This window comes from Haliotis cracherodii, unplaced genomic scaffold, assembly GCF_022045235.1.
Source record: "Haliotis cracherodii isolate W230 unplaced genomic scaffold, xgHalCrac1.p SCAF_8, whole genome shotgun sequence".
NCBI lineage: Eukaryota > Metazoa > Mollusca > Gastropoda > Lepetellida > Haliotidae > Haliotis > Haliotis cracherodii.
In genome coordinates, this window is record NW_027266341.1 from 51,811,981 (window position 1) to 51,956,159 (window position 144,179).

Here is a 144,179-nt window from a genome sequence, read left to right on the forward strand (position 1 = left end):
TCTTGGGTTTGTATTCACTTTGTTCCGCCATCTCTTGATTCTGAAACCGGCTGTGACTTGGTTTACAATACATGAGAGGTGTGCATGTTGGGTGAGGTGAAGTGAAATGTTGGTTAGAAATAAAAAGTAAATTACTGTTCATGTAACAAAGGTCCTAGTTGAATGACAAGTTACTTCTCATGTATGTAACAAATTTAATATTATAAAACTGTTCTTTATATACCATTCATGTCTTTTCTCAACTTTTGGTTCGATTGGTTCTAAACCAAAAAAAAAAAAATCTGTATTTGTTTCATAGCCATTTGATCTGTGAGATGCGAAGCAAATCATTTATATATAAGCAGGTATTGCTACCTAATCTGGAATATTCTTTTGCAGTTTTTGGAACTGTTGAGTGTTTAAGTGTTTAAGACATGTTTGAATTTTGGAGACTGTTTTCAATGGTTGTTATGTCTGCTATATATATTGCTATTTACATTTAGCTTATGGTCATGGGTCTGTCAAATAGTCATGGTTCTCATGTACCTAATAATATGTTATTTAAATACGATTTCTCAGGGTAAATTTGTCACACCAGACTTGATAAAGAGAAGCTACTGCCTGAAAATTTTCCAAAGAAAATCTTTTTATTTCTTACTCAAGCAGTGTCAGGCAGATGACGATATGCTACTGTGCATATGACAGTTAAAAGATTGAAATCCGTATAACCCTGAAAAACCTATAACTCTAACCTGTTTACGAAGGGGTTGCTGAAAAGTTCTGAGCCAAGCTGTGATGGACTACGTAGAGGTTCCAAGGCCCCTTTCATACATTTCTGCCAAGGATGCTAGACTGCCTGGGTCCCACTTACGAAGAAGGCTTCCTCCTGGTGGTGTAAACTGCCCTCCACAGCAGAAATGGCGTCATCAGTTGCCTGACTTGCCTGACAGTTATTTCTTTAAGGTTTGGAAGGGGTGGAGATCTGTGCACTGTCCTGGTGGAACAACACACCTTTTGTGCGTTTTCTACGTTTACTATTGATATTCATACGCAGTTGCTGGATTAGCAAAATATCGGCCGTTAATGGTATGATCCTTCGGGAGGTGAGGTGAAATTGGGTTTAACGTCGCGTCCAAGATTATTGCACTTATAAAGTGACGTGCATGCACGTGTTTGTGTGTGAGTGGCTGCTTGTACTAGTCCGGACTGATGCCGATTTATAGTGCTAGCTCACTGAGATACCATGCGGTAGTTTAACATGAATACCCCACTCAGACACCGAGCTGACTGCGAGCCGACCAGTCCTTGTTTTAGCCCCTTAATGCCGAGCGCCAGACAGGGTAACAACAAGTACGAACTTTTAATGTCTTTTGGTATGACGCGGCCGGGGATCCAACCCCGGACCTTTCGCTATCCGGGCGGACGCTCTACCACTAGACCACGGAGGCTGTCTTCTTTCGGGAGGTAGTCCACAAGACGTTTCATGTTTACACTCATCCATGGTAAAAATCGCTCAACAAAAGTCGGCTGGGTCTGAATCAAATTGACGTGAACTCTCAGGTGATAAGCCAGGATCATTTCTGATCAGGAATCCGAAGCTTTGGGACACTGCGTGTTAAAACCTTTGTCATTCCCAGTTCATTCTCAGAATGTTCTCAACTCTCAAAAGGGGTGGTCGGGTAGCCCAGTGGTTAAAGCGTTAGCTCGTCACGCCGAAGACCCGGGTTCGATTCCCGACATGGGTACAATGCCTGAAGGCCATTTCTGGTGTCCCCCGCCGGGATATTGCTGGAATATTGCTAATTCACTCACTCAGCTCTCATGAGAGATGCCTTCCATATAGTGGCTATCTGACGTGTGGTCGTCGATCATGTGTATTCATATCGTGTATTTTATCAACCTTTTCCTTTGTGGTGGCAGTCTTCCGGCTCCTCGTGGCTCTCTTTACCTCTGCTGCCCAGCTTTAAATGAGCACAATCTCCTGAAGTTAACACGATGTCCGCACGGAAGACTGTTAGTGTTTGCCCTTTCAGTTGGAGATACTTCATGACAGCCTATGAGCCAATTTTGTCCATTTCCATCAAGAGAATGCCTAGTCACTTTGATGCCAGCTGAAATATGCTGCCTGGTTGTGTAGATGGTTTAAAAGCAGCCTGTTAGCAATGAAGTAGTATAGTTAATACATGCAAACTGTTGAGGGTGTACCATGCATCCTTCGGAGTTAGGCCGAGAGCTTTACGGTCACCCCTCGCAGGTTCACAAGTTTGTGGCAAAATTCTACAAATATATAGAAACGTCTTGGTATCTTTTACGTAAAAGTGCAAACCATTATTTTTGTGACTCAGCCTTGTAAATGAATGTTCTGTCAAGTGTATGTGAGACACGACTGTGTGTTGTCAATAATGTTTGATGCACTCCTATTTCTTGCTAGGGGGCACGGGTTGCCCAGTCGTCTAAGGCGCCGCAATTCGCTGTGCAGAGTTGCGTCCCTTGGGCACGCCAGAAACCTATGATTGTGGGTTCGAATCCTGGTTCGCCCAAATTATGTTTCTAGGTTTGTCAGCACCATACCCGTGCTCGTGGGTTTCACCGAAGTGGTAAACGTCTGAGACCTGCATCACTTCGGGCTTTCCTCCCACATTAAGCTGACAGGCCGTGATAAACTGGAATACTGTTAAAAGCGGTGTTAAACCCAACTCACTCACTCACTATTTCTTGCTTCTGATATCTGTCTTCATCTGTGAACATACATGTAGAATATACAGCTGAATACAACTGTGATCTATGTAAATAAAGCATATTATTGTAAGCATTTGTTGATACTTATTGATATATAATGTGACTTGCAATGTATTTGATGAGCGAAATGTTTCCAGCTTGATGGGTAAGCAAATATTCAGGTTGTAAAACCCCTCACACCCGACTAAAGTTATGTGCAGATTTCCGCTTGTTTCGGTTTCTCGAAATCTCGTTAAAATCAGATCTTGGTGCTTATTACTGCTAACGAGCACTAACCACTGATGTTACTGAGATTGTGTTTCTCTCTACCCACCCATACTCATGATTATCCACGCCCAAAAGATCCTTTGTTCTTAAGCATGTGCTTTCGCGGTAGAGCGTCCGCCTGGAGAGTGGAAGGTCCGGGTTTTGATCCCCAGCCGAATCATACCAAAAGACGTTAAAAGATGGTTCTCGGCATTAAGGGGCTAAAACAAGGACTGGTCGGCTAGGAGTTTGTGTCTGAGTGGGGTGTTCATGTTAAACTACGACACCTTATCTCACTGGACGAGCACTATAAAGTCGACATTCGTCCGGCGGCGCACACGCACACACACACATACACACACAGATACATACATACACACACACAGGTGAGGTGAAATTGGGTTTAACGTCGCGTCCAAGATTATTGTACTTATATAGCAACGTGCATGCATGTGTGTGTGGCTGCTTGTACTAGGTCCGGACTGATGCCGATTTATAGTGCTAGCACACTGAGATAGCACACCATGCCGCAGTTTAACATGAATACCCCACTCAGACACAGTATACTGACTCCGAGCCGACCAGTCCTTGTTTTAACCCTTTAATGCCGAGCGCTAGACAGGGTAAGAACAAGTACCATCTTTTAACGTCTTTTGGTATGACGCTGTCGGGGATCGAACCCCGTACCTTCCGCTCTCCGGGCGGACGCTCTACCACTAGACTAGACTACGAAGGCGGTTCACACACAGAGGCTCGCTGGCTTTGGTAGATGCTTGCCATCGATGCTCATGATGTCCAGACTCGATTATTTACAAAATGCCGTCATATTGCTGAGTGCCGCAACAACAAACAAAGACGCAGTATGTCTGATTCGCAGGGGAACCAAGACGTGGCTTCATGACTTCAAGACAATATATTCCTACTTCATTTAACAGGATACTGAAAACGTTGAGGTGGTACATTAGAATCAGTGCTACCTTTAAACATTTGGGACTAAAATAAAATAAGATAAATTAGAATTCTCCATCCCCCTTGTCTGCCATAATCAACTAACAACTGCAACCGTTGTAGGCAGCGACCTTCCAGAAAGTTAGATGGATTGTGCAGATGAACCACAGGTTTTATTGCTCAAACTTTACCAAGGAATTTTCCCTTGAATGTGGCAGTTATAATGTGGCTCGTCAAGTGTTTCACAGTAACACATTGTAAACATTTTCATGGCAAACAAGTGACATCTCTCATCAATCATAATGATGGCACATACACGCCTGGCCGACACCTTGTCAGGGTTTCTACAACCTCAGAACCTCTACATTCATGATGACAATGTGTATGTTTTCCTGTACATATTCATACTCATGGAAGGTGAGCTTACCTTTGGATTGTGTTTACGAGGTGGCCTGTCAGACAGCTACTTTTCATGATGAGTGATTGTAGTGTTGTATCCAGCACCTGCTCTCAGACACCGTGCTGTGTTGGTCAGACCTCCCAGGATCCACTTATCACAGCTTGGAATTCCAGATTCTTTGGCACTCACTGACGTTGGTGGTTACTGTAGCTTTCCAGGAGGACCCAAACTATGCAATGACACTTGACCATGCATACTCATAGATAAAGGGTCTGTCTGGTGGTGGATTTGCACAAAGTGTGCACACCGTTGTTTTACGTTTATAACTCCTTTAATCCAATTGGGGCGGTCGGGTAGCCTAGTGGTTAAAGCGTTCGCTCGTCACGCAGAAGACCCGGGTTCGATTCCCGACATGGGTACAATGTGTGAAGCCCATTTCTGGTGTCACCTGCTGTGATATTGCTGGAATATTGCTAAAAGCGGCGTAAAACCATACTCACTCACTCACTCACTTTAATCCAGTTACATATAGAAGTCAATTTTTGAAATGTATACCCAACAATAATACCGTCACAGACTGCTCATTTATCCATTAACGCACAAAGGAAATGAGTGACATCGTTCAGCGCAATAATGCAACACAAGACCCACTCATTCTAGTATCAGCAAATCAGGAAACAGTAGTCCGTTACTGGGCGTGGTCAAATACTTTTTTCGGTTTATGGCAAAGAAAATGCTTGGGTAGTTAATGAGATGCGATGGAATCACTTGCAGTGTATTTATATGGTGATATAACGAGGCGGCAGTTCGGAATCCGTATACCGTGTTTGAGTGTTGTCTATTATATTCTATGAAACCGATAGCAGTCCGGACTAGAGCACACGCACACGCGTAATCACACACACACACACACACACAAACACACACACACACACACCCCAAAAGAGCAACTTGTCTCTTCTTCCAGGGTGCCGTTGTACAAAGCTAACTTAGCGCTAAGGTGATCGTAACTCCCATACCTTAACATAGACTTACGACTGTCGTAGTGCTGAGGTTGTTTTGTACATCGGCACCCAGGACCGCCTACGTGGTCTTTTGGATTGAGCGTCTGCAAGGTCGGGGGTTCGACACTAAAGGTCGTCAAAATGTGGTACATGTTGTTACCGTGCCAGGCACTCGGCAATAAGGGGCTAAACAAGTACTGGAGTCAGCTCAAAGTCAGTATATTGTGCCTGAGGAGGGTTTCAAGCTAAACTGCAACATGGTATCTCAGTGGGCTAGTACTACAAACTCGGCAATAGTCAGGACAAGTACAAGCACACACACACACACACACACACACACACACACACACACACACACACACACAATGCGCGCGCGTGCAGGCACGTCGCTATATCAATGCAATAATCTTGAACGCGACGTTAGACCCTATTTCACCTCACGTCTCTCTTCCAGGAAACCATTAAATAGAAAATACAAGGATACACAATAACACTCACTTTCTTGTGTCGTTACATACTGTCAATGTTACGTACACCTCCAATCTCATTAAAATCAGATCTTAGTTTTCGCTACCGCTGAACAAAGATCTGAGGACATCCCATTACGGGTCGGGTGTTTTTTAAACTTCTTATCAGTCACTATAACAGGTCACGATCGACCTTTCTTCCGACCAATCAGAACGCTGCTTACCAGATTGGGAAAGTGACAGTCGGAGTGGGTTTTCTAATCATACAAACCTCGAATAGATTACCAGGGGGTATTCCGAACGACAGGTATATCTCTTGTTTGTTGGTGGAACAAAAGGATAAACATTTGAACGGAGGGAACTTTTCATAGGAAGTCAATCTCGGCCATCTGTTGGATATTCCCGCATTTTCTTTTGTTACTTTCAAATTCTGAATCGAGAACTTTGTAAAAAATTGTTTAAGCGTTGTCTGGAAGGTAAGTCGCCTGTTAGAAACTAGTGCCGTATAGCTCCAGAAAGCTGCTTTCTGATTGGCTAATGTCGACTTCTTGTTCATCATTTCATTGGTCATTCAAAGATCGCGAAAGGTCGTTGATACGTGATATAGGCAGATCTTTGTTAAGCGGAAGCGAGAACAAAGATTTGATTTTGATTATATTGACTTCTTATGAGTAGTATGTAGGATCCTGCTACTTACGTTGGACCATTCACGTAAGATGGATGAAAAGTACAAAGTTTGATCCTTAAAATGGGCCCAGACATGCCAACTTTAACATGATGCCATACTTTGATAAACTTGACCATTTTCCGCTTATACCTATTCTTAACACTGTGAGGCTCGCGACCGCCTCCGTGGTCTAGTGGAAGAGTGTCCGCCCGGAGAGCGGAAGGTCCGGGGTTCGATCCCCGACCGGGTCAAACCAAAAGACGTTATATGCCTGTTCCAGACTTGATTATTACAGGCTGCCAGATATGACTAGAATAACTGGGGCCGCCTCCGTGGTCTAGTGGTAGAACGTCCGCCCGGAGAGCGGAAGGTCCTGGGCTCGATCCCCGACCGCGTCATACCAAAAGACGTTAAAAGATGGTACTTGTTGTTACCCTGTCTGGCGTTCGGCATTAAGGGGCTAAAACAAGGACTGGTCGGCTCGGAGCCAGTATACTGTGTCTGAGTGGGGTATTCATGTTAAACTGCGGCATGGTATCTCAGTGAGCTAGCACTATAAATCGGCATCAGTCCTGACTAGTACAAGCAGCCACACAAACACACACACGTACATGCACGTCGCTATATAAGTGCAATAATCTTGGATGCGATGTTAAACCCCATTTCACCTCACCTCACCTCACCTGTGAGGCTCGCCATTGTCAACGTATAGTCCCCTGAGTAAACTAAAAGGCCATGGGTGCGTGACGAGGGTTTAACGCAGTTTGAGTATATTTCAGTAATAGCAAGGCGAGTCAACTGATGCAGGTCTCACGCGTTTACCAATTTGGTGTAACCAACGACCACATGTATAGTGCTGACAAATCTAGAAACATAATGTTGAGGGGGAACCTGGACTCGAACTCACGACAATAGGGTTCTGGGTGCTCAAGGGACGCAACTCTGCACAGCAAATTGCGGCGTCTTACACGACTCCCTATCGACGCAATTCGCCATCTTCCCGAGGCAAGGGAGTTAAATGACCATATAAGTCCCGTTTCCTCCCTTGCCGAACTAAGCTTGAATTATGGAGTTATATTTTTGCTGGTCTAACGTGTCTAGGCACAGTCTAATCAAAATCGCGTTAGAAATCGACATCAGGGCACCGTTCCACAAAGCGGTCTTATAGCGCTACGACTATGGTAAGCCAGTGTTAAAATATGAGAGTTACGATCACCTTAGCGCTAAGATGGCTTTGTGGGACGGGGCCCCGGTTCGTAAACTGCCGCGCTGCTTTCGGTGGATTGCAAAATTTGCAAAGCATGTGTATACTGACAATTTTGCGTCAAGAGATATTTTCCAAATCATTTCATATTTTTAATCAAGGTGCTCACGTGATTTGATGCATTTTGCGAAGTAAGGCCCGTTTATTACAATACAGAACTTGGTTATCGATCAGATCGTCTTGACTGGGCGTTTGAAGCAAATGCAAGTGATATAAGGGGTGGAATCTGATTGGTCAATAGGTGGACATAGAATGGACATAACTCGAAACAGCCACTGGTGGCGCTACGATCGAGCCCAGAAACTCAATCCTTGTTGCACAAGGGTCGAAACTGGACTTTAACAGTCAGTTCACTCCCTTGCCTCGGGAAGATGCATTCAGTGGCCATTCTCTGGGGCCCATTCTCTGCAAACATGTTCTCACAATGAGTAAATATCTTAACTTGTAGACATACATTGATACACAACTGCACCCTCCTCAGACATTTTATTAGGAAAGAAGGGTGACAGGTGTTCACCTATTTTGAACAGATCAGGAGACTACATCAAATGTTGCATAATCTAAATCTTATAAGAAAACCATTTCAGGTCTCCTGTTCTGCTTGAAGGTTTTGGCTGAAATCCGCTTGTTGCTTATATAGATTTGAACTGTTGGATGACCCTGACAAACATCTGCCACATCTTTAGCGAAAATGTCCGAACATGCCACACATGGTCTGCAATACATGTGACTCACAAGTTCATATTCAGTTCAAGGTCTTATAACACTGGTAACTGTATCTGAATCATTCGGTATCGATTGCGTTCTTGAAGCTCAAACCTCACAGCGCAGTGTCGCGCGTCATTCTACATCAACCTGGTCATCAACAGGTCAACGATGTGAGAGAAATCTGACTTGTAGACAGGACAGGCATATATTCCTACATCTGCATGCACCATCGGTTTCAATCTGCTACCGTGACAGTTTCAACAATGGATTTGCAGTCCTCAAATCACTCCCGATGGTGCGACGTCGACATATTGCATAAGATACGGTTCCTTTGAAAACGACATTACTGTTTGGTGTCACACTTTCATCGGTTCTAGTCTTTCTTTCTTTCTCTGTCTGTCTGTTGTTTAAAGTCGCACTCAACAATACTATGCCCGTGTTGCGCCCTGTAAAAAATCGAATCTGGACCAGACGATCCAGTGATTGATATTGTGAACAACGATCCACGTCGTCGGGGCATGATGGCACGCAATCCAAGTCATCCAGTCTGACCATCCAATCCATTTGGTGGCCTCAGAATATACAAGGGGCCGTGTTAGTGCTTTGCATGGCGTCTGTTCCATGAAGGGGTCGTTAACCCCAGGGATACCTGGAGTCTTTGCGCAAAAATTGCATTATGACACGAGGACAGCATTCGTCCCCACTCGCCCCTTTCCGTAACCTGCAAGAAGATTCGGCTTGTTCCGGAATAAAACGAGTTGGTCACGAATGACGAGGACAGGTGCCATGGGATTGTTTCAGTTATTTTCCAATATGTCTTCCCTTTGTCACCGTTATATCGGAATACAGTTGAACGGGCGTTCATTTATAGTATATGTCACAGGTGCACAGTGAGATGGGGGCACGGGTGGCCCAGTCGTCTAAGGCGCCGCGATTCGCTGTGCAGAGTTGCGTCCCCTGGACACGCCAGAAACCTATGAAACCCCGTGTTTCTAGGTTTGTCAGCACCATACCCTTGCTCGTGGGTTTCACCGAAGTGGTAAACGTCTGAGACCTGCATCACTTCGGGCTTTCCTCCCACATTAAGCTGACGGGCCGTGATATAACTGGAATACTGTTAAAAGCGGCGTTAAATCCAACTCACTCACTGACTCACTCACTCCAATACGATACCTCTCTGCGTGAAAGATCTGCGGCCGCATCCATGGAGATCGCGATCGAACTTTCGAACACAGCCTCAGCAGATATTGCCTGATATTGGTCTTTAAAAGTCTCACCTTTCGGGAGGGAGTCCACATGTTGGATTCCTTTGGAGTTTCAGAAAACGGAAGCCATCTCCTTGACAGCTGATGGAAGAGTCTTTGCCTTCTTCCTTCTCGGAGACATAAGATGTTTCCACTAGGGGTGGGACGGGTAACTCGGGTACCCGGGTCGGCTGGATACTCAGTAGGACCCAGGTACCCACAGGACTAACCGAACCAGTGGTTAGTCACTTGATTTAATTTATCTAGAACTCTATGGTTACTCTACAAGTCACCAATGTTCGCATTTCTTTCTGACTACGCACCCATTCCTTATGATTTTTTATATGGTTGAATAAAGATATAACTTAATTCAACTTCAGTGTATGAATGACCAGATTGTTTAATACATGCATCTAAATACGTTTTGCCAGGGCTATGCTAAAAACGTTCCCAATCGGACATTTTGAGACATCTCCTGAGACCTACAGTAGGTAGGGTCGGGTAATAGGGAGGGGGGTACCCGGGTAGTAAATTTGGACTCGTCCCAGCCCTAGTTTCCACTGCTTTGACTGATGTTCAGCCTCTGGCTGATGATAGTAGTGAACCCAAAACTCGTCATACCCGATACTGACTTGTACGGAAACTTAGTGGGGCCACGGTGAAACTTTTTTGTCTAAGTATCTCCTACGTAGGACTTAGTTTCTTCTACGTAGGACTTAGTATCTTCTACGTAGGACTTAGTATGGCCTAGAATTACTATCCCCTACGTAGGACTTAGTATCTCCTACATAGGACTTAGTATCTCTTACGTGGGGCTTAGTATCTCCTACGTACGTGCAGGACTTAGTATGGCCTTTTTGCAAAATCGTTCTTTGTTTACGGTTATTTTTTATTTCCAATGAAAGCCAGTGATGCACAGGAACTTTTCCCCGCTATGGAAACAAGATCGATCGACTTCCGAGCGTGGGTTTATACTGTTATAAGAATGCAGGAAAGGTTATTCACTTTTAATATATGCCATTTTGTATGAGATTAATCAAGTCTTTTGATAATATATGTAAATGAGTTTCAGGCTGATCTTAAAATAAGGGCCTAGTCTAGTCAGGTCCCCAGCACTCTGTTGCGCGCATAGTAAAAGGCGGCATAAATCGGGGAGTCTAAACACAACTTCAGTGGATCTGCTGGTCAGGCTTGGTGACCTTGCTGATGGCGTGATCGGCACCACCGTTGTGGCACCTACCGGTGCTTGCTTTAGATATTCCTAATTGACAACCCCCCACACACACCCCACACCCCACCCCCATACTAGTCACAAACACATGCCCGTTCGTCTAAGGCGCCGCGATTCACTCTCCAGAGTTGCGGCCCTTGGGCTACGCCAATTACCTATGATTTTGGGTTCGAATCCAGGTTCGATCCGATTTTTTGTGTAAACCATGCTCATGGGCTTCACCGAAGTGGTAAACGTCTGAGACCTGCATCACTGCGGGCTTTCCTCCCACATTAAGCTGACACGCCTTGATATAACTGGAATACTGTTAAAAACGGCGTTAATCACAACTCACTCACTCACAAACACATGCAAGTCAGTGGATTACCTAAAACACACAGGAACATTTTTTATAAACCCTGTGACATGGTCTAGCTTCTTAGCTGGGGCTTTCCTTTGAATACTCTACAGAAGTCCCCTGGCTCCCAGAAGGTAACGCCTTGACGTGTGTGGAATGTCCCTAAATTATTTATATTTCTCCATTTATTTGGCTGCAGAACACAATCGACACAACACACTTTATAATGCTTTCTTAAGGATATGTGGGCGGTCGGGTAGCCTAGTGGTTAAAGCGTTAGCTCGTCACGCCGAAGACCCGTGTTCGATTCCCGACATGGGTACAATGTGTGAAGGCCATTTCTGGTGTCCCCCTGCCGTGATATTGCTGGGATATTGCTAAAAGCGGCGTAAAACCGTACTCACTTACTCACTCACTTAAGAATATGTGTGGAATGATGTAAGGTCAACCTTTCAGTAGGATGAACCACTCTAGGCTGCAGAGGCACTGACATTTTTTTGTGAAAACAAGGGAAAATAGATCTTCGATCAGTTAATGAGATTTGTAAATGAAGCATTTTTTTGTGCTGCATGCAATGGAAGGATTCATATTCGCATCTTGAACGTAGTCATTCTTAATAAAAAACAAAAAACAAAATAACAAAATAGAATATTGGTGAAAAACCACACTTCTCCAACCAAATAATTTAAAAATATGTTGATGAAAAACTCACTGATTATTTAATACGAAGGTCAAATATAAGATGTAAGATATAATGTGAAACAGATATAGATAGACTAGTGCTCGACATGAAAATCGGATCACGCAAACTTTCGATCCACTCATTTCGCCTTTAGAGCAAAGGGAGATAAATCACCTTTGGCAATTACCGACAGGTGGCGCTGAAGCACGCCCCGCTAACATGGCGGTACATTAAGTAGCGAGAGTGAAAAGCTCCGTCGAAATAGCGTTCTTGTTCAAAGCCAGGGGAGCTTTTTGGTGATACTAATGTATGCATTGACCTACACATATCTACACGTCATCAGTGTATTTTCAGTTTATGATCTTGTTCTAAGAAAACCGTTTTTGAGACACATTTGTTGCTCTACTGTAGCTTGACACAAATATGATGAGCCAAGCAGCTTAGGCAAGGACCGGCGGCGGATTTCAAAACACAGATACCTATTATGTTCATTCAGCTTCGCCGTCAGTGAAAGTGCTCAAAGTGACTGAAAACCTCGAACAAGTAGTAAAATGTTTTCAGTGTCTAGATATCATATTACAGTATTGTTAAACAAACTTGCATGTTCCATATTTCTTGAAGTTCCCAAGATAAACACAAGAGAATATTTCTTTCTTGAGTCGTACATAGCCTAAACTTTTTATGGACAAAATTGTCATCGTTGATAAGTTAGTATAACTAGAATCTGCTTTTTGAACATTACAATTCTGGTATAAAATATCGTTTTATGATAAATGGGGGTAGCATTGGCCAATAAGACCTTAATTGCTCTTCATCAAAGCATACATGTCAGATGATATACAGATCTATGCAATATAGTTTTTGAGAAAATATTTACTAAAGAATATGTTCGCCATTATTTTCACTCAAAGATCCAAGGGCTAAGGATAGAGTTGTGGCTAACCTACCCAAATTTGTATATACATTTGTATATGCATAATATGTAAAAACGTTTCATGTATCTGTAATTAACTTGAGATATACCTAGTTTATATATTGCTATTGGGTGGCAAAAACTTCCAGCTTATTGACATGAGTAAATGATGGATCCATCTTATAGACTTGAGTTATTACGGGTCCACCATATAACGTATCCACTTTAGATAAGGATGTTTGTAGCTTTCCATGATGCACAAAACTGATTCTCATAATATATCAAGTGTATATTTAAATAAAATTACATATCTGATAATCACTATCCAAGCTGAGTGGTATTATAACCAACCCATTGAGAAAATCTAACCCAATGATGGTTTGTATGATTTGGAGGATAGTAGTAATTAAATAACACAAATGCATCAATACCTATTAATGACAATATTTTATGAGAATTTCAATTGATTCTATCTTTAGAATAACTGTTGCCTTCCTTTTGATGTAAATGTCAGATTGAACTTTGCTAAGTTAAAAGTTAACTTGCAAATATATAGTGCACATATTTAAAAAAAAAATTGTTCATTTTACGGGGACTGTTAACCTGGGTATCATGCAGGGTTAGAACTAAACTCAAAAGCTTCACTAGCCCCGGTAAAGATAAAATGAGTAGGTAATGTTAAAACAATGGGGAAATTTGTACTAGCCTGAATGAATTTTTACTAGCCTTGGGGTAGCAGGCTAGTGTTAATTTCTAACCCTGGTTGTGGTACTGTGAGTTTGAGATAACATTTGATTTGTGTTGGAAAAGAAAACTATTTTCTTATTTCTTGATGATGCAGGAAGAATACTCTTTTTCGTTTCTTATGTTTCTAAGCTCTCTTTCAGGACTTGTGCAGGTTGATGTGATGGTCCCCCAGCGGTGAGATATGTGGGCCTTCTCACGTCTGTGAGACGTGCAAGGTAAGGAATTCTAAATTCACTGCAAGAGCATCAATAATCTTTCGACCATGGTCACCTTACAAAGTGATTAGATATTGTCATCTGAAAAGATTTTCTTCGTAAAAACATGGCTCATGTCATCATCAAGTTCATTTTCCTAGTGTTTTTTCCATATTCGACGTAATAAGCGCCCAGTTCGCTCTCAAAATTAGAAATAGGGGGCTCTTATTAGAATATAATTTTAGTGAGAGAAAAAATAGAGTTGAAAGATAGTAATTTTCGTGGTTTATGCTAAAAGTCAGAAATGATACAACAAAAAAATCTATGCATATTATACACGACAGATATATTTTCCAGAATTTAATTGCACATAGTTAAAGGTGCACATAAGACAAGTGTGCGTATTATACACGAATAAATAAGTGTACATTGATCAATCGAATAGCTTATAAACAAATATTGCCGTGGGCGCTTATTAGAGCGGGGCGCTTATTTCGTCGAATACGGTATTCACAATTTTTGTAACTTCGTATATATTGCATTAGTCGAAGGACATACTTTCATGTAAATGTAACTTATAAGACAATGAGGTCCATCAGGGGTTTGATGATCTGCACAGATCCCCTCTTATTCTTAATGCATGTGTAATTACTGATAACCTAAGCTTCAAATTTGATTGAAATGATTGATTGGCCAGCAGTTGAGTACAGCTCTGTAGTCTCAGACTGTAGTCTGTAGTTTCACCATGCATGTGAACCAAACAGTTTTCTTTCACCCCTGAGAAGATCCGGCTTGGAATTGATCTTCAACAACCCATCCTTGTCTTAAGAGGCAACTAATGGGATCAGCTGATCAGACTTGTTGAACTGGTTGATGCATGTCATCAATATCCCAGTTGCATGATTGGCTGGTCCAGACTGATTATTTACACACCGCTGTCATATAGCTGGAATATTGCACAGAGCAGCTCCAGACATCAAAACAAATGTTTCTTTGAAATTCACCAAAGTTGAACTGTGATTGTGTTCAGGATCAGCAAGGGAGATAACTATGGACAGCGAGGAGGAGCACGAGGGTGACCAGCACCATGCTGCTGTCACCTCCCTCACCGGCTTCCTGTTTGGCAACATCGATGAGAAGGGGGAGCTGGAGGAGGACTTCCTGGATGAGGTACATCTTCTTGATATTCAATGCCATTTTCATTGCAAATCTTGATAACTGATCTGAGTTAAAACTGGTCTTCATCAACCTTTGATTGTCATAACAGGCACCAGGATCAGTTGGTGAGGGTCATTCACTTGATTGATGCATGTCATTGTAACCCAATTGCGCCGATCGATTCTCATGATGCCAATCACTGGATTGTCTGGCCCAGACTTGATTATGTACAAACCACTGTCATATAGCTGGAATATTCCTGAGTGGACGTTAAATAACAAACAAGTATGCAAACTCAAGTCCTGGAAGTTGGACGACAGATATTGCGATAAGTTATGTAGAGGTGCTCTGGTCTATATGTTGTGGGTTTACTGACTGTTTGCATACAGAAAGAACAAGTTATAAGGGCCATTTTGGTCCACAGGATCTGTGTAATTTAAGAAATGAGAAACTTTTTAGAAATTGTTATGGAAGTTACTAAAATTACTGAATGACTTCAGTCACTGGTTCTCGCCCACATACTTTAACAGCATATATTCCTTGAAAATTAAAGAGGCACGGATGGCCCAGTCGTCTAAGGTGCCTTGATTCGCTGTGCAGAGTTGCGTCCCTTGGGCACACCAGAAACCTATGATTGTGGGCTCGAATCCCGGTTCGCCCCGATTATGTTTCTAGGTTTGTCAGCACCATACCCGTGCTCGTGGGTTTCACTGAAGCGGTAAACATCTGAGACCTGCATCACTTCGGGCTTTCCTCCCACATTAAGCTGACACGCCGCAATATAACTGGAATACTGTTAAAAGCGGCGTTAAACCCAACTCACTCACTCACTCACTCCTTGAAAATTAAATTTGCAATAGATAAATGTTTGTCAACTGCTGATGGCAGGTGTCTGTGAGATGCCAACAAACTTTAAAGTGTATTTCCTTCTCTACCCCTTGTCTCTATGTGCTTCAGTTAGTATAGGGTTTAAGGTTTGAAGTTGTAAAGTGCATCAGGGGTTGTGTGGTTCACAAAGATAGGTTTCATTCATGACCAACTCATGTTATTCCAGGACAAGCCGAATAGCGACTCGTGCCCCTTTCTTGGCCATTTTTGTGACCTAGTTCCGCATGTTCCGTCTTAGCGCAAACGGGCATACCTCAAACAACTGTCAACTCGTTTTGTAATGGTTCACATATATTTTCCCATATGGTATATATATTCCAGATGAAATTTAGCGAGTGGTGACGAATGAGATACTATTTACTGACAACTTCTTCACACATTAACTTGCTCACTACATGGTGCCTTTTGGTTTATCAGTGATTAATATACTTTCATTGATTAAATAATTAAACCCCTGGGGATTATTGTAATACTTTCCAAGCAACTGATGTTTGTCGTAAGAGGTGACTAAGTGGATTTGGTGGTCAGGTGTGGATCGATGCTCCATGTTCATGATGTCATTTACTGGATTGTATGGTCCCGACTTGATTATTTACAGACAGGTGCCTTATATTTGAAATATTGCTTTGCGTGGAGTTCAACAACAAACAATCAAAACAGGGCGAGGTTTGGGGTAGCATACAGTTTGTAGCCATAGAGATAATATCAGGGGTGAAACGATACAGCAAGGTCGCTATACATAGGTCATGATACGTTACGTATTGCGATTCACATGTTTACGTCAAATCACATGGAAATTTCTTGACAATAAATATTTCAGAGTAGGTTCAAAAAGGGAAAGCTTGCTGTAGACACATGTTCGTATGGGCTATTTTTAGTTGTGAACTTGAAACATTTTGTGATATCTGACTGACAAAAACACCAGGGTCTTGAAGCAAATAGTAAGTCATTTTTTTCAGCAAGTGTATCATATTGTATCGATACAAAAAAAGGTACAGTGTATCATATCGTCACATGAAAACTTATGATGTACCATGCACCGATGTATCGTTTCATCCCTAGATAATATAGCGTAGGGGTAGAGGAAGGATAAGGATTAGGTTAGGGGTAGCATGTCCAGATTGTAGCATGATTAGCATGATTAGGTTAGGGTCATCTTCCCGAGGCAAGAGAGTAAACTGACAATACAAGTCCAGTTTCAACCCTTGCCGAACTAGGCTGGAATTCCTGGGCTCGACCGTAGCGCCACCATTGGCTATTACCAGTTATGTCCCTTCTAAACCTGTCCTATGGACCAATCAGATTCCACCTCTCGTATCACTTGCGTTTGCTTCACACAAAATGGTGGCGCCCAGTCAGGATGATCTGATTGATAATCAAGTTCTATATCGTGATAAAACGGGTCTTACATCGCGAAATGCATCAAATCACGTCAGCACCTTGATTAAAAACATGAAAAGATTTGGAAAATATCTGCTGACAACGAGTTGCCAGTATACATCCTTTGCAACTCCTGCAGTCGACCTAAATCCGCACGGCAGTTTACAAACCGGATTTCGATTTCGGTGCGTGATTTTCATTTGACTGTGCATAGACTCATTAGTCCAGCCAAAATGTAACTCCATAATACCAGCCTAGTTCGCCAAGGGTGGAAACTGGACTTTTATAGTCAGTTAACTCACTTGCCTCGGGAAGATGGGTTAGGGTAAGCATGCCCAATTATATATACGTATTGTACATTATGACATTGGTCATTCTAGACTTGCTTAAAATGTTGGCCCCTGGCCCTCTTCACTACTAAATGTAAGGGCCAGTAACAGCCAGATATCATGTGGGTTCAAGTACTGTAAATCTTGAAATTAACGCGAGCGTGAATTAAATGCGAAAAATGTGAGTGGTCTTTGCTCGCTTTATTAAACAACGCATTTATATCAACAATAAGACATTTTGGATAGCAGAAATACCAACTCAGACACATGCTGAAAACAAACAACTATGTATTCCACATCAATGTTTATTGAGCAGCACTTGTAACAAGTATATAAACAATGCCATTCAAACACTAATTACATCCTGTGAATTGTCACTGCTGGGGTCAAGAGAAGAGTTCTACACACTTAGGTCATCAGTGATCACTGCAAGTCCAGACAGACGCAACCCATGCAACACGGTGTCTTTGTTCTTTGCGACTGCGTCAAAGGCCGACATGAGCTAGCGCGCATGTATTGTTTAAGCAGAAGAACTCTAATCAGTGCTAATGAGCGGTGCTATTTGGTGTGTGATTGGATTAATGTAAGCTAGGTTGGTTGAAGGTGAGGATTCTCCTGTAAACCTGACTGAGGACATTTTCTTCAGATATTAATCCACTGATGCTTGAGAGGATGGGGGTGTCGCATTCTTATTGAGTCACATTATTGACTAGGGGTCAGCGGTCGCATTCTTTTGGCGCCGCATTAAATTCACGATTTACAGTACTTGATCTGTCCCATCTATGACTCTTGTGTCAGTATTGCACCCATGAATCTCCCCAAATGCTGAAAGATCGTCATCTGCATCACTTCATGCTTTTCAACCCATGCTGGTCGAAAGAGGCAGATAAATTGGGTGGTCAGACTCGGTGACTTGGTTGATTGCATGTCATTGTACCCTGATGGCGTGGATTGTTGCTCCCATATCGCTAGATTCTTTGGTCCAGAGTTGAATATTTACTGGCTGCCATGATATGGTTTGAATATTGCTGAGTGCGTCATAAAACAAGAAGTGAACAAATGGACACAGTTGACATTTTGTAGATGTTTTCCGTTCTTTAAATGTCGATAGGCTCTCAAGATACAGGCTTTTAAAATTGGGCTTTAGCTTTCCATTTGCCTTTTTTAAGTGACATTAAATCTTGTTCATTATTTCTTTCAAAAAGTCGAAAGAAAAGTAATTTCTTTGTTATTTTTTACCAAGTCTACCCCATATTATAATTTTGGTTATGCTGAACCTGTTCACTATGTTTGTTTCTACTGGTTTTCCTGTCCTTGTAAAAGCTTCAGAACTGATTCATTTACCAGCACCCATTCCCTCTGGTTGAAAGCTTTAGGATGAGAGCAGACAGGGCTCAATGTAGGAACTTAATTTAACTTGCACCAGGCGCATATTGACATGAAAACCAAGCCGCATCAAACGAAACCAGGTTGCACCCTGGTCCCATAAAATTTATCTTATGTTGAAACAAAGGCCGGTCTCCTGTTTTTGTCACATATATTATTGATGCATAAAACATAATAGGAACATGTTCTCAGTTTGATAACGTCAAGCCTAAGAAAGCATGGCAAAGTACACATAACAGAGATTAGTGTTGTATTATGGGAAAAACACTTTCGAGACACTGAGTGTGTCGAGACACAACGATTTTGTGTGGACAAATAAGGGTTAGACACAAATTTAAAATATTTTCACAAAATTTGATGCATGTCAACGTAAATATTCGGATATTCGGATGCATTTTTCAATAAAGGTTGCACTTGTGCATGTTTTATGTTGCTAAATCGAGCCCTGGCAGATGGCCAAGTCAAAGGAATGCCAGTAATAGTTAGGCAATCTGTTCAAGGGTTTTGAACCTCAACCAAGTGGATTTGTTTTTTTGTTTAAGAAAACACAGGGTTTGCACTGAATGTATATTCTCCCTTGACCATGCTGACAAAGGCTTGAAAATGGATAATGTGCCTTGAATTATCCATCCACATCTCTGTCCCAAGTAATAAATCTAAATATGAAATACATCTCTTTATAATTTTAAATATGTTTAAAACTTTGAGGTAAACCATTGTATTCAACCTGTATATAGTCAGTAACATAGAGTTATCTCCCTTCCAAGCATGGTCTGCTCGTCTGGAGTTGATTATGCATCTGTATGCAGGGTATGGCCTGAAGCATATCACGATATTGCATGTGTTATGGAAATGTGTTTTTCCCACTCCGTTTCAATTTATATTTTTTTTCTAATTTCAGTTTTCTAAGTTGGATATAGGGGGCACGGGTGGCTCAGTCGTCTAAGGCGCTGCGATTACCTGTGCAAAGTTGATTCCCTTTGGCATGCCAGAAACCTATATTTGTGGGTTCAAATCCCAGTTGCTCTGATTATGTTTCTAGGTTTGTCAGCCCCATAACTGTGCTTGTGGGTATCACCGAAGTGGTAAACATCTGAGACCTGCATCACATCTAGCTTTCCTCCCACATTAAGCTGACACGCCGTGATATAACAAGAATAATGTTAAAAGCGGCGTTAAACCCAACTCACTCACTCACTAAGTCAGATTTGTAAAGTAAGTTTTGAAAAAAACGTCTGGCTTAAGATATTATTGGCTGTAACAAAATATCTTTTTCCAGGTTTTAGGGGGAGCCACAACTTTGTTAGGGAACTCCTTTGATTACCATCTTCCCAAAGCAAGGGAGTTAACTGACTGTTAAAGTCCAGTTTCCACCCTTGCCGAACTAGGCTATTACCAGTTATGTCCCTTCTAAGCCTCTCCTATGGACCAATCAGATTCCACCTCTCGTATCACTTGCATTTGTGTCACACAAAATGGTGGTGCCGAGTCAGGACAATCTGATCGATAATCAAGATCTATATTGTGATAAAACGGGTCTTACATCGCGAAATGCATCAAATCACGTCAGCACCTTGATTAAAAACATGAACAAATTTGGAAAATATCTGCTGACAATGAGTTGGCAGTGCACATGCTTTGCAAATCCTGCAATCGACCGAAATCTGCACGACAGTTTACGAACCGGATTTCGATTTCGTTGCACGATTTTGATTGGACTATGCACATGATGCACAGACTTGTTACTCCATAATACCAGCCTAGTTCGGCAAGGGTGGAAACTTTACTTTTATAGTCACTTAACTCTCTTGCCTCGGGAAGATGTTTGATTACCAGCCTGGCCGACCTTTTGAGGCTCATATTTTCTTTTTGTGAATTGTATCCAAAGCAGTTTTGTAAAACTAACTATCTGGAAGTCTTTTTCTCTTTGTTTTTCCTATTATTTTCAAGTCACCTTTGCGATATTAAAGCGTTAATATCCAAATCATATTTGTTTAATTTGGAAGTGGTTAATTCTTCTTTGGGAGTTTTTGCCCACATTTCCCATAGAAATGAGGTCCAGATGTAATGGTCTCTGAAAATGGCTTGATGAATCTCTGTGATGATCAACCTCAGATTCCCTTGGTCTATGCAGGTCACTATGGAGTGCTCCGTGGTCTAGTGGTAGAGCGTCCGTCCGGAGAGCGGAAGGTCCGGGGTTTGATCCCCGGCCACGTCATACCAAAAGACGTTAAAAGATGGTACTTGTTGTTACCCTGTCTGGCGCTCAGCATTAAGGGGCTAAAACAAGGACTGGTCGGCTTGGAGTCAGTATACTGTGTCTGACTGGGGTATTCATGTTAAACTGCGGCATGGTATCTCAGTGTGCTAGCACTATAAATCGGCAGTTTTCCGGACTAGTACAAGCAGCCACACAAACACACACGTACATGCACGTCGCTATATAAGTGCAATAATCTTGGACGCGACGTTAAACCCCATCTCACCTCACTATGGAGTGGTTCAATCTATCAACCCAGGTTTCATATTCAGCTCCAGGAGAGTTAACAATAGAGCCTTCTATGGACGACACAGTCACAGATCCATGCCACACCTTCTCTTAGTCTTGACAGTTTTGATTTGTTGTTGAAACATGCAAACAGATTCAAATACTGTTTCATTGACATGTGCATGCATGAATGGATTGGTGGAGTCTGTGCTAAGTAACGGTTAGACCAACCTTGGCTCATTTTCAGCCGAAATGTGAAGACCCGGAGTAGAAGAAGACTTAGGAACCCATCCTTGCTGTATAAGGCGACTATGCTTCTCGTAAGAGACGACTAACAGGATCGAGTGGTCAGACTCGCTGACTTGGTTGATCCCAATTGTGGAATTGATGTTCATGATGTGAAACTCTGGATTGTCTGGACTCGATTATTTACAGACCGCTGTCATAAAGCTGGAATATTGCTGAGTGTGGCGTTAAACAACAAACAAACAAATCATTTTCAGCCAATTTTATGTCATAATATGGACTATTTTTAGCTAAACTTACTAGAATGCAGGCCAAAGTCGTAAATGTGGAAGTCGTTGTGCAGAGTTGCATCCCTTTTCAATGTCAGGATCCGCTGGTTGTGGGTTTCAAATTTCTGATTTGCGTGATAGTTGGTTAAGGCAGTGTTAATCTCTACTTACTTATTCCATTGCTATGTTTGAGTTTCATCTTGCAAGTATTTCAGTATGTATATGTTTGCTCTTCAGGAATCCAAGAGACACATTGGTTCACTCAGTACACTGGGTGGCATTGGGTCGATGGTGAAGGAGCTGACTGAGGATGCCAGTGTTGCAGGGGACTCTGCTGGGGGCGGCGTCAGTGATGACAGTGGATCGGGTGGGTCCCACTTCTACAGGACCGAGTTCATCTGAGCATTGTTAGGTTGACATGGTTGAGGATGTAATCAGTTCCCTGATGTGGGATTCAACATATGTTCTGTTTTTGCAATGTCTGATAGCATGGATATTTTTACCTCGTTTTGACCATTTTCCTAACATGCTTAGATTCTCTCAAAAGCCTTATTGGGGCGGTCGGGTAGTCTAGTGGTTAAAGCGTTCGCTCGTCACGTCGAAGACCCGGGTTCGATTCCCAACATGGGTCCAATGTGTGAAGCCCATTTCTTGTTTCCCCCGCAATGACAGGCCTCAAAGTTGCGACTAACACGGTGGCCAATGCGACCTAAATTTCAATTAGTCTAGTGTCTAAAATTCAGAGGTAGCCAAATGACTACTTTCAAAAATATCTAGTGGTGACTAAATTCAATTGCTACACATATGTAGACACAAAAATAAACATGTCTTCTACTGATTGTTCTTGCAAATAATTCCTCTAAAGTCAGCAATGAACCGAAATGCATAAATATTAATGTAATTAGTATTTTATTTTAGTTGATACTTTATTGGATAAGCAAGGATATACCTATATAATCTAGTAACATAAATTGCATCATTGTACCAGTCCTAAATAACAAAACTCAATTACAGCATGTACAGTTTCCACTAATATACAATTCCAAGACTAGTACTATGACCTAGTACGTATAATAGTTATTTGATAAAAGATAATTTCAAATGCTTTTGGCTACCTAGAATATTGGCTTGACTTCTTGATTTTACCACCGGCTACCTGGAAAAAAATACTTGTAGCCATATGGCTAGTTGTTAAAAATTTAAACTTTGAGGCCTGCATCAAATGGCTGGAGTATTGGTAAAAGCGGCGTAAAACCATACTCACTCACTCACTCAAAAGCCTTATTTGTCTGTAAACTTCCTTTGCACTAAACAAACTGAAGTAGTGAGACTGGGGCATGTATTAATGACATTGTACATAATGATCTTAAGATTTTTGTGGTTGTCTTTCATGTTAAGCATTATGCAGATAATATTTGAATATCATTACTGACCATGTTTTGTTAAGTGTCTGTCTTTGTTGACATTTCAAACTGTTGACTACATATTCAGGATTAGCAACAGTGCCATTGCACTTTTGATTACTCATCAAAATTGCACAAATAAGATTAAGAACACAAACAAAAATTTCCTACCCTCAATTGTATTAACTAATTTCCACAATAAGAATGTAGGTTAATATTAGAAGACAATTATTACTTGTCTTTTCTATTTTGTTTCACTTTTACATTTTTCAGAAATATTTCTATCTCCACTGACCCTAATGTGCCTAATATTTTGAGAGAAAAAGTGTAATTTGAAAAAAGAGATCTTAGATGTGTCTAACGTAAGATCTGATGGTCACAACAGACTGGTAACAGACTATAAGCATTGACTAGATATGTATGTATATTGACTAGATCTATGTCTGAATGAATGTGATTGGATTACAGAATACTATTTGATGACTCAACATGTCAAGATTTCCATAGTCTAATGTTGATATTTGAGGGCCTTTTTTCATGTGTGTTGCTGTGTTTTTGTTGACAGAGGACTATTTTCAAAAGGCACCAAATGCTGTGGACTTCTCTGACATCAATGAGGCGGCTGAAGAGTCCTACGAGGAAAGCGGGGCACGGATGCGGGAGGCGATGGGGTCTTTCCACATGATGAGACATGGTAATATGTTACTGATGCTTCCATGTTGTAGGAGTTGGGCAGATCCTGTATCTGAAACATGCAGGTTAACCATGTGTTCACCTTTATCAAGTAGTTATATTGGTGTTCTATGCTATTTCCAGTTGGTTGGTTTGTTGGTTTGTTGTTTAACGATACACTCAGCAATATTCCAGTTATATGATGACGGTCTGTAAATAATCGAATCTGGACAAGACAAGCCAGTGATTGATATCATGAGCATCGATCCACGCAATTGGCATCAATGACGTGCATCAACCAAGTCAACGAGCCTGACCACCCGATCCCGTTAGTCGCCTCTTACGACAAGCATAGTCGCAAGCATGGGTTGCTGAAGACCTATTCTACCCCGGATCTTCACGGGTCTATTTCAAGTTGGACGAATATTACATGACACAGTATGGAATCTTGATATCAGTAAACATTTGTTTTGCCTGTTCTGCTGTTCTCTTGTGGCTCACCCTGTGAGAATTCCAGGCTAGAATAGGTCCCCAGCCACAAGAGCTGGTTGGTTGTTTGTTTGTTGTTTAACGCTGCACTCAGCAATAGTCCAGCTTTATGATGGAGGTCTGTAAATAATCGAGTCTGGACAATCAAGAAATTGACATCATGAACATCAATCCCACAATTCGGATATGATGACATGCATCAACCAAGTCAGCGAGCTTGACCACCCGATCCCATTAGTTGCCTCTTACGACAAGTGTAGTCGCCTTGTGCTGGTTGTAAGAGGTGACTATATGGATTGGGCGGTCTGGCTGTGTGACCTAGTTGATTGCATATCATTGCATCCTGACTGTGTGGTCCAGACTCCATTATTTACAGGCCGATGTCATAATGCTGGAATAGTTTTGAGTGTGGAGTTAAACAAGAAACAAGTGTTCTCGGCTGATATTTTGCATTTTATATTTTGTCCTGTTTAGAACAGGGTTATAATAGGCATGGGCAAGCTCTGTCTGGGAACTTATTGGTATCGGTTGATGAGGCTCAGAGACTTGGTTGATTGCATGTTGCCTGACAACATGGGATGTTGCTCTTGGAAGAAGCCCAGAATGGGGATATGGGAATGGATGCTGTCCGTCCGTCGTCTGTCTGTCCGGTCAAGTTTTGTTTCTAGAACAGAACTCAAAAACTATGGGAGATATCCTAACCAAACTTGGCACATAGATAGGTTGAATGTTGAACTGGTGCCTTTTGAAAGTTTGGGACTTTTGAATTAAATTTTTCGAGTTTCCATGGCAACAACTATAACTTAGGCTGAAAATGGTGGTAGTGCTTGTTTCTGGAGGAGATCTTAAAGAATACAATATTTCTTGCCTGGCACACAACAGGACATGTAATATTGACGGGGGATATGAGTATTTCATGCTTGTTATCTTAATTGTGGCATGAAAACCATGTTCATTTCATCACCCCAGAAACCTTATTCCATTGATTCTCACTTCTCTTGTTGTTAATTTGTCGACAGACAGTAAAGATGAAGATTACGATGATACTGAGTGTGACAGAAAGCTGATGCCGCCCCCGTCATGGCTGCCGGGCCACGGCATGTCCGGCCAACCAGATGGCCTGCATCACGACCCAAGTCATCTGTCACCCGTCAAGTCCACTCATAGCCCTGACAAGAGTTCTCCCAAGTCCGACTCTCTGTCACCAGGCTCCAAACTGAAGACACCCCTAGCAGACATGTTGCCCCCTCAACTGTCTGAGGTGGATGTGACCACTCTCTTTCCAGAGTTTAGGCCCGGCAAGGTATTACACTTATGGTCTTTGGGATGTTTAGTTCTGTTGTCTGATGGAGGTGGCAAGCTAGCCTTGTGGTTAATGCATTTGCTTGACACACCAAAGGCCTGGATTGAATTCCCCATATGGGTAAAATGTATGAAGACCATTTCTGGTATGATATTATATATATGCTGGAAAATTGTAAAAAAATGGGGTAAAACCATACTCATTCACTCACTCTGTTATCTAACAGAAAAGTTCCCCAGTAACCAATGCTTGTACAAATCGACTTGAATGAGGATTGGGTGTTCAAAAATATTGACCTGGCTCATTGTGTAATTGTAACCCATTTTCTTCGATAGTTGTTCATGCTATCAACCATTGGTTTTCCTGGTTCCGATGGATCAAACAAAGCAAACAGCTGAGAAGTGTCAGATTAAGGAATGGAAGCTTAGCTACTCAGTCATGCTACTGTGTTAGTCAGCTTGTCAAGGTTACATTAAAAATTTCCACAAAATGTTATTTGAGAGTACCAGAGCTCCAGATAAGCTGCATATCTGCGTAAAATACGCATCAGAAATGCAGAAATACGCAGTAAAATAAAATCCAAGCGTATCAGATACGCAACGAACATTACATATAAGCTACAAAAATAAAACTTGTGCGTATCATCAAAATATTGTGAAGTAACCCTGAGTATTCGATTAGCAAATCAGCAACTTATTTTGAAATTATCAACGGGCATTCTGTCAACCTTGCCAAACTCCACGATGACAGTTACATCATGATCATTTGCCATCACACTTTCTTGTGGAAGTATCGTGGTATTTTTGAGTCCTATAAAGCTCTCGAACCCACACAACACCAGTTTGCAGGGACTAGATGAATAGCGTTTTTAAATATTTAACTTAAATACCCACATGTATAAAAACTAATGGGTAACAGAAATTTGATTACCCAGATAGAATTAAAATGCATGGGTAAAATACCCACAACACCAAAAGCTTATCTGGACCTCTGGAGTACCAGGATATCTTGATAGTATCTATACCATTCAAGCCTGTTGCTGGTGTGCAGGTGTTGCGGTTCTCTAGGCTGTTCAAGCCTGTGCACACACCCCACGTGTGGAAGAGGAAGAGGAAGAAGAGGGAGGATGACTCTAAAGACTCCAAGGAAGACCAGAAAGGGGATGAGGATCAGAAGGATGACAGAGACGATGATCCTTACCATGTGCCAGATGGAGGACACTCTGATGTACACATGGACAGACCAGCGTTCAGGGACCGGGTGTTTGAGGACGAAGAGGATGTTTACATCACCCCCAACCTCGGCCGCGAACCCAAACCAGAGGAGGTTGAGTCTGATGATGAGGTAAGTACAAGATGTGCACAGGTCTGTGTTTGAATGATGTGGCTTTTGTATCTGACAAGGCGGTGAGGTGAGGTGAAATGGGGTTAAGCGTCACGTCCAAGATTATTGCACTTATATAGAGACGTGCATGCACGTGTGTGTGTGTGTGGCTGCTTGTACTAGTCCGGACTGATGCCGATATATAGGCTCAGTCACTTAAGGTGCCACAATTTCCTGTGCAGAGTTGCATTCCATTGCTCATCAGAAACCTGTAATTCTTGCGAATCCTCTACCTCTATTACATCATTGCCAAATTCCTGTATTTTTTGGCTGCATTCACACTATAACGACATCTTCTGATTTTCAACAGAAGTCTCTTCACTGTCAACTACACACAAGTAGTTGTCACTGCATTAGCACCAATCAGCATACAGCCCTTCACATGCAAAGTCTTGGAAAATCCTTACTTCTATCCTGTGTTTGCTCAGGTGAACATCAACTTTTCTGTCTCGTTTCTGTAGCACTTGTGTGTTTAGTCACACCTTGCCCAGCTCTATTCAGTTGTTAGTTGCTTTACATTGTTTTCAACTAATTAAGGAGTCTTCTCAGTAAGTGATTAATTGGCTGGTAACCATGACAGTATTAACTTGTGTTTTTGTGTGTGAGTCCGTTCCCCAGTCGACATGGTGTCTGGGCCTCTCCCTCTTCTTGCAAATCATGTGGGCATTTAATGATTACTGGAGACCCTATTCCTTCCTATCGTAAGTGTAGGGACATTCTTTGTCTGGAAGACAAGCATTGTGCGCCTCCCTCTCACAGCCCGCTTTCAATAAGTTGACAGAATCCATAAAAAAAACAAGAGGAAGTAGCGGCTAAGAAAACTGTAGAAGTCATCATGGCCCTTGCCTCCACCCCATCAGCTCCACCTGTACTGTCTCCTCAACCTTCGGGGGCGGTCGGGTAGCCTAGTGGTCAAAGCGTTTGCTCGCCACGCCGAAGACCCGGGTTCGATCCCCGACATGGGTACAATGTGTGAGGCCCATTTCTGGTGTCCCCCGCTGTGATATTGCTGGAGTATTGCTAAAAGCGACGTAAAACCATACTCACTCACATCGTCACGATATGGCTGCAATATTGCCGATGTGATGTTAAATATGAACTCACTCACTCATACTCACTCACTCACTCCTAAACCTACGACACATCAGACTCCTGTCTCACCTTATCTTACCCCAGCCTTCTCCATAAACGTGTTGGAAGAATTCTTCGTAAAACAGAAGACTGTCTATTTGTCTGTTTCATGTTGTTTTCATGTCCTCTTGAGGTGATTTGATCGTTGGTAATACCTTTAGGATTTGGCAATAACTATTAATGGATGGAATCACAAGAACTTTACATTCTACTTCTAACTACACTGCAAGTCCACTAGAGACAGGGACATCTATCTCTCTGGTGCATTTGTGGCAAAGATGCAGTTGAGGTAGACATTTAAGAACAGTAGATATTGCTAATAATTTTAAGGATACTACATCTATTGAATCAGAAGTACTCTCCCTCCCCCTTGCCAGCTGAAGAGCTGTATGCTGATTGGTGCTAATGCGTTAACAACTAGTTGTGTGTAGTTGACAGTGAAGAGGACTTCTGTTGAAAATCTGAAGAGTTAGTTATTGTGTGGTTGCAGCCAAATACAGGAATTTGGCAGTGATGTCATAGAGGTAGTATTCTTAGAATTATTAACAATGATAGTTAATGTACCTGTTATCTAAGTGCTCGATGTCTAAGACCTGTATCACAACAGGTTTTCATTCCACATTAAGCTGACACGCAGTGATATAACTGGAATACTGTTCAAAGCGGCGTTAAACCCTACTTACTCACCATCGTATCTGACAAGGTGGATTTAGGGTTTTGTGGTTTGTTTTCTCATCTTGAAAAAATACTTTGGAAAATTTTTTAATTAGCCTTATTTTGAATTATTCATTTTAAGCATATGTAATATGAATTCCACATTTAATACAAGTTTGCAAATATCAACTTGGTCGTAGACTACTGGAAACTGGTCATTTTGAAGTGTTCTTTTTTATTTCACTGGTACATTTTTAGTGATTTTCTTTAAGATCGTCGCTTTTTAGACATGTTAGAATTGAAATATACGCTTTTGCCAAAAAGGCCATAAAGACAGTCCATGTGAGAATGTGTTTCTGCAGGAGAAGATGCTGAAGCCTATGGAACAGATCATTTCCAAGTCCACCCAGGACGGAACCACAGACTTGGAGCAGAAGATGGAGGTGGCGCCATGGCGGTACGGCCCCGCCCAGCTGTGGTACGACCGTCTCGAAGTGGACGAATCAGGAGAAGGATTTGACTATGGGTTTAAGTTGAAGCAGGTGACTATTCTTCAGGAAAATCCTGTTTGTCCTTATTCTGTCATTTATTGTATATTTTCTGATAAGTAATGAAAGGGTGATATGAGTGCATATGCAACCTGATGCTTCCGACCCTAATGGTTTTTCACTATTAATTAACTTGATAAAGGCAACTATGCTTGTCATAAGAGGCGACTAACAGGATTGGGTGGTCAGGCTTGCTGACTTGGTAGATGAATGTCATCGATCCCAATTGCGTGGCTCGAAGCGCATGATGTCAATCAGTGGATTGTCTGGTCCAGACTCGATTAATTACAGACCGCTGTCATATAGCTGGAATATTGCTGAGTGCGGCGTTAAACAACAAACAAACAAATTAACTTGATTGACATTTACTCCACCGTCATCTCGATCGCAAGTTACCTAATTGCATTGGAACTCATATAACCAACATTATCGTCTTGGACAAGGAACATTTTGATGGCTCCATTAGGCAGTGCAAGGATTTGGTAACACTAAATGATTACACTATGTGCAGTGCATCGAGTTAACAAATGTTGGACATGCGGAGACCATTATGCTTAACTTGACAACATCATGTCAAAGTACCTTTCCATCTTACATATGTCCAATTGCAACCCATCTTCCCTAGGCAAGAGAGTTAACTGACTATAAAAGTCCAGTTTCCACCCTTGCCGAACTAGGCTGGAATTCCTGGGATTGATGGTAACGCCACCAGTGGCTCTTATGAGTTATGTCCCTTCTAAGCCTCTCCTATGGACCAATCCGATTCCATTACTTGCATTTGTTTCAAACAAAATGGCGGCGCCCTGTCAAGACGATCTGATAGATAATCAAGATCTATAATGTGATAAAACGGGTCTTACGTCGTAAAGTGCATCAGATCACGCGAGCACCTTGATTGCAAACATGAAAAGGTTAGGAAAATATCTGTTGTCAACGAGTTGGCGATGCAAATGTTTTGCAAATCCTGCAATCGACCGAAATCTGCATGACAGTTTACGAACCGGATTTCAATTTCGTTGCGCAATTTTGATTGGACTTTGTATAGACTCGTTAGTCCAGCCAAAATGTAACTCCATAATACCAGCCTGGTTCAGCAAGGGTGGAAACTGGACTTTTATAGTCAGTTAACTCGCTTGCCTCGGGAAGATGATTGCAACCTCAAATCTTAAGTGATGTTTTCAAATCATATTGTACAGTTTTAGAAATTATGGGAAGTCTTTGGAGGTTTGACATTTCTCAGGTATCTTATTGCAACCTAGCGATAGTCATCAATATTCAATATGCTGATGTTACAAGAGTCATGCCACAGATGACATCCTTACCTTGTCAGCTTTGCTGGTGGGGTTAACCTGTTTGGTCATGTGGACAAGGTGTCTGACCTAGGGTCAGAAGGCTTGTGGTTCGCGTTCCATCATAGGATTTGGAAATGCTATCGCCACTGTTTTTGAGTCAAACATTTGGATACACAGAAGAGGAATGAATGAGTTGGTTTATTCCGTAAAGGGGCCACCGGCCCATTATACATGGTACATTGGATTGATCAGTTCACCTGTACAGAGACCTGACTATTACATGAGGGGACTGAGACACAAATCGCCCGCAAGCTACAAACAAGTGGTCAACACTCATCGAAGTGCAGAGAAGGATGCACAAAAGGTGACTGAGGCCGATCATAACCTACGAACACCCCATGGATCGGGTCCCAACACATGTTACACACACTAGCAACAACCAGTCTCACATTGTTACAATGGCATAGTACTACAAAACTGGCACATCTTTAAGAAGAATGTTCCTTTTCTTGAGAGCGAGAAATACATGCTTTGCAAATCTTCTTATAACATAGAGGTTGCAGCTATATAACTGTTTTAGTTTATCAAGATTTGGACATATGTAATGATATTCAGGAAACACATTAGGGAAAAATAGGGTAAACATTGCTATGAAATCCAGTTGGATCAGCTGAAAGACTTGTGATACTGCTAAATTTCCAGCTTGACCAAGAGCCGGAGAAGGAGATGGACCCGCTGGAAATCTTCTCACAGGAGACATTCCTGATGGTGACTCAGGTCCACTGGGAGGACGACATCATCTGGAATGGCGATGACTGCCGGCAGAAAGTGTTACAGTCACACAAGGCGAGGGCTGCTGCTGCTGGATGGATCCCCAGCACCAACAACAGAACTGCTGGACAGTTCATCCAACAAGGTAAGGCCTGCAGGCAAAGAAATAGTTTCATTTTCACCAGTACGCAAATATGTTGTGCTGCAGAGTTGCCATCTGCCTATATAAGCGAAGGTCTGTTCCTCATATCTGACACTTCCATTGTACCCGCTTTACAAACTAAGTTCACCTGTTTAGATTGATAGATTATGTGATGAGAAAGAATAATGTTTTGGTGTGCTCAATTTTTTTCACTGCGGTCACCCTGAAATCCAAGATGGCCACCAATATGGCCACCACTTTTCTACCTAACTTAGTAACTTCACTATATATCCTATTTGTTTATCAAATATGAATCATAAATCACTACTGACCATGAACAGCTGATGTGTAATATATATATATATATTTTGTTTGGGCACCAAATTTAACATTTTAGAACGGAATTACTAGTTCAAAATGGATGCCAAGTTCAAATTAATTATATTCTTTAATACAAAACAGGGTATTTTTTGTATGGATATACCAATCAGAACTTCAATTTGGAATAGGATAATACAAATTAACCACTTTTGGCTCAGTAAATATTCATTAAAGGTATATTAGGTTTCATAAAACTATAAATAATGACCAAAAATATGGAATTCATCTGTCAATAAGGGTGATAAATTAAAAAGCATAGCATCATAAAACTATCTTCTAACGAATACATGCATTCAGTATATTCAATGAATAACATCATTGAACAGTTAAAAAAACAAATAAAAAAACAAAAACATTTAAAGTGGTTATGCTTATAATCACTACTATAAACAGTTGTCTTGCAAGTAGTACAGGAAGTGCTGTCTCAGAGAATGTTGCCAAGGACAAACAGACTCCACTGGAGGACAAAATTTGTTGATTTTTGAAAAATTATCTTCGTGTCGGTAAGTACATTGCTTTGTTATTGTTCACAACAGATTTGTGCATTCAAAAATACAGAAAATAGTCTTCGTATCTCTGTTGAACAAACATCAGCACTTCATAAATAAAATACTTCTTCAAGAGATGGATACTGCAAATGCAGAGATTCTGACATCTCAGAACGATCTTGGCTACCATATGCCGCAGGGAACGGCTCCAAATGTACCTTCTTTGTTTCGTTGGGACAACAATGACTACAAAAACAGAGGTCATTTCTCAGGATCATTACAGGGCCATGATACAACTGGATACATGGCTCAAGCAAGATTACCTGGACATGATGCTAATCGAGAACCTCCTACAGATCAATCAGAGAATCACCCCTGAACTGGACGCAAATCCATATCTGTGTCTGTCTCTAGCATGCATCATCAGCAAAAGACCCGAACCTCCTCGATATAATAATGCTGCACAACTGCTGACTACACTGGATTCAAAAAGTGCAAAAAAAGCTAAGCAGGTCGATTTGGTATGGCAGCTGTCCCGAATGGATTTCAACTTAGGTGAAAACGTGGAACCATCAGAGCAAGCTGTCCCAGGAAGGAAGGGATTTAACAGCGCCACCCAGCCCTCTACACCAATGGAGCCTCACAGAATTGGATACTGCCAAACCATCCACAAACCCCCTGATCATAGTGTGATCTATACGTTTCTGACCAGATCAGTTGAGATGACTGACAAAACAATGGATGATGATCATGGCAGAGGTTCTTGTTCTGTCCAAGTGGTAGTTGATATGGGAATATGGACCAAAGCCATAGAAGTTATCCACAGCAAACAGGATTCTGATCCTAAAATGAACCGAATTGTGTTGCATCAGTGGCCATTTCATACCAGTATGCGGTTCATGGCATGTGCTGGTTTCCTCTTTGGTAGTGCTGGACTGCGTGACATCTTCATTGAGACAGGAATTTTGGCAGGAGGATAAGTTGACAAGGTCCTTCAAGGAGAGCACCGGGAGCGTGGGTTCTTTGCCCACACGCTTGTTGCTGAAGCTTGTGAGAGACTTCGTTTTGCAGCTTTTGTCAAAAACCTTGATCATGGAAGATGTCTTGAAATCTTGAAGTCTGAAATTGATGGTATTCGTCATGATGTCACCTGAGAGACTTGCCACTCTAACAACCTCAGACACCTTCAGATTTGTGTTGTCACTCTACAACTCATACATCTAATCTCTTGGACCATATGGCAAGTTCTGGTCAATGTATCTCGAAATGGTTGGGATACTCTTGCGGCATGTGCGAGCTGCTTGAATAGGTGACTGGAAACTGTAAGTCTACACTCTGAAATTGAAATGCTCCCCTGGTTTATTGCCTGTGGAAGAAATGTATATGGACGATACAAACCTCTCTATCTGCTCATGAAGCTGAACCTTGAAAACACACACACAGATTGCCAAGAGCAGCTTCTTAATGGATCCCTCTTCACCATCCAGAAGAGTAAAAAAAAAATTTGGCAGAGTTCCTGCTGACCAAGAAACTGAAATGGGTGTTAACAGAGATTCTAAGGCTCCAGGAGGTGTAGCAGATATCAGCATGAAACCAGCAGCAACACGGAAAAGGGAGTTTATGAGACGTTGCACTTCTCTGACTGGGGATGAGAAAGACAAACCCTTCATTGCTGATGATGCAGGCAAGATACGGGTCAGTGAAGATGAAGAGAAAGTGCAGCACATCATGAACATAATAACAAAATGGAACAATCCATTTGAAGGTGAAGGACCACTTTGTCACATCTCATCTGGTAGATAAGCCACTGAAGAAGTTGCAAGAGATATGCTTCATGCCCATGATAAATGACAATCTGCGCTTGTGACCTTTATGAAGGAGAGATGAGAAGAAAAATGTTCTTCAACTTCTTCATCAGATGAGGACGTTCCAACGGTGAGTTCAATTCAGACAGAAACTCCTACAGCTCAGGTAAAGAAGAGTTTCTATGATGCATGGCCAAAACTTGGTCTGCAGAACTTTGCCTTAATGACAAAAAAGAAAACAACAGTAAAAAGTCAAACAACAAGACTCAGAAATACTCGAGACAGCTGTGGAGAGAGGTTTTTCAATAGATGAAGTTATGGCATTTCCACTCGGGCCTTTGCCATATTCTCTAGGAACTGCTGAAGGAAAATTGGCTAAGACATCAAAGTCTGTACTCATGCACGAATTAGAAAAGATGACTCAACAAGAAGAGACTCCCTGCCGAAGGACACACCAAGCCATCATTGTAGATGCTATGGCACAGATTCAGCAATTGAAACTTGCTAAGATTGCCACATTTGGTGACCTGGCTGAAGCTGTAATGAAACTGATCCTGAGACATGTTTCAACAAGCAGTACTGCATATGTGTATTGGGTAGCAGATTCATATCCAGAAATGTCAATTAAGAATACTGAACATGAGTCTCGCTTGCTGTCTGCAGAAGAAAGCTTTGCAACTACAATAAACAGCCGGGATCAGAAGGTAGATACACAACTTAAAAAAGCTCTACGAGATGGTCAATTCAAAGAATCTTTGACACAGTTTTTAGTTGAAGAATGGAAGAGTCACAAGTATGCATCCATAATTGGCGATCATACTCTGTTTGCAACAACAGCAAATAAATGTCATGGCTTCAGTGTGTCCTCTGGACGGATGGAATGCCAGGAAATTCCAGAGTTGATATACAGGATGGAAGAAGCTGATCAGATGCTTATTCTTCACGCACACTATGCATCACATCAAACTCCCGAACCTGATGTTGTTATCATTCACTAACCGGACACAGATGTCATGGTGTTAGCAACAGCTGCGTGTGGACTGGAATGGATCAAAACGAAGTGCCTTTTCTTCACTGGTTCTGGATCCAAATCACGTTATCTGGATCTTAAAAGAGTTGGAAGGACTCTTGGAGAAGATGCATGTGAAGGTCTTATAGGAGCTCATCCTTTCACTGGTTGCGACTGTACCAGTGCCTTCAAGGGACGAGGAAAAATGGGCATACTCTGGCTTCTTGAAAATGATGCAATCTTCTGCAATGCAATGGCTTCACTTGGAAAAAGCTCAGAAGTAACTGACGATCTATTGAAATCGTGTGAAGCAGCAACTTGCATCTTCTACAGCTTCAATTCCAGAACCAAACATCTGAATCCGGTTTTGACATACAGTGTAAATACACTGCAGACAATCATGTTTGGATCAGGTACATCAGATCCAGAGAAACTGCCTTCATGCCAGAATGTTCTGAGAAAGAAAGTAACGCTGTACTAACGCTAATTACCAAGCATTCCTCTCCAGAAATTGTCTGAAACAGGACCAGCAACCACCTTCTCCAAATGGACATGGATGGTTTGTGGCAGATAAAAAGTTGGAAATTAAATGGATGGATGTACAACCAGCACCGTCATCAGTCCTAGCAATGACCTGCTGCAGCTGCAAAACTGATTGCCGAACAAAGAGGTGTGGATGTGTAAAGAACAGTCTGAAATTTACAGGACTGTGTTCTTGTGTCTCAGGATGCCAGAACAAGTCAAGAAACACTGGTGCTGAAGTGGACATACTTCCTTCAGAAGATTCTTCAGTTGAAATACCTGATGGCGATATCCATGATTCAGACATGGAGTCAAACTCATCTTCAGACGCAGACAGTGATATCTGAATCAACTTTGTCGAATGAAAATGATGTATCTGAATGCATTAAAGCTCTTCAAACATCATTTATTGAATCAAATACAGTACTAGTGAGTGTGAAACATTTTGACATCATGAAAATAGACTTTGATTTAAAAACAATTTTCCTTTGAGTTTGAGTCTAATCTCAGATATGTAAATATGTTGCATTTTTTTCTACAAAATTCATTATTTAACATTATAAAAGTACTATTTTTGCAAAATTCTTAATTATTTTGCATTAAAAATGTATATGTGCACCTATAAATGCATTTCTGATTTTGAAAAAGCTGACTTGTTATTGTTTTGACAGAGTAATGAGCGCATTGAGAAATTTTCCCACTTTGGCGGCCATCTTGGACGCCATTTTGGATTTCGGGGTGACTGCAGTAAATTTTTACGAGCACACCAAGAAATAATGTTAGGTAATGGTTTAAGCAGGCTAAAAAACATGGTGAACATAGTTTGTAAGATGGGTACAATGGCACCAAAAAACTAAGCATGCTATGGGAATCAGACCTTCGATTAATAGGTAAAAGTGGTTATCCACAAGGAAATGTCAGTTGTCATTCGTGAATATGACTGATGTTTTAGTTTTGAAGCCTGAGTGGGTGAGTGGGTGGACAGCTGTGAGTGGGTGGGGTATGGGGGTTGTGGTTGGTTGGTTGGGTGGGTAAGTGAGTGAGTGGACAGCTGTGAGTTAGTGGGTGGGGTATGGGGGTTGTGGTTGGGGGGTGGGGGGGGGGTAAGTGAGTGAGTGGGTGAGTGGACAGCCGTGAGTGAGTGGGTGGGTTATGGGGGTTGTGGTTGGTTGTTGGGTGGGTAGGTAAGTGAGCGAGTGAGTGAGTCAGTGGACAGCAATGAGTGAGTGAGTGGGTGGGCTGTTGGGGTTGTGGTTGGTGATTGAATTTTGAGTGAGTTTGTAGCCATATCAGCAATATCTCAGCTATTCTCAGATGCAGTCTGTAGTGTTGCTGAGACCAAGGATCATAATCATGATGAATTTGGGATACGAATCAAGCAGTGGATCCTGGCGCAGCAAAGGGATGAAACCCTGAACAATGAATCATGGCGCCTCTGACCACTGGCAACCCATTTGCCTGACAAGTTCTGAATGATTCTCTGTCTCCAATATTCTGAAACTCAAATGTATCTTTACTTTTATCTATTCAAGAAGTGACAAGTACTTCAGTATACTTGATTTGAGATTCAGATCATTTTGGTTGGTTGGTTGATTGGTTTGTTGTTTAACGCTGCACTCAGCAATATTCCAGCTATATGACGGCGGTCTGTAAATAATCGAGTCTGGACCAGACAATCCAGTGATTAATATCACAAACGTTGATCCACGCAATTGAGATCAATGACATGCATCAACCGAGTCAGCGAGTCTGACCACCCGATCCCGTAAGTCGCCTTTTACGACAAGCATGGGTTGCTGAAGACCTATTCTACCCCAGATCTTCAGGGGTCCGGATCTTTTTGGTACATGTGACTAGTAAAATGCATCAGTACTCATCTTGTCTTTTCAGCTCGGGGTCTGACTACTTCTCTTATTCAGAAGCCAGGTTCAAGTGTTTCAACCAAACTGTTCCCAGGACAGAAAGGTAACACTGTTTTCCCCACATAGTTTAAGTTTTAATTCAATTCATAAAAGAAAAGTATAAAAAGTTTAAAGTTTAAAACCCCAAAAGACAGTCTGGCAGGTGATCCATAAGGGTTGCCTGCTCATCTTCAAAGTTACCTGCCCACATTCAGACTTATTAAGTGTTGAAAAATCACGACAAGACACTGAGAGACAAATCAGTTGAAATAATGCTAACAAATTACTTGAGAATCTACAAGGAAATATAATAAAACTGATAGAAACTGTGTAAGTAGTCTTAAAATTATCAGCCAGACAGGCAGGCAGTTGAAGGAAAATCTCATGCAGCCCGACAGAAAAGTTACCAGCCACGGGCTGAAGGCCAGGGAGTTATTTCGGACACTGATTGTGTCTACTATTATTACCTGAGCTTACAATACTCAACAGAATTTTACTAGACCCAGGTTTTGGTCAGCATCATGTCCGCTTTTATCATGTCACATTTGCTGTTTCTTGACACAACTGGTTAACTTTGATGATGTAATTACAGGGCCTCCATCCAAAGTATTGTACATTGTTCTGTTGCTAATAATGACTGCTGTACCTGTAGCCTGGAGGTTGTAAGTAGAATCACCTCACTCTCCACGACCTGTTTCCAGATGGTGAAATCGGAGACAACTCCTGGTACTCCATCTTCCCCATTGAGAACGAGAGTCTAGTTTACTCCAATTGGGAGGACGACATTATCTGGGATGCTGAGGTGAGAGATCTGACAGTGTTGATGCGGAAACAACTCTCCACTTGACTTTGCTGAGATGTTTGGGAGAATAGGTCCCAGTGCCTGAAGGGTATCTTGTGAAGCGCCTCAACGGGATTGGGTGATCATTATGGCTGCTGTGTATGAGTGAATGAATGACCACTAAGAGGCAATTTATCAGGGGATTGGTCGATCATTATGGCTGCTATGTGTGAGAGAAGCAAATGACCACTAAGAGGCAATTTAACAGGGGATTGGGTGATCATTATGGCTGCTGTGGTTGAGTGAATGAATGACCACTAAATGGTGTCAACTAGGGCTGGGATGAGTCCAAAATTACTCCCCGGGTACCCGACCCCCCTATTACCCAACCCTAACCGGATACCCACTGTAGGTCTCATGAGTTGGGTACAAAATGTCCGATTGAGAATTGTTTTGCAGGAGCCCTGGCTATATGCATCTGATCACACATTCAATGAAGTTGCAGCTTTATCTTAACACAAACATATATATGGCAGAAGGATTGTGTAGTCAGAAAGAGATATAAACATTTAGTGACTTGTTGTGTAACCATGGAGTTTGATTATTGTTGTCATTAAACAATATATCACATGACTCACCACAGGTCCGGGTAGTCCTGTGGGTACCTGGGTCCTACTTAGGACCAACCCGATCCCCAGCACCCGAATTACCCGTCCCAGCCCTTGCCACAACTGATGTAGATTGTTGCTCATGCTTTCAATCACTGGTTTGCATCATCCAGCCTAATGTCTGAATATATCCTGATTATATTGCTGATTTCCGCAGTCAGCAATAACACTCACTCACTCTTATAGATGGTTGTGACATATAATTATTTCTTAGCCTAGTCTAACTCACAATTTACTCAATCACTTCTCTCTTTATATAAACAACAATGCACAAAGTATTTTTTTTTCACATAATTTGCACCAATTTGGTATGCTAATTATTAGAATATGTATAGTCTTGATGGTACATGTTTATTCCAGTGCATGGACAAAATACCCACCCCTCCAGTGCTGACCCTCGACCCCAATGACGAGAACATCATTCTGGAGATCCCGGCAGACAGGGACTCAACGACAGAGAGCGAGCCTGCCAAGAAAGAGAAGGTTTGGAACTATATCATTTTGAGTCAGACACGAGACTCGTGTACATACGCTTGTGGGGCGCACGGGTGGCCCAGTCGTCTAAGGCGTCGCGATTCGCTGTGCAGAGTTGTGTCCCTTGGGCACTCCAGAAACCTATGATTGTGGGTCCGAATCCTGGTTCGCCCTGATTATGTTTATGGGTTTGTCAGCACCATACCCATGCTCGTGGGTTTCACCGAAGTGATAAACGTATGAGACCTGCATCACTTGGGGCTTTCCTCCCACATTAAGCTGACACGCCGTGATATAACTGGAATACTGTTAAAAGCGGCGCTAAACCCAACTCACTCACTCACTCACATATGCTTGTGACCTGTGAGGGTTCTGAGTTACAATTAGTACCCAGCAAACCTATGATGGTTAAATCCCCTGGCCACACCAAGACAAAAAAATGTTAAAAAATGGTACTTGTTATTCTGCCATGTGCTGGCATCATGGGGATAAATGGGGTGGTAGGGTAGTCTTGTGGTTGAAGCGCTTGCTTGTCATGCCGAAGACCCAGGTTCTATTCCCAACATTGGTACAATGTGTGAAGTCCATTTCTGGTGTTCCCCGCAGTGATATTGCTGGAATAATAATTAGCGTAAAACCTAAACTCACTCATTCACTCCATATAAAAGTATTGCAGCTAAATTGAAGAAATCCAGAGTTGCTTAAGATTAAGACATGACTATACACTGTTTCAAGGCATTCAGGAAAAATACCAAACTCATGGAGGTCTCTCACAGATTCTCAAGGTCCCTGGGCTAGAACTGGTTCCCAGGAACCTTTACTGTTTGTACAAGATTACTAAGTGTATCAGGTCGTCAGGCTAGGGGGCGGTGGGGTAGCTAAGTGGTTAAAGCATTTGCTCATCACGTGAAGACCCGGGTTCGATTCTCCACATGGGTACAATGTGTGAAGCCTATTTCTGGTGTCCCCTGCTGTGATATTGCTGGAATACTGCTAAAAGCGGCGTGAAACCATTCTCACTCACGTCAACCTAGATGACCTTCTTTTGCAGGTCATAGTGATCGGACAGCTGTGAACATTGCTCATAATGTCAATCACTGCTTTGTCTTTTCCAGAACATTGCTTAGTGTGACTTAAAACCACAAACTTATGCCATACATGTTGGCCGTAATTTAAAATGATTTGAACTGTTATTAACGAGATACGGTGTGACACTTCCAGGCAGAGACGAAGAAGTCCAAGATATTGTTGGGGAAAGCCGGCATCATTAAGGAGGAACCAGAGGAAAAGGAGGAGGTAAGGAGCGAGGCAAATTATGGATTTGATTTGTCTTCTGGATAACAATGTTTGTAGCTAACTGACATGATTAGCTCTGGTAAAACAGTGATTGGTGAGGGGATGTAGTATTTGAAATGTATCAACTTTGTAAATATGTAGTCAGTCAGCTGTGTGTGGGACGGTCGGGTAGCCTAGTGGTTATAACGGTCGTCCTCACACGGAAGGTCGAGGTTCGATTCCAGTCATGGGTACAATGTTTGAAGCCCATTTCTGGTGTCCCTCGCTGTGATATTGCTGGAATATTGCTAAAAGCGGCGTAAAACCATTCTCACTCACTGTCAGTGTTCTGTTTTCTTGTGAATCAGGAGGAACAGACAATCCAGCGCAAGGATCCGTTCAACTTGTCAAATGACGAGTACTACAACCCGAAGGTGATGGACAACTCTCTTCGGTCTACCCTGGGCAGCAGCCTTATACAGGTCAGTGTGGATTTCCTACTGGTTGGTGGACATGTTGAATGCCTTCTGGTCAGTGTACATGTTGATTTCCTGATTTAACCAGTACAGGTACAACGTGATTCCTTATTGTAAAAGTGTTCAGAACACAGATTCATGATTTTACCTTAACCTGACTAATTGCTTATTTCAGTCTTTTCCTAAAAATAGTGGAAACTTCTTGAACAGTGTTCCCAGAGAACAGAAAAAACAGCTCACTCGAACACACCCCTTGTGCCATGCATTTAGTTTTAGTCAGGATAAGCAGAAATATGTTTTACCCTAAATTTTACATTTTTCTGGTTTCTACATGTTTTGTCTGTGAGCAATTTTTCAGCAACATTAACGTGTAATTTATGCAGCATAAGCATGATAAAGTTATTGTTGTAAAGATGTTTCAATCCCTGACTCACCCCTGTTGTGATGGTTTCAGCACTCCACTCCTGCTGTTGAGCTGCGGCAGCCCTTCTTCCTCACTTATCTCAATGCCAACAAGATGCGCAGCTTCCACCGACCACAGCTGAAGCGGTACTCTCACGGCGCCGTCACGGAGGCAGGCTTCCATCCTGTACACCCTCTACTGAAGCAGATCAGGAGGAAGGCCAAGGTATGGATGTTGGCATATATTCATGACGTCTGTCAGCTAGAATTGTGTGTTTCATGTGGTCTGTCAGCTAGTGTTGTGTGTTTCATGTGGTCTGTCAGCTAGTGTTGTGTGTTCCATGTGATCTGTCAGCTAGTGTTGTGGGTTCCATGTGATCTGTCAGCTAGTGTTGTGGGTTCCATGTGGTCTGTCAACTAGTGTTGTGTGTTCCGTGTGGTCTGCCAGCTAGTGTTGTGTGTTTCATGTGGTCTGTCAGCTAGTGTTGTGGGTTCCATGTGGTCTGTCAGCTAGTGTTGTGGGTTCCATGTGGTCTGTCAGCTAGTATTGTGTGTTTCATGTGGTCTGTCAGCTAGTGTTGTGGGTTCCATGTGGTCTGTCAGCTAGTGTTGTGTGTTCCATGTGGTCTGTCAGCTAGTGTTGTGTGTTCCATGTGGTCTGTCAGCTAGTGTTGTGGGTTTCATGTGGTCTGTCAGCTAGAATTGTGTGTTTCATGTGGTCTGTCAGCTAGTGTTGTGTGTTTCATGTGGTCTGCCGGCTAGTGTTGTGTGTTCCATGTGATCTGTCAGCTAGTGTTGTGTGTTTCATGTGGTCTGTCAGCTAGTGTTGTGTGTTCCATGTGGTCTGCCAGCTAGTGTTGTGGGTTCCATGTGGTCTGCGATTTTGTGTTGTGTGTTCCATGTGGACTGTCAGCTAGTGTTGTAGTGAGTGAGTAAATATGGTTTTATGCCGCTTTTAGCAATATTCCAGCAATGTCACGGCGGAGGACACCAGAAATGGGCTTCACATGTGAAATGTGTGAAGCCCTTTTCTGGTGTCCTCTGCTTTGCTATTGCTGGAATAATGCGGAAAGTGGTGTGAAACCCAACTCACTCACTGATGTTCTCGTTTAGTTCATGTTTGTGTTTTTATATATAAATATATAATACATAAAGGTACTCAAACAAACAGCTATTATAACAGTAAGCTTGTGTATTTGTTGCCAACCTGAGCATTCATTGATTCTGTGTCCTCAGATTCGAGAACAAGAGCGTGCAGCATTTGGAGGTGGCGAGATGTTCTTCATGAGAACCAATGCAGACTTGACTGGCATGGACGGAGACTTGATTCTAGCAGAGTATGCTGAGGAGTACCCTCCCCTGATGATGCAAGTTGGCATGGCAACCAAAATAAAGAATTACTACAAGAGGGTGAGATATTAGTTTGCAGAATGAAAAGAACAATGTTTTTTGTGGACAAATGAGCTTGTTATCATGGTTATAAAACCAAGTGATGAAGAGTTTGTCATACATCATGTAATTTTCGAAACACATTCTCAGAGGTGTTTTAGAATTTAGATGACAGTGGATGAATGAAGCATTACAAAAATGTTTCTAGCTTGACCAGTTCTTTAATTGTTGGCTACTGAGCTCCAATATTTGATTAAATTTTCTATTAAATGCATAGAAAACGCAAAATCAACCAACTTTCAACTTTTTCTGGAAGTTTAAGGGGATAAGAGCAAATTGGTTTCCCTGACGATTAGGAAGTATTATTGTGGAACAACATCTTGGCTTTATCATGTTGATAATGCCTCTGTGGTGTAGTGGATAGAGAGTCTGCCCAGAGAGAGGAAGGTTGGTGGTTTAATGCCTGGCACTCGGCAACAAGGGGAAACAGTAGGGCTGGCTGGCTGTATGCTGTGTCTGAGTCGGGTGTCAATGTTAAACTGCGGCATGGTATCTCGGGGCTAGCACTACAGAACTGGGATTAGACAAGACTTGTAGAAGCAGCCCCACACATGTGCATACACATGCCCGTTGTAAGTGAAATAATTATGAACTCACATTAAATCCCATTTCACCACACGCCAACTCACCTCGCCTCACCTCACCTCACCTCGCCTCAGCTCGCTTTGTCTCATCTTTTGATGTTAAAGGTGTTCAAGGAAGTTATTATTAAGGCTCAGAGATAGCAAAGTAATGATGTTTTATCACTCTTTAAGTTTATAAGTGGGTTAGGGTTATATGTAAGTATATGAGAGTAGACATAACTGTCTATGTATTTGTGTTGCAGAAACCAGGCAAGGATTCTAACCCCCCTCAGTTCCCGTTCGGAGAACTGGCTTATGCCCACACCTCCCCGTTCCTGGGGAACATCCAGCCTGGCTCCTGCCTCCAGGCATTCGAGAACAACATGTACCGAGCTCCTATCTACCAACACAAGACCCCGGAAACAGACTTCCTCGTCATCCGAACACGCCAGAAGTAGGTCATGGATGTTTAGCTTAGATCCTTTGCATTTGCATCTCAACTGTTTAATCAGTTGTCGTGAGTGAGTGAGTGAGTGAGTTTGGTTTTACGCCACTTTTAGCAATATTCCAGCAATATCACGGCGGGGGACACCAGAAATGGACTTCACACATTGTACCCATGTCGGGAATCAAACCCGAGTCTTCGGCGTGACGAGCGAACGCTTTAACCACTAGGGTACCCGACCACCCCTTAATCAATTGTCATAGGTCTTGTCATCAATGGTCATGCATGGACAAACTGACTTTTGATGGAAAGACTTACGTTGTGTATTTAGGACTGGTAATTTATTAGGTGGGAGGAAGGGGGGCAGGGACATTAGTCTTAGGACTCTCCCCCTCCCCCCCCCCTCCCCCCATTTTCATGGCGTCCCACAAATATGTGCAACATTTATTCATGACTCCCCCACTATTGAAAATGACCATTGTCTTAATAATGTTCATATTTATATGTTTTATGTTTGAAAAAATAGAACTGTATCACTTTCTTGTGATGCCACCCACCCCATCCTCCACTCCTCAGAGGGACCTGTGAAGATCCAGGGTAGAATAGGTCTTCAGCAACCAATGCTTGCAGTAAAAGGCGACTAGGCTTATCGTAAGAGGCGACTAACGGGATCGGGTGTTCAGGCTCTCTGACTTGATTGATGCATGTCATTGTATCCCAATTGTGTGGATCAATGCTCATGATGTCAATCACTGGATTGTCTGGTCCAGACTCAAACTATTTACAGACTGCCGTCATATAGCTGGAATATTGCTGAGTGTGGCGTTAAACAACAAACAAACAAACAAACAAAAACTCTTTAGAGATGTCATTTTTTCACCAACCCTCCCTTAATCTCACGTCCACCCAGTTTCAATTGTGCAGTGGAAACAGTATCATACGAGCAGACATCTTGAGAAGTTTGAGATGTAATTTCCTAATCCTCCACCTTCCTGCTTCTGCTGCATCTGTAACAACTGTGTATCTATTCTGCAGCTACTATATCCGTGAGGTGGACACTATCTACTGTATAGGGCAGGCAGGGCCTCTCTATGAGGTACCGGGACCAAACTCCAAGCGGGCAAACAACTTCGTCAGAGACTTCCTACAGGTAACTTACATAATGTTGTCATTGCCATGGTAACGATTTTCCCAGGATGACGTGTTAGAATATGTTTCCCCAGCAACCTATGCTGGTCATGAGACAACTAATTAATTGAGTGGTCAGGTTTGGTGACTTGGTTCATAGCATGTCATTGTATTCTGACTGTGTGGATTGGTGCTCATAATATCAATCACTGGACTGCCTGGGCAGGCTGCTGTCATATATGGTGGTGAGTTGGTGCTATCTGCTGATCAGTTCTAACATGATTTCGCCAGAATTAATGTAAATATTTGAATGGCATTTTGAATAAAAGTATTAAAAAGAACACAAATCAGTCAAGATTAAAAGTCCAGATTTACAATGAACTCTTTTATAACCAGGTAGTGTGATGGAAGGAATAAATTGTGTACTTCAGTATGGATTTGTTGACATAGTTTTTCCGATTTTGCGTTGGGGGAAAAAACATGAAAATTCAATATGGCGTGTATCATGAGTACCCCCCTCTTTTTAAAGTGTGCACAACCCTCAAGAATATGAGCGGGGGCACGGGTGGCCCAGTCGTCTAAGGCGCCGCGACTCGCTGTGCAGAGTTGCGTCCCTTGGGCACGCCAGAAACTTATGATTGTGGTTTCAAATCCCGGTTCGCCCCGATTATGTTTCTAGGTTTGTTAGCACCATAGCTTTGCTCGTGGGTTTCACCGAAGTGGTAAACGTCTAAGACCTGCATCACTTCGGGCCTTCCTCCCACATTAAGCTGACACGCCGTGATATAACTGGAATACTGTTAAAAGCAGCGTTAAACCCAACTCACTCACTTACACTCAAGAACATAAGGTAGCTGGAATAAAGTAGCTGTAGTGCAGCTTTTGACAACAAACAAAGGTATTGAAGGTGATAATTATTGTGACTATAGGTGTGTTGTCAAGTTTTTTCAAGACTAGTGACATCACTAATCTTGTTTCTAGGTGTTCATCTACCGTCTGTTCTGGAAAAGTCGAGATGAGCCCCGTAGGATCAAGATGGAGGATATTAAGAAAGCATTCCCTTCCCACTCGGAGAGCAGCATCCGCAAACGTCTCAAACTGTGTGCCGACTTCAAGAGAACCGGTAACTTGACTGCCACGTACTCTTTTTACTAAATCAAAGTAAATGACACTTTTTCTTTTTGTTGTTTCGTCTCAGCCCTAATATCCACAAATTAACTTAGTTCCTTGATGTGAATGAGTTTACAGGGAATCTTCACAGTATTTTACACTTCGGAACTGATGTCAATATTTGTATTTCTACATTTGTTATGCGTTTGTTTAGTCAAAGTCACAGATGACATTTGTGTGAGTACGGCCTTATCTTGTGACAGGTCTGGACTCCAACTGGTGGGTGTTGAAGCCTGACTTCCGCCTGCCGACAGAGGAGGAGATCCGGGCAATGGTGTCTGCAGAACAGTGCTGTGCTTTCTACAGCATGGTCACAGCAGAACAGAGGCTCAAGGTAGACTTGTAACACAACTATTCTATAACAACAAGGAGTATTAAGGATAACAGCTTCTCTTCTATACATGCATGTTTCAGGGCTACCTCTTGCCCCTTCCTTCAGTGATGAAGAAGAAGCAGCCTTGAAATGTTGTGTATTTAAAGAGGTTGCATACAAAAAACAAAAAATTCAAGAAATGGGTAGATTTGGTATCATTTTGTAGGAAAGTATGTCCTGAATCAAATTACGCAATAAAAAACCAAGTCACCTCGGCATTTTTTTAATAAGTGGCGCCATCTAGCGGCACCGGATGATAAAATCATTTTGCCAATAAAATGGTCATTTTAAAGTTTGATTATTAAATGAGTGTTTTTTAATAGACATATTACAGTATTGATATGACACTAAACAGAAAAATGAAAATTCAAGTCAAAACATTTTTAATTTCACACATCATTTGACTTTTAAAAAAGCACATTTTCCCAAAAAAATGATTCATCAGTCAAAAAAGCATTTTACAAAATCAAGATATTTTTCAAACTGGCTTATTTCTAATGTTTATTCATTGTAAATTAAAATTATAAAATAAAAACAACATGTTACCAGAGGATATTCAAATTATTTTCAATCAACACAGCATACCCCTAAAATAATGAATCAGGGGAGGTAACTTCTCCCCAAATTTACATTTCTATGAGTTCAAGTACAATAAGCTGCGAGTCAAAGGGACGTAACTGCATTACAAATACTCGCCGTTACATGCGCGTCCGGTATGCGCATGAACAATGGTATCCAACGTCTTTAAAATAAAGAAGTTGTTATCCATAATACAGCTTGTCATGATTACATCCAACTTTTAAACCCCCATATAAGATAGCTGGGCGATAAATCCCAAAGAACAATGAAGAACGAAGCTTGCTTTATTTCATGATAAAACATTGTTCTATCATGACTTCATTTCTGGAGATTCGAACATACGCTCGCAACTTGATGACGTCGTATATTGAACGTTATTTTTGAGAGGGGAGTGTCTAGTGAGTTGTTCCCCATAGATGTAGCTAGGCAACGCAGATAAATGGGATGGCTGAATGATCACATCCAAAATCGGGAGATATATGATAATCAGTATTGGGAGAAAAGGTACAGGTATTTGACGTGAGGATTGTGAGAATATGCGGGAAAGACTTACCTGTTCATAAAAGTGACTTATCAGACATTGCTGAGGTCGAATTCTATTGTGGGAGTCTTCCTTATTTAAAAACGGGTAAATATTTTTAAAGTGTGTTCATTTTATCATCATCCTTAGAGAGGCTGTACATGATGATGATATCTCAAATAAGAGACAAAGACTTTCAACTGTTCTATCTGCTAACGGAAAAGAAACGGGCATTAATTCCTATGTAGATATTTTTTCAAACTGGTTTTTATGTGTTTTCAATTTGTGCTCATGTAAACTTGTGACACAAAAAGAATATCCTTTAGTTGTCATGAGTACCAAACAAAAAACTATTTTCCAGATTAGCCACTCTCTCGTGGAAAAATGAAATAGTACAGAATTATTGTTTTTTTGCAAATTGTTTTGAGTAGTAGACAACATTTAGTGCTTCCTGTTTGCCAGGATGCTGGGTACGGAGAGAAGTCTCTGTTTGCTCCGGATGATGAGAATGAGGAGGAGACTCAGATGAAGATAGATGATGAAGTGAGTACAAAGCAGAGGAAGAAACAGGTTATTGTATTCATGTCACTGGTAATGGATCGCAGTTTTAGTGATCATTTCATGTCAGCAAATGATCCTATTGAAGCAAATTCAACAGGAGAAGCTAGAGACAACAATGAACATGGCTGAAGTGATCGCAACCTTGTGGTTTGTGTCATTTTCTGATTCGGCCGCCTCCGTGGTCTTGTGGTAGAGCGTCCGCCTGGACTGGGGTTTGATCCCCGGCCACGTCACACCAAAAGAAACATTTGAAACTGACAGTCCAAACTTGTCTCTTGGCCTACTTTTCAGTTTAATGTTATATGTACTATTAGTAGCTGAGCTTACAAGACCAAACAACCGCCTCCGTGGTCTAGTGGTAGAGTGCTGCCCGGAGAGCAGAAGGTCCGGGGTTTGATCCCCGGCCGCGTCATACCAAAAGACGTTAAAAGATGGTTCTTGTTGTTACCCTGTTGAGTGCTGATAGTTGACAGTGTTCTCACCTCCACTGTAGGTTCGCACGGCCCCTTGGAACACAACCAGGGCCTACATCTCCGCCATGAAGGGGAAGTGTCTACTGAAGCTGAACGGCGTGGCAGACCCCACGGGGTGCGGGGAGGGTTTCAGTTACGTTAAAGTCCCCAACAAACCCCAGGCCAAGCAGGAGGAACAGAAGGACACTCCGGTCAAACGGACCGTCACTGGCACAGATGCTGATCTCAGGAGGCTGAACTTGAAGGATGCGAAACAGCTGCTGAGGAAGTTTGGTGTGCAGGAATCGGAGGTTGGTCTATTTGATGATAGTTTGGAAGATGTAATATTGTCTTGTCTCTATTGTTTTGTGCTTCTTCAAGTCTTCATGTGGACTGGGAGCGGTCAGGTAGACTAGTGGTTAAGGCATTCGCTTGTCATGCCGAAGACCGAGGTTCAATTCACGATATGGGTACAATGTGTGAAGCCCATTTCTGGTTCCCCGCCGTTATGTGGCTGGAATATAGCTAAAAGCGGCGTAAAATCAAACTCACTCACTCACTCATGTTGACTGTATGATTACTGTCAGACAGTTATGTCCTGTCGAAATTGGACAACCATTGTCACTGTCAATGCAAGTAATACTGTTAATAATCTTGCATTTCTATTGGTTAATTCGTACCATGTGACAAGACAGTACGTGTCCATGTAGACCCTCAAGTCATATGACTGACACTGACCTCAAATTTTGACTTGACGTGTCACATGATGAGTACTGACTTGTCACGTGATAAATATTGACTTACCTCTGCTAGAAAACAAGATGGCGTCTGGTAGTAACAGTTCACTGTTCGCAGGTTACTAATGAAACAGAAAACAGTTTAAAGGCTTCAAGAACTTTAAAGTGAATTTTGGTATTAGAAAACGAATGGTTGCTCTTGACAAGGTCAATGTGTGAAAACAAGGTCCCTTGGACCCGATCCCTTGGACTCGACCCCTCGGTCCGGTCACACCACCTCCAGGGTGGGTTTCCGTGTTCTTTTGGCATATTGATTTTGTCAATAGTAAATATTGATATGCTGTTTCCATGTTGATGTATAGACTTGAGGTTGCAAATGACAAAATATTGAGACAAGAATAGATAAAGCACTCATAGACAAAGCTGATGAACCCATCTTCAGAGAGGATATTTATGAACATTATGTAACTGAACACACGTTTCTCTACTATGTGATATTGTCATGCAACTGGTTTAAATTTGTCTCTTGTGTCTCCCATATGGATTGAGCTGTGATCCAGTTGAGGGGAGATAACCCTGTAATCACTGTTTATGAAGACATTGTGCTTTGGTGTCAAGATGTCCATATTAAAGTATAACGAAAAAGATGTTTCTATTCTTTGTATTTCCTGTTTAGATTTCAGGGATAATTTAAAAATTGAGTTCAAATAAAAAAAAAAATGTATATGGTGATAAAATTGCAGATTAAGAAATTGTCAAGATGGGAAGTCATTGATGTCGTGAGGACAATGTCAACAGAGCAGGCCAAGACAGGGCAGGAGACTGAAAGTAAGTATGTGGTAAAACAGTGCTTAGATCTATGGGTTCTTGCCTGAATATTAAGCAAAGGACTTATCCATTGAATTGTAAATTTGAGTGAACAGTAGCAGAAGTGATTGCTTCCAACAAGCCGTTTGTGTTTCAAACATTGCAAGGTGCTTTTGTCGGGGCATGGAATCATGGTTAATGCAAAGTTCTTGAAACATGGTTCATGGAAAGTCCTTGAATTTCAACATCAGTCTTGACCCGTCAAGATCCGGGGTAGAATAGGTCTTCAGCAACCCATGATTGCCATAAAATGCGACTGCTTGTCGTAAGAGGCATCTAACGGGATTGGATGGTCAGGCTCGCTGACATGGTTGATGCATGTCGTCGTATCCCAATTGTGTTGATCAGTGCTCATGATGTCAATCACCGGATTGTTTGGTCCATATTTACAGACTGCTGTCATATAGCCGAAATATTGCTGAGTGTGGCGTTAAACAACAAACAAACAAACAAAAATCTAAACATCTTCTCTTTGAAAGTACGCCACTAATGAAGATGAAGCTTCACCAATGATGACATCCCAAATTGTTTTATCCTATTTGTGGCCATTACTCAGCCATGTTTGTTCAAATATTTTGAAATTTGGTATGTGTCTAGTTGCAATTGGGACTCAACACATGTTCTGATTTTTGGCCCTTCTTTTAACATCTCAAAATGCTTATTTGGCTGTGCAAGCTTCTCTGAAATGAGGAAGCTGGACTTTGGCCTGTATGTTTCTTCTTATGATGGGAACCACAGGTGGCCCAATCATCTTAGGTGCTGCAATTCGCTGTGCAGAGTTGCGTCCCTTGGGCACCACTGAAACTCTATCACCATGTTTCTAGGTTAGTAGGCACCATGCCCATGTTCGCCATGATTATGTTTCCAGATTTATGAGCACCATGGGTTTCACCAAAGTGGTAAATGTCTGAGACCTGCATCACATTGAGCTTCCTTCCCACATAAAACTGACACGCCGTGATATAACTGAAATACTGTTCAAAGTGGTTTAGATTTTGTTTTTATATAATGTAGCAGTACTAAATAATGTTTAGCTTATTTGTCTGCTTTTCTGATTTGACAATAAACCTTCATATTTTATGCATGTACTTAGATTTGTCCTTGACAAGTTCTTGAATTTTGTAGAAGATATGAATAAAAGATTTAAACAAACTAGATTTTTTACGCAAATGTTTATGAAACTGCATCATTTGGCCATTGTGATGCTTTCTACAGACAAAGCTGGAGGGTGGAGCAAGTTCGCCCGGGGCAACCGCTTCTCCGTGGCGGAACACATGGAGAGATACAAGGAGGAGTGCCAGAGGATCTTTGATCTCCAGAACAAGTAAGCTCAGTGCCAGGAAAACACAGAATGCCAAAGTGCTATGACAGATTAACTATAGTAGTATGAAAGAATTGAGTAGTCCTAAGCTTTGTGTGAGGTTTTAGATTATGAATTGGTTTGGGTTTTATGCATGCTTGTACGGGGAATCCTTATTACTTGATTTGTAGATCTGCTGACTCAAAAAATCAGGAATATGGAAAAAGAAAAGAAAAGGGATTTCGGATTCAGAATTCTAGTTTATGTAGTAATTGTTTATTCATTTTGGAAATTTATACCCCAGATAGTGAAATTGTAGTCTCACTGATGAAAAATGAAACATTTTTTGTTATAGATTCTGTTTTTATGAGAACAGATTGGAATGCAAATGGATTAAAGTCTGTGATTTTGACTTTGCATAGTCTTCTGTAGAAAACTCTTTCACTGGTTAGAAATACCAGTACCAGGGTAATTTTTTCAAATTTGAAGACTTGAGTGAAGGACAAGTGTCTACAGTTGCAGTTTGTAAGGTATTTGTACCACATATATGGCTGTATGTCATAGGATGGCCTGGCACGACATGGATTTATCTAGTTTTGCTCAGAGGCCTAATTTCTGCTCCAAGTCTGCTGCAAATGTCAGTAAAAGTTCCCAAATTGAAATGAATAATTTCCCAATCCATTTTTTGAATATGGTCATAATTAGAGTGATGGCCTGGTGGATAAAAAGAAAGATAAAGACCAATAAAGAGAAAGGTGTTTTTACCTAAATTTTATATTATTGCAAAAATACTCAATGTTAAAATATCATTGAAATTAAGAAAAAATAAAATGTAAAGAAATGCCAATTTTTGTATTATAGTCTCTTCCCAATGCTTTCCCCCCATGTCAAGCTGCCACATTGTGATAAGTGAAATATCGTTCAGGAATGGAGTAAAACTCAACTCGCTCACTCACACTATTTTCCAGAACAAAACAGAACCTTACCGGTATACGGAAGAAAATATAGCAGAAATGTAACAGTTACGATCTTCATACATAACTATACATTATTGTCTGGGCTTGTGCCCCATATCAGGTAGAAGACCTTTCTGTATTGTTTTCAACCATTTAGACAGTATATTGTGAACACAATGCCTTTTAGTAAGTGGTTAAATGTAACAAATGTTAAATTTGGGATAACACTTTCTTTGTAAAGTACACATTTTGGTACTTTTGGAGTCCCATCCGGGAGTGTGGGTTGGAATCCCTGATGGGACTTAACCTGAAAAAGTATTAGAATTGTTACTTTACGAAGAAAGTGTGATCCCAAATGTAACATTTGTTGCAGTCAGTCCATTGATTATTAAAATAATGATCATTTCCATTTTGTGAAAACCATGACAGTAGCATGCAGTATTATTTGTTGTGTTAGACCAAGTACTATCTGGATACTGGGGGCACTAGTGGCCCAGTTGTCAAAAGTGATGCCAGTCGCTGTGCAGAGATGCAACCCTTGCGCATGCCTGATACCTTTGATTGTGGGTTCGAATCCGGTTCACCATGATTATACTTTAAGTCTGTCAGCACCATACCCGTGCTCGTAGGTTTTACCAAAGTGTAAGTGTCTGAGACTTGCATCACTTCAGGCTTTCCTCCCACATTAAGCTGACATGCTGGAATACTGTTCAAATGAGTGTTAAACTTCCCCCACTCACCTGGATACTGACAAGGATGCTCTCCTTGACAGGGTGTTGTCCTCCACGGAGGTGCTGTCCACGGACGAGGAGTCAACGTCAGGAGAAGATTCTGACTTTGAGGAGATGGGCAAAAATATAGAGAGCATGCTATCCAACAAGAAGACCAGCTCACAGGTAGGTTAAACCTTCAAGTGCTGGAGTTGGTGCTGGTGTTGCATTGTTTGAGATGTCACTGATGTTGTGGTTGCTTGACCGAACTGTTGGTTTAGTAGGTCATAGATGTTGCTGTTGTAGCTTATGAGTAACTCAGATGTTGTTGATGCTTTAATTGAGGATTGGCTGAAAAGTTGTTCATGTTGTAGTTGAGCATTGATTGAGATGTTGATGTTGTAGTTGAGCATTGATTGAGATGTTGATGTTGTAGTTGAGCATTGACAGAGATGTTGCTGATGTTGTAGTCGAGCATTGACAGAAATGTCGCTGATGTTGTAGTTGAGCATTGACTGAGATGTCGCTGATGTTGTAGTTAGGCATTGACTGAGATGTTGCTGATGTTGTAGTTGAGCATGGAGAAGGAGGAGGCTGAGAGGCAGGAGCTGCAGCGTATGCTGATGGGAGACAACAGCGTCGACAGCAAGGAGAAGAAGAAAGGAGATGCTTTTGGGCTGGGGAAGGATGAGGATGGTCTACTCTCAACACCAGTAAGTGTCAGTTTCCCTACAGTCTTCAGTAGGCTTTGAACAGGCTGCAAGCACCATGTAGATGGCTCATCATGCCTGACGGTAGGATTGTTGTTCATGTTTTCTATATTGAAGGCCAAGATTTGATTATTTACAGTCTGCAGTGATGAGGCTGGAATATTGATTCCCTCACTTATATATGCTGATTGTTACCTTACAGGTCACAAGAATGATATATGCCTTTTAAAGAATGATAAACGCATCATACCAAAATATGTTAAAAGATGGTACTGGCTTTCGGCATTAAGGACTGGTCGGCTCGGAGTCAGTATACTGTGTCTGAGTGGGGTATTCATGTTAAACTGCGGCATGGTATCTCAGTGAGCTAGCATCAGTCTGGACTAGAACAAGCAGACACACACACACACACCCACACACACACCCACACACCCACCCACACACCCACACACACCCTGAGTGGGATATCCGTGTTAGACTGCGACATGGTATCTATCTCAGTGGCATAGCACTATAAAATGGGCATATGACCAGACTAGTAGCCACACACGCACACATGCACGTTGCTGTATTAATACAGTAATCTTGAGTGTGACGTGAAAGCCCATTTCTACTCACCTCACCTCACCTCACCACCTCACCTCACCTCACCTCACCTCACCTCACCTCACCTCACCTCACCTCATTGTTTCAGGGTGGCAGGAAGTTGAAGATAACACGGACATTCCGAGATGAGATGGGAAAGACGTACACGAGGACGGAGATTGTGAGGAAGTCTCAGGTGATCGACACGTACGTCCGCATCAGACAGACGAAGGATCCCGGCTTCATGTGAGTCCTAGTACCAGCAACTGTTGGGTAGGGGAAGGTGACAGCATCTGTTGGGTAGGGGAAGGTGACTGCATCTGTTGTGTAGGGGAAGGTGACCAGCATCTGTTGTGTAGGGGAGGGTGACAGCATCTGTTGTGTAGGGGAAGGTGACTGCATCTGTTGTGTAGGTGAAGGTGACCAGCATCTTTTGGGTAGGGGAAGGTGACAGCATCTGTTGTGTAGGGGAAGGTGACTGCATCTGTTGTGTAGGGGAAGGTGACAGCATCTGTTGGGTAGGGGAAGGTGACAGCATCTGTTGTGTAGAGGAAGGTAACCAGCATCTGTTTTGTAGGGGAAGGTGACTGCATCTGTTGTCTAGGGGAAGGTGACAGCATCTGTTGGGTAGGGGAAGGTGACAGCATCTGTTGTGTAGAGGAAGGTAACCAGCATCTGTTGTGTAGGGGAAGGTGACTGCATCTGTTGTCTAGGGGAAGGTGACAGCATCTGTTGGGTAGGGGAAGGTAACCAGCATCTGTTGGGTAGGGGAAGGTGACTGCATCTGTTGTCTAGGGGAAGGTGACAGCATCTGTTGGGTAGGGGAAGGTAACCAGCATCTGTTGGGTAGGGGAAGGTGACTGCATCTGTTGTGTAGGGGAAGGTGACAGCATCTGTTGTGTAGAGGATGGTAACCAGCATCTGTTGTGTAGGGGAAGGTGACTGCATCTGTTGTGTAGGGGAAGGTGACAGCATCTGTTGTGTAGGGGAAGGTGACCAGCATCTGTTGGGTAGGGGAAGGTGACTGGTATCATGTGTCATGTTATCATATGTTGTGGGCATGTGAGGAGATCTGCACCAAGCCAATACGAGGCTTGGTAGGAACATTTTTTTTTATCAAATTATGTATATACATGTCAAAGACTACAATGATGAGTACTGAACCTGATCTTTGTATTACAGCAAGCAGTTTGCAGCCATGGATGACCAGATGAAAGAGGAAATGAGGAAGGAAAGGCGAAGGTAGAGGATGTCAGGGGAGATCACTCTCATAGGCAACACAAGCAATGCTACAGAATTCACTCATCTCAACTCATCTTCATCACTCTTAATGTTAACTATAACTTACAGTAATGATTAATGGATGTTGAAGATTTTGTTCTAGGTTTTGCTACAGAAAAGGTATATTTCGTATTCACGTTAATGATTTGCGTTCCAACACATTTCTTGGTGAAGGGAGTTAATTTGTTGACCAGTATCAGTTTGGAAAAGTTGTGTGTTGATGCATCATTTACTGCTGTTCTTGTTTTCTTGATTGAAGTTTAACTAACAACCCTTGTATGAAGCACCTTTTCTGAAATACTAGTGGACTTCTTTTTACTGTTTTTTTAAAAATCCAACACAATGATGTTCTTTTTTAAAAAAGATAAAAGAGAGCTGTTGTGACGTCCGATGTCTCATTGACTCTTTTTTTTGTTGTCTATTGGTGACATATCCTAGTTCTTGTTCCTTTTCATAATAAGGGATGCCTATTCAATTAACAGCCCGGATCCCTTGATGAGCAAAGTATTATCACAACAGCATAATTGTGAAGTGAAATAAGGGAACCTTTATGACCTTTTGTTATGATAAACAGATAAATTCTTCTCTCTAGTGTTCTAGTGTTCTCTGTTAGTTTACAATCTGTCAAAGTAAGAGCTGGTGCTTCATGATCAGTTACATTCAACTAACTATTTCATTCTGTGCAAGTTGTGGGAGTTGAGTTTTTGCTGTTTGTTTGAGAAAGCGCTCTTTGATTCGCACAGAATCCAAGAGCAACTGCGTCGTATTAAGCGTAATCAGGAGAAACCTCCTCCACCTCCTCCGAAGAAGAAGAAAAAGAAGGAGATGCCCCTGTTGAAGGTAAAGGCAAGGTTGTCGTTCTCTTGCGCCGCGGTTGTCTTCACCACCCTGTCACAATAAAGTCAGACATCAGGGTGGTGTCCCAGGTAAAAGACAGGACGGAATAGTATCTCCTCGCATTTGTCGACAGGTTAAGGATGTCTGATTAGTCTTTTGAAGATGTTTGGCATATTTTACTTTCTGATTTACTTAAGAAAGGTATAATTAAATCTAGATGGTTGAACTGTGCTATTGAAACATAAAGGGGTTGCCTGCACTCTATTGTGCGAGCACATTTATTAATTCTTGTGCTGTCTTCATACTTTACAATGGAGGTAGATAGGTTTTAGTTTTGTATTGAACTATTACTAAATAGTATTATATTTTGTGAATATTTTGAGCACATTTTGAGAGATAAAATTGTCAAGGTGCATTTCAAGGTACTTTTGTTCGCATTTGCCATGAGCATTAACTTTGTGTTCACTGAGCACATCTAACAATCTTATGTGGGAAACACATAGTTGGGGATCATGAATATTTTAGGGCATATGTTTTTGTTAGACTGAGCATACAATTTCATTACACAATCTCTAAAATTATTCATGATCCCTAACATTATTTGTTCAGTATATTTTTGACGATGTGCTTTGAAGTCTGATTCTTATCTGCACTGCTTCCTGGCTTCGAATATTTTGTCAACAAATTCCCCGTGTGAGAGAGTTAGATGTGCACAATAAACACAATACTACCAGCAGACATCTGTGACGCATGTCATTGTTCTTGTGTTGAGTCTAAGTTTTATTAAAGTATATACGAGAGTAATGAATTAATGAAACTATAAAACTTGCATGTTGTAGTAGATGAAAATTATCACATCTCACATTTTAGCAATTTAAACAAAATATATTGTAAATACTATTTTCAATCTTAAAAGACCGCTAAACAAAGATCTGAGGACTTCCCATTAGTGGTCACGTCACATCGACCTTTCATTCGTCCAATCAGAGCATCGCTTACCAGATTATGAAAGTGACAGTCGGAATGAGATTTCTAATCATGCAACCTCGAAAACTTTTAACTCCGAACGATAGTTACGGGTTTAACGACGGAATTCATACAATCTAGACCATCTATTAGCCATTCCAGAATGTTTTGTTCAGGTTTCAAATTTGTAATCGAGAATTTGTCAAATTATGTTTCGAAGCATAGTCGCCAATTTGAAATTAGTGCTGTAAAGCACGAGAAAGCTGCCTTCTGATTGGTCATTCCATTGGTCCGTCAAAGATCGGGCAAGGTCAGTCTGACGTGACCTGTAATGGGATGTCCTCAGATCTTTGTTTAGCTGTAGCGAGAACTAAGATCTAAATTTAATGAGATTGATACTATTTTATTTTATCCATGTCACCGATGTTGTGTATGTGTCACAAAATGCAATTTCAGGAAAAGTTATGAACCTGACATGTTCTGTATGTATAATGTCAATAGTGTAATAGTTTGTGTATGTTTTTGATACCACAGTTATAAGGAGTGACTGAATACTGTTATGGGACACAGTTATAAGGAGTGACTGAATACTGTTATGTGACAGTTATAAGGAGTGACTGAATACTGTTATGTGACACAGTTATAAGGAGTGACAGAATACTGTTATGTGACACAGTTATAAGGAGTGACTGAATACTGTTATGTGACACAGTTATAAGGAGTGACTGAATACTGTTATGTGACACAGTTATAAGGAGTGACTGAATACTGTTATGTGACAGTTATAAGGAGTGACTGAATACTGTTATGTGACACAGTTAAAAGGAGTGACTGAATACTGTTATGTGACACAGTTATAAGGAGTGACTGAATACTGTTATGTGACACAGTTAAAAGGAGTGACTGAATACTGTTATGTGACACAGTTATAAGGAGTGACTGAATACTGTTATGTGACACAGTTATAAGGAGGGACTGAATACTGTTATGTGACACAGTTATAAGGAGTGACTGAATACTGTCATGTGACAAACAGATTCTCTGATATTGGGGAGGCCCGTGAAGATTCCGGGGTAGAATAGGTCTTCAGCAACCCATGCTTGCTGTAAAAGGTGACTATGCTTGTCGTAAAAGGCGACTAACGGGATCGGGTGGTCAGGCTCGCTGACTTGGTTGATGCATGTCATTGATCCCAATTGCGTGGATCGATGCTCATGATATTAACCACTGGATTGTCTTGTACAGACTCGATTATTTACCGCCTTCATGTAGCTGGAATATTGCTGAGTGCGGCGTAAAACAACAGACAAACCCAAAACCAAATCTGATATTGGTACAATGAGACTGAGTTAAATATGCGATGTGTTTGCTGTACTGCCTGGTGTTTGACCACTGCCTCCCCTCTACAGATGAAGTGTGGAGCCTGCGGCCAGATCGGACACATGCGTACCAACAAGGAGTGTCCCATGTACAACAAGGGAGGTAACTCTGCACCAGTACAGGTGGCCATGACGGAGGAACAGGAGGAAGAAGAGGAGAAGAACATCCCTCTGGACAGCAACCTCATCAACCTTGAGGGAACCAAGCTGAAGCTGTCAAAGACGATTCTTGCCCAGTGAGTATATAGAAGATGTGATCGGAGATGTTGGAAAGATTTGTGAGCCTTTTGTCTGGCAGTGTTTGAAATAATTATAAAACCCATAACAAACCCATAATAGATGCCTGCTCATCTTCAAAGTTACATGCCCACATTAGGACATTATAAATATTGAAAAATCACAAAAATAAGAGACAGGTTGCATGTTGTTTCAGTTGAAATAATGCTAGCAATTACTTGAGAATCAAACCCCCGTGAAGATCTGGGGTAGAATAGGTCTTCAGCAACCCATGCTTGCCATAAAGGCGACTATGCTTGTTGTAAAAGGCGACTAACGGGATCGGGTGGTCAGGCTCGCTGACTTGGTTGATGCATGTCATCGATCACAATTGCATGGATTGATGCTCATGATATTAATCACTGGATTGTCTGGTCCAGACTTGATTATTTACAGACCGCCGTCATATAGCTGGAATATTGCTGAGTGCGGCTTTAAACAACAATCCAACCAACCAACTACTTGAGAAGCAACAATGAGTTATTGGGTGGTTAGGCTCGCTGACTTGGTTTATGCATGTCATTGTATCCCAATGATGTCGATCACGGGATTGTCTGGTCCCGACTAGATTCTTAACAGACCGCCATCATATAGCTGGAATTTTGCTGAGTGCGGCGTTAAACAACAAACAAAGAAGAAGAAGGTTACAGTGAAAGTGCACTGAATGTGTAACATTTGGTTTTCAGTGCTGAGAGCATCAAGAGGAAGTCATTGTTACTGAAGTTCCCCAAACAAGCCGTTGAGACGAAGAAGAAGCGACGCATTGGGACTGTGGTACACTGTGACTACCTCAAGGTACTTACCACTGTGTGCTGTAGGATAGATCGCAAACTTTATGATGATGCAGGCGGTGCCTGAGAACTAAGACTTACTCTGACGTGACAGTCGTTATGGAGAAGTACCTTATATTGAAGCTGATTTAGACAGAATTGATGATACAGCTCTTCTCTGGGAGGGTTACAGGCAATTCTTCCTGACTTCTTGTGATTGTGGAATATCCATTATGGTCACTTTTTCAGAAACCAAAGCAGTCTTCGAACCGGCGCCGCACCGATCCGTTGGTTACCCTGGCTACCATGTTCGAGAGCATACTGAATGAAATGAGAACTCTGCCTAATGTAAGTAGAGTTTTTTGTTTTTTCAAATGTTTTTATTGTTCCCAGAGTTGTAGATTAATACAGTATTCCGTCAAAGACATATTTTGGATTGCATAGAATGGCACAATACACTCTTTGAAAAATTAAAGGGTTGGAAACAAACATTGTCCTATTTCAAACCAAAACGGTTGCAACACACAGTCAGACTCAAACATATCATGTATCAACAGAGAGCTATGAATCAAATGCTGAGAATAAAGGTGACCATTTTTTGTTAAAGTTATTTTTGTCATCCTTATTTATAGCAATAGATTTCTCGATGGAATATATGTTTTTGAATAGTTTTAAAAGTATATCTAATATTGGTTTGGTTGCTTTAATTCCACTTACATGAATATGCCTTTTCCCAATAAAACTATATGATTGCTAAAGTATTAGAGTAGTTAGAACCAAACCAAATAAGATATTTTTCAATTTATTTTTTTGTGAAAGATAATTAAGCCAAAGTTTGAGATCATTCCAAAATTGTTTAGTTTCATTTCATTCGCAAAAGACATGGCTGACGTCCTCATTGACAGCATTACAAAAGCTACAAACACTCATTGTTATACACTGTAGTTCCTTCGTAATGTAAGTAGAGTTTGTGCAGGGTCTTGCTATTGTTCATTACTAGGAAACATGTGGTTGCATCCATTTGATGAAGTCATTACTTTATTTTGAAAAGCTGTCTCTGAGATCACGGTTAACTGTTATGATCCAAATGATGAAAAGGTTAAGCAGGAGGCTTCTAGTTATATATATATATATATCTTTATGTCGACAAACCAGTCCAGGCATTTGTTCACATCAAGTGTTGACGGATGCGATCCTCATGAAGTTTATTTATGATATTTGTGACAAAGACTATGGTGTATTTTTATTAAAAAAAAGGAAACATGCAGTGAGATTCCTCATCTGTTGGTAATGGGGACAAACGATGGTGTGAGTCAGAGCTTTTAGCTGTGTGGCAGGCAGGATAAAAAATTTAATGATCAATGTATTGTGGCCTTTAAGTAGAAGATGATTCTCATTTGCATATTCGGGGCGGTCGGGTAGCCTAGTGGTTAAAGCGTTAGGTAGCCCGGGTTTGATTCCCGACATGGGTACAATGTGTGAAGCTCATTTCTGGTGTTCCCCGCCGTGAAGTTGCTGGAATGTTGCTAAAAGCGGCGTAAAATCATACTCACTCACTCACTCACTCATTTGCATATTCTCTCAGACCCAGCCATTCCTGTTCCCTGTCAACCCCAAGGAGGTACCGGACTACCACAAGATCGTCAAGAGACCGATGGATCTGCAAACGATACGAGAAGTAAGCACAGAAGCAGCTTGTATCCTCCTGTAGTTGTGTGTAGTTGTGTGTTGGTACAAGATGAGTGAGAAGTTGTAGTGTCTTTTGAAATACTGTGAAGACCTTTTAATTCAGAAGATGTAGGAACTGGTACAGAGTTATCCGTTATTTGAATTGAGGTGAATGGAGTTTAATGTCGCGTTCAAGATTATTGCACTTGTAAAGCGACAAGGATGCAAGTGTCTGTCTGTCTGTCTGTCTGTCTGTCTGTCTGTCTGTTTGTTTGTTTGTTTGTTTGTTTGTTTGTTTGTTTGTGTTGGACTATTTGTACGAATTAGAGTTTTATATTGCTGGCCCACTGAAATATGGCAAAAGATTTTAACATGACGCCAATTCGAGTTTTGTATTGCTGGCCCACTGAAATATGGCATAAGATTTTAACATGACGCCAATTCGAGTTTTGTATTGCTGGCCCGCTGAAATATGCCATCAAATTTTAACATGACGCCAAGCTGTCCAGTCCTTGTTTTATCCCTTTAATGCAGCAGGGGATCAAAACACTGACATTCCACTCTGTGCTGATGCTCTGTCCACTCTACAATGGAGGCAGTCTCTCCTTTGAGACAAACAGTTGGGATAGTTGGCGGCCAACTGTTCGCCTGTATGCCAAAATGGAATGTGATTGAACAAAATGTTTTCAATGACATGGTCAGAGATGTCAGTACTTACCGTATTCGACGTAATAAGTGCCCTGCTAATAAGCGCCCACAGCAATATTTGCTAATATATTGGCTAGTGAACAATCCCAACTAGCACCCCTTCCTATTGATCAATGTACATAAGACTTATTTATTCTCGTAGAATATGCACTCGTGTGTTATATGTCGTATGTAAACATTTCAGGCTGTCCGCATGAACCCCGAAATTTATCTTTCAACTCTGTTTTTTTCCACCAAAATAATATTCTAATAAGAGCCCCCTATTTCTAATTTTGAGAGCGCCCTGGGCATTTATTCCGTCGAATAAGGTAGTCAATAATACTTGGTCCAAAGTTTGTCTGCTTTTGAAATAGGCTGTTGTTTGTCTGTTTTCAGAATATGCGCAACAAGAAGTATCATTCTCGGGAGGAGTTCCTGGTGGACATCATCCAGATTGTTGACAACAGCAAGATGTATAATGGTGAGTCGCGGCTCGTGGAGCTCCAGCTGTACACACTTACATGGTTCAATATGTCTCAAAGAGTTCCAATAACCTTTCTGCCAGCACTGTTTGCATCTTCCCCAGGCAAGGGCGTTAATTGACTACCAAAATCCAGATTCCACCTTTGCTGAACTAAAATGGAATTTCCAGGCTCGATCATAGCGTCCCTTTTGCTTTTATGTGTAATGTCCCTTCTATGTCTACCTTTTGACCAGGCCGACTCCGTGGTCTAATGGTAGAGCGTCCGTCCGGAGAGCAGAAGGTCCATAGCAAAAGACGTTAAAAGATGGTACTTGTTGTTACCCTGTCTGGCACTCGGCATTAAGGGGCTAAAACAAGGACTGGTCGGCTCGGAGTCAGTATACTGTGTCTGAGTGGGGTATTCATGTTAAACTGCGACATGGTATCTCAGTGTGCTAGCACTATAAATCGGCATCAGTCCGGACTAGTACAAGCAGCCACACACACTCACATACACGTGCATGCACGTCGCTATATAAGTGCAATAATCTACGACGCGACATTAAACCCCATTTCACCTCACCTCACCTTTTGACCAATCAGATTACACCTCTCATATCACTTGCATTAACTTCAATCAAAATGGTGGCGCCCAGTCAAGACAATCTGAATGATATCGAGATCTATATTGAAATAAAATGGGTCTTACCCCATGAAGTGCATCGAATCCTGATTTTCAAAACATCTGTCGACACCCAGTTGACGGTACACTTGCTTTGCAAATCTTGCAGTCGACCGAAATCTACACGTTGAAATCCATGTTGTTTACGAACCGGATGTCTAGTTCGTTAAGCAATTTTGAATTGACTATACATAGACTCGAGCCAAAATGTAATTCTGGAATTCCAGCCTTGTTCGGCAAGGGTGGAAACTGGACATTTATAGTCATTTAAATCCCCTTGCCTCAGGAAGATGCTCTGTTTGCTGCATCCCCTCAAATTCATCCCAAATCTATTATGACCTGTGAAGAACCTGGGCTGGAATAGAGGGCAGGGAATACCTATGCCTTATAAATGTTCAAAGGTAATTCAGACCCCATTTTTACAGATCACAGGTAATTTTTCCACCAATTACACAATCACGGATCATTATAATGTAAATTAGTTCATATTTCATAGAAATAAGGAATAATTTATTCTTACTTATCAATCTGATAGTGACAAAACCATAACATTTTCAAGTTTATGTTTATGCATGTATGTGTATAATCTTGGACTGCATCTCAAATTATCGCAACATATATATGCCTGGTGACAACTTGTCAGACAGACCTTCCTGGGCGTTTCTTGATATATTAAGGCAACTGTCCTCCAAATTTACGACATGGTATTTCCGGTTTCAAAGTAACAAACAATAACAAACAATTCACAATTCACAGTACAATTAGCTATGACATCCAGATTAGGTCTTGTAGTTGTCTGTGGTCTGTGATGATCCTGTACAAGACTTGTCTGATTGCTGTGTTTTCCTTCTTGCAGGAGCTCGACATCTGCTGACAGAGACCTCACAGAACATGATGAGCCACTGCCTCAAGAGGTTTGCTGAGGTACGTACACATCAGTGATAGACATGGCCACTCGTTTGTTAGTCCTATGTTAGTGAAAACTTAGAGGGACTACCGCATTCGACGTAATAAGCGCCCCGCTCTCATAAGTGCCCAAGGCGATATTTGCATATATATTGGCTAATGAACAATCCCAATTTGCAACCCTTCCGATTGATCAATGTACATACGACTTATTTATTTGTGTATAATACGCACTCGTGTGTTATATGCACCCTTTATTATTGGCAATTAAATTCTGGAAAATATATCTGTCGTGTAAAATACGCACAGACTTTTCTTTTGTCATTTCAGGCTGTCAGCATAAACCACGAAATTTACGATCTTTCAACTCTGTTTTTTTCTCACCAATATTATATACTAATAAGAGACCCCCTATTTCTAATTTAGAGATCACCCAGGGCGCTTATTACGTCGAATATGGTAGTTGTTTTCCTCCCAAATCTATTTACTTTACATAACAATGTGTTATGCAGAGATTGCTCTGTTGGATGTGGACCAGGGATTGTGGGATACAGGTTTCTGACACTGTGCACTGATATCAGTCTGCTACTCTATATTGAATATAAATTGTCACATCTTCCCAAGCAAGAGAGTAAACTGACTTTAAAAGTCCAGTTTTCACCCTTGCTGAACAAGGCTGGAATTCCTGAGCTCGATCATAGTGTCACCAGTGGCTATTAAGAGGTATGTCCCTTCTAAGCCTCTCCTATGGACCAATCAGATTCCACCTCTCGTATCAGTTGCACATGCTTCAAAGAAAATGGCGGCGCCCAATCAGGACAATCTGATCAATAATCAAGATCTATATTGTCATAAAACGGGTCTTTAATGCAAAATCATGTGAGCACCTTGATTGAAAACATGAAAAGATTTTGAAAATATCTTTTGACAACGAGTTGGCGGTGCACATGCCTTGCAAATCCTGCAATCGACCGAAATCTACATGACAGTTTACGAACCGGATTTCGATTTTGTTGCACGATTTTGATTGGACTAGGCATTGACTAGTTAGTCCAGCCAAAATTTAACTCCGGAATTCCAGTCTACTTCGGCAAGGGCTGAAACTGGACTTTTATAGTCAGTTAATGCCCTTGCCTCGGGAAGATGAAATTGTCAATTGTCAATGCAAGAGAGCGACAGCCCAGTTTTGCTGCCGAAACAGATTCCATTTGGTGTATAGGGCATAATAGCTGTCGAAATCATATGAATGGACCACTGAAAATCAGTGATGACAGAAAGGGTAAGGATGTCCTGCCCTACTGGTAACACACAGCCATTCATACAATTTGTATAAAAAAGTAAGTATTTATTGCCTGACATGTACTCTTTGTCCTCCTGCCATGCGACATCAGCCTGTAAACAAACTAGACAATGAAGTGATCGATTCTAGGCACAAATTGCTCATTTTCTGTGGATGAGGGGTGGTCGGGTAGCCTAGTGGTTAAAGCTTTCACTCGTCACGCCGAAGACCCGTGTTTGATTCCTGACATGGGTACATTGTGTGAAGCCCATTTCTGGTGTCTTCTGCCGTGATATTGCTGGAATATTGCTAAAAGCGGCGTAAAACCATACTCACTCACTCACTCACTCTGTGGATGATTTGATGTGCAGAGTTGTGTCCCTTAGAAATGCCTGGATCAGTTTATGGGTTCGAATCCCAGGTGTGTCCAGATCATGATTCTCGTCAGCACCATACCTGTTTTGATGGATTTCAGTCACTGTTTTGAGAGATAAAGAGATGTTGGAGAGGTTAGAGATTGGTATCCTGGTCTGTAGTTGCTGTTGTTGTGTGTTTCAGAAAGAGCAGAAGCTGATGCGCCTAGAGAAGGCCATCAACCCCCTCCTGGATGACAACGACCAGGTCGCCTTCTCCTACATCCTCATCAACGTTGTCGAGAAGATGAAGTCTGTGGAAAATGTAAGTCTGAAGTTTTTCTTTAAGGCTCAGCTTGAGTGAACTGTAAGACTAAACAGATTTTCTTAGACTAAATCACCCTCACAAAATCATTGTGTTTTTAAACACAAACATCTGATCTATATTCTTAGGTAACACCCTTTGTTACTGTGTAAAATTATGTCAGTGATGATGTGAGTCACTTGAATCAATCAGAACAAGCTGACGAGTGTGTTAACATTGAGTTCTGGGTTGAAAGACATCACATTGGGATTCAGGGTTAGAATAGGTCCCAAGCAACATATGCTTGTCATGTTAGGGGACTTCATGTTATCGGCTGGTCAAACTAAGTTACTTGGTTGATTGTGTTATCTGCCTCCAATGGCTAATAGCTTGAGCAGTCTATGGTATTTTTTATATCTGTCAGTGAACACTGTGTGTTTAGTTTTAATATTGTCTTCCCTGAATTCTGCTGAAGACTCAAGGAATGCTTATCATATGCTCCTGTACATATAATATTCCTTTCAAGATATTAGGAAAGGAGAGTGTCCATAGTTGCATAGATTTATATGAAGTGTAGAATGTCATTTTCATGTTTTTGATGCTTTTATTTGTCTATAACTGCTTTTATACGATGTTGTGTTTTTTATGCTAGTCGTGGCCTTTCCACCAGCCAGTCAACAAGAAGTTGATCAAAGACTACTATGAGATCATCAAGAAGCCCATGGACCTCAAGTCTCTGCTTCATGTAAGTTTTTGTGTTATTACCAACCTGTGGCTTAGCGACCCATTTGAGATAACGGGTATTTAGCATTAGACTACTACGAGATCATCAAGAAGCCCATGGACCTCATGAGAATCTCTGCTTCATGTAAGTTTTTGTGTAATTACCAACCTGTGGCTTGGCGACCCATTTGAGATAACGGGTATTTAGCATATGTGTGGGATCTTAATTCAAGGACAGTGATTGGCTTGTCCATGGGTCAGATTATGACGGACTACTTTCCTGATTGTAATGCATTGATAAGTTTCTCGTGGTTCGGTCGAATCACCTACTGTATGGTTTAGGAGCATTTAATAAATGTCCTTAGATCTTATCTAGCTTGCATCATCACTGCCTTGACAATACACAGATATAGCTAAAATGTTTTTGTGAAGGGTCACGCTAGGTATGAGTGGTACCATATTTTCTTGAGTATAGTGTGCACTTTTTTTCTCCAAAAAACACATCTGTGTAGAAGGGGCTGTTATAATACACCCATAATGAGTAAGTAGTAGGTGGAATGTTGTCACTCATGACTGTTGTGTTATGTATTCTACCATGACTTTGAAGAATGGTTGAATCTGATTGGTTAAAAAGAGGTTTTCTTTTTGCAACAGAAACCTCTTTTAAAAAATTTAAGCCTTTATCACACCAAAACAGTTTGTATGAATACATCAATAACCTACATATTGATCCAAAATAAAATGGGGTAAGATAAGACAAGATTACTGAAGAGCGGATTCTGCAAAGTTTCTATACATGTGGGGGCACAGGTGTCCCATTCGTCTAAGGCGCCGCGATTCGCTGTGCAGATTTGCGGGTTTAACACCGCTTTTAACAGTATGCCTGTTATAACACAGCGTGTCAGCTTAATGTGGGAGGAAAGCCCGAAGTGATGCAGGTCTCAGACGTTTACCACTTCGGTGAAACCCATGACCACGGGTATGGTGCTGCCAAACCTAGAAATATTATCGGGGCGAACCTGGATTTGAACCCAGAATCATAGGTTTCTGGCTTGTCCAAGGAACGCAACTCTGCACAGCGAATAGTGGCACCTTTAACGACCTGGGCCACCCGTGACCCGTGTTTACTTTGACCAATTCATAAATGTAGTGTTCCTTGTATAAAAACAATAAATATATGGCATGGTTGTTAACAGCAATTTAACATGTGGCCTGAAACTGTTCACCTCGTTCAGTTGAACAGTTATGAAGTAATGTTATTAAAGTCTTGTACATTTCTTGCCGTATGGATTCTGGGCCCACTTGCACAAAGCGATCTTAGTGCTAAGATGATTGTAACTCCCATACTTTAACATAGGCTTACGGTAGTCTTAGCGCTAAGATCGCTTTGTGCAAGTCAGCCCTGATCTGGAATAAGTCTCCAGTACCCCATGCTTGTTTCAAGAACCTACTATTGAGGAATGGTTTCAATGAGTCAAGGCTGATTGAATGTTATCTTGCAGCGATGGTGTGGGTTGTTGTTCATGCTATCAACCACTGGTTTGCCTGGCCCGGGTTCAGTGGGTTACAGGCAGGTGTGGTGGTTTGGATTTAAGAAAACCATGCCAGAAACCTTTGATCTTGGGTTTGAATCCCAAATTTTCCCTGAACATATTTGTGCACTTGTATTTCCATGATAAAAATGGCTATGATCTACATCACCTCAGATTTTCCTCCTGCATCAAGCATGCTGTGATATCAGTGAAATACTTTCAAAGTGGCATTACACCAAACTACTTCACTAAAGGCTGATTACCCGTGAAGATCCGGGTTAGAATAGGTCCTCAGCAACCCATCCTTCTTGTAGTGTAAGAGGCGACTATGCTTGTCCCAATAGGGGTCTAGCGGGATCAGGTGGTCAGACTCGCTGACTTGGTTAATAAATGTCATCGCATCCCAGTTACGTAGATCAATGACCCGTGAAGATGCCGGGGTAGAATAGGTCTTCAACAACCCATGCTTGCCGTAAAAGGTGACTATGCTTGTCGTAAAAGGTGACTAACGCGATCGGGTGGTAAGGCTCACTGACTTGGTTGATGCATGTAATTGATCCCAATTGCGTGGATTGATGCTCATGATATTAATCACTGGATTGTCTGGTCCAGACTCGATTATTTACAGACCGCCGTCATATAGCTGGAATATTGCTGAGTGTGGCGTTAAACAACAAATCAATCAACCAATGTAGATCGATGCTCATAATATCAATCACTTGATTATCTGGCCCAGACTCGATTACTTACAGACTGCCGTCATGTAGCTGGAATACTGCTGACTGCAGTGTTAAACAACAACAAACAAACAAGCAAGCTAAAGGCAGATGTGACAGCTGGAATATTGCTGATTGGTGTAAAACATAACCCACTCACATGTGTGCCTTACCTACAGATTACTCTGTAGTCCACCAGGGTAGAAGGTGTCACTAGCATCCCATTGCTAGTCATGAGAGGCAACAGATTTGAGAACCCATTGGTATTCAGGGTTAGAATTGGTCCCTAGCAACCCATGCTGGTCGTAAGAGATGACTTGATGAATAGGTTGGTCAGACTGTGTGATTTGGTTGATAGTGTACTTAGCATGTCATCGTACATGGAGTTTTATGATAACTCTGTAGGCCACCAGGGGAGAAGGTGTCGCTAGCATCCCATTGCTAGTCATGAGAGGCAACAGATTTGAGAACCCATGGGTATTCGGGGTTAGAATTGGTCCCTAGCAACCCATGCTGGTCGTAAGAGATGATTTGATGAATTGGGTGGTCAGACTGTGATAGTGTACCGAGCATGTCATCGTACACTGACGTGTGGATCGTTGTTAATGGTATAACAGTAATCACTTGTCTGGTCCAGACTCGATTATTTACAGGCCGCGTTTATATAGCTGGAATATTGCTGAGTGTGGCATTAAACAATAAACACACACACCTGCAGATAAAATGATATGTGTAATCTACATTGGCCGACTGTAAGCTTCACAATTTCTTTTTCTTGCTTCCAATCTTAAATTTTAGACTTGCCCATATGGTACAGATTTCAAGGCAGAGTACAGCATTCATTTACAATGTTAAGATATACATGTACCGTATTCGACGTAATAAGCGCCCCGCTCTGTTAAGCGCCCACGGCGGTATTTGCTAATATATTGGCTAGTGAACAATCCCAATTAGCACACCTTCCGATTGATCAATGTTCGCAAGACTTATTTTTCGCGTACATTACGCACTCGTGTGTTATATGCACCCTTAATTTTTGGCAATTAAATTCAAGAAATATATTTGTCGTACATAAACATTTCAGCTGTCAGCATTAACCACGAAATTTATCTTTAAAATCTGTTTTTTACACCAAAATAATATTCTAATAAGAGCCACCTATTTCTAATTTTGAGAGCGTCAAATACGTCAAATACGGTATATGATGGCGGTCTGTAAAGAATCGAGTCCGGACCAGACAATCCCGTGATCGACATCATTAGCATTGATCTACGCAATCGGGATACAATGACATGCATAAACTAAGTCAGCGAGCCTAACCACCCAATAACTCCTTGCTGATTCTCAAGTAATTGCTAGCATTTTTTCAACTAAAACAAGATGCAACCTGTCCCCTATTTCTAATTTTGAGAGCTCCCTGGGCGCTTATTACGTCGAATATGGTAGTTCTTTTGTACTGTTATTACTGATAGTAAGAAATAGGATCAGCAGCCAAAGCAGTGATTGATTGATCTAATGATGTCAGTAATTTGGTAAACAAGCTGTTTTTGGCAGAAGCAGTGATGTTTTTGTTATCTCTTGCCAGTTAAGGAAATGCCAGCATCAATTTCTTATACTTTATAACCTAAAGTCTTGGCATTCCAGTGCAGTTTTATCGGAGCTGAGCGCCTGTAGGTGCAGATGGCTAGTGATAATTGGTGTAGAGTTGTTGACAAATCTTCACAGCGCAGATAGAGGGTGTCCTGCCTCCTCATTGCACGTGGATTTCTCTGTACACTGGGGACGAGATAAGACACTGGCATTGATTGAGATTGAAAACAGGCCAGCGTACTGAAACTCGACTGTTTCTTCCTCTCCTGTTGATGTTTTTGCTACTTTCATGAGTTTTATGAGAAGTGTTTGATTCTTTCATGAGTTTTAAGACATGTTGTCATTTCTTTCATGAGTTTTATGAGATGGTACGCTTCTTTCATGAGTTTCATGAGATGTGTTCAATTCTTTCATGAGTTTTATGAGATGCTGTCATTTCTTTCATGAGTTTTTGAGATGCTGTGTTTTCTTTCATGAGTTTTATGACATGTTTTCGCTTCTGTCATCAGCAGCCTTAGGAATTGGCACTAGTCCTGTAGTCCTTACCAATCTGCCCAACAGTTAAGGTATCATAAGGACTAGTAGAAATTTGCCATTTTTAAGGGTTTTTCTGTATGTAATCATTATAAGGACTAGTGGACTACCCCTGATCAGTTTAATGGTATGCTGTCGTTTCTTTCATCAGTTTTTGAGATGCTGTGTTTTCTTTCATGAGTTTTATGACATGTTTTTTCTTCTGTCATCAGCAGCCTTAGAAACTGGCACTAGTCTGCCCAACAGTTAAGGTATCATAAGGACTAGAAGAAATTTGCCATTTTTAAGGGTTTTGCTATATGTTATCATTATAAGGACTAGTGGACTATAAATGATAGTTTCTACCCCTGATCAGTTTTATGAGAGGCTGTCGTTTCTTTCATGAGTTTTATGACATGTTCTCCCTTCTGTCATAATTTTTATGAAATATCATTTCTTTCATGAGTTTTGTGAGATGGTGTCGCTTCTTTCATGAAGTTTTTCAGACACATTTTATATTTTATTGTGTTGATTGATGTCTTAGATAAGGGTATGTACTGTACTAGTCACTATTTTAAAAAAAACGTTAGTGGATGATTTGCACTGTTTCAGTTGTCTGGAGGTACTATCAACAACTCAAATTTGAAAGTTAGATCAGCAGAATTGTGTGATATTTAGTATTAAGATGTTTAAAAGTGCTGCATAAGATTTGTTTTTTGGTGTCAGAGTACTAAATAAATCAGATAAGAAAACATTCATTCCAAAAATACCCAGTCTGCACTGTTTGAAGGGAGTTGGCGTTTTTACAACAAGGTAATTCCAATGTGTCTCAGCAAAGGAAAGATTGTCTGAAACCCATAAACATGACATGAAGTGTATACGCCTAGGTGCAGGCTGTGTAGGTGGGAAATATAGTGTCTAACACACATTTGAGAAGTTTTTGGCTGGGAAGACAATGTCAGTGTACAGAGCTTTGGAGAGAGCCTGGGCACAAACAACACAGTAATGATCAGAGGCTAGTGTCGGTTATTGGACAGAGTGTTTTGTGGTCGATAAGCCCCTAAACTTGCTTTTAGGGGTACAGCTTTATGATGTTATCATCAAATGGGAGTAATTCGAGGATGGTAATAAAGACTAAGGAGGGGTGGGGGAAAGGTGCTGCAGATTTGGGTTGGTTGGAAAAAACAAAAGTGCACATAGATCCATTCTCACGCACTCACTCACCGTTAGGGCACAAGAATGTGAAATTTATCATAAGTGTTGCAACTTTTTGTTGCCAGAACTAGATATCCCATTTGCAGAGTTTGATAATTATGAATGAAAGTTAACAGGTTCTTGTTGCAACCTTATTATTAAAACTAAATAATTACATCAATTTTTATGCACAATATCTGAAGTACTTCAGGACCCCTTAGTTTCTAACAGTGCATTTGTGTTTGAAGTCATGTTTGGTGTAGATAAATCAAACCAATGATATGGATAATTGACAGTCGTCATTGACGGTAGTTAGTGATTCTGGTCATCATTTGAAAATGTTGCATGACAACAGGAAGCATTCCTGGACTGGTTGCCAGGAATACTTGCCAGTGATGCCTGCTGTTTCTAACTGATGTAATGCCTATAATCCCCTCCATTCATCATGAGTGAGTGAGTACTGTTTAACGCCGCTTTTAACAGTATTCCTGTTATATCACGGCGTGTCAGCTTAATGTGGGAGGAAAGCTCGAAGTGAAGCAGGTCTCAGATGTTTACCACTTCGGTGAAACCAATGAGCATGGGTAGGGTGCTGACAAACCTAGAAACATAATCGGGGCGAACCCGGATTCGACCCCACAATCATAGGTTACTTACTACCCAGGGGCATAACTCTGCACCGCGGCACCTTAGACGATGACTGGGACACCCGTGCCCCCCCCCCATTCATCATGTGTTGAATTGATAACAAGTGTGCAGGATGAACTGAATTGGATTATTTTGAAGGGAGGTAACTCTTTCTGTCTTAAGACACCACATCCTACAAAAACCTCTGCGAGACTTTATTCATAAACCAGCTGATCTACAATGACAAATTCTCTTCAGATCCTCCTTCAAAGCCGTTCTTGTTAATGTGCTAGGTTGTTAATGAGATTGATGTTTAATGTGTTAACTGCTCATTCATTCACAGGGTGATGCAACAAATCCTATAAATAAATATAGCGTGTTTACTGGCAGTAAGAAGGGTATTATCAAAGGAAATAGACCAAAATCCTTTGACCAGACAGCTAATAGTACCACTGACTGATTTCCCCACCATAAAGTGAACTTCAAAGCTGACAGTTCAATCTGACAATTATCCTCTTGGCTGAAAATGGAAATTGATGTCGTATTTTTTTCAAATGAATTTTAGTGATCAAACATGTTCTTTTTGATGTGACAAAGGATAAAATGTCATACAAGTCTCAAGTAGTCTTGATTAGTTGTAATTTGAGAAAAGGAGATGTGTGTTTTCAAAAATGGATCCCTTTTGCATTGAATTCCTTATGAGTTTTGGTCTGACTGATGCAGCTTTGATGTTGGAAGATTTTGGCTGGATTGTTGTTTGGACAGGTATTAGATCAATAACGTGAAGGAAGGGATTGAATTTGTAGTCCTGTTTCTATATTTCCTGAGCTTGTCTGTTGTAGGCCACAACAAAATAGATCTTTGATCGTTCAATCTCATTCAAATCAGACCTTAGTTCTCGCTACCGCTAAACAAAGATCTGAAGACATCCCATTAGTGGTCACGTCAGAACGACCTTTCAGAGCATTGCTTACCAGATCATGAAAGTGACAGCAGGAATGTGATTTCTAATCATACAACCTCAAAAACTTTAACATTTTATTCCGAACGATAGTTAAACAACTGAATCCATACAATCTAGACCATCTTTTAGCCATTCCAGAATGTTCTTTTATTTAGGTTTCAAATTTGTAATCGAGAATTTCTCAAAATATGTTGCAAGGCGTAGTCGTCATTTTGAATTTAGTGCCGTAAAGCACGAGAAAGCTGCCTTCTGATTGGTCATTCCATTGGTCATTCAAAGTTTGCGCAAGGTCGGTCTGACGTGACCAGTAATGGGATGTCCTCACATCTTAGTTTAGTGGTAGCGAGAACTAAGATCTGATTTTAATGAGATTGTTGATTGTTAGACCTGACCAATGTACCTACCAGCTTTACAGATTTCTTGGCCATTATGCAAAAAGGCCAGAGTCAAAAAAGGAAATAAAATGTTGTTTGGTTTGAAGTTCATTTCCTTTTCAAACGCTTTTGAAATATGTTTGAGCAAAAATACTAGCATAAAGATGTTGAATAAAGCATATGTTCCGTCCGACACTGACTTTTTTCACTTGGTTCACATTTAGCTCATCTGACTAAAACATGGCTCACTTTGAGAAAGTGAAAATTCAAGATAATTAAATGTGAAAAAATGTGAAAGTAATGTGAATGTTACTTTATGGCAGAATGCCCAGACCCATAAGTACCACGCCCGAGAAGCTTTCATGGAGGATGTGGAGTTGATCTACACCAACAGCATGGCGTACAACGGCGCCGACAGCCCGTTCACTGCCACAGCCCGGAGACTGATGACCATCTGTAAAGAAGCTCTGGATGAGGTGGGTTCTTGTGTCATCATACCCTGACGGTTTGGGTAGGGATGTAAGGAGGAGGATAGGATGTTTGGCCTGAGATTGCACTGAGATGGTACAATGGAAAGTAAAGGCATCATGATGGCGACAGTGATGCTGAAAGTAAAAGAGATGGAAAAGTAATGGGGAAGGGATGGAAAAAGTGATGGGGATGGGAGTGGAAGAGTGATGGGGTTGTGGAGTGGAAGAGTGATGGGGTTGTGGAGTGGAAGAGTGATGGGGTTGTTGAGTGGAAGAGTGATGGGGTTGTGGAGTGGAAGAGTGATGGGGTTGTGGAGTGGAAGAGTGATGGGGTTGTGGAGTGGAAGAGTGATGGGGTTGTTGGGTGGAAGAGTGATGGGGTTGTGGATGGGAAGAGTGATGGGGATGGGATGGGGACGGGATGGAAAGAGTGATGGGGAAGAGTGATGGAGATGGGATGGGAAGAGTGATGGGGTTGTGGAGTGGAAGAGTGATGGGGATGGGATGGGGATGGGATGGAAAGAGTGATGGGGAAGAGTGATGGAGATGGGATGGGAAGAGTGATGGGGTTGTGGAGTGGAAGAGTGATGGGGATGGGATGGGATGGGAGAAGTGATGGGGTTGTGGAGTGGAAGAGTGATGGGGATGGGATGGGATGGGATGGGAGAAGTGATGGGGTTGTGGAGTGGAAAAGTGATGGGGATGGGATGGGATGGGAAGAGTGATGGGGTTGTGGAGTGGAAGAGTGATGGGGATGGGATGGGATGGGAAGAGTGATGGGGTTGTGGAGTGGAAGAGTGATGGGGATGGGATGGGATGGGAGAAGTGATGGGGTTGTGGAGTGGAAGAGTGATGGGGATGGGATGGGAAGAGTGATGGGGTTGTGGAGTGGAAGAGTGATGGGGATGGGATGGGATGGGAAGAGTGATGGGGTTGTGGAGTGGAAGAGTGATGGGGATGGGATGGGATGGGATGGGAAGAGTGATGGGGTTGTGGAGTGGAAGAGTGATGGGATGGGATGGGAAGAGTGATGGGGTTGTGGAGTGGAAGAGTGATGGGGTTGTGGAGTGGAAGAGTGATGGGGAAGAGCGATGGAGACGGGATGGGAAGAGTGATGGGGATGGGATGGAAAGAGTAATGGGGTTGTGGAGTGGAAGAGTGATGGGGATGGGATGGGATGGGAAGAGTGATGGGGTTGTGGATAGGAAGGGGGATGGGATTGGATTGTAAATAGGAAGAGTGATGGTGACGGGATGGGAAGAGTGATGGGGTTGTGGAGTGGAAGAGTGATGGGAATGTGATGGGGATGGGATTGGAAGATTGATGGGGCACGGGATGGGAAGATTGATGGGGCACAGGATGGGAAGAGTGATGGGGTTGTTGAGTTGAAGAGTGATGGGGATGGGATGGGAAGAGAGATGGGAATGTGATGGGGATGGGATGGGAAGTGATGGGGTTGTGGAGTGGAAGAGGAATGGGATGGGATGGGATGGGAAGAATGCAGGGGTTGTGGGGGATGTAGATCATGAAGGAATGGGGATGGTGAAAATAAGGTAATTAGTATTGGAGATTGAATAAGGCCTTGGATGAGAAAAAATAGAGGCAAATCTTGGTCATGAAGGTAACATCTCACTATGCTGCTGATGGATTGATTTAATGAAATTTGGATGATCATATCTATTGCTTATGGCAAAGGTTGATTTGTTATCTATATCTGTTAAAAGGAGGAACACCTACAACAGCTGGAAAGTGATATTGCTGCATCAAAGGAAGCTGCCCTGGATGCAGCCGAGACTGACAGTGTGATCACAGGCACATCTCTCAAGACAGATGAAAACAGTATGCTTGGTAAGTTTCAAATTACATTTTCATGCACTAATACAAAAGTGTCGATTCTATGTGTCATTGATGGATTTCCCTAAAGGACTGAAATACTTTCAGATTTTGAGTGATTAATAATTCACCAACATTATATTAGGTCATTGAATAGGTCAGGAAAGATATGAATGACAGTCTGTGTTCCTGTACTATGGTTGTAGTGGTAGCAGGTGGTGGGGCTTCCAGGGCACATATGGGGCGGTCGGGTAGCCTAGTGGTTAAAGCGTTCACTCATCACACCGAAGACCCGGGTTCGATTCCCGCCCTTGGTACAATGTGTGAAGCCCATTTCTGGTGTCCCCCGCTGTGATATTGCTAGAAGCGGCGTAAAACCATGCTCACTCACTCAATCACTCACTCACTCACTCACTCACTCATACCTGTTGTAACCTGATGATGATGGGCATGTCATCGATCCAAAACGCCATGAGACCCATGAAGATCCAAGGTTGAATAGGGCTTCAGCAACCCATGCTTGCAGTATCTCTGAAGATTCAAAGTAAATTGTTCCAATGAAGACCAAGTGTGTAAACTTATGAAGACGCAATTGGATCGTTGGACAAAGTTGATTTGTGTCTTCACAAATGAAGTTAATTTAAGCAAAAGAGTCACTTCAAGCGCATGACCAACTGATTTGGTAAAATGGTCCAACTGTGTCGGATCTGTCACCATGGGACTCTGACCCGTGAAGATCTGGGGTAGAATAGGTCTTCAGCAACCCATATTTGTCGTAAGAGGTGACTAACGGGATCGGGTGGTCAGGCTCGCTGACTTGGTTGATGCATGTCATTGATCCCAATTGCGTGGATTGATGCTCATGATGTCAACCACTGGATTGTCTGATCCAGATACGATTATTTACAGACCACCATCATATAGCTGAAATATTGCTGAGTGCAGCGTTAAACAACAAACAGACAAATCCAATCCATGAATTGTTGCTCATCATATCAGCCACGTCTTTGCTGATTATGTTTCTAGGTTTGTAAGTACCATACCCGCGCTTGTGGGTTTCACCGAAGTGGTAAACGTCTGAGCATCACTTCGGGCTTTCCTCCAAAATAAAGCTGACACGCCGTGATATAACTTGAATACTGTTAAAAGCGGCGTTAAACCCAACTCACTCTTTCACTCACATACCGTAGTTAATCTGTCATGACAGGTCGTATATTTGGTTACAGTTATGGTCTGCTTTGGCATAAAACTTCATCCCTTTAATAGGAGAGACTTCATTCAATACTCACCGATGATTACCCAGTTTCGTTTTATTATGTTGGTTATGACCTCTTGGTTTTGTAAATGAATCTTAATTCTTCTGTTATATATCTGTGTAGAATATGTGAATATTCTGAGTGAAGATTTTGTTGTTTTTGCAGGTGGGGACGAGAGCTTTGATGACATGTTCCTGGGGGTAGATGAGGAGGGCTTACCCATCACTAAAGTAGGCAGGTCACTGGATGGGACCCCTGGCAAGAGGAAGAAGGTGGGTCCCTTGTCACCTTGTACAGGTCACTGTGACACGATAGCTGTGTGGGTAGTTTGCTGGAAGGTAGAGGGCTTGTCCTTGGTCACCTTGTTCAGGTCATTGTGACACAATAGCTGTATGGGCAGGTTGCTGGAAGGTAGAGGGCTTGTCTTTGGTCACCTTGTTCAGGTCATTGTGACACGATAGCTGTGTGGGCAGGTTGCTGGAAGGTAGAGGGCTTGTCCTTGGTCACCTTGTACAGGTCACTGTGACACAATAGCTGTGTGGGCAGGTTGCTGGAAGGTAGAGGGCTTGTCCTTGGTCACCTTGTTCAGGTCATTGTGACACAATAGCTGTGTGGGCAGGTTGCTGGAAGGTAGAGGGCTTGTCCTTGGTCACCTTGTACAGGTCACTGTGACACAATAGCTGTGTGGGCAGGTTGCTGGAAGGTAGAGGGCTTGTCCTTGGTCACCTTGTTCAGGTCATTGTGACACAATAGCTGTGTGGGTAGGTTGCTGGAAGGTAGATGGCTTGTCCTTGATCACCTTGTACAGGTCATTGTGACACAATAGCTGTGTGGGCAGGTTGCTGGAAGGTAGAGGGCTTGTCCTTGGTCATCTTGTTCAGGTCATTGTGACACAATAGCTGTGTGGGTAGGTTGCTGGAAGGTAGAGGGCTTGTCCTTGGTCACCTTGTTCAGGTCATTGTGACACAATAGCTGTGTGGGCAGGTTGCTGGAAGGTAGAGGGCTTGTCCTTGGTCACCTTGTACAGGTCACTGTGACACAATAGCTGTGTGGGTAGGTTGCTGGAAGGTAGAGGGCTTGTCCTTGGTCACCTTGTTCAGGTCATTGTGACACAATAGCTGTATGGGCAGGTTGCTGGAAGGTAGAGGGCTTGTCCTTGGTCATCTTTTTCAGGTCATTGTGACACAATAGCTGTATGGGCCGGTTGCTGGAGGGTAGAGGTTTGTCTTTGATGACCTTGTGTAGGTAATTGAAACCTTGTGTGACCTGATGGAAGGTTGCTGGAGGCGAGAGGATGGGTCATTTGTCACCTCGTGTGACCTAATGATACGATCGTAGGTTGCTGGAAGGTAGAGTGTTTGGCTTCAGAACTGGTGACATTGTGTAGGTTGTTGTGATTTAATGATGTTATCATAGGTTGCTGGAGGGTAGAGTGTTTGGCTTCAGAACTGGTGACATTGTGTAGGTCGTTGTGACCTGATGATGTGATCTTAGGTTGCTGGAGGGCAGATTGCTGGTCCAATGTCACCTTTTCTAGGTCGTTGTGACCTTATGGCGATGATACATTCCTGGTCCTGACACCTTGCATAGGTTTTGTAAGGGATCATAGGCGAGGGATCATAGGTCACTGGAGGATTAGAGTGGGATGAGTCGTCAGTGGTTTATCATGATCAGTTCCTGGGAAACAGACATTTTGGTTTAAAAATGCTCGCTCAATACTTTGAGGAATTACAAGTAGCAATACTGATGATTGCTGTGTCAAATGTTGACATATTCATTGGGTTTTTTAAGCTGAATTCATTTCATGAAATATATAATCAGTTCATTATCCACAGCAACCTGTTCAGTTTGCTAGCACTACTGAGATAGATCATACCCCTGTCAACAACAGAGTGGTATAGTTGACAATATGGAGAGTTAAACCTTCTAAAATGGATTTGTTTTTATACTTACCGTATTCTACGTAATAAGCATACTGTGCTAATAAGCGCCCATGGCGATATTTGCTAATATATCGGCTAGTGAACAATCCCAATTAGCACCCCTTCTGATTGATCAATGTACACAAGACTTTTTTATTCGTGTATAATATGCACTCGTGTGGTATATGCACCCTTAATTATGGGCAATTAAATTCTGGAAAAATATATCTGTCGTATATAAAAATTTCAGGCTGTCAGGATAAACCAGGAAATTTACAATCTTTCAATAAGAGCCCCCTATTTCTAATTTTGAGAGCACACTGGGTGCTTATTATGTCAAATACGGTATTTTATAATTTATATTTATTTGAGACATAATAATGATAATGTGGTTCCAATTACACTTAATTTCAAATTGATTGATTTTGTAGGCTTTATTTGATTTTAAATTTTAATTTTCAATTGCCCTGCAGCTGTGACGGTAAACTACTGTAAAGTTAGAAGTGTTGGGTTATATACTACTCAAAAGAAGTTTAGGAACAACCAATTTGTTCATATGACTATAGTTAATCTGGTATTCCTCAACTTCATTTGAGTAGTATATGTTCATACATGCTCTTTGTTTTGTCACAGGTCCACTGGACCCGTGAAGATTCCGGGGTAGAATAGGTCTTCAGCAACCCATACTTGCTATAAAAGGCAACTATGCTTGTCGTAAAAGGCGACTTAAGGGATCGAGTGGTCAGTCTCGCTGACTTGGTTGATACATGTCATTGATCCCAATTGTGTGGATTGATGCTCATGATGTCAATCACTGGATTGTCTGGTCCAGACTCCAGATTATTTTACAGACCCCCATCATATAGCTGGAATATTGCTGAGTGTGGCGTCAAACACAGGTCCATTGAAAAATCATTGCAGTTAGCACTGAGGTTAAGTCAGTTGTGTAATTCGAACCACATCCCTTTTTTTTACCTTTGTTATTTACATATGTCCATGCTCTTGAACACGAGTATTGTTTGTATGACATGGTGAGGGGACATCATCTGCTTCTCAGCATGGCTTTGTGTCGCTATTGCATGGCCATTTGTTCTGTCCCATGGCTGACGCTCCAAACAACACATTCACCTGCCAACCATCACTTCATTCAATATGACCACTGTGTTCGTGTCTCATCTTAAGTACTAACATCCACTGAATGCTAATTGTGTCCAAGTTGGTTTTTTCTTTGTCCATCTTCCCGAGGCAAGGGAGTTAACTGACTTTAAAAGTCCAGTTTCCACCCTTGCCGTACAAGGCTGGAATTTCTGGGCTGGATCGTAGTGCCACCAGTGGTTATTATTAGTTATGTCCCTCCTAAGCCTCTCCTATGGATCAATCAGATTCCTCGTATCACTTTGTTTCAAACAAAATGGCGGCGCCCAGTCAAGACGATCTGATCAATAATCAAGATCTATACTGTGATAAAACGGGTCTTACATCGTGACGTGCATCAAATCATGTGAGCACCTTGATTAAAAATATGAAAAGACTTGGAAAATATATGTTGACAAATAGTTGGGCGGTGCACATGCTTGCAAATCATGCACGACAGTTTACTAACCGGATTTTGATTTCGGTGCACGATTTTGATCGGCTCGTTACTCCATCCAAAATGTAACTCCATAATACCAGCCTAGTTCGGCAAGGATGGAAACTGGACTTTTAAGTCAGTTACTCCCTTGCCTCGGGAAGATGTCTTTGTTGTACTGGCTTAGTCCGTGTTTTAATTTGGCTATCAGCTGTCTTTTATTTGATCAAACATCACGGGCGGACCATCGTATGTAACAAGTTCAATGCTCTAATATCCTTTTTTATCTTGAGAATAGATTTGTTTTTTCATTTGGACCTAAACACTACAGGGCCCTGTTCCACAAAGCGATCTTAGAGCTGCGGCTGTGGTAAGGCTAAAAGGCGTCTATGTTTGTCATAAGAGGCGACAAACGGGATCGTGTGGTCAGCATCGCTGACTTGGTTGATGCTTGTCATCGTTTCCCTATTGCGTGAATCGATGCTCATGATGTCAATCACTCGATTGTCTAGTCCAGAATCAATTATTTACAGACTGCCGTCATAAAGCTGGAATATTGCTGAGTGCGGCTTTAAACAACAAACAAACAAACACACAAACTGTGGTAAGGCAGTGTTAACATATGGGAGTTGTGATTGTCATAGCATCAGGATCGCATAATGGAATAGGCCCAGGGACATTGCCATCAGGAATCAGGAATCAAATTTGAGCTGTATAATAAGCTGAATGAGCTGAATTTTGAACCATGCTGGACATCATACATCATTTATCAGGGATCAAATTTGGCCAATATCAGATAAAGAAATCATACTCTTGCAGTGTGACAAGACATTCAGAAAGTTATACATTTGCCCATCATGTGATGTACATCGGGAAACAATTTGGTGCTCGTACATGCTTGCAAATCTCTTCTCATTCTGATATTGTAAACACTGGATTTGACTTTTCTGGGTTTTCTTTTGATGGCCTTGCATGGAAAGAGTTTCAAAAGGTTAACAGGATTGTCCCGTTTTGAGAAGGGATCAGAGCTGCCTTGATTGAGGTTTTAAGCTTGGAAACTAAATCATTAGGGGCGGTCGGGTAGCCTTGTGGTTAAAGCGTTCACTCGTCATGCCGAAGACCCGTGTTCGATTCTCATGGGTACAATGTGTGAATCCCATTATTGGTGTCCCCAGCTGTGATATTTCTGGAATATTGCTAAAAGCGTCAAAAAACCATACTCACTCACTCACGAAATTTACTTTATTTAATAATAAACAAGACATGCATGTGAATTCTGATTTGTCTCTAAGTCAGTGGAGACGTATAGAGAACGACCTGATGACAGTCGTGTAAGGATGAAGACATCCACCAGCTCATTCACTACCCCAGCTGTCCCGGTGGTCTGTGATGTGTCAGTTTGTGTGTTGCGGGAGTGTCACGCTGGGCAGTTGGTGTTGTTGTTATGTTGTAGGGGGCCGCGCATGACGACTCTGACTTGGACTATGTTGACATTGAGGGTGACGATGATAATGCTGTTGATATGAGATATGGTCACCCCAGCACTAGTCATTTGGTAAGTTCTAGACGCTAATGATGGAAGGAGGTTTCTGCCGTCATAGCAAGCAACACATCTGGTGGCAAGAGAACAGGGATTGTGTACAGGGAAACAGAGATCCATTATGATTTTGGTGGAATTGTACGATAATTTGAACCAAAATCTGTCGATACGATCAAGCGATATAGATTTGTAAATTCATCAAAAAAACATTGCTTATAACTTAAAGTAGATATTGACAGGGTCATTGTCAGAAATATAATCATGTAATGATCAATTGAAAATCACTTGTTTGAGTTGGAATAATACATATAATGCAAAAGATAATACGTTTTTAGCAATTATATATAAAACATCAATGCCAGAGAATAACCAGTCTCAATTATCCACAGATAAAAGATTCCACTGCGTGTAAAAGGCAGGATAGCAGTGAAATTTATATAAATGGATCAGTGATGGCACCAGGTGTTCATGAGGGCCATACAGTCCCGCATGCTAACAATGATAACTATTATTTTTCAAAATTACTAATTTGAGATGCCCATTACAGATATTCCTAATTGTCTCTTTTGGGGGTTAGCATCTCTTGAGAAGTAGCATCAAGACTGTTGTACAGGGAGAGACAATAATGTAGAGTTTTTCCTGTGGGTTCGGTCTCCGTCACCTGTTTGTGTAGTTGCTCCATGTACCTGTGCTTGTGTCAAGTGACAACTGAATGGGAATCAGAGAACCAATATGGCTGCCATGAGTGGCCATGTTGGTTTATAGGTTTGCTAGTTCAAGACTCAGTTTTTAATATTGAGGAAATATTATCAACTAGGGCAATAGGTCATTCCAATTCTTTCATAGCAGAGATTGAGCTCAGCTTATTTTTTTGGTTTCTCATTGCCGAAAGATGGCACATCTGTCTAACGCTAATATTCCATGTGGATAGTGAAAAGAAATGTATTATGTCTGTGGTGTGATCAACCATAAATAGTCAAAACATGTTCAGGGTAAGTTGTCGAAATGTGCTTCTTATTTTTCACTATTATGTTGTTTTTTTAAAGCTATTTTCTTAATGCTAAGGTATGGTTAGCTTTGCACACATCTTCTGGTTTCCCGTGTATTGTGCTTCAGATGTAATTAACATCATGGACCCATTTGCCACCACAATTTTGTCCATTTTATCCTGTTCCAATGATACTATGTTAAAAGCCAGGCAGATTACTGTGTTCTTTCTATAGACAAATGGTGAATTCCCTGGGCAAAATGTTGAATTAGATTGTTCCTGAACTCAGAAGTCATGTTAATTTGTTGTTTATTTAAAGTTCGTACGTGAGAGACTTTTACCTGACTTACAAAAGGAGTTTTGGTGGTGAATGGATCTAGGGTATTCATGAAATAGAATGGAGATATAAATATGCTGGAAAATCAAGGGTGCTTTGCGTAACACACACTGTGTGTATGTCTGGACACCGTGCTTTGCTTTACTTTGTACTTTTGTTCCTAATTCTGAAGTCTTTTAGCCTTTCACTGAGAACTTATCACATGTTTGTCTTGAGCTCTGTATGGCTTGTGAGTCTAAGGCTTGCTGTGGTACACCAAAGGTTGCAGCCTCCTTGCAGTAAACCCATCCTTTGTGTAACAGAGTCAGCTGGACAGTTCTACAGCAGAGAATGATGAGTACCTGGCCCGGGAGCTGCAAGCTACAGACTTTGATGAGGACGAGGACATTTTGGGTGAGTAACATCAAGAACACCTTAGTCTGCTTCAGATATTCCTTAATCTGCATCAGGAGACTACAGAACAGCCGGGAACATTGTTGTCGGAGACCAGACAACACCTTAATCTGCATCAGGAGACTACAGTCGGGAACATTGTTTTTGGTGACCAGACAACAACTCCTAAGTCTGCTTCAGGAGACTACAGGACTGCCTTAGTCTGACAGTATGATACATGTCAAGGGCAGAATAGGTCCCCTGAACCCATGATGAATATGTCTCTGAGACATGAAGGCATGTCAGAATCATGACGTAGAAGATCTAAAGTTTTACTTATCCTGCATTACTCCTTAATGCATCTACTGCTTACCTTTGACAAAGAGACAACGCCTAGCGATGGTCTTAGATGAAGAAAAAAAGTTGTTTTCACTTTCAATCTAATTTTCTAAGGACCCATTGCAGCTGTCATGTGACCGTCAGTCGTGATGTCCAGTTGGTCACTTTACTGCTTGTCACTCATGCAAACGTTTTTCAGAAGCTTTTGTGGGAAAGTAGGTCTGTGACGGATGGGCCCTTAGATGTAGTAATGCAGGATCAGTATACAAATGTAAAAATTATTTAGATTTTACTAAGTCATCAGTCTTTATTTCCACAAGGACCACTCACTGTGGTACATGGCAATCATTATATGATTATATGTATATGTGCTGTACATTATGGACTTCCTCATGTATTCAGCAGGGGGCACAGGTGGCCCAGGTGGCCCAGTTGTCTAAGGCGCCGCGATTCGCTCGGCAGAGTTGAGTCCCTTGGGCACGCCAGAAACCTAATGTTTCTAGGTTTGTCAGCACCATACCTGTCCTCGTGGGTTTCACCGAAGTGGTAAACGTCTGAGACCTGCATCACTTCAGGCTTTCCTTCCACATTAAGCTGACACGCCGTGATATAACAGGAATAATGTTAAAAGCGGCGTTAAACCCAACTCACTCACTCACTCATGTATTCAGGAAGGTTATGATGGTGAGTGTAGGACTAATGCCCCTGTTGTGTTTCAGGCAAACTGAGCGAGAGTGACGGTGATGATGAGCCGGGGGAGAACTCCATGGAGGTGTCGCAGTATTTCGCCCAGAGTGAGGAGGCCCAGGACTATGATGCCATGCAGCCGGGCTACTATCAGGTCTGTAGGGTCACACGACCAGTAGTTCCACTAGTTGCTTCTCTGGTATCTGTACTGGAGGAGCTAGAGATAAGCTTTTGGGTATTTTATCCAGGGGTTTGATTTTGATTGGGTATCCATAATTTTTAGAGGGTATTCAAATATTTTTTACCCACCTGTTTCTTTACATTTGGGTATCTTAACTTGAAAACCTGTTTTGTTACAATCCCTGTAAATCATTTTAAACTATGTGAATAGTAGTATACTCTTTGCGTCTGCTTGCGTCTCCCTCTTCGGGAAGGCGTTTTTGTTTTCAAAACGGGGCAGTCGGGTAGCCGAGTTGTTAAAGTGTTCGCACGTCACGCCGAAAACCCAGGTTCGATTCCGGACATGAGTACAATGTGTGAAGCCCATTTCTGGTGGTCATGATATTGCTGGAATATTGCTAAAAGTGGCGTAAAAACCAAAACTCACTCACCAATCAGTGCCTGTTTAAGATAAAACATGTACATTGACTAGGCACTATGTGCTTTTTAATTTTCATGTCAGTATAGTTGTTGCACAGGCTTGTCCAAATGTATATCTAATGGTTGTAATATACGCATTAATTTTATTTTAATAGCGTATTTATAGTTTTTGTTGCATATTTGATACGCTAGGATCTGATTTGTCTGTGTATTTCACTTTATTTTTAATGTGTAATGTGCAGCTTATATCGAGCTCTGACTGTGATATTTAACATGTCTAGTGTCTTCTGTCCATGTCCAGTCTTGTAATTCAACTTGAGGCGGTTTTCTTTCTCTCAAACCTAACTTCCAGATTGAGGAGACAGAGTAGGTTTTCATTCTGAATAGCTTGGATGTAGTCTTTCCAATGTTGTCTCTTCTCTTTCAGGCTGGGACCAGCACAATGGAGGGCCAGCCAATGGATATGGGTTATGATGACGAGAACAGCTTTGACCCGACTGAGTTCTTCATGAGCAGTTCGCTGGCCCAGGCCCAGGTGCAGGTGCAGCAGGGCATACCCACGGACATCAACCGCGACCTGCAGGTGTCCGAGTCGGACGATGATGAAACCCCACACATCCCCTCTGGCAACCAAGATGAGGGGTTTGATCTGGATTTCTTCTGAAGACACTATCCGCTTTACATAAGGACACAGAACAAGTTATATTCTCAAGAGACAAGGTGGATTATCTTCACCAAATACAAAGTTGGATGTCTTCTTTGGACAGCAAATTGAGTTGTTCCTCTGAAGACAAAGAAAGTTATCTACAGAAGACACAACAGAAATTGTTCCTCTGCAGACGAAGTGGGTTATATTCTGACGATTCAAAGGAAATTGTTCCAAGGAAGACCATGTGTGTTAACTTATGAAGACAATTGAATTGTTGGACGCAGTTGACATGTGTATTGCAGACATTTGTGTTTTCATAAATGAAGTTACTGATTCGGTAAAATGATCCAACTGTGTCTGATCTGCCACCATGGCACTGACCCGTGAAGATCTGGGGTAGAATAGGTCTTCAGCAACCCATAGTTGTCGTAAGACTTAGGGGATTGGTTGGTGCATGCCATCAATCCCAATTGCTCCAGACTCAACTTGATTACTTACAGACAGCTGTCTTATAGCTGGAATATTGCAGAGTGCAACAACAACAACAACAAACCAGCCATGGGACTCAGGGCCATCACAGGACATTGTCTCTTGGGGCAGTGTCAGAAGGGAGACAACTGCTGATACAGTTTTGTTCATTAGTATTTAACAGTATGTTATTGTTAATACACATCCTCAATATGATGGCGTGTGAGTTATTGTGTACGTGTATCCCCTTTGGACCTGAGGCTGGTGGTCCTGTACCCAGACAGACGGGAGCAAAGGCGATGTGTGAACTGCTTCACCCCACACTGACAGTTTATGTTCCGTCTATTGTATGTGACACTAACCATGATGCACGCAGAAAGTTGTGTACTTGACCTGCTTGTGGAAGTGTCTGTAGATTCTTGTTCCAAGTGCTTTAAGGGTTCAATCATGCTATGATGTATGGCCAAATTAGGTCATATAAAGATATGTTTTATATCACTAATTATGTGTAACATCTTCCAAATGCAAGGTAGTTAACTGATTGAGCTCAGAAATTTCAGCAAGACTTTTACAATCACCATTGGCAATTATGAGTTTTGTCCCTCTTACTGACCAATCAGATTCCACCTCTCATATCACTTGCATTTGGCAGTTCAGTCAAGACAATCTGATTGATGTTGTAAGAAAAAGGCATAGACCAGCCTAGAAGTGGACTTTCATAATCTGTTAACTTCCTTGCCTCGGGAAGATGTGTTTATGGTATGCTAGGTGTGGGTGTGTGTGTGACTGTGATGGACGGACGGAGAGTGACTGACAGTATTGTCTACTGTATTTCCAATGGTGCAGTTTGAGGATGTTACACGACTCCTGAAGCTTGGGTCTCCTGCTGGTCGGCGAGAACCCTCATAGTGTATATATACAGTTTAGTAGATCAGTTCTCACATTGTATTTAGTTTTGTATCACATCAGCTTCCACTTCATATATAGTTTTTAATCATGCCAGCTCACTGAATGGCTTTTTCAAATCGGGCTCTCATTGTATATAAATTATTTCTTTTTTTGTGACATTACTTTAAATCACTATGTATAATTGGATTTGTACTGTACAAATTAGTTCATCAAATGCATTTTGCACAGGTATCCCCCCATCAGCTATGTCACAAATATTAAGTGTCATTGCACAGGTTATCAGTTCAAAACAATTTTTCCTTCAGATTGGGTCACCCTCTAAAGTACAAGAAATGGCTATGCAGAGTTACAGCCCTTAATCCTGCTAACCATTGTCCGAAAATCAGATTTGGTTTGCCATCATTATGTGATAAACATATACCACCTGCATCTCTTTGGCTTTTACGAAATGACTGAAATTCTATTAAAATTTGCTCATTTTCCATTGCGAGATTCATTCACTTAGACGTTCCCCGTCACGCCAAAGACGTGGGTACAATGCGTAAAGCCCATGTCTGGTGTCCCCCGCAGTGATATTGTTTAAAGCCAACACTTGCATTTTCACCCTGTCCTCATTACTCAAAATGTAAAAATAATTTTATCGTTAGCTGCGATCATGTTTTGAAATGTACATAGTTTGTGGGTTATATATATAATTGTGATCGTGGATCCGTCTTTATCATTTCCTCTTACTGTATTATATTTCTTTACTGTTTATGACCAAATTTAGAATCTATATCTGAAGCTTTAGATTTCAATGACTAAGACATGTGAGAAGCCCATTACTTTACAGGTGAAATATTTTATTTCAAACTTAAACATCAGCATTAAGGACCTCTGACTCACATATGCAGAGAACAATAAATGTATGTCACAAAATAATGGGTGGCCCAGTCGTCTGAGTGCCGCGATTCGCTGTGCAGAATTGCATCCCTTGGGCATGGCAGAAACCTATGATTATGGTTTCGAATCCCAGTTTGTCGGCACCATACCCGTGCTCGTGGGTTTCACCGAGGTGGTAAACGTCTGAGACCTGCATCACTTCAGGCTGACACGCCGCAATATAACTGGAATACTGTTAAAGGGGGCATTAAATCCAGAGTGATTAATGTAGAGACAAGTCTTCATTGTTATAGAAATGTTTCTTGAACCTATGATGACTGCTAGCTGATAAGGCTTGAACATTCTTTCTCATGCAGAATGTTCAGTTAAACATTTTTTCCATGTTTGTCAGATACCAACATTTAACTTTGCATTATGATCATATTTTGTTACGGGGTTTGTTGGGCACAGGTGGCCTAATGTGGTAGATGACAGTGTGAAGTTGAAAAAGTTTTAGTACTTCTAGTGTTTGGGTGTAGGTTTTGAGAAAAAACAAACAACAACTCGTCACAGTTGTGATGGCCGGGACAAGTCATGAAAACAATTTGTGATGTATTTTATTGCTAGAATTGGCGGTGATAAAAAAAAACAACATCATCATAATAATTTCCTACTTTCTTGATATATAGGGTCAGTTGATCCGTAAACCAATTAGTAAAAATAAATTGCCTTATTGTTAGGTTGTTCAAGAATGAAAATAGCTGCATCTTCCGACCACAGGTGGTTAGTGTGCGAGTATATTCTGTATAGGAACATTATCACTGATTTGTCACAATCACATTGTGCAGATGGAAAATATATGTCTAAAGTTGAATAAATTATTTCTAAATACATCACAGAAGTCTGGTTTAATTGTTTGCAATATACCTGTTCAATTTTATGACATATCCGGAGCCATGAATGATTTCTTTCAGGGTTGAACAATGGATGAATCGTTGGATGGGCAACTTTGATATACTATTAAAGCGCCTTTTTCGGTATAGATACTCAAACCGTTTTGAAGGAAGACTTGCTTGACAACAGTTAAATGTACCAAAAACTCACCTTAATAGTATAATGAAGTTGTTATCCACAAATTGTTTCTGCTTTGTTATCTGCTAGTAATCTCAGTCCTTCAACGCTAAGCCTTTCCTTGTTGGTTTCATCAAGTGCTAAAGGTTCGTATCTTGGAGTCAAGTGTGGCCAAACAATCCTCGGCTGTTCAGGCTTCTGCTTGTGGATTTCACTGAAGTTTCAGGGTTAGGACATGTACCCAGCAACCTGTGCTGGTCGTAATGGGCAACCAAATGGACCTGTGGTCTGGTTGGTGACTTGGTTGACAGCATGTCATCTTACCCGACGGTGTGCTCACAATATCAATCACTGGATTGGTTGGTCCTGACTTGATTATTTACAGGTTGCCATCATGTAGCTGGATTATTGCCAAGTGTCGAGGAAACAAAAGTCCAAATAAAGCTGACGTGCCGTGAAATAAGTGAACTCACCGGATCTATTGTCATTGGTTGCATTTATGTAGCCCTGTGGACCTGTTCATTCTTTGCAAAGAAACTTCAATTTCTCTTCCCCCATATTGATAGAAGGTGAGGTGAAATGGGGTTTAATGTCGCGTCCAAGATAATTGCACTTATATAGCGACGTGCATGCAGGTGTGTGTCCTGACTGCTGCTGATTCATAGTGCTAGCTCACTGAGATACCATGCCGCAGTTTAACATGAATACCCCACTCAGACACAGTATACTGACTCCGAGCTGACCAGTCCTTGTTTTAGCCCCTTAATGCCGAGCGCCAGACGGGGTAACAAACAAGTACCATCTTTTAACGTCTTTTGCGGTCGGGGCACATGGATAGAAACATGTTGACGTCCCCTACTAAAAAAGGACACTAACAGAATGTTATGGTTTTATTGAAGTTATTGTTACTATAATAAATAACTATTGACATATCAATTATCATTCAGTGTTCAAGAGGAGGATAACCCCTAACTTCACAGTTCAATGCATTGATTATCATCTAAGAAAGGGTAGCAGACTGAAGTCTGCATCTCTTTGTTAACAGAGGTGTCATCAGAGCTTCATAAACAAAACTCGGGTTTATCATTGTGTTCAAGATTATTGCACTTACCCATGTTTGTGTGCTTATGTGACAGCTTGTACTAGTCTGGACTAATGCCGGTTTTATAGTGCTAGACCACTGAGATACCATGCCACAATTTAACATGGGCTCCACACGTAGACACAACATACATACTCCAAGCCGACCAGTCCTTGTTTTATCCTCTTAATGCCAACAGGCGATGAACAAGAAGTACCATCTTTTAACTCCTTTTTGATATGATGTGGCCAGGGATCAAACCACCGACCTTCCACTCTTCAGGCAGAGATGCCCTATCCACTGCACCACAGAGGTGGTCTCCGAGCCATAGAGATAGATTTGAAAACTTTTGCTTGAAGTGATAACCACAGGGGAAAAAAACAATATATTTCCTAACCCTTGCAGTTTCATCAGGGATGTCGGGTTCACAGAAGGCCCAGTTGTCTAAGTTGCCACAATTTGCTGTACAGATTTGCGTCCCTTGGACATGCAGAAACCTATGATGGTGGCTTCAAACTTCAGTTCTAGGTTTGTCAGCATCATATCCGTACAAAGTGGTAAACTTCTAAGGTCTTTCTCACTTCGCGCTTTCCTCCCACATTGAGCTGACACGTCGGGATATAACTGGAATAGTGTTCAAAGCCGTGTTAAACCCAACAGAATCACTCACTCGGATGTCAAGAAATTACTTTTTTTTTTCTACAAATGGAAAAAAGATATTGCTGTTTCTGAATATGGGAGAAACACAAACTTGTACACTTCTTATTGTCTGAATATTTGATGAATAGTTTCTATAAGGGTAATAAAAGTTTATATTGCAATAAAATTTTAACATCAACTGTTGTTACCAATGTCTTATAAACCCTGATGCTTCAGAGACACCATTGGCTCACCTCGATAGTCTAGGATGGCGACACCTTCGGTTCACCTGGACAGCCTAGGATGGCGATACCTTCGGTTCACCCCGATAGTCTAGGATGGCGACACCTTCGGTTCACCCCGATAGTCTAGGATGGCGACACCTTCGGTTCACCTCAATAGTCTAGGATGGCGACACCTTCGGTTCACCTTGACAGTCAAGGATGGCAGCACCTTCAGTGCACCTTGACAGCCTGGGATGGCAGCACCACCTGGACAGTCTTTAGGAAGAAAACACCTATTCCCCTCAAGACCTGTGGGATATTTACACTATGTATCCAATGAACAGCAAGATCATCACACGTTCGGTTCATCTCACGCAGCATGGCAACTCAGATCTGTCACATCAATATTTTCCTCAAATTCGTGCGTAAGTGAGTAACGAATATCACCTCGTTTGATTCGTTTTGACAGCCCATATTGTATACGCTCGGTAAGCGTTTAAATCGTATATTGAAGGTATATTGTGCGACTAATACATTTGGCCGAGCCAAACGTCTCACCTGATTAGCCAGGCTATCGGATCAGCTTGGAAACCTCTCGTCCTGCTAACAAAGGAATGACGATACAAATTGCCACAGGTTCACATAAATCCTGCCGGAAGCACTAGAGTAATGAACTTCTGATAAGCACAATTTGCCGGATTACGGTCATGAACACTACCTATGTCGCCTGGTCAGAGCTAAGTGATTGGAAGCCAAGCCAGACGAATTCAAGTCCCTGTTGGCCCAATAGTGTTATTTTTGTCATTTTTCATTATCATCACCCCGTACCGGACGCTTGCCTGTAGTACCTCTTCCCCCGCTCTCTGGTTGCTTCTGAGGTGGGTGTAGAGTAGGAGGGCGTCGTGTATCAAGCTGGAAACAAATCATTGTTATGGCCACTCTCACGCACATATGGCTGATGGAGACATGGTTATTCTCGATTGATGGCAGGTCAGTAAATGTACCGTAAAACGACGTTATTACATTTCCTATTATTATATCAGCCAATCCTAGTGAGCAAGTATGTGTGAAATACACCACGAGAAACTGCGGGCCGCAGTTAGGATTGCTGTATACCCTTATTAGCAGAAGGTAAAGAGGTCATCATTTGCCTGATGGGTTCGGCTACAGCATGAAAGGTGATGTATGCTGTTCCAGATTAGATTAGACGTAAGCAATACATTGATGATCACTTGGCAACCTGGGATAGACCACTTTACACAGAAAGACGGGAGTCAATAAAGATTGCAGTGTTCCAGAAGCCTGTTGGAGCTGTTGGAGTTAAGCACTCATCGTTCAGTTGGTTGGTTGGTTGGTTGGTTGGGTTGTTGGTTTGTTGTTTAATGCCGCGATCAGCAATATTCCAGCTATATGACGGCGGTCTGTAAATAATCGAGTCTGGACCAGACAATCCAGTGATTGGGATCGATGACATGCATCAACCAAGTCAGCGAGCCTGACCAAACGATCCCGTTAGTCGCCTCTTACGACAAACATGGGTTGCTTAAGACCTATTCTACCCAGGAGTGAGTGAGAGTTGGGTTTAACGCCGCTTTTAACAGTATTACAGTTATATCGCGGCGCGTAGGCTTTATGTGGGAGGAAAGCCCGAGGTGATGCAGTTCTCAGACGTTTACCACTTCGGTGAAAACCACGAGCACAGGTATGGTGCTGACAAACCTAGAAACATAATCAGGGCGAATCGGGATTCGAACCCACAATCATAGGTTTCTGGCGTGCCCAAGGGACGCAACTCTACACAGCGAATCGCGGCACCTTAGTCGACGGGGCCACCCGTGCGCCCTCAACCCAGGATCTTCACGGGTGTTTGGTGTTAAATCCCATAAGAGACGTTTTCCGTAGACAATGTTTGTATTTTACATCACACTGTAGAGGTAATCTGTAAGCCATGGTTAGATATTTGTCACAACTTGAGGACAGTCATGTCTTAAGGGTAGGTCATGTTTATAGGAATAATAATGTCTGAAGGGTTAGGCGTATCCTAAGAAAAATAGTTCTATATGAAGGGTTAGACATGTGTTAGGGAAAAGTCATGTGTTAGGGAAAAGTCATGTCTTAAGAAATTGTTATGTGTTAGGGGCTAGTCATGTCTAAAGAACGTGTTGACGGTTTGTCTTTTCTTAAGGCATAGTCACTTCTCAAGGCATAGTCACGTCTTAAGTTATGTCTTGAGTAATAGTCATGTCTCAGTGTACAGTCATGTCTCAGTGTACAGTCATGTCTCAGTGTACAGTCATGTCTCAATGAATAGTCATGTCTCAGTGTACAGTCATGTCTCAGTGTACAGTCATGTCTCAGTGTACAGTCATGTCTCAATGTACAGTCATGTCTCAATGTACAGTCATGTCTCAATGTATAGTAATGTGTCAATGAATAGTCATTTCTTAAGGAGTAGTCATGTCTTAAAGGTAAGTTACGTCTTTAGGGTAGGTTAAGGCTGATGTGAGGAGGAATTATGGCTGGCATTAACCAATCTTCGTACAGAAATTATTACCTACAATTACTAAGTCGATCATATATTTTCTGTTCATTTAAATACTGTTTCTTTTAGAATTACGATATTTTGGAGTGTCTAATCGTTTTTGTAATAATAAATCAAACCTGTAAAGAAAAAGATGTTTATTTCTCATGAATCACCGTGGCGACATAAGGCAGTTGAAAGGCGAGACATATTTACAAAGAAATGAGACAATAGTTTGTGAAGCATACGCAGTCCATATTTTACATACTGGGCTTGTCGTAAAGAGGAGAGGTTTATAAGAACAAGTCGTAAGTAAAACAAATTTTCAGTGTTTGGATATTCACAATGACATAATGGGAGATATTTACTTCTTAAATGATCCAATTAATGGCATTCTAGTATAAAATGAAATTCATCACCAATTTCAATTTTACAGAGAGCAAAGCCTATCTTCCCTCATTGATGTCATACCATCTTCCATTTTCATTTGGGAGTCGATGGTTGGTGCTTCGATTTTAGTAAAGGCCCCTTTACACAGGGCTGCGAGCTTTGTGTCCCCAATGGTCGCCTAAACCCAGAAAATCATGTTTTCTATGTAACTGCTCCAGCAGTTGTTCATCAGTAACTGCTCGAGTTGTTCAGCGTCTGCAACCACAATGAAACACCGCAGGTACAAGCTCTCTATTTATAGACAGGCTGAGGAGGCACTACAGGTAGCTCAAAGGAGGCAGAAAAGAGGCAGAAGCATTGCCATGGTGTCTCAAGGGTTGCCGTGGTCGCCGAATGGAGGCATGGCGGTCGCCAAAGTCATCGTTCAATGCACGATGTTGATCGCCCAAAGGAAGCACAAGGGAGGCAGAAGCGTCGCCCATGATTGACGGGAAAATATTTCAGCAGAACGCATCTGTTACCTGGCGACCATTGGGCGACCACTGCCTTCATTCTGCAACAGCGGCAATGCTTGTGCCTCCCTTCTGCCTCCTTTGAGCAACCAACCTCCTCGCCGACCTTTGGTCAAAAATTGACGGCGACCATGGCGTTCCTGGCGATGCCTGAACCTCCTGTGTACTACATTGGAACGACCTAGGCAACCATTCGTCTCCTTTGAGCCTCCAACGACGACCTGGCAAATTTTATGGTCGCACACTGGAGGCACAAAGGTCGCCATCCTGTGTAAAGGCCCCATAAGCCAAATACATAAATTATGAGGTAAATACAACAAGCGTATAGTCGACGAAGTCATCTATATCCCCAGCCATTTTAACACGTAATGGTCCCAAACCAGGTAACTGACCAAGCATTTCTCTTAGGCCATGTCAAAATAGCTGCGATGGAAATTCTAAAATAAACATTTATAAAACTCCTTAATATCAAATGGCACCAGTTCAGTATGTGTCTGGTAAACATGCAAAGTTTAGTAAGAAATTATTTAACGGTTTTTGAGTTACGCTCCGGAAACGAACAGCAACCTTATAGAACCTAAGTCCAACTTGTTGTCATGGAAACGTAAAAAATAAAAATTTATAAAACTCCTAAATAGCAAAAGGCACCAGTTCAGCATGAGTCTGATAGACATGCAAAGTTTCGTAGAGAAAAATATAACGGTTTCTGAGTTATGCTCCGGAAACGATTTCGGGACGCACACACTGACCCACGCACGTACACACGCACACACGGATGTTACCCATTTCTATATCCCCCGCCAACTTCGTTAGGGCGGGGGATAATAAATAATCTTCTATTGAGAGGATGCCTTTATAAAAATTATAAGTGTCCTTTTAAGGAATTATCTTTACTTCTCCAACTTTGTAAAAATTGATCTATAAGGATGGGTTTGACGTTATCCTTTATACATTGTACACTGGGAAATCCCTGAGACAGCCAAATGTGATTCAGACCTGTACTTTGTAAAATACGTTGGATTTCTTTTACAAATTGGAATCTAAACTGGGTAATTTGGCGTTTCAACATACGTTTGTACATTATACCTGATAATTTGGTTTCTGAAAGAACTAATTTACACTAACATGATACCATTCTTAACTTAACATGGATGTGTAATGAGTATCTCCCTAACTCCATGAAATCAGGGGTAGGTTGCTTAACCTTCAAAATATATTAAATATCTTAAATGAACAAGTGAAGTGAAGTGAAGTGAAGTGAAATTGGGTTTAACGTCGAGTCCAAAATTATTGCAATAATATAGCGACGTGCATGCACGTGTGTGTGTGTGTGTGTGTGTGTGTGTGTGTGTGTGTGTACTAGTTCGGACTGATGCCGATTTATAGTGTTCTAGCTCACTGAGATACCATGCCGCAGTTTAACATGAATACCCCACTCAGACACAGTATACTGACCGAGCCGACCAGTCCTTGTTTTAGCCCCTTAATGGGTAACAACAAGTACAAGGTAACGTCTTTTGATATGACGCGGCCGGGGATCGAACCCCGGACCTTCCGCTCTCCCACTAGACCACGGAGGCGGTCTCTTAAATAAACAAATGTATACGTGACGACATAACGGGTACAGCTTGATGCTGTCCTGGTACAAGGGTCTGTTGTGCATCAGTCCTGGGGCCAGGTTGTAGTGTAATCTCTCAGTGATCAATTTCCCTGTGTGTGGGAGCAGTCTACAAGCACCCCAACTGCCCTCAACAACCTCAGCTTCATTTCCCGTCTCCTCATCTCACACTTCAACTGTCACATCATCGGCGTGCTATGACTGATGGCCCAACGCAATTCCTAGTCTTGTTATTTCAACACTCATATTATTTTCATTCCCGTGTCCAAAGTTCAAGTGTCAAATCAATCAAATGCTTGGCGTCCAGAGTACAAGTCATTCTGAAACTTCATGGAAAAAGAACCTCAGCAAATGTATTGGTTGGTTTGTTGTTTAACGCCGAACTCAGCAATATTACAGCTATATGACGGCGGTCTGTAAATAATCGAGTCGGGACCAGACAATCCAGTGATTAATATCATGAGCATCGATCCACGCAATTGGGATCGATGACATGCATCAACCAAGTCAGCGAGCCTGACCACCCGATCCCGTTAGTCGCCTCTTACGACAAGCATGGGTTGCTGAAGACCTATTCTACCCCGGATCTTCACGGATAAACAGAACATATAAACAATAACACACACCCCTATCCCACACGAAAACTTAACGATAACTTCATTCCTTGACAAAACAACAAACCTTTAAAAACCAGTTGTGTTTTTAGTTACTTCCTAAATGCAGTTTAGTGAATTAATGAGTGAGTCGTTGTAGGTGTATGTCACAGTCAAAAATATCTAAACTGTCACGGCCTCCTGAAAATAATGGGGTTTCCTTAAGTCAAAAGCATATACCCATACGCACGCGGGTACGCACGCCAAAGGATATATGAATGTTCATTCTGTGTGTTTTAGATAAAGCACTGATTTTGTTATGTGTTTCTTCACTACATTCAATCAGTACAAATATATGTTTGTTGTTTGTTTGTTTGTTGTTTCACGCCGCACTCAGCAATATTCCAGCTATTTGACGGTGGTCTGTAAATAATCGAGTCTGGACCAGACAATCCAGTGATTGACAACATGAGCATCGATCCACGTAATTGGGATCGATGACATGCATCAACCAAAAGTCAGCGAGCCTGACCACCCGATCCCGTTAGCCGCCTCTTTCGACAAGCATGGGTTGTTGAAGACCTATTCTACTCCGGATCTTCACGGGCCACAAATATATGTAGCATCACTGTCTAGCCACATGTACTCACATCTTTCGTCGCCTGGTTAAAACTTCAAGGAGGACCGAGACTAAATATGCTAATTTGCATGTAAAATTAATATTTATTTAATGGTAATCGATGATTGTCCCGCAGGAATCCCTTAGCAATACAGTTATACAACAGTGTTGGCAGATCCTTAATCTGAGTGAGTGAGTATGGTTTTACGCCGCTTTTAGCAATATTCCAGCAACATCACAGCAGGGGACACCAGAAATGGGCTTCACACATTGTAGCCATGTCGGGAATCGAACCCGGGTCTTCGGCGTGACGAGCGAACGCTTAAACCACTAGGCTACCCTTCCCCCCTCAATTTGAGTTGAAGTGAGGTAAAATGGGGTTTAACGTCGTTCACGATATCGACGTGCGTGCACGTACGTGTGTGTGTGTGCGTGTGCGTGTGCGTGTGCGTCCGGACTAATGGCAATTTTATAGTGATATCTCACTGACATACCATGCCGCAGTTTAACATGAATACTCCACTCAGACACAGTATGGATCCAGTCTTTATTTTATCCCCTTAATGCAGAGCGAACACCAGGCAGGGTAAAAACAAGTACCATCTTTCAACGTCTTTTGGTATGACGCGGCTTGGGATCGAACCCCGGACCTTCCGCTCTCTGGGCGGACGCTCTACCACTAGACCACGGAGGCGATCCTTATTTTGAGCCAATGACAATATAGTTGTTGGTTTGTTGTTTAACGCCGCACTCAGCAATATTCCAGCTATATGACGGCGGTCTGTAAATAATCGAGTCTGGACCAGACAATCCAGTGATTAATATCATGAGCACTGATCCACGCAATTGGGATCGATGACATGCATCAACCAAGTCAGCGAGCCTGACCACCCGATGCCGTTAGTCACCTTTTACGACAAGCATAGTGACCTTTTACGGGAAGTATGGGTTGCTGAAGACCTATTCTACCCCGGAATCTTCACTGGGTCAAAGACAATATCGGTTCATTGAATATGACATAGTAAACCACGTCGGTAATATAATAATTGTATCAAAAGTAAACAATTCAGATAACTCAGTAAATATCTGGGTATATATAGATCGAGTTCTATTCATATCTCACATGCCATTGAAGACTACGGTTACACTGTGAGCACAACAAAGTAATCTTGTCCATAGCATAGCAAGAACCTCACAGGTACGTTTCTGTTTGATATATTGATGGACATTTTAACTTTCTATTTAACCCTTTCCAGTCTGACACGCGTGAGTGAGTGAGTTGGGTTTAACCCCGCTTTTAACAGCATTCCAGTCACATATCACGATTAACATGGGAGAAAAGCCCGAAGTGATGCAGGTCTCAGACGTTTACCACTTCGGTGCTGACAAACCTACAAACCTAATCGGGGCGAACCGGGATTCGAACCCACAATCATAGGTGTCTGGCGTGCAAAGGGACGCAACTCTGCACAGCGAATCGCGGCGCCTAAGACGACTGGGCCACCCGTGCCCCCCAATCTGACATGAAAAGACATCTAAAGATTATGAGAATCACAACAGTAATTGTAGCATGTATTGACATACGAGGTGCAGACAAAACGGCTGGGCGGATTATGATGGCGAGTGCAGTGTTAACGAGGGTAATTGGAAAGAAAGCCCATGATCCCTCGGTGAAGGCAGCGCAGATCGCCAATAGCTCCAGGTTTCTGACGAACGTTGCCTATACTTATTGACTCCCGCCTTTATGTATAATTTGGTTAAACGACAGGACATTTAGACGACTAAGTTGTCTATACCAGGGTATCAAGTGATCATCAATTTATACATCACCATTCATGCTGCAGTCGACATTTTTTAATTCCAAATGTTTAAATGTTTTTAAATATTTTATTTGTTTGGAGTACACAAACAAAAGGTTGACAGAATATAGTTCACATGCAATCTTAACTACACACGAGTCACAAAGTATATCTGGATGATAACAAACAAAACTATTCCAGTGTCAGGATGCAAGACATCTGTGTTGGAATTGTGTAAGTTCGTGGGTTTCCCCGAATATATGGTGACAGTGTGACCAAAATATTATAAACTGTGTGTATTTACATTGTGAATGAGATATATATTTTTGTCGATGTGGTATGAGTTGGTTATTTCTTGTTTGTGTTGGACATTTGGTAGGGAGTCGGGAATGTTTGATTTGAATATGTTTTGCTTTATTATAATGATTTAAAACATTTCGTTTTACTTGATATCCTAAAAAAATTGTCAATTTTGAAAATACAAGTTTTATCCTTGATGAATTTTGCAAAGTTGTTCCAGACATGTTTTACAATTTCACAATCAAAGAACATGTGCATTAACGTTTCTTTTTCTCGTTTGTAAAAATTGCAAAGAAAGGTTTCTTTATATCCTATTTTGTACAGTAATTCGTTTGTTGGTATAATTCTATGAATAACACTGTATTGGAACCATTTTTTATTTTTTTAGGACACGTTATGTCGTTGCCACTAACCTTTATCTACGGATTGTTCAAGGTCACTAGACAACAAGTAGTAGTTCAATCTGGTTTGTTTTATGAGTTGGTTTGTCTCCAGATATATAGTATCTTGTCTGGGTTCATATCTCTCCAAGGGTAAAAAAGGATGGTTCATCCATGAATTCAACTATTTTTCTCTGCCGTTGTTTTTTTTATAGTTATACAGATCAATGTCTGGGTTTTGGATAAAATTCCAATCTCCATAGATGGAGCAGTGATCCGACTCCAACGTATTGACAATATCTAATATTATATTTTCAAAGAATGCTGGCGTGTCAGTATTTGGACCGTGCACGTTTAAATAATTAATGTAACTGAGTAAATGTTTTTTCTCTTAATTGCATTTTAAGGGCAGGAAAAGTACCAAATATATTATCCTGAACTTCTCTTTATATCTTAAATTCAAAGTTTTCTTCAAACATAATAGTTACCCCCGGGCGTTACTTTAATAACAACTAAATATACAATGTTTTGATCCCCATTCTTGTTTAATTTTATTTTCTATGTTCTAAGTGAAACTGGTGTCCTGCAGACAATATATATTTGCCTTTTTTCTTTTCAAATTTTGAAAAACCTCAATACGTGTTTTGTTGTTGCTCAGGCCTTGGCAGTTTGTGCTGTTTATTTTTATATTGTAAGCCATTATCTAATCTTACATTATTGTATCTTTGCATGTGAACTCAATAGGTCAGAGGATGTTGTGTACACGGTATATTCTGTAACATGAAAGGAACGTTTAAGCAATGACTGTCAAAAACAGATAGAAAACAAAAAATACATTTACTCACAGGTTAATATGGTCGGCCATGATCTCGAGTTGGTGCTTTCAAGAGTCATTGATATTTGTTCACATGATATACTTTTGGACACAAGGAGACATACGGCGTAGTTGATTTCTGATAGTTGAGTGCAGTGAGCTTGGTGAGAGTGGGGTGTTCAGATCCGCACGAATGCAGACGAGAGGTACGGCACGTGCGTCTCGTGGAACCCGCAAACCGCACGGGGCGATCTCAGATCTAGGTCAGCGTACTTTGTCAGGGTAGCTTTGTCAAGAACTCATTTGTTGCTACAGTGTTTTCAGTGAGTGAATATTTCATTTTTATGCAATACCTGTTTGATTTGCCATTATTTAATTAGTTGTTTGTGATTATTGTTTTTTTTAAAAATGTTTATATTATTATAGGGCTTATTTTCAAGTTGAGCAAAAATAAGTTATATTTTGATTATTTCAAGTAAGTTAAAGTTAGAATATTAATTTGGGATGATGGAAAAACACAACGATTACCTATTATCGGGGATTGAATAATGATTTTTGCCTGTATTGTTTCGTTTTCGTACGCATCTATGCACAATATCTGTCCCTACATATGTAGCAGGGCGTGGAGTTGTCCCAAAGATGACATCCTTACATTGTCAGCTTGCTGACGGGGTTAACCTCTTTGGTCATGTGGACAAGGCGTCCGACCTCTGATCAGACAGTCCGTCGTTCGAATCCCATCACGAGACTCGGAAATTTTATGGCTGCTACACATATTAACATACATGTTCTATAAATAAACATATCTATACATGCTTCATACGTTGATTGAGCCAACTGTTATCTTTATGTTTAAATTGGCATGAAAACCCCACACTCAAACCATCCTATACACACAATACAACTCACCTATAGTACCAAAATATGTGCAAATAAATTAAACATATTAATAATATAAATAATTATACGCAATTTTATACCAAAGCATGACACTTGGTGAAAATATTATATTCAAAACCAAAACAAATATTATTGCTATGACGGCACGTATGTATTTGTGCGGTTGTGACATGCATGCAACCCGTGAAGATCCGGGTTAGAATAGGTCTTCAGCAACCCATGCTTGCCGTAAAAGGCGACTATGCTTGTCGTAAGAGGCGACTAACAGATCGGGTGGTCAGGCTCGCTGACTTGGTTGATGCATGTCATCGTATCCCAATTACTAAGATCGATGCTCATGATGTCAACCACTAGATTGTCTGGTCCAGACTCGATTATTTACAGACCGCCGTCATCTGGCTGGAATATTACTGAGTGTGGCGTTAAACAAACAAATACATGTTTCTTGGCCATCGTCCATAGTTTACATGGTTCAAGTCTACATAGTAAACAAAAACCTATTAGACCTATTATGCATATATGTTTCTTGGTCATAGTCTAAAGTGTAAACAAAAACATGGTAGGCCTATTATATATGTTTCTTGGTTGTAGTCCTCAATACAAACAAAAGTAATGGCTTCTTAAATTCTGCGTTTAAAGCTTGTACATAGTTTACACTGGCATCTGATGGTTTCTTTCGCGAATGCATCATATCTATTTATATGTCTATCTATTTCAAGTTTTCTTGTACATTTACTGTCCCTCCGACCCCTGAAGATCCGGGGTAAAATAGGCCTTCAGCAACCCATGCTTGCCGTAAAAGGCGACTATGCTTGTCGTAAGAGGCGACTATGCTTGTCGTAAAAGGCGACTATGCTTGTCGTAAGAGGCGACTATGCTTGCCGTAAAAGGCGACTATGCTTGTCGTAAGTGGCGACTAACGGATCGGGTGGTGAGGCTCGCTGACTTGTTTGATGCATGTCATCGATCCCAATTGCATGGATCGATGCTCATGATATCAATCACAGGATTGTCTGGACCAGACCCTATTATTTTACAGACCGCCGTCATATAGCTGTAATATTGCTGAGTGCGGCGTAAAACAACAAACCAAACCAAATATTGTCCCTCCATATATCGAGAAGAATGATCTCCGCTCCATCAGCATTATGTGCGTAAAGTGGCCATGACAATGATGATTTGTTTAAATTTCAGCTTGGTTCGTTACCAGGTGCACAATTCCCTCTTTCTCCACAGGCTCCCCAAAACACTAAGGGAAGAGGCAGTGCAGCCAGATTACCGATGAGGGATCGATGGTCACCAAATCGGACAAAATTAACACTATTGGACCAACGGGGACTTGAATTGGTCTGGTCTGGTCTGGTTTTCAAGCCATAAGCCTTGACCAAGGGACATAAGTCTTGCTCATGAGAGTAATCCGACAAATGGGGCTTATTAGAAATCAATTACCTTTGTGATTCCGCCAGGATTAAAGTCAAGCTGTCAATTTGCATCTTGATTCCTGTGTTAGCAGCACGAAAGGTATCTGAGGGATCCGATTGCCTGGCTGATCGGGTGATTAACACTCAGTTATATATGGAAGAGTTGCACGATAAACGTTCAAAATAAAATTTAAACACTGACCGAGTCTATCCAATATTGGTTTTACAAACGACGCTAAAATACAACAAAACGACGTAGGCCATTTGTTATTCATTTTCGAAAAAACGCCTCTAGTTTGTAGGAAGTAATGTTAGAGGTTCGAGGGGTGTTCAATAAGTTTTGCAACTTCAATATAAGACCAATTCGCAGAATATCTTTTGCACTTTTATTTTTTAATATAATCTCGACATGTTAACAGACCCTTGAAGATCCGTGGTAGAACAGGTCTACAGCAACCAATGCTTGCCGTAAAAGGCGACTATGCTTTTCGTATGATGCGACTAACGGGATGGGGTGGTCAGGCTCGCTGACTTGGTTGATGTATGTCCAATTGCAAGGATCGATGTTCATGATGTCAATCACTGGATTGTCTGGTCCAGACTCGATTATTTACAGACCGCCGTCATATAGCTGGAGTGCGGCGTTAAACAACAAACAAATAAATAAAATACAGCTGTATTTTGCTTTGCGCTTGTATCCTAATCGAATATATAAATGTCCTAAAAATATTCAAACATCTTCAAAACTCATAAGACAACTCAATCGAGACACCGACATCACTCAAACCAAATACTTATTTCGAGAATGAAACAAACAAACACGTCACTATTTATAGAATAAATATATTATCTTTCATTAACCACACATGGTCATCAGTGCACAAACAAATATAATCTGTTCAACTCTTTTTTTGTTGTTGTGTAAAGGTGAGGTGAGGTGAAATTGGGTTTAACGTCGCGTCCAAGATTATTGCACTGATATAACGACGTGCATGCACGTGTATGTGTGTGACTGCTTGTACAAGTCCGGACTGCCGCCGATTTATAGTGCTAGCACACTGAAATACCCTGTCACAGTTTAACATGAATACCCCACTCAGACACAGTATACTGACTCCGAGTCGACCAGTCCTTAATGCCGAGCGCCAGACAGGATAACAACAAGTACCATCTTTTAGCGTCTTTTGGTATGACGCGACTGGGGATCGAACCCCGGACCTTCCCCTCTCCGGGCGGACGCTCTACCATTAGACAACGGAGGCGGTCTTGTTGTTTAAAGACAACGTTATCAGTATATTGAGACGTTTGACTTACAACGACTGGTATAATTATCTATGAATTCCGACTGCCTTTCAAGGGTCTCCTTAAATATTTCATGTTCAGAAGGGCGTTTTGGTTAAATATACATGCCATATTATAATAAATTAAAAACTAATTTACAACCATTTATGTAACAACCATGACAATTTAAAAGAAATTGGAAGGTCTAATTTACTCCAAGAAAATAAATATTTGTGAAGAACAACTTTTATGTACTGAACAAATATTCCCAGGGACCCATGCAAATACTATGGCGTAAGGCTATGTGTGTTTTAGAAGATGGGCGCTAATCAATCAAGTGGCGAACGATTAGTGTCACGTCACATCGGAAACGGTTTGAAATAAAACCTCTCCCAGCATTGATTTCATTCTGGCATGTCATCACAGTAAATACTACATACAAGAGTCGCTGCTGTAGAGATTCTAAAAAATAAATTTCTTTTGAAAATGCCCTTCAGCGTTTGCCAGCCCAATCCAAACAGCTAAACTTTCCAAATCCTACACAGTTCATCAACTGATGGGAAATAGAAATACGATCGTTGTTGGACATGGATGTTATTTAAATAAGTTAGAAAAACACGGACAACGTTGCTTTTGACTAAACCCGCCTACTTCTGATAATTTTGTGGAGTGTTAGTTTCGAATAGGTTAGCTTCTGTTTGCCTTCTGCATGTGGACATTTGAACACTCTCTAGATGTGACCTAATGTCACAAATAAAGCGCTCAAAGTTTGAAGTGGGATCATAGATCACCGAATGCGACCTGTTTTGTATTTGCAGTAGATGAAATTGTACCAATTCAGCGATAACACCAGATGAATATATTTATGAGAGAAATGAGATGTAGTATCTAACACATGATGCTAATATAATTAAATAAATGGAGAGTTTTAGGCTGATGATGTGACTTTTGTCATTCTGGCTCAAGATTACTTTGATCAGCCAAACAGAAGAGAAATCGTAAGGAATTAGTTTCAAGTGTAAGTATTTGCATGAAGAAATGACCTGAAGATATCATAACACGAATGTTCATCGCTCTCTTACCCTCAAGAATAGGTTAACGCGCAGTTCCGTTGGTAGATAATATCCCGTAGACTATGTGTTGGAGGAAGCTTTGCTGTATGTCAATGTTAAAATATACAGAGGATATCCACGTATCCACTTATTTATCAGGGTGGAAGGACTTCGTCTTGTCCTATTAGACAGAACATGGTTATGTCTTCAGTGAGCGAGTGATTTAGGTTTAACGCCGATTTTAACAGTTATATCGCGGCGTGACAGCTTAATGTGGGAGGAAAGCCCGAAGTGATGCAGGTCTCCGACGTTTTCCACTTCGGTGAAACCCACGAGCACGGATATGGTGCTGACAAACCCAGACACATAATCGGGGCGAACCGGGATTCGAACCCACAATCATAGGTTTCTGGCGTGCCCATTAGTAGAGTCATATCCCTGGAATCCGTGACCACTTTGTTCCTACCTTTTTTATGATGGATTTGTTTAACTGACATGTTTAACTAAAAAATTAGCCCCCATGACCCTCTGGAAAATGACGGCTAACTCTGCCAGAACGCAAAATTCAAAATGGCCGTCGACGCCATTTTTAATAGCATGAAATAGTATATCTCTGGAAGAATATCAGCCACAGACACATATAAGGTGTCTAATTCCACTAATTTGAACATGATAAATCCATTGGAATCGTTATTTTTTACATTAGAAGCAATACTGATCTTAAATTCCAAGATGGCCACCGGCTGCCATCTTGAAAACCAGAACATATCATATCTTGAATACGAGATGGGCTACAAGAACAAATGAGGTGTCATGGGGGCTAATTTTTTAGTTAAACATGTCAGTTAAACAAATCCATCATAAAAAAGGTAGGAACAAAGTGGTCACGGATTCCAGGGATATGACTCTACTACAAGGGACGCAACTCTGCACATTGAATCGTGGCGCCTCAGACGACTGGGTCACCCGTGTCCTCCTTAAATCTTAAGGGCTAGTTATGCCTAAAGTATATTGTTCAATATACCCAGTTCAAAACACTATCAACATATTTCAAAAATATTTTTTTAGTAACTTTTATATCATAATAAATTCTCTCTATTATAAATTGGTAAATTTGATATCATTTCTGTTCAATACTATGTTTCTGACAAAAAAGCCGAAAAAAGCCAGGGGTTCCCTCTACAAATAACGATAGACATTAGCTTCAGAATTACATGGTATAAGGGTCTGATGCAATGTTTGTGTATCATCAGCGCTGGTATCAATTTGCCTGTGTGAGAGGGGGCAGTCGACAAGCGCCCCTACTGTCATCAACAACCCTCACAATTCCAAAACCTATTATTTCCACACTCCTATTTTTTTCATTTCCGTGTCCAAAGGTCATGTATTCAAATCAATCAAAATACTGGCATCCAAAGCCTAATCCATTTTGAAAACTATGATTAATGAAGCAAATCTCATCAAATGAACCACTGTTAAGATCACAAAATATTGCGCTATAAATTCGATAATACATATGCGAAATACAGACAGATGTTTTCAGAAGCCTTTTGATACAATTCATTCATTACGTTACACAGTTTATGTTCATCTTCTCTCGAGGTCGGATCCTGTTCACCGGTGTTGGCTCAGCTAAGTCGCAGAACCACCACAAGTTCGTGTAACCTTGAGAACAGAACAATCTGTATTTCTTTCAATAACACCACGGGGCATGTCACCTGGACGATAAGTGACGTCCCCAGGTGCGTCATCTGACATAAAAACCTGCCGACTCTGACGCATAGTTAACTAGACCAAATCTCCCGAGACGGTGGTCGTGACAGAGGTTAGTGTGAATTGTGCAATACTTGATGAGGGCAATACATCATTACCTCCTCATAGGTCAGAGATGACGATGTGGTAGCCTGACCGGTAGTCTGTTTGCTGTACCATACACTTATTGAGATGTTTTCCCTGTTCTTTTTAGGTGTAATGCCTGAAGCCAAATTCATGGCGTCCCCATCGTCATAAACGCAGGGGCAATGAAAGTAAACAGAGGTTGTTCTTTATGTCATTGAAATTTGAAAAAAATACCTCTTGTTAAATTTGATTATGTCTATTTAACCACCACCTAATTCTGCAACACTTTGTCGAAAGTAATCGGTCTCTGGGTAATTATTTCTAAAAATAAACTGATTCAATGAAGACTGGGGTAAGAAATGAATTTGCACTCACATGACCCCTACCATATATGAAATGTGACTTCGTGCCGAAAAAGCAAATGTATTAATTTTCTTTTGATTTTATTATCTTATAAGATAAAATGCCGAAGGTACCATCAGCGGTTGTGTATTCTGCAAAGTTTTTATTGTTTTTAAAAAAGTTTAATTTTTGTATTTAAAAGATAGTGCCAGTACAGTATATTTATTGGATTGTTATGTATTTTCAATGTCTACATTGTCTTTATTTAAGTACAGTTCATATATTTTCAACTTAAAATTAAACATATGATAAAATCAACTGAGATATAAATTCTTTTGCATCTCAGTTTATTTGGATGGACCAATGCTAAAGGTTACAAAACAATTATCATACTTATTTACTTAAGGACGATGCCCAAGGGACGCAACTCTGCACTGCGAATCGCGGCGCCTTAGACGACTGGGCCACCCGTGCCCCCTACTGCCACTATAAAGACGACTTTAAAAGACCAATTTATACACACATGGCAGTGACAAAGCTGACAGCATCTATTATAAACCGTTTAAAAATCAAACACTGTATCGTACCCATTCTAGTAAATGTATGTCGGACTTTCAACCATTACCTCCCCCAAGAGAGCTAGACCGGTCGCTGGAGACCCGTGAAGATCCGGGGTAGAATAGGTCTTCAGCAACCCATACTTGCCGTAAAAGGCGACTATGCTTGTCGTAAAAGGCGACTAACGGGATCGGGTGGTCAGGCTCGCTGACTTCGTTGATGCATGCCATCGATCCCAATTGCGTGGATCAATGCTCATGATATCAATCACTGGATTGTCTGGTCCAGATTTGATTATTTACAGACCGCCGTCATATAGCTGGAACATTGCTGAGTGCGGCGTTAAACAGCCAACCAACCAACTAACCAATCTTACATTCAATCAGCGTATACAGGGTAGTATGACTGCCTGTCTAGTTTACTCTCATCTTTCAGCGCCCGTTCACATGCATTTATACAATTTTGGTAGATCTTTCATTTTAGACAAAGACAATATAGTTTTATGGAATATTATATGTAGAGATACATGTCGGTAAAATAATAGTGAGTATTGTTTTACGCCGCTTTTAGCAATATTCCATCAATATCACGGCGGGGGGCACCAGAAATGGGCTTCACGTATTGTACCCATGTCGAGAATCGAACCCGGGTCTTCGGCGTGACGAGCGACGAACGCTTTAAACACCAGGCTACCCGACCACCGGTAAAATAATAATGATATCAACAGCAAACCATTCAGATCCAACTCAAATGCCATGAAAGTGCACAGTTATACTGAAAGCACAACCATACAGTCTCCCGTACATCATAGTTGAACACTCATAAACGAGTTTCCCGTAAGACATATTGATTTAACATGTCGTTTGTACCTTTACGTTCTACTTTAGCTATTCCAGTCTGACACGAAACAGACAACTAAACATTATGAGAGTCACAAAAGAAATTGTATCGTGAACCGACATGAGTGAGTCAGTATGTTTTTACGCCGTTCAACCCAATATTCTAGCAGTATCACGGCGAGGGACACCAGAAATAGGCTCCACACATAGTACCCATGTCAGGAATCGAACCCGGGTCTACGACGTGACGAGCGAACGCTTTAACCACCAGGCTACCCGACCGCCGCTTATTAAATGATCATCAGTTTATTGTTTACCTTGCTGTTCTGAAACATGATATATCATCTTTCATGCTGCAGCTGGACGATCCAATAATAAATAGCATCATAAATCAATAATTAAGAATATACTATCATAACTACGGAATAATGTTTCCAGCAGCAGTCATCAGCGTTCGTCTTACATGCATCATATCTATAAACCGTTCTCGGTTGAAAGGAAATGCAATAACGTCGAGTTTTCCGTTGCATTTACTGACCCGCCATCAATCGGGAAAGATTCAGCATGGCTGCATCAGTCACATGTGCTTAAGAGTTGCCATTGATTTGTTACCAGATACACGCCCCATTGCTCTTCCTCCTCATCCCCACTGGGAGCACCTAGAGGGCAAGGGAAGGGGTACTGCAGCCAATGGGGGATCAATAATAATGAAATAAGACAAAAATTTAACCAACTTGATTTGGCCAGCCGGCCTGGCTTCCAAGCAATGTCCTGACCGAGCTAATTGGGCTTATTAGAAGTTTATTATTCTAGTGCTTCCGCCAGGATGTATGCCAAGCTGTGGCAATTTGCATCGTCATTCCTTTATCAGCATCACCAGAGGTCCCCCCGCAGATCCGATTGCCTGGCTAAACGCTAATTTCAAACGAGATGACATAAAACATTTTAATGTTCACCACGAAATACATTTTACAGAGAGCGGTGGCATGTTTATGAAAGAAAGAAATGTGGTTTCTCACGGACACGTTTCTTACTCTTTGAGGTGACCTAGAGTATTGACGCCTTCTATTCCTTGGGGTGCTGCCACCCGTGACGACTTGATGGTGTGAGGGAGCTGGATATAACTAATTCTGGTGTCTCAGCATGTCATATGTATAGTGACACAGGCCTTTGACAACTTGGGTCAGGATTCCGGTAAGACATATCAGGGGTCATTTTCAAGGAGAGGCAATTATTCGAACAATTTGCAAATCCTAACATGAGTGATAAAGTGCGAACGGCATTTTGTTGCCATATTAAGAATCCTGGATATTAATCGAACGTGTTGCTGTCCTAGATTCCTGGCTATGAACCATTGAGATACTGATGTATTAAAAACATGAATTTTAATAAAAGTGGCAAAATCTGTTCCATTATGATAAGAAATCAAATAGTGATGGTACCAGACCTTCGCGAAAAGGTGGGCGTATCCTCCCATGTGGGTGGCATCCATTCCGTCACGAACACGTGCAAATGGGACACAGAACATATGGTACAAGTAAAAAAAGGGAACAGCATCGTTCATCATTTTGGTTACTGATATTTCAAATTTGGAAATGTCCTACACATGTATACCATAAATTGTTTTAACAAGTGCAAAAGTGAACGTGGCTCACTAATACCCCCGACTCGCCTAGTGTGTCAGTAGTTTCAAATGAAATAGCTAGGATAGGGTTAGTTTGAAAAATTTATAAAAAAATGGAAAATTAATCAAAACATTTTTTTTCTTTTGACTGCACGCCTTCATATGACACAGATTATATGTACTTAGTTTGAGATGAACCCACTGAATAGTTTAAGAGAAATCGCGCGGACAAAGTTTTCGAACCGACGGACGGACGGAACCTTGGTATAACCATATATACCCCCGACAAAATGTCGGGGGTATAATAAAAGCGACAAAACCCTTTCCATGTTCATAAGAAATCTCTGCCAAAACAGTAGAAAGGGCATTCTCGATTGCACCTCAAAAGTGGTGAAATGTAGACACCAAGGGCTTGAGCTGCAGGAATATTGCTCGACATAAAGTGAAAGTTGACTTTTGGAAAGTTGAAGTCATCCATCTTGTCATAGAGTCTTGTGGAGAGTGTATTGTCACTCTGAATCTTTGTGGATAGATCTAACTATGAAACAGATGAGGCGGCCTCACTGGTCTCCTTTATTTCTGGTTCAGGTGGGTAAAACCGTGGAAGGGAATAGGCTATTTGATTGTTATTGAACGATATATCAGATCATTGATATACCTTAAGCTTAAGTTAAACTTCGTGCCTAAATGTCTTACCCGAAAATGTAGGCCTTAATTGTCTTACCCCCAAATTAACCCACATTTAGGCCTAAATGTCTTATTGATAAACCCTGTGGACCATCAAAATGTCTACGTATTCATTTGATGTGTTTGTTTGTTGTTCAGTCAGCATAATTGCAGTTTTTCGACAATTAGGTGTCATTTGGCAGTCTAATATATTGTTGAAAAATGTTGTAATTGTATTACATTGTTTCTGCTAAGATTCCGTGGAAGTTCATAGCATTGCGTTTTGGCAATAATTAGTTGTCAAGAATGTAGTACTATCTAATGTAAGCAATGGTGTCGAAGTTACTATATTTCGTTGCTTTTTGGAGTCAAGTCTAATCTAGAATCTTCTGGAACAGCTTGACTAGTCCAGCACTGTATATAACATCAAGAAGATATTCAGACTGTATAAGGGGACATGGGTATGCCTCACATTACATCAAGACCAGATGTTGTGTGAAGATCATTATTTTCACCTTGGATAGCCTAGGCCATTTTTTCTGCAATTGTAGTTGCTATGCAGTAATTGATTTGTAAACTTAGTTACTATTATAACACAAGTATTAATTGTATACCATTTGTTGGTTGTTTTTTGGTTTCACACTGTTATCTTTTATTCATAGATTTCTGGGTTAACGTGTTTCAATTTGGAAGTCGATACGAAACAGACATTGGGGGCTCATCCGGGGGTGAAATTTAATATATCGCAAATTATTTGTCAAAAGTATTGGATAAACATTTTATTGTTTAATATTGTCTGAAGCCAGCAATCACTATGGTGTTTAGTGTAGAGCAAGTTGTTAGCCAGGTAGCCTTCAGCGGAACTGGTCTTTATGCCCCAAAAATCTAACCTGGTCGAAATGGCCATTATAAAGTTGACATCAAATCAGGTATGCTAAAGGCCGATGTCAAGAAAATTTTGATAACTTTCCTTGTTGAGGAAGACATTTTGGATGATGATGCTTTGTTCTTGCTTGAAAAAAAAATGATGTTTTGGCTTTGAAGAAATTAGAATTTTAAAGAGAAAACAGAATAAGAAATTTTCTTGATTTCTATCTTGTGTTATGTGACCCCATTGTCAGATTGAAACGTCTTAACGAAACAAAATTACATTTTCATAACATATGTTTATTCTCCAATGTCCAAAGGAAAAAAAAACGCTGGACAGGAAGGAAGTAAAGGTGACATTATGGACCGTTCATGATCGTTAGTAACAATGTTTTACCTCACATAAGAAAGGGCCATGGAACTGGTCTTTATGCCCCCAAAGTCTAAACTGGTCGAAATGGCCATTATAAAGTTGACATCAAATCAGGTATGCTAAAGGCCGATGTCAAGAAAATTTTGATGACTTTCCTTGTCGAGGAAGACATTTTGGATGATGATGCTTTGTTCTTTGTTCACAGGAAAAAACCGCTGAACTGGAAGGATTTAAAGGTGACATTATGGACCGTTCATGATCGTTAGTAACAATGTTTTACCTCACATAAGAAAGGGCCATGGAACTGGTCTTTATGCCATTGAACGAAACAATGACGTAACCACAGGCTTTCATTTGTGTCGTCACAAGATGATGATGCAATTCAGACATTTCAGAGAATGATCCACGTGTTGCAGTAATTTTGTAATCTGGACCCAGCATCAGCATCCGTGAGACGAGCAGGGAATAGATTCATTTCTCGATGATGAAATCGACTACCATCTCATTCATCCTGTAATTTCATTCACAAGAAGTACTCCGGGAGACGTCCATTAGGTTGAGTGAAGCTCTTATCTCACAAGAACATCCAGGAAAATGGAATGGCTTACAACCAAGACGCCTTCTGAAGACCACGATTTACAACATGGATCTGACAGACACACCAAACACTACGTCACTGACAAACGTGTCCCTTTCATATTGGTTCATTCAACTTCACTGGAATTATTTACGGGCATATTTACGGCTATGTCCGATGGAAATATGGTTAAACAAGCTTCATTGATGATTCTGGTGTATTTATGATCACAGATTAGTCCGGGTCGGCCTGTTTGTTTCATAGGTTACCAAAGTCTTGTCAATCATTGAGGTTCAAGCTATGGATAGGCAAACACACTAATCACAGACGCTCACGGCGATACACAATATACTCATAACTGTTAATTTAGTTGAGATTGAGTGTGGTTACAGATCATTTTTCAATTTCAGCTCCATCAATCGTGGGGCTAAAAAGGAATTTAAATTGAACTCGGATCTTAGCGTGATGAGATATGAAGTCCATGTTTATGGAGGGTATTGAAGATAGATGTGTTCGCAGAGCAAGTCTGGTTCACTTTGTCAGCGGTGCAATGTTTTCAGTTATGATGTTATTGAAAGACATAGGAGAAACGGATGGATATTGCTGTATCCCGTAGTATAAACAATCATATCTGGACCCGACAAACCCGTGTTTCATAACACATGCAACGATCCACTCTACGGTTTCAAACATTGTAACCGACCCGATGTTAATCCTCCATCTGGAGCATTTAATCTTGGTCTTCTTGTGTTAGGTTACTAAAAACAACAAAACCCTTTCCACACTCATAAGAACACTCTGCTAAAAGCAGATTCGATTGTGCGATTTTGATTCTATCACGAACACGTGTTTATGAATCACTATTAACAAGTTATGATACCAGGTGTTCGCGAAAATGGTTAGAATATCCTGTCCCATCGGTGGCACCCATCACAAACACATGCAAAGGCAGGTTAATTGTTCACCTAAAAAACACGGGAACATATGGTACATTTGATTGATTGATTGGTTTGTTGTTTAACGCCGCACGCAGCAATATTCCAGCTATATGACGACGGTCTGTAAATAATCGAGTCTGGACCAGACAATCCAGTGATTAATATCATGAGCATCGATCCACGTATTTGGGATCGATGACATGCATCAACCAAGTCACCGAGCCTGACCACCCGATCCCGTTAGCCGCCTCTTACGAACATATGGTACAAGTCAAAATAAGGAATTGCATCGAACATCATTCGTGTCACTGATGAGTCAAATTTTAAAATGTCCTCTACATGTCTACCAATGTTTTGAAAGCTTTACAGCGACCTTGAATGTTGTAACACATTAATACAAGGATAGTCGACATTGACGATGACATTTTGACAGAGCTCTGTGTTAACTTTGCAAGTTTCTAAATATAACAAAATGCCACCTGCAGCTTCTACAGGTATCTACGCTTTCAATATTTTAAGTGTGTATGTATGAACAAGTGAAACCACTTTAAAGCCAACATTCGCTGGTTTTATCTTGTCTAAGTGTTTATGCCATACTGGTTAGACTATAAACAGGCACTCAAAGCAAACATTAATTTTCTGGAAATAGTTCAACAGTTTTAGTCCTGTAAAACCATTAATATTCATTTGAAGTTGAGCCTGTTTTTTTATTTTCACTGATAAATATGTTGATTGGGCGTATTTGGGAAAACAAAATATGAAAAGATAACCTCTAAGTTTTTGATTTTTTTTAAAGATGAAAGTTAACTAGAGCTCAAGCGATGAAAGATATCAACCTAAATAGCAGTGAAAAACATTTTTGAAAATTCCATATTTCCGGAACGAATTGTTTACGGACGCAAAACAGTGTTGTTAGGGTGTGACAAATCCAGGTTGCAACTCATTGAAGGTATCATCTGATGCAATTTGATGTGAAATTCACGTGGGAAACAAAGTAATGGAGAAAAAACTGCCTCTCTGATTATACATTAAGTGAAGATATCGCAGCCAAAAACAGCCAGTTTAAATAGACATGAAAATCTATAATGAGGTTATCTCGCAACCCTTGACATTTAAATGGCTACTGAATTGATTCTTTGGAGTGGATATTACATTCAACAAAAAATGATAAAACGTTTTGTAAACAGTTCCGCTCTCATTTCGTGTGTAAAATGTGTCTCTAATTTGGAAATGGTTACGGATATAAGACATTATAAATAGGTGCGAGTCAGTTAATATTTAACGTCACATCGGCAATATTTCAGCCATATCGTGACGACATCAATAGATGAGATATAAGTTGGTAGAAACAGATGTTGAAGAATGAGGTTTCTTAGGATTACAAGAAAATTGCTTCAGGTTTTCGATTGTATAAATGTCATGAATAATTTGTTACTATCTTAAAAAATAAACCCCGAAAGAAATTGATAAATCTGTATCATTCAGAAACAAAAAAATATTTGGGGTAAAACAACTTTTATGTGATGAACACACCTTTCCAGGGATTCTCGGAAATAATACGGCGCAAGGCGTTGTGTATTTAAGACGACAGATGCTGAAGAATCGAACGAGCGAGAGATTTGTGCGGTTTAGTTTCATGTCAAATTGGAAACGGCTTTAGACAAAAAATCGACCAAGCATTGATTCCATTCTCATCAGCACAGTACACACTACGACCAGTTAATAGTCGCCACAGTGGGCATTTGGAAAATTAAATTTCGATTGAAAATACCCTTTGAGTATTTGACAAACCAATCACGACAACCAATCTTTTCAAAGCCTCCAATATACATTAACTGAAAGGGAAATTGAATAGCAATCGTTCTTCGAAATCTATAATGTTACTTCAATGAAGTAAATTTTGGAAAATAAGCTTGCAATTTATTGTCTGTCTTGCATTTTGTCTGTCGGATCTCGTTGACTGAAAGAAAGGATCCAGTTTCAAATCTCTGCATAAACTGCCAGGTATTTAAAAATTTCTTCATGTGACACATCATGAACAGGTAAAGTGATCCAAGTGCATATTTAAAGTCAGATTGGATGAAAGATCGCCGAATGCGAAATAATTGTTATTAGAAGTAGAAGAGATTGTACCCATTCAGCGCCAACACCAGATGCATACATTGATTAGAGCAACAAGATGTCACTATCAAACACCATGATGGTAATATGATTATATAATGGAGATATATATATACATGGGTTGTGCCATTCTGGCTGAAAATTCCTTTCATCAGTCATACAGAAGAGAAAACGTTCGAAAATAATTTGAGGTATGAGATGTGATAAAATGTATGTTTTTGGAGCTAACATGAATGTTCATCTTCCGGGACATACATGTCACGATATCCCAAAGGTTAGACTTTTCTTTTCTGATTAACGGATTTTTGGCCCAAACATCTTGGTCAGAAGACCGAATTAAAAAATAAATCCGGTTTCAAATTTTTGTAGGTAGGAAAAGAATGTAGATGTGGGAGGAATATAAAGATTCATGTCATGTCATGTCTTAATGAAGTCTGTTCACATCGCAATATTCCTCCCTTTTTCAGTTCATTTCAGTCTACAGTAATTCCAATTATTTGAGTGAGTGAGTGAGTTTGGTTTAACGCCGCTTTTAACAGTATTCCATTTATATCACGGCGTGTCAGCTTAATGTGGGAGGAAAGCCCGAAGTGATGCAGGTCTCAGACGTTTACCACTTCGGTGAAACCCACGGGCACGGGTATGGTGCTGACAAACCTAGAAACATAATCGGGGCGAACCGGGATTCGAACCCACAATCATAGGTTCCTGGCATGCCAAAGGGACGCAACTCTTCACAACGAATCGCGGCGCCTTAGACGACTGGGCCAGTAGTGCCCCAAGTCCTTGCTATAATATAGGCGAGACCATTTTTTTGTGCTCAAAGTATAACTGGGCACGTCCATGACATTTGAGACATGTACAGAACTGGACTACAGACCTGTAAAAAGCGGCGTTAAACTCAACTCACTCACTCACATAGCAAGAACTCACCAACTAATGTCACGTTAGAAGCATTGATGGAACAGGTTTCTACTTTTAGTTTCTACTTTAGCCGTTCCAGTCTGACACGAAACAGACAACTGAACATTAGGAGAATCAGCTGCATCATGGATTGACATACAAGATGTAGACAAATGAGACTAAACGGATAATGGCGGTCAGTGCAGTGTTAATGAAGGTTACTGGAAAGCCGGTCTTTGCTGCATGATGAGTGCAGATTCCCAATAGTTCCTTGGCACCGTAGCAGATTTTCGAAGCAGACTTCATGTCTCTAATGACCAGCATCCTCCAGAATATCGTTGGATGAACGATAGGGCAGTTAGACGACTTGTGGCCTGTGCAGGGTATTAAATCATCCTCATTTTATCGCTTTCGTTACTAATCTAAAACAGCATACATCACCATTCATGCTGCAGCCAGCAAACAATGGCTTCTTACATTCTGCAATTCAAGCATATATATAAATCATAGCTGAAGAATAAAGTTTCCATTGACATCCAGTGGTTTCTGTCTTACATGCATGATATCTATAAATTAATCTCAGTTGACAGGAAATGTAATAACGTCGTGTTTACCGGAGCATTCACTGACCCGCCATCATCTGGGAAGAATGCCCTATCAGCCAAATGAGTTTAAAAGTGACCGTGGCATCATGATCTGGTTCCCAACTGATTTGTTACCAGATGCACGGCTCCGTCCTTCTTCCTCAGCTCCATCAGAAGCAGCCAGACAGCCGGGGAAGGGGTACTGCAGTCAAAAGTCTAATGAGGGATCACTGATAATGAAAAAAGACAAAATTAACTCTATTCTGGAAAAGAGATACTTGAATTCGTCTGGTCGGCTTCCACGCGTCTCGATCTGACCAGATGACATAGGTTGAGCCGTATCCGGCAAACTGGGCTTATTAGCAGGTCATTTTTGTAGTTCTTTCCCTAGGATATATGTGAGGCGGTGGCTAATTGCATCATGATTCCTTTGTTAACAGCTTGAGAGGCTACTGACTGATCCGATTGCCTGGCTAATCAGGTGAGACATTTGGCTCACCATCAGTAGCACTCGGCCAAATATATTAAGCGCAAGATAACCTTTACTCATGAAGAACTATTCGGGTGAGACGCTGGTCTCCCATTAACAATCAGATAAGTACACTCTTAAAAAACCCCCACACAGTTAGATTTTTAGTAAATTGAATGTACCTAATAAAGTATATATATTTAATTTAATATCATAGATACAAATATGAAATTTGGGAGCTCGATACCTGCATGTTGTCGTTGTACAAAGGCATTGAAAACTGTTCATTATCATGTCACATAAGGCCATAAGGTTGCGCTGAGTATCTCGTGTGACCGCATCGGGCAGCAATCACGGCTCTGCATCTCCTGACTGGATAAGTGTACGAATTCTGTCCCGTGGAATTCTGCTCGAAACGCGTTGGCCAGTTGTGGGGGTGTCTGCGGCGTATTCTGACGTTGACGCACACGTTGATCGAGTTCATCCCAGAGATCTCGACGGCCAGGGCAAGTCGTTGATGTTGGCATTATGAAGGTAGTCTACCGTGACACGAACTGAGTGTTGTCCTGTTAAAACAGCTCCCTCTGGGGGTCAATGAAACTATCTCAAATCTCTTGGTGTAGGATATGGCCCCCCACACCATGACACCACCGCCACCGAATTTGTTGAATTGATCACGTACACAATGTGTGGGAAAAGGTTCATTTCGACGACGATAAACACGTTGTCTTCGATCTCGCCGGTGAAGAAGAAATCGTGATTCATCGCTAAACCACACTCGTCTGCAGTTTCTCAAATTCTAAGGCTGCAAGGTATGGCACCAAAGCAAGCGTCGCTATCGATGGATCTGTTGCAAATAAGGGACGATAACTGGTCTTCTGGGTCGGATTCCAGCCTCGCGAAGATGGTTCCTGTCAGTCTGGTCCGATATACTCCTCAGGGGCGTGTCCTACGGTCTCCGTAGCTATGGCATTGCGATGACGTAGGTGGAACAGTCGAATGTAGCGACTCTTGGTCGGCCAGTTCACGGACGTTCTGCAGTTGAATTGAACTGTGTGTATCGGTCACAAAGGCGGCAAATGCTGCTGTGGTGGACGTTGGTGTGCCGTGCAACTGAAGACTGCGATTCATCTCTTGGATACGTCTTATGGCGATGTTCCGATCGGCAGCGATGAGTGACGGCATTTTCGAACTTCGAAAAATGTTGACAATTGAATGACAAATTATTGAATGACAAATTATTGCCTTTTGCTTGCCTTTTGATAGCCACTGCCCAAGTTACGAATGGCATAACTTGCACATGCATTTTGCTGTACTGTTTTCCTCCATGACATTTGTGAACAGATGTGAAAACAATGCCGTTAAAGACATTGCACATCGACAATGGCTGCGTTTTGACGCACCGTTTGTCGAATATCAGGCCAACATTTTCCAATAACATATATCCAATGTATATACCGGATTTTTTGTGTATTCAGGTTCAATGAACTGCATACTACCTGTGCGTTTCTTTTTTTCAAGAGAGTAGATTAAACCACATTAAATTTTCATTATATAATTTAAAAGCTGACTGGTCCTATACAATGTAGGTTGTATCAACGATGTTAGAATCAAACAAGATGAGATTGGGCATCTCATCAGTTTACACTCGTAATTCTAGGCACATGAAAGAAAGAAAGAAAAGTTAGTAGTGATATCCTTATGTGTGTTAAGACCTACATAACACGTTAAGAACGAAAGTTCTTTACCCTCTATTCATTTTGGTGCACTGATGGCGCTGCCCTCTGTAACGCCTTGATTGTGTGAGTAAGATGACTGTTTTGGACATTCAGATATCCCAGAATGTCAATAATTGGGAGCAGTGGCACAGGACATCATGAGCATCAATCATCGCAATTTGGATCGATGACATGCATCAACCAAGTCAGCGAGCCTGACCACCCGATCCCGTTAGTCGCCTCTTACGACAAGCATAAGTACTGGTAGTAGTAGTAGTAGTAGTAGTAGTAGTAGTAGTAGACGACGACAAGCGTAGACAAGCATAGTCGCCTTTTACGGCAAGCATGGGTTGCTGAAGACCTATTCTACCCCGGATCTTTACGGGTTAGCAGATGCTAGCATGGTTTATGGGATGAATATGTTTGTTTTTCATAGCGATCTTTCTGACTCGCCTGTTGATGACTTGTACAATACTGGGTCAAAATACATCTTGGCAAATTGAAATGCTGATACGTATTATATACTTCAGCATCTTAAACCAATACCGAGTTAGAGAAATTCGATCGAGAAAATAAGGTTTGAGATGTCGATTGATCCCCAAACCAGCGACGGAACAATAAAAGGTTCTCCATTTCTGGTTTTCACCACTGTTTTGCCCTTTGTACCCAGTGGAATCTGTTTTGGCGGATGGTCGAGGCTTGGTGTTCACTGGTGACGTTTTATATCCATTATCAAACCCTTACTTTCATGACGTTAACATCAGCTGATTAATTATATTGTCAGTCAATTGATCTGAAATAAATATGGACCAAAACAATGACACAACAATTACCACATTGTCAGACATCACCGTGGATTAAAGCCTTGGGTAGAAGTCAGAATAGGAAATTACATAGGAAATTACATCCTCTCCCATCGGTGCCACCGTCATGCCAAGGCGGGTTAATTGTTCACCTAAAAAACATGGGAACATATGTATGGTACAAGTCAAAATAGGGAATTGCATCGAACATCATTTTTGTCACTGATGTGTCGAATTAGGAAATGTCCTCCACATGATATGTCTACCATAAATCCTGTTCATAGGTTTACTGAATCATTGAATGTTGTAAACTTGATCAAACACATTTTGAGTAAGAATCGTATGACGCTCTTTGAAGTCTTCGTCGAAAGAATAACTTCATTGTACCTCGAAAGTTGTCAAATGTAGACATCAACGGCTGAAACTGCTGGAAAGTTGACCATTGGAAAGATGAAGTCATCTCTCTCGTCATACAGCCTTGTGGATATTTTTTTGTCACGCTGAATCTTTATGCATATATCTAAATATGACACAGGCGATGCGGCCCGAATGGTCTTCAGGTGGCTAAATCTGTGGAAGGGAATTGGTTATTTCATGGATAATGAACGATATCAGGTCATCGATGTACCTGAAGCTTAAGATGAACTTATTGGCCAGATTACCTTGTACTGACTTTGCCAATCCCAGCAGGAATTTCCATTCATGTGCATAAAGATATACATGTAGATCACCAAGAAGGGGAGCAAAGTTGATATCCATGAGGAATCCTACTATATCTATAGTCACCACGTTTAGTATCAACGCCCCCTGGCTGAAGGAATGGAGTTTTCCCTGAAGCTTGCTATATCGGATAGTGGTGTACAAAGTAGAAAAAATACAATGTTTTGACAGAATTGAAATTGGTCCTTTTCTGAGATTGCAAATATTCTCGCAAATCCGTGGAGTTTGAGAATCCACGTGGTGTTGATTCCACTTGTCTCAAATACTTTCTGTGATGATAAAGAAAGATCCTGCTTGATAGTATTAAGGATTATGGTTAATCTTTGAAACAGGGATTTGGTAGTACATTTGCTGGATCCAGCAATATGTCTCCCTCTGTATGGATTTTTATGTAGCTTTGGAATTCAGTACAAAAAAAGGAAATAGACATGTCGTCAGGTTTTGTAATCAAGTTAAAAATTCTTAGTACTGATGCATGGTTTTGGCCTATTTCTTCCTCATATGTGGCATCTTTTGATTTGTCTTTTACACCAAGTTCTTTGATCAAACACTTAAGGTTGTGATGCGTGTACACAACGGTTATGTTTTTGAGGCCTTGGAACAACTACAAACTTTTCATCAAACGCAGCCAAACTTGACAGCAGGAGGGAACAGAATGGGTTCATCCAACAATATTAAGCACTGACTTAATCCAAACTGAAAGACATTCAGCATTACTCCTCTCTTTAGCATATGCTTCAACGGTGTCCATGCGTACCAATTTTAAAGTTTTGATCTAAATTGGTATAAGGCTGCTCAAAGATACATATGCAAACTATAATGCTATTGTCAGAAATGGTATACAAAGAATCTGCACTAATATTGGAGTCAAGAGCGGGGGTAGTTATTTCACACTGCTTCAAGCTTGAATTCAGCCTGGGAAATCCAATTTTGAGTTTCATTGTTCTCACGTTGGTAACCGAACCTGCTTGAACCCATTTGACTTATGAAATTCAAGCATATTGCATGGGATGAACTATGCTTTTATTTAATGTGCAAATACAAGCTAATACAATGTAATTAGCTAATTGTTTCGGGCTCTATCTGTGAGATAAGCAGGGAATATATTTTTAACTCGACGATAAAATTGTTCTCATCTCAATCATCCTGCAATTTCATCCAGAATAAGTACTCCTTGAGTCCCTTAATGGGCCGAGAAAAGAGCTTATCTCACAACAAGAAACTAGACGCCTAACGCGGGCCACGATCCATATAGAAACAGTATCCGAGACACACACACACGCACATACACGCACACGCACATGAACGCGCAGACGCACGCACACACACAAATACACATACTGGCTGACACAATTGTTCCTTTCATACTCATTAAAATGGATGTCACTATTTCAGTCGTATTTAGCGGCCATCGGAGATGAAATTATGGTTAAATTAATGGTTCAAGGGCATTTATGATCACAGATTAGTCCGGTGATGTTTTCCGACTTCTTTTTATAGCGTACAGAAGACTAATCAATCTCGGTAGTCACACTCTGTTACCACAGACGCTACCAGGGCTCGGATTGGAGTTACACTCCCCATCCATTGACAGTGAATTCTCTCTCACACATACAGAAAATATATTTAACATGGCCAAGGGTATATACATATAAACGTATATACTTCTAGATATTAAGGAACTTTCTAATTTTATTTCGATCATTCCCTCTACTGTCGATAAAACATATTGTATAGTCAAACCATTACTTGTCTGACCCGTGAAGATCCGGGTAGAATAGGTCTTCAGCAACCCATGTTTGCCGTGAAAGGCGACTAACGGGATCTGGTGGTCATGCTCGCTGACTTGGTTGATGCATGTCGTTATATCCCAATTGCGTGGATCAGTGCTCATGATGTCAAACACTGGTTTGTCATGTCCAGACTCGTTTATTTACAGACTGCCGTCATATAGCTGGAATGTGGGGCGTTAAACAACAAACAGCCAACAAACAAACAAACACTGCCAATCAGTGATCGCATCAGGTGACATCAAGGGTAAGCATGTCCTACTCTTCTTCCGGTAGCACCCGACACTCACACAACATGTGTTCTCTGAAATCATATGCTGATGAAGTTTAACGTAGTGTCAAATACGGAATACCCTGATCAATCAAATATATGTAAAACATCAACGTCAGAGAATAACCAGCAGCAGCTTCTCAACTGACGTGATAAAAGTCACTTAACCAAACACTAACCCTACCATAGGGCTTTGAAAATCTTATTATTTCACTATTTCAAAAAAACAAACTTAACAAAAGTCAGGCATTTGCAGAGAATGATCCACGTGTTGCAGTAATTTCGTAATTTGAGTTAATTGTTTTGGGCCCTGTATTAGCATCAGTAGGACTAGCAGGGAATATATTCATTTCTCGGTGACGAAATCGACTCCAATCTCATTGATCCTGTACTTTCATTCACAAGAAGTACTCCTGGAGACGTTCATTAGGTTGAATGAAGCTCTTATCTCACAAGAACATCCAAGAAAATGGAAAGGCTTACAACCAAGACGTCTCTCGAAGACCACGATTTACAACATGGATCTGACAGACACACAACACACCAAGTCACTGACAAACGTGTCCCTTTCATATTGGCTCATTCAATTTCACTGTAATTATTTACAGGCATATTAACGACTTTGTTCAACGGAAATATTTGATTAGCTTCATTGATGCTTCTGGTGTCTTTATGACCAAAGCCTTGTCAATCACGAAGCTGCCAGCACTGGCTGATACACCGTACGATGATAGCTGTTAGTCATGGAATTGGTGAATGAGAGAAAGTGTGGTTACATACCATCTTTCCATCTCAGCACTATCAAGCTGGTGGAGCTGAAAAGGAAATCAAATAGAACCAGGATCTTTGTCTGATGAGCAAACTATAAAACCAGTAGGCAACCCTATTGTCCTTATGAAGTCCATGTTTATTAAGGTATTGGAGACAGATGTAACTGTGTTGGCTAGCAGATTAGAAATAACTATCATGATTATATACCTCGGCGGAGTCTTTGTGTTCAGCCTTCCGTTGATGTAAACAGTCTTTATATGATGTTATTGAGACAGAGGAGAAACGGATGAATATTGCTTCATCCCGAAGTCAGCAATATTAAGGCTTTATCAGTCTGTAGGAAATCTAGTCTGGGCAAGACAAACCAAGGTTTCATAGAACATGTGACGATCCACTCCATGGATGATAACATTGTAACCTACACGATGTTAATCCTCCATCTGGAGCATTGAATTTGGGTCTTCTCCTGCTAGGTTAATGCATAAATACAAGGATACCCGACATTCACGATGACACTTTGACAGATCTCCGTGTTAACCTTCTTATCATACTGCTGGATTGCACCCGGCATCAAACCCCTCAAATTAATATCTGGATAAACTGTTGATCGAGGATTACGCCTAGGTTCCCCATAGTAGAAATGTTACTAAACCCTTTCACTATGATGAATATAAAACTAAAGGATTCCAAAACACGATACCATTATACAAGATGTATATTTTCCCGCCTCATCCCCTTCAGATGAACAGCTGACTATTTTTGCATGTTGCACTCACCTTTTCGCGAACACCTGGTGCCATCACTATTTGATATTTCTTATAATTAGTTATATTACCAGTAAGTAAACTGCATTTGAAAAATGCAATTGTATAGCTTCCAGTAACACTGACAATATCAACAACTTTAAGTTTACTTGTGTATAAATGAAAAAAGTAAAACTATTTCAAAGCCCATCTTCGTCCGTGATTCGTCTCGCCATGGTGCCCCTGAGGTCATGTACCAGTTATTGCAGATAATAAGGGCTTGGGTAAAAGACACGAAAACTGTTATCTCACAAACGATGATATTGAAACGGCTCTGAATGATTATTTGAAGAGGATATTGCTGGAATATTGCTAAAAGCGGCGTAAAACCATACCACTCACACAAAGCCTCAAATGTTCGTCAACTGAAAGGGGAATTGAATTACGATGTTATAATTTTGTGAAATGGTGAATTTTTTCGAAAATGTTTCGTTTTGCGTTTAGTTTGTGTGAATGCAAGGACAGCATCCAGGTTTCGATCTCTGGAGTAAAAACCTTCCACATGTGACACCTAATGTAAAAGATAAAGTACCCAAAGTTCAACTTGGAGTCAACAATGGATGATCGATCGCCTAAGGCGAAATATTTGCTATTTGCAGCAGAAGAGATTGTACCAATTCAGCGCTAACACCAATTGTATATATTGATTCGAGCAACCACAAGTCACTATATGGCACCATGATGCTAACCTGATTTTATCAGTGGAAATAGTTTTGGTTAATTAGCCTTTTCACAGTTTACCTATTTCTGGACGACGTAATAACCCCCTACTGTTTTTTTTTTAAATATCATTTTTTTTCACAAATCAATTTATTTCCCAGCGGATTCGTAAACTAAGTTTTAAAAAGTCTGTGCTTTTGGAGATAAGGTTATGTAGACCATGGTTTGAGTACACTGTAGACAGGCTATCCCGAAATGTATTGGGGTCGCTTATGTCATGAAAGGGCATGTCTTAAGGGTAAATCACAAAATACATGTGTAAGTGCTGGCCACGCCTTTGGGGTTAGTAATGTCTTAGTTTTTCTTAACGGCTACTTACGTCTTAAAGGTTGATTTAGTTTATATATATACAGTCATATCTTAATAAAGTCTTTAAGTTCAGCAACCCATGCTTGTCGTAAAAGATGACTATACTTGTCATGAGAAGCGACTAACGGGATCGGGCGGTCAGGATTGCTGACTTGGTAAATGCACGTCATCGAATCCCAATAGCGTGGATTAATGCTCATGACACCAATCACTGGATTGTCTGGTCCAGATTCGATTATTTACAGACCGCCGTCATATAGCTTGAATATTGCTGAGTGCAGCGTTACACGACAAAAAAAAACAAAACAAGAATCTTATATAGTACCATTCTCTTTTTTTGTTTATTTAAATAGATTAAAAATTCTTAGCGTAAATTGCAATCCTTTGGATATTAACGTTCTCTCCTTCAGTTATATTATGAATGAACATAACAAACTCAGTGAGTGAGTGAGTATGGTTTTACGCCGCTTTTAGCAATATTCCAGAAATATCACGGCGGGGAACACCAGAAATGGGCATCACACATTGTTCCCATGTCGAGAATCGAACCTGGGTCTTTGGCGTGACGAGCGAACGCTTTAACCACTAGTTTCCCTCTTGGCATTGGGTTCAGCTGGATGATGTCAGGCTGTGGTGTAACCTCTCTCTGATCAATTCCCCTGTGTGAGAGGGTGAAGTCTACAACCGCCCCTACTGACCCCAACAACCTCAGCTTCATTTCCCGCCGCCTCGTCTCACACATCAACTGTCATATAATCGGCGTGCTATGACGGATGGCCCAACACAATTCCTGAACTTATTATGTCCGCATTGATATTTTTTTCATTTTCGTGTTCATAGTTCAAGTAATCAAATCAATCACATTTTTCGCAGCCCTAAACTACTATTAATTAAACTACTACTGTCGATCTACTATTAATCGAAAAATGTCGTAGCAACCGTAATACATTTGACACTGTGAAACTCGGAAAGACATAATTGACATATTTACGAATGTAATCCTGTAAAGATGACACCTATAGACCTTTAATTCAATTTATAACATATGCGAAATACAGACAGACATAGAGAAACATTTGATACAATTCATGCATTGCTTTCGTCAATCGGATCATACTGCAAGCGTGAGGTTCTGGGGACTTGTCCCGGTCAGGGTAGAAATGGCTATGAAACTATCCGTACATTTAGTGTAGCATCACTGGCGCCATACATTTTCATTCATCTTTCGTCGCCCGTTCCCACCTTCAAGAACAGCAGACGCTTAATTTTGTTAAATGAATGTATACCGAATAATGATTATGGATATCTTATTAATACGTTGTAGGCATATACGTAATTTGAGACAAATACTATATATAGGTATGAACTATCGTTTTGAGGGGAAAATATCGGTAATTAGGTACAAGTGTATCCAAAGTAAACAATTCAACAACATGCAACTTAGTAATTTTCTGGGCATTTAATGATCGAAACGTACATAGTCCAGTGCTATACACAGGTATCAAGGACGAGTAAGAAACAAACAAGTTTCACCTTAGATGTATTCATTGAACATGTTGTTTCTACTTTTAGTTTCTACTTTAGTCATTTCAGTCTGACACGAAACAGACAACTGAACGTCATGAGAATCAAGACAGTAATTGTATCAGGTATTGACATACGGGACAGAAGTCCGGGCGGAAAATGACGACCAGAGCAGTGTTAACGAAGGTCATTGATAAGCTGGTCTGTGATCCCTCGGTGAACTATGATTGCTGATCGCCAATAGCCTCTCAGTTGCTGAGCATGTTTTTGAGACTGTTTTTTGAGAATATCGTTTGTTGAACGATGGGGCTGTACGACAACCAGTGGTCTATGCCAGGGTATACAGAGATCATTAATATATTGCTTTCGTTACTAATCTAGAACCTAGAACAGCATGCTTTACCATTCATACTGCATCCGACAAATAATGGCTTCTTATGTTCAGGTGTGGTGAGGTGAAATGGGGTTTAACGTCGCGTCCAAAATTATTGCACTCATATAGCGACGTGCGTGCACGTGCGTGTGTGGGTGTCTGCTTGTACTAGACCGGACCGATTTATAATGCTAGCCCACTGAGACACCATGCCGCAGACACAGTATACTGACTCCGAGCCGATCAGTCCTTGTTTTAGCAATTTGTATCTTGATTCTTTTGTTAGCAGTGTAAGAGGTTTCCCAGGTGATCTAATTGCTTGGTTCATTCAAAAGACATATTCGGGTGAGATTTTTGTTCCCCCATCATTGGCCCTCAGTTCCATAGATTAGATCACAATAAACTTAATTAATGAAATTTAAAGGCTGACCGAGCCTGTACAATATAGGTTGTATCAATGACACGACAATCAAACACATGAACAGGCATCGCTTTTGGGAAAAAAACAATCATCAGGTTACATTCATAATTATAGGCATGTGAAATGCTTGTAAGAACCTGTGAAAGTCCGGGGTGGACATGACAATCCAGTGATTGACATCATGAGCAATGATCCACGCAATTGGTTGGTTGGTTTGTTGTTTAACGCCACACTCAGCAATATTCCAGTTATATGACGGCAGTCTGTAAATAATCAAGTCTAGCCTCAAGGGGCGGTCAGGTAGCTTAGTGGTTAAAGCGTTCTCTCGTCACGCCGAAGACCCGGTTTCGATTCCCGACACGGGTATAATGTGTGAAGCCCATTTCTGGTGTTCCCCGCCGTGATATTGCTGGAATATTGCTAAGAGCGGAGTAAAACCATACTCACTCACTCACTCTAGCCTCAAACTCACGGTCATTGCAAGGTTTGCTGTTCAATGATGGTTTCATTGACTGATGATCATCGAGTATATATGTCGAGGTATTCTTTCGAAAGAAACGACGTGCTGATATTACCTTTTCACCACAGCGCCATAAGAAGTGTGATTGGAACAAGTTAAAACATTTTAAACCAATACCCAGGAATTCGAGAAAATGAGATTTCACTGTAAGAATTTTTATCTGATATGTCAACCAATACCCATTTAAGGGATGAAACCTCGTGGTTAGAAGGTTCTTCATGTCCAAGTTTCATCGCTGTTTTGGTTGATGGCCGTGACTGCTTTTTCTCTGACGTTGACGTTTTTTATTCGTCATTTAGTTGCTTTCAAGACGGCACTGCGGAAACGTGAGCTGGCGAATTACATTTGTCAGTCATTTCATCTGAAGTAATTGTGCCTAGAATAGAGTCCAAACAATGACACAGCAATTACCACATCGTCAGACATCACCATGGATTAAAAAGCCTTGTATGATGCACATTGTTTCTATCGGGCATCCGACATTGTAGAGACAACAAGGGCTGTTTCAAACACACACTATCGTATCTGAGTCCGAGTCCAAGCTGCTTCCGGCATCAATTTAGTCAGGGAGATCCAATGTTGGGTTTAATCTATGTACTCGTAATCGAACCCGGTTGTTAACCAATTTGATTTACGAAATTCAAGCATGTTTCAGACGATGACCTATGCTTTAATAGAATGTAATTAGCTAATTGTTTCGGGTTTAAATCAGCATCTGTGAGGTAAGCAGGGAATATATTTTCCACTCGACGATAAAATGGTACCCAACAGATTCATCCTCTAATTTAGTCGACAAAAAGGAGTCAAGGAGCAGCTCAGGAGCCTATTAAAGCACACATATCAGAACAACAAACAAGATGACTCACAAAGGCCATGATTGATTCAGAAAACGTATCTGACATACACGCAAATACGCAAACTCAAGGACAAAATTGTTCCTTTCATATTGGCTCATTAAATATCACTGTAATTATTTCAGTCGTAGTTTACGGCAATGGGATATGGAAATGTGGTTAAATTAGCTTCATTTATGCCTCTCGTGCATTTATGATCACAGATGAGTCCGGTGATGTTTTGTTCACAAGGTACACATGTGTAGTCGATCTCGGAGCTGCAAACTCTGATAACTCAGAGATCACAGACGCTTGTTGACAGTGCTCGGATGAGAGTTATTTCTGACACTCATAAACAATCCATCCATCGCAGTTGGATGTATTATCTATTTAAATGGTAATATTTTAGCTCACATAGATGTATACATTTACACGAAAAATATTTTACCTTGTCAAGCGTATCTTAATATAAACGTGTGTTACAACACTGTACGACAAGAGGGATTACTTCATATTGAACAATATTCCAGCAGCTCCATCCTTTGGTGTTTCGACCAAGATTTCAATGAACGTCATACGAATCTTGCTCAGAAGTTGTTTGATCAAGGATACAATACTCAACATCCCAGTAAAGCTTTTTCAAAACGTTTTATGGTACACATATGGAGGACATTTCCATTAGTCACAAAACTGCTGTTCGATACAATTCCCTATTTTGACCTGTACCATATTTTCCCGAGTTTGTTTCAGGTGAATTGTCTTGCCTTTGCATGTGTTTGTGACCGGTGCCACCGATGGGGCAGGATACGCTCACCTTTTCGCGAACACCTGGTATCATCACTATTTGATAGTGATTCATGAACACATGCTCATGATATAGTCGGAATCGAGATTTCTAATGAATATGGAAAGGGTTTTGTCGTTTTTATTTATATGTATGCCCCAAAAGGTTAGAGATATCACGAAACTTTCTAATCTATTAATATTATTCTCACTACTGTCAAAAAAAAAAATGTATAGTTATACATAAGTGTGTCTGTCATTAATCACGCATAAGTATGTACATGGTTTTAAGTATTTTGTAAAACATGCACTTTTGTGGATAAATGCCTTGACTTGACTTGACTTGTCTGGGAGAAGAGTTTTTAATGTGAATTAACCAGTAGGCTACCCCAGTGCCTAAATGAAGATCATGTTTATATCAGGTAATTGAGACAAGTGTAACTGTGTTTGCTCGCCGAAATGTATAATTAGCCTTCTATTGATCTTTTTCATGTTGTTGTCAGAGGAACCCGGAGATTTCGGCTTAATCCCACCGTCTGCAATGTTACGGCAACGGCAGTCAGTAAATCGAGTCTGGACAATCTAGGGGTTTGCAGGATTCCATGCCGCCGGATTCAAACGTTGCACTGCAACTGTTAGTCCCCGTATGAAACTCGAATCTGGATCTTCTTAAAATAACTCAACATAATCTCAAACATCACCTCGTCATATATGGATAAAATAGTCCCCGGGGATTAAACATAAAACTTCATTGCCAGAGAATAGCCAGTCACGATTATCTGCCAAAACAGATTTCAAAGGCAAAATAGGAAAAATGGTGATGCCATTATTTGAATGGATCACTGAAAATCAGCGATGACACCAGGTGTTCGCAAAAAGGGTAAGCACTCACACAATACAAGGTCCTGTATACTAGATACATTGCAAACCCGTTGATTATGAAAAATATAAAAGGTCCATAAAATGCCAAGATATACATTGTAACCTCACTAATTCTTTACTCCATACATATGGTTTTAAAACGGTGTAACTTAAGGGGCCTGACAGAATCCTTATATAACATTACTGACAACTCGATATCTGTATATATATACAAAACTGGCTTTTGGAAGACTCTCTTAAGGTACAAAATGATACAACAATTAATGCTCCCTGAAGACAAGGTGTTTACTACTCCAGCACGACAACCAGTGATACATCTGGTACTTCATTGGGTGAAGGAATTCTCTGGTCTCTTTCTGAGACGTCTTGCCCCGGAATAACTACAAACGGGGTTTGCTCATTTAGCCGGCAGGTATTATTGAAACGGAGAAAAGTCACCAAACCGAGATAATCCCTAGAACAAGCGGGATAAAGACAATAGTTAGTTCCAGATTCTAGTGTAGACTGCTGCAGGCATAGTGAGTGTAGGCCTAACAGTCTAGCCATTTTGCCACTAACACCCAATCAGCAAACCAGGAATTCCTACCCTCTTGTTTCCTGAACATTACGTTATGAAAAGTGATCTCTTAACATGTAAATTGTATCATTTTCAAATGGTGCTTCACAACAAACACATGTGTAATTTGATAGTATTTTATTATGTAAATGATTTTAATCTAATGCCTATGTACATTTAAATATACATTCCTGCTGTGCATAACATATGATATTGACATGAATGTATATATTTTCAGCCATACATAAGAATACGGAAAGAAGTTTTCATTTTGTCCAATCCATTTGGCTTTGTCAATAAACTGTGCTGAAATGAATGAAATCAGACCGAAAGAAGAATTCAATTTTGGGTTAACAGCTGACATAACTAGCAGCTTATGTTCTCACAGTTCAGATAGATTAATACCACTTGCAACTGTTGACTGGGTATATATATGGACAGTCGTTTCGCGCAATGAAGATGTAGGCGCCGTTCGTGATGCTGCGTCCGGACTAACAACATTCAACTCCCCCGAGGAAAGTGACAGAATGTGCGGAGCTGACTTTAAGGAATGAATCACTTATTGGGGCTTTACTTGATACACGGTAAACGAGGTGAATACACGTAGGTAATTAAACTTCACAATGTCTCTCCAGAGAGTTGGGCTTATTTAGATGTGAGACGCTGGTGGTGTGTGTGGTGGGATGCGTTGTAGTAATCGTAGTCGTAGTAATAATAGTGGCAGTGATGGTAGAGATTGTAGGGACAGTTATACTCGTAGAAGTAGTAGTAATTGTACTCTGTTTGGGTTTATATGTTTAAAAGCAATTTTAACTGTCTTTTTAACTAATTGTGGAAAGACAGACGTTGTGGGCTGTCCCTTTTATGAAAACCAATATAAGAGTGAGTGAGTGAATGAGTTGGGTTTAACGCCGCTTTTATTCCAGTTATATCACGGCCTGCAGCTTAATGTGGGAGGAAAGCACGAAGTGATGCAGGTCTCAGACGTTTACCACTTCGGTGAAACCCACGAGCAAGGGTATAGTGCTGACAAACCTAGAAACATAATCAGGGCGAACCGGGATTCGAACCCACAATCGTAGGTTTCTGGCGTGCCTAAGGGTCGCAACTCTGCACAACGAATCGCGGCATCAATATAAGAGGATTTTACAAAGATGGTATTTCACATGAACAAACGATACAAAACAGTTATCGATACTAATACCAAAACACAATTTAGTAAATGAAAATGCAGGTGATATATTTTCGATGTTATCTGTAACGATATAGTGATTTAATGCAAAACACTTCACGATAATAATTTTTTTCTTTATTCATTTCAACTATCCCTTTTTTTGGAGTTTTGTCACAGATGATATTTATGAGGATTGAACCCCTTATGGCAGAAGATCAGAAGTTAACAGAATAAGGAATAACCGCTTACGAATTTAATTCTGTTTTCAAATGTGAATGTAGCCTGAGGGTTCAACGTTTAAATTGACAATTCTACAGCAATGAAACATTTTGAAAAGTTTCCAATATTCAATATGTTGAGGAATGAAATGTCGGGTCGTGGCAAAACCAGGTTGTGATGTCTTCATTGAAAGTATCCGCGGATGCAATAATTCACATGAGTGGGAAAACGTTAATCGACAAAAACGTGACGACCAGGTTACACATTAAGCAGATGTAACAGCAATATTATAGGACCCGTAAAAACGATAACCCGCTTATCTAAATGGTGGAGTTGACATTCAGACTTGCTCTAGAGTGAATTTCTTAGAGAGGATGTTACATTCAACAGAAAATGAAATAATTTTTCATAAACAATTCCCTTTTTTCTCAATTATATTTTCTAAAATGTATTTGTAATTCGGTAATGATAAAGCGTGTTTCTGATTCAATGTAAATAAAATTAAAATACTTCTTGCTTTTCTGTTTACTGTCATTGATTACTGAGCATGTGTTTCATACACACGAGGGTAATCATGAAAGTGCAATATTTGTGAACACTCGTTGTCACTTGAAGCTGTTACGTCTTGTACTTTGTATGAAAGCGATTGAATTTTTTTTAATTGTGTGTAATTGTCTTGCAAGCGAATGTATTCCAGCTCCAGCGTGACGCTATTATCAAGATGAAGAGTGGGCACAGGTCGTCAAAGACACCGGCATTTGCTGTGCACAGTTGGTACCTTCAACAGAAAGTTTGAAACCTATGATCGTGAGTCCACATCCCTTATTTGAGCAGTTTATGATCTTTGGTTTGTCAGAATACCTTTTCTCGAGGATTTAACCAAACTAGTAAACGTCCTGCATCACTTCGGTCTCATGGGTTTGGCTACTATACCCTTTTACTGGCATGTCTACCTTCATACATGTTTGGAACCTTATTGATGTCCGCGGGTCTAGGTTCAGAGTATTTATCTTTTAATGAGATCTTGTATTTCAAATCTAACATTGCAATTGAAAAATAATGACAGTCTATGCGTGTCAAACTCATACTTCACTGTAGAGACAAATAGGAAAATTACAACATGACAAAACCGTTTCTATATTCATAAGAAATCGATATTTTTGGTCCAAATTTAAGAACTCCCACTACACGACAGTACCGAATTGCACAGTGAATACAAAAGCATTACAGTAAATATCCCTAAAGAACTTATAATCTATAGCTAAACTTTAAGCAGCAGATATGTGAGATGCTTGTATTTTAGTTATCCTTCCTGCTTACAAGACAGGACGAAAAGTAGACCATTAGAACACAATGCCATCATCATGTGAATTCGTTAACTCTGTTGCATAGAGTGAATGAGTGAGTATGGTTTTACGCCGTGTTTAGCAATATTACAGCAATATCGCGGCCGGGACATAACTAATGGGAATTACCCATGTGGGGATTGGAGCAAGGGTCTTCGGCGTGATGAGAGAACGCTTTAACCACTAGGCTACCTCGCCGCCTCATGTTCCTTCGATTATTTGTGCATATAAATATAGATATATTATGTTTCTATATTCGAGTGTATTATTGTCATAAATAATTCTCAACCATCCTAAAACACATCCGAAGAAACTGAGAGATATTTTAACCACGCCAAATAAATATTTTGACAAGGAACAACTTTCATCTTGTGAAGAAATCTTCTCTCGCAGCCCTCCATAGGACCCCTCGCAAATAATATGGCGCAATACCAAGTTTGTTTAAGACGGCTAAGCCAATCAATCAAGAACCCATGGATTTGTAGGGTTGAGTGTGTTGTCGCATCGGAAATGGTTTTTGATAAAAAACCTCGCCGTATCATTGATTTCCATTCTCGTGTGACATCACAGTAAATACTACGTATAGTTATGAGTCGCTGCAGTGGGGACTTGGAAACTATACTTTAATTGAAGATATCCTTGCACTATTTGACAAACCAATCAAAACATTCATTCCATCATCTGAGCGGGATAGTATTACGGTCGTTATTTGAAATCAATGTTGTTTTTTAAGTCAGAACTGCTAGGAAATTGCGTTGCAATGGAATGATACACGTAATAATTTTGTGGATTGTCAGTTAAAAAAATAATAATTTAATGTTTCTGTCTGTTGACTCTCGATGACTTCAAGGAACACTCCGCGGTGTCCCCTCGGTGCATACACAGACTTTACCAATGTGACACCAAACTGACAAGATAAAGATAGCCGAATGTAAAATATTTGTTATAACTCTCTGATACAGTTGAATGTTATTATTGATTGATCTGTCTTCAGGATGTCGTCTACCAATACCAAATGTTACCAGTTTGCTTCTCATTTATTATATTTGAAGTCGAAAAAAATCACTCACTAACCCGCTCGCCCGAGATAGCAGTATATTTCTCCATCGAGAAACGCCTCACAACATCATTCATCATCCCTAGTTCACAACAGTCACACTGAAAGCAATGCACCGGGTGCCATAGAATCTTGTAGCGATGGAAAAATGGAACCCTATCGAAAGTTCTTGTCCATTGTTGCAAGGCTTTACTATTTCAAAGAAGTATATGAGTGACTAAGGTTACCAGATACTCGTGTGTTAATAATGAAGTCAAAACTGTCTAAAGAGTCTTAAGATGGCGAAATTTACAGTTTCTATCCTGGAATCTTTGATGACGACATCTTCAGTTCATTTGAGACTCGGGTGATCTCAAACCGCGTTGGAGCAGCGGATGTCCTGCCCAGCATAAAAGCAAGATCGTGTCAGAAAATAAGCAAAATCGTTACCAAATCGGTCGGAAACATACTTAGGCCACTTTCCTCCAGTGTTAACGTGCAGCGATATAACTGAAATATTTTTGATACGTTTAACACTTAAATAATGATTAACGGGCTGCAAACAGAATAGGTTCATCCAAAGGAAGTGAAGGTGACGACACCAACGATTCATCTCAAGGAATAAGGCAACTAAGATGGTGTACATGTATCACATAACACTGTCACCATTTCATTTCCATATTGTGTTGGCTCTAACAGCTTATTAATCTTATATTGGTAGTTGTATTGCGTATAATCTGTTTGGTTGGGCGCTAATGATGGGGACTCCAGCCTCTCGCCTAATTAGCTCTTATGAATTGACAGGCAATCAGATTAGCCGGAATCCTCTCGTGTTTCAAACAGAGAAATCAGGATGTAAATAGCGACAGCTTCACATAAATCCTCGCGGACTTACAACAAGAGCAATGAACTTCTAATATGCTCAATTTGCCGGATTACGATCACGAACAAAACCTATACTGCCAAAGTGCCAGGAAGTAAAGTCAGACCAATTCAAGTCCTTGTTAGTCCAGCAGTACTAATTTTGTCCGATTTCTTTATCATTCTTCCTTCATCGGTAATTTCCCCTACTCTCCCGGTGCTTCCGAGGGGGTGAGGAGTATGAGGAGGGGTCGACTATCTAAAAACAAATCCTGTTTGAAAGAAATTGTGATGGCAACTCTTAAGCACATGTGGCTGGTGGCGCCGTCCTCATTCTTTCTTGATTGATGACGGGTCAGTAAATGTACCGGAAATCTCGACGTTCTTTATTGATCAAGGTTACAACAATCAAAATACTAAAGCTTTCAAACAGTTTCATGGTAGACATGTGGAGGACATTTACAAATTTGAAGCATCAGTGACAAACATGATGTCTGCTGAAATTCCAAATTTTGACCTGTACCATTATGTTACCGTGTTTTTTCACATGAACAATTGACTTGGCCTTGCATGTGTTTGTGGCAGGTGCCATCGGTGGTGGTGCAGGATACGTTCATCTTTTCGCTAGTACGTGGTATCATCACTATTTGATAGTGAATATTTGATATAGTCGAAATACAGTCGGAATCGTTCATTGGACTGTGACTCCAGCAGATAATAAAGATAGGCAGCGTTCCTCAGAAACATTTAGGATTGATAGGTGATCTCCGCTCGTGGTACAGCAAGGGGTCACAGACTATCTTTCCAATTATCTTCGTTAACATTGCACTCACCGTCATTATCCGTCCAGGATCAATTTGTCCTCGTTTGTTCATACATGATACAGTTACTTTTGTGATTCTCATGATATTTGTCTGTTCCATGTCAGACTGGAATGGTTAAACTAAAAAGAGAAACAATTAAAATAACTAACTGAAACTGGCTTGTGATCCATAAGAAAAGAAACAAAATTCCTTCATAATTATATGAAATTTGTGCTAAAGCTTGTCAAGTAACGATTCCGACTCTCACATAGATGACATTAACGTACCTCCCCACCTAACCCAAAGTATTAATTGGTAGGTCCCTAAATTGAAGGGAGTGGGTATCTTAGTTTGAGTACACTTTGCGAACTATTTCAGCCACTCACGGAACCCTGAAGAAGCAAACCGGGATTTATTTGTACTTGACAAGCTAGTGCTTTTGCTGCGTAACACTGGGCGACCACACAGACATTGGCGCCATATCATCATCAAAGAAATTTGGCTTAGTTACATATGGGCATGTTTTAAAGTCAGAAGACGCAGTGTCGTCCAGGTGATGTTTCCGTAGTGAGTGAAAGTTAACGTCATATCGCCAATATTTCAGCATATCGTCAACGATGGACAGTAAGATAACTAGAGTATCACAGTTTCGATTTTAAAACTAGTTGAGAACAGTTAAAAGAATACGGTTTCAATCAACAATACAATATAAAAATGGGCAAAAGATCACAGCGACTAAAGTTAGGCCACCTCACGAGGGACCGTGGGGACTTACAATACTTCTGCTACCTGCACAGCTCCGCCAGCAGGATTTACACCTATGGTGTATGCAATTAAGCCAACCGTTAAAATAAACAAATATACTACGTTTAAAACCGAGGTAAGAATAAATGTACTTTGAATGATGTGGTCTTACATATCTTCTCAAGGGGAAAATAATTTTGCGCTACTTCAACCCCCTTTGAGAATATAACCACTAACAATCCAAGTTACACATTATACATTACCAATGTAAAATGTAGCTATTTACAATTCAAAATTTATCGATAAGTTCAATTTCTTTAAAAAAATATAATTAAATGAGAATTGATTCTATAAAGAAGACCCGTTATTGATGATGATTTGAAATATGTATCCATTGTGATGGAAAAAATGCTCCCGTAGTCTTCATCAGAGAAATACAGATTGGACTCTTCTCGAGGTGGCTTGCACTCTTGTCGGAATCGGTGCTGACTTCGTTCCTTCGCTATGGCCAAAGCGCTAAACTCGGATCAAGTGTGTAATGAAGAATGAAGCTGATATGACATTAGTGAGTTCAATGAAGGATTTGAATCGATAGACTTGTCTACACGTATTTTACATCTGTTAGAAGTCTGCATATATACATATACAGTGGTACCTTTGCGACGATCTTTTTCAATTAATCATAGTTTACATAACGGGTTAGATTCTGGTTGATACACCACACGGAAATGAAAAAAGACCAATGAGAACGGAAATAATAAGTTCAGGAATTGTGTTGGGCAATCCGTCAAAGCACGCCGATGATGTGACAGTTGAAGTGTGATAGGAGGAGACGGGAAATGAAGCTGAGGTTGTTGAGGGTAGTTGGGGCGCTTGTAGACTGGCATCATCAAGCTTAACAAATATGTCTATCTGTGTCATCTTTACAGGATTTCATTTAAATGGCTTGATTTCGATTTCGATCAAATATCTATTAAGAGGAATGATTAACTCAAACTGGTGAGTTCAATCATGTAAGATTATGAAATGAGTTAGTCCGGGTTTCACATGTTGCACTCGTATATAACGGTCTGTATGAACCCCCTATGGTGTCATCAAAAACGTATTACGTTTGCTACGATATTTTCCCACTAAATAGTTGTTTTCACAACGAGTTAGACTCTCGATTTTTTATTGATCTGATAACATGAACTAGAAACACTGAAATTAAAAAAAATATCAATGCGGAAATAATATGTTTAAGAATTGCGCTGGCCATCCGTCATAGCACGCCGATGATGTGACAGTTGAAGTGTGAGACGAGGAGGCGGGAAATGAAGCTGAGGTTGTTGAGGGCAGTTGGGGTGCTTGTAGACAGCCCCCTCTCACACAGGGGAAATTGATCAGAGAGAGGTTACAGCACATCCTGGCATCATCAAGCTGAACGTTATGCCTTGAGAGAAACTCTGAGTTTGGTGTGTTTTTCATAATGTAAACTGAAGCAGATAATGATATTATCCAAAGGGTTGCAATTACTGTTAAACTGAATGAACAGAAACACGAGCAATCTTACGATGTACAAGCATGTCCTGGAGAATATCTTCTCCAATGTAATCTACCATCCAAGCATGGTGTGGAGAATATTTTCTCCAATGTAATCTACCACTAAGCATGGTGTGAAGATTACATTGTAATCTACCACCCAAGGATGGTGTTGAGAATACAATCTCTAAAGTAATCTACCATCCAAGCATGGTCTGGAGAATACCTTCCCCGATGCAACCTACCACCCAAGCAATATCCAATGTTGACGTTACATCTGAACTTTGGACACTTTGTCCAGGTGTTGTATCCAGAAAACGTTTTACTTCGGCCAGGTTAGGCAATGAGAAGGCGATCCGGTCCCTGCAATCAACCAGAGTCATAGAGAGCAAGGAAACATAAACCAGTTGGAAACTGACAGTCGTCCAAATAATAACAGATACGTTATTTAATTCAATATCAACGTTATATTTCTATCCAACATTTCTGACAACAGAAATAACAATGAGTCCAAGCCACAATGTACTTATATTTCTTATCCACTTGTGTACCATCGCAGGTTTTGAAAAGTTTAGCTGCTTTGGTTGCTTTGTCAAACACTGCAAGGGAATCTTCAATCGAAATTTAATTTTCAAATCCCAACAGCGGCGACTCTTAACTGTTCCTTCTGTTTGCTGTGATGGCAGATGAAAATAAAATCAATGCTAGGGCAAAGGTATTATTATAAACCCCAAATAGGATGCAATGTCAGACTACAGAGCGCAAATGCCTTTCTCCTTGATTAGCTTCTGCCGCCCAAAACGAAGTGTTGTGCCTATTATTTGCGGGGTCCTTGGAAGTATTTATTTTTAAAGTGATTCTTCCATGAATACTTATTTGGATTGAATGACGTGGGTTTTTTTCAATTTCTTTTTTATTGTCTCGGGGTTTTTCGAAGGTGGCTGAAATTTGTGTTATGGTGTTTATATACGGAAAGAAGTAAATGCGCTTAATATAAAAGTAAATAAAAATAAATATATTCTGAAATTAAATACTCTTAAATAATCTTTTGATACATAATCATGATGACGTCTCGACTTTAGATCGTGATTCACAGTTTGCACGTGCATGTTAATGCGCGGCGCACAATTTGGATGTATGTGTGTTTGTTTGTAGGGAGCATGTTTCACACGTGTTGTTTAAATCTCACCATCACACAATCATTGTTTAGTTATCAGGTGTTCATGAAAAACACGTTTTAACCGTAAATAACGCTAATGCAATTCCACGGTTTGCTGAAAATCAACGTATCCGCGCCGTTAGTATGCTGCAAACAGGAATGGCGGAAAACGAAGTTAATTGAAACACAATATTATCTCTTTTGAGACGCTGTCTACAGAAGGGCAACATTCATTACTTCCCACACCAAGACAACCATATTCGGTTGGTGCATCAACGAAATCGATACCAAACTGCCACATCAACAGCTCAGGCACTTCCTGTTTTGAGACCAATTAGTTGCAGAACCGCACGCAACCGGTTGAAGGAACATAAAATCTGGCCCCCACGTCCAGCGATACGCCCAGTTTTGCCTCCCAGAAACCTGTGATCATGTGATTGATGGGGCGGTCCGGTACCCTAGTGGTTAAAGCGTTCGCTCGTCACGCCGACGACCCGGGTTCGATTCCCGACATGGGTACTATGTGTGAAGCCCATTTCCGGTGTCCCCCGTCATGATATTGCTGGGATATTGCTAAAAGCGGCGTAAAACCATACTCACTCACTCACTCACTCACTCACTCATGTGTTTGATTCCCGGTTCGCCCTGATTATGTTTCTGTGTTTCTCAGCACCATACCCGTGCTCGTGGGTTTCGCCAAAGTGGTAAACGTCTGAGACATGCATCACTTTGGGCTTTCCTCCCACATTAACTGACACGCCGTGGTATATCCAAACTCCCACTCATACACGCACGTCACTATTACTCATACTATACGTCATACACTCAGTCGATTTTGTGCACTAAATGTTTTACTACCCATACTTTGAATAGTGTTGGTTGTATTAACCAGAAGTGGTTATTGTGATTTGATAACTCTGATTGACCAATCAGAATCGAGTATTTCCCAAATTCATGGTAAAATAAATAAATTAATGTTAGAAAGCCGAACCTCCGATTCAGTTAACCTAAAGAAGTTCTGCGAACTAGCATTTTTATATGGAAATCACTTATTTATAATTGCCATTTCAATGTCTTAATGATATATCCCTCTGTTCCCTGTGGCCAATAGTAAATAAAGGTTATTTAAAGCAAATATATGTATGAAAGTATATGTAATAGGAAAGCCAAAAAGTCTGGAGCCTTTGTGTAATGAATATGTTACCAGACCAGATATGTCAATACGTATATCCATATAGTGATTGGTTATGTAGCACCCTACGTTTGCATTGACCTTGCACCTAACGATGTGGGCCTAAGGCTCTTTTCATCAGTGTATCTTGCCTGTAATTATCATATCGTATATCCCTCACTGGCTTTGCCTCCATATATCCATTTACTAGTCTTTCAAGCGTGTGTTTGTCACAACGAAGTTAAAGTACACTGTTTGATGTGTGTCCCTGCCGCAAAATGACTTATTAGAGTAGTGTTTCAAGCGTTTGCTTGTCAGGACGAAGTTAAAGTACACTGTTTGGGTAAAATGTATGCAACATAGATAAAAACAGCGTTCAACAATACCCACCCACTATTGTCATCCTACTTTGTGAACATTGAACTCGCCCCCGTCTCTTTATCGACATTGAGACCGCCTCCGTGGTCTAGTGGTAGAGCGTCCGCCCGGAGAACGGAAGGTCCGGGATTCAATCCCCGGCCGCGTCATACCAAAAGACGTTAAAAGATGGTACTTGTTG

The 144,179-nt window shown here is 41.0% G+C and overlaps 1 protein-coding gene across 1 annotated transcript; it reads left to right on the plus strand.

Moving 5' to 3' along the window:
- The first annotated feature begins 12,138 nt into the window (after positions 1–12,138).
- LOC139449689 (transcription initiation factor TFIID subunit 1-like) lies at positions 12,139–88,642 on the plus strand. Its single transcript, XM_071231189.1, has 44 exons — positions 12,139–12,223; positions 13,717–13,791; positions 14,801–14,940; positions 22,152–22,281; positions 23,883–24,011; positions 25,498–25,781; positions 26,832–27,125; positions 29,312–29,491; positions 31,492–31,705; positions 37,798–37,872; positions 38,510–38,610; positions 39,618–39,740; positions 40,953–41,027; positions 41,375–41,488; positions 41,937–42,110; positions 43,121–43,294; positions 44,160–44,350; positions 45,377–45,491; positions 46,451–46,592; positions 46,843–46,973; positions 48,574–48,654; positions 49,166–49,435; positions 50,605–50,689; positions 51,944–52,052; positions 53,757–53,880; positions 54,267–54,407; positions 55,099–55,235; positions 56,172–56,231; positions 57,014–57,110; positions 59,483–59,688; positions 60,415–60,523; positions 60,748–60,846; positions 62,084–62,176; positions 63,250–63,334; positions 64,855–64,922; positions 66,742–66,861; positions 67,493–67,585; positions 75,397–75,549; positions 77,268–77,391; positions 78,798–78,904; positions 83,578–83,679; positions 85,292–85,382; positions 86,420–86,541; positions 87,415–88,642. The coding sequence occupies exons 3-44, from the start codon at positions 14,821–14,823 to the stop codon at positions 87,649–87,651; spliced, it is 5,679 nt and encodes a 1,892-aa protein (XP_071087290.1). The 5' UTR covers positions 12,139–12,223; positions 13,717–13,791; positions 14,801–14,820; the 3' UTR covers positions 87,652–88,642.
- The last annotated feature ends 55,537 nt before the right edge of the window (positions 88,643–144,179 follow it).

Coding starts and splice junctions, on each gene's coding strand:
- LOC139449689 (XM_071231189.1), top strand. CDS start 14,821: ATGGACAGCGAGGAGGAGCACGAGGGTGACCAGCACCATGCTGCTGTC. Junction 31,706..37,797: donor TGGACAGTTCATCCAACAAG/GTAAGGCCTGCA, acceptor TTGTCTTTTCAG/CTCGGGGTCTGACTACTTCT. Junction 37,873..38,509: donor ACTGTTCCCAGGACAGAAAG/GTAACACTGTTT, acceptor ACCTGTTTCCAG/ATGGTGAAATCGGAGACAAC.